This window comes from Scyliorhinus canicula, chromosome 12 (assembly GCF_902713615.1).
Source record: "Scyliorhinus canicula chromosome 12, sScyCan1.1, whole genome shotgun sequence".
In the NCBI taxonomy this organism is placed as follows: Eukaryota; Metazoa; Chordata; class Chondrichthyes; order Carcharhiniformes; family Scyliorhinidae; genus Scyliorhinus; species Scyliorhinus canicula.
The window spans coordinates 705,236-808,065 of NC_052157.1; the positions used below are offsets into that span (position 1 = coordinate 705,236).

The 102,830-nt window shown below is 49.8% G+C and overlaps 1 protein-coding gene across 3 annotated transcripts; it reads left to right on the top strand.

Moving 5' to 3' along the window:
* Positions 1-4,564: 4,564 nt before the first annotated feature.
* On the top strand, positions 4,565-55,921 carry LOC119974453 (signal peptide peptidase-like 2A). Of its 3 annotated transcripts, XM_038813358.1 has the most exons (13): positions 4,565-4,716; positions 9,094-9,248; positions 10,161-10,257; positions 11,260-11,361; positions 16,868-16,949; positions 18,010-18,084; positions 20,382-20,438; positions 20,540-20,596; positions 29,157-29,256; positions 30,170-30,247; positions 44,523-44,683; positions 46,863-46,896; positions 55,077-55,921. In XM_038813358.1, exons 1-13 carry the CDS (start codon positions 4,643-4,645, stop codon positions 55,115-55,117), a joined length of 1,113 nt encoding a protein of 370 aa, XP_038669286.1. In that variant the 5' UTR covers positions 4,565-4,642; the 3' UTR covers positions 55,118-55,921. The 3 variants fall into 3 exon arrangements, with proteins under 3 accessions (XP_038669286.1, XP_038669287.1, XP_038669288.1); XM_038813359.1 differs by lacking the exon at positions 46,863-46,896; XM_038813360.1 differs by lacking the exon at positions 20,540-20,596 and having other exon boundaries at positions 55,077-55,276.
* The last annotated feature ends 46,909 nt before the right edge of the window (positions 55,922-102,830 follow it).

Genomic DNA, 102,830 nt, shown 5'->3' on the forward strand with positions numbered 1-102,830 from the left:
ATAGCGAGGGGTAGGATGTCGGGAGGGGGATAGCGAGGGGTAGGATGTCAGGGGGTGGGAGGGGGATAGCAAGGGGTAGGATGTCGGGGGGGGAGGGGGATAGCGAGGGGTAGGATGTCGGGGGGGGGAGGGGGAATAGCGAGGGGCAGGATGTGGGGAGGGGGATAGCGAGGGGTAGGATGTCGGGGGGGGGGAGGGGGATAGCAAGGGGTAGGATGTCGGGGGGGGAGGGGGATAGCGAGGGGTAGGATGTCGAGGGGGGATAGCGAGGGGCAGGATGTGGGGAGGGGGATAGCGAGGGGTAGGATGTCGGAGGGGGGAGGGGGATAGCGAGGGGTAGGATGTCGGGGGGGAGAGATAGCGAGGGGTGGATGTGGGGAGGGGGATAGCGAGGGGTGGATGTCGGGGGGGAGGGGGATAGCGAGGGGTAGGATGTCGGGAGGGGGGATAGCGAGGGGTAGGATGTCGGGGGGGAGGGGGATAGCGAGGGGTAGGATGTGGGGAGGGGGATAGCGAGGGGTAGGATGTCGGGAGGGGGGAGGGGGATAGCGAGGGGTAGGATGTCGGGAGGGGAGGGGGATAGCGAGGGGTAGGATGTCGGGAGGGGGGAGGGGGATAGCGAGGGGTAGGATGTCGGAAGGGGGATAGCGAGGGGTAGGATGTCGGGAGGGGAGGGGGATAGCGAGGGGTAGGATGTCGGGAGGGGAGGGGGTTAGCGAGGGGTGGCTGTCGGGAGGGGAGGGGGGACAGTGGGACGTATTTTCTTCCCCCGTTCCATCTCATATTAAACATCAGATTTTCTGAAGACTGAGCAGTGGAAGATCTATGTCACAAATGGACTCTGATAATGTCAAAATATCTTGTTTAAATAACCCTAATTTGATTCAACGTTTAAAATTCAAGTGAATTAAATCTACGGTGAATGTCTACATCTCAGGAATGTATCTCATTGAGACTTATAAAATTCTAACAGGACTAGACAGGGTAGATGCAGGGAAGGTGTTCCCAATCATGGGTGTGTCCGGAACCAAGGATCACAGCCTGAGGATTCAGGGTAAACCATTTCAAAGAACAAACAAAAAAGTACAGCGCAAGAACAGGCCCTTCAGCCCTCCAAGCCTGTGCCGATCATGCTGCCCATCTAAACTAAAATCTTCTACACTTCCGGGGTCCGTATCCCTCTATTCCCATCCTATTCATGTATTTGTCAAGATCCCCCTTAAAAGTCACTATCGTCCCTGCTTCCACCACCACCTCCGGCAGCGAGTTCCAGGCACTCACTACCCTCTGTGTAAAAAAAAAACAAAAAAACTTGCCTCGTACATCTCCTCTAAACCTTGTCCCTCGCACCTTAAACCTATGCCGCCTAGTAATTGACCCCTCTACCCTGGGGAAAAAGCCTCTGACGATCCACTCTGTCTATGCCCCCATAATTTTGTAGACCTCTATCAGGTCGCCCTTCAACCTCCGTCGTTCCAGTGCGAACAAACCGAGTTTATTTAACCTCTCCTCATAGCTAATGCCCTCCATACCGGGCAACATCCTGGTAAATCTCTTCTGCACCCTCTCTGAAGCCTCCACATCCTTCTGGTAATGTGCCAACTAGAATTTAACACTATACTCGAAGTGTGGCCTAACTAAGGTTCTATACAGCTGCAACATGACTTGCCAATTCATATACTCAATGCCCCGGCCAATGAAGGCAAGCATGCCGTATGCCTTCTTGACTACCTTCTCCACCTGTGTTGCCCCTTTCAGTGACCCGTGGACCTGTACACCTAGATCTCTGTGACTTTCAATACTCTTGAAGGTTCTACCATTCACTGTATATTACCTACCTGCATTAGACCTTCCAAAATGCATTATGTTATGGGCCAGGGTTTAGAGAACCCCAAAGTGTATCATGGAGTTCACCTGACCCACAACTTTTAATAGATTGTGGTATGGGGAGCACACGGCTCACTCGGATCTCTCTGACTGTCAATACTCTTGAGGGTTCTACCATTCACTGTATATTCCCTACCTGTATTAGACCTTCCAAAATGCAATACCTCACATTTGTCCAGATTAAACTCCATCTGCCATCTCTTCGCCCAAGACTCCAAACGATCTAAATCCTGCTGTATCCTCTGACAGTCCTCATCGCTATCCGCAATTCCACCAACCTTTGTGTCTTCTGCAATCTTACTAATCAGACCAGTTACACTTTCCTCCAAATCATTCATGTATACTACGAACAGCAAAGGTCCCAACCTGCGGAACACCACTAGTCACAGCCCTCCAATCAGAAAAGAACCCTTCCATTGCTACTCTCTGCCTTCTATGACCTAGCCAGTTCTGTATCCATCTTACCAGCTCACCATTGATCCCGTGTGACTTAACCTTTTGTACCAGTCTGCCGTGAGGGACCTTGTCAAAGGCATTACTGAAGTCCATGTAGACAACACCCACTACCCTACCTGCATCAATCATCTTTGTGACCTCCTCGGAAAACTCTATCAAGTTAGAGACATGACCTTCCCTTCACAAAACTGTGCTGCTGTTTCGGACAGAGATAAAGAGACATTTCTTCACACAAAGAGTGGTGAGCCTGTGGAATTCATTACCACAGGAAGTTGTTGATGCTAAAACATTGAATATATTCAAGAGGCGGCTAGCTATAGCACTTGGGGAGAATGGGATCAAAGGCTACGGGGAGAAAGCAGGATTAGGCTATTGAGTTGGGTGATCAGCCATGATCGTGATGAATGGCGGACCAGGATGGAAGGGCCAAAAGGCCTCCTCCTGCTCCTATCTTCTATATATGTATGTATACAGGTTACAGGTGAGATCCCAGAGGACTGGAGAATAGCTAATGGAGAATATCGCTGTTTAAGAAAGATAGCAGGGGTAATCCAGGAAACGAAGGCCTGTGAGCCTCACATTGGTAGTAGGTAAATTATTGGAGAGAATTCTCAGGGACAGGATTTATACCCATTTGGAAACGAATGGAGTCATAAATGACAGCATGGTTTTGTGAAGGGGAAGTCATGCCTCACTAACTTGATCGCGTTTTTTTGAGGAATTGACAAAGATGATTGATGAGGGTAGGGCGGTGGATGTTATTTCCATGAACTTCAATAAAGCCTTTGACAAGGTGCCTCATGGCAGACTGGTACAAAAGGTGAAGTCACACGGGATCAGAGATGAGGTGGTAAGATGGATACAGAACTGGCTCGGTCACAGAAGGCAAAGGGTAGCAGTAGAAGGGTGTTTTTCTGAATGGAAGGTTGTGACTAGTGGTGTTCCACAGGGATCGGTGCTTGGGCCTCTGTTGTTTGTGGTGCACATAAACGATTTGGAGGAAAATGTAGCCGGTCTGATTAGTAAGTTCGCGGATGACACCAAGGTTGGTGGAGTGGCAGATAGTGTTGAGGATTGTCAGAGGATACAGCAGGACATAGACAGATTGGAGACTTGGGCAGAGAAATGGCAAATGGAGTTTAATCCGAACAAATGTGAGGTAATGCATTTTGGTAGGTCTAACATAGAGGGGGGAAAAACCATAAATGGTAAAACTCTTCAGAATATAGAAAGTTAGAGAGATCTGGGCGTGCATGTCCACAGATCTTTGAAAGTGGCAACACAAGTGGACAAGGCAGTCAAGAAAGCATACGGAGGGCAGCATGGTGGCACAGTGGTTAGCATTGCTGCCTACGGCGCTGAGGACCCGGGTTCGAATCCCGGCCCTGGGTCACTGTCTGTGAGAAGTTTGCACATTCTCCCCGTGTCTGCGTGGGTTTCACCCCCACAACCCAAAAGATGTGCAGGTTAGGTGGATTGGCTGCGCTAAATTGCCCCTTAATTGGAAAAAATAATTGGCTACTCTAAATTTAAAAAAAAAAATTTAAAAGAAAGCATACGGAATGCTTGCCTTCATTGGGCATCGAGTATAAAACTGGCAAGTCATGCTACAGCTGTGTAGAACCTTGGTACGGCCGCACTTGGAATATTGCGCACAATTCTGATCGCCACACTACCAAAGGATGTGGAGGCTTTGGAGAGGGTGCAGAGGAGGTTTACCAGGATGTTGCCTGGTCTGGAGGGTGTTAGCTATGTGGAGAGGCTGAATAGACTCGGGACTGTCTTCATTAGAAAGATGGAGGTTGAGGGGCGACCTGATAGAGGTCTACAAGATTGAGGTGCATGGATAGAGTGGATGGGCAGGCTCTCTTTCCCAGGGTGGAGGGGTCAGTCACCAGGGGGCATAGGTTTAAGGTCCGTGGGGCAAAGTTTAGAGGAGATGTGCGAGGCAGGATTTTTACACAGAGGGTGGTGAGTGCCTGGAACGCGTTGCCAGGGGAGGTTGTGGAAGCAGATACATTAACGGCGTTCAAAAAGCATCTTGACAAACACATGGATAGGATGGGTATAGAGGGATACGGAACAATGAAGTGCTGAGGGTTTTGGCAAAGTTGGTATAATGTCCGGTACAGGCTTGGAGGGCCGAAGGGCCTGTTCCTGTGCTGTATTGTTCTTTGTTCTATAGTGCAGGCAGTGTGTCTCTGGTTCATTTATTTGTGCTTTTTGTTTCTAGATTCTTGGGGCCCACATTTCCGCTGTACTGTATTCCCCTCCTATTCCCACCCTCGATTACAGCATCATGATCATCTTCATTCTTGCTGTTTTTACTGTTGCCCTCGGGAGTTACTGGAGTGGAATGGAAGACTATGGAAGGTACTGAAGCAGCAGCTGAAAATCAAATCATTTGAAGCTTAACACTTCCTTTGTCATGTACATTGGTTATACGTTCAGAGTTTTAATACTGATGGAGATTCATTACTTGGGAGCCTAAGACATGAACCACAATCGACTAAATGAAGCAGCACTGTCTTGGGACTGATTTTTATCGTTTTGGAGATTGAGCTCTGCACAGCTGTTCTGACTTTGCTACATTAAGTGACTTACTGAATCTGTGCCATTTGCCTTCCAAATTGCTTGCTGTAACTATGCTAGCTTTGAACAAAGACATTCAGATCCTACTGAACCTCAGTGCTTTGCAAGGTGACCATTGAAGAAATACTCCCTTCTTTGTTTTTTCTACCAAAGTGGATAACTTCACACTTTTCGCATGATATTCCATCTGCCATTTTCTTGCTCATTCACTGAGCCTGTCTAAATCCCCAGTAACCTTGTATCCTCCTCACAACTTACATTCCCACTTAGTTTGGTGTCATTGGCAAATTTGGAAATATTACACCTTGTCCCCACATCCAAATCATTATTATAGATTGAGTACCTGTGGGCCAAGCACTGATCCTTGCGGTACCCCACTAGGCACAGCCTGCCAACCTGACAAGAGCTCATTTATTCCTATTCTGTTTACTATCTATTAACAAAATTCTCAATCCTTACCAGTATGTTATCCCCAAATCCATGCACCCTAATTTTTTTTACTAAACTGTGTGGGGCTATATTGAAAACCTTCTGAAAATCCAGATGCCACCACGTCCACTGGGTCTCCTTTATCTACTGTACAAGTAATTCATAGGGTTTCATAGAATTTGCAGTGCAGAACATGTAGAACAGTACAGCACAGAACAGGCCCTTTGGACCTCGATGTTCTGCCGAGCTTTGTCTGAAAACAAGATCAAGCTATCCCACTCCCTGTCATTGTGGTGTGCTCCATGTGCCTATCCAATAATCACTTGAATCACAGCAGGCAGTCCATTCCACACCCTAACCACTCTGAGTAAAGAACCTACCTCGGATATCCCTCCTATATCTCCCACCCCGAACCTTATAGTTATGCCCCCTTGTAACAGCTACATCCACCCGAGGAAATAATCTCTGAACGTCCACTCTATCTATCCCCCTCATCATCATATAAACCTCTGTTAAGTCGCCACTCATCCTCCTCCGCTCCAAAGGGAAAAGCCCTAGCTCCCTCAACCTTTCCTCATAAGACCTACCCTCCAATCCAGGCAGCATTCTGGTAAATCTCCTTTGCCCTTTCCAATGCTTCCACATCCTTCCTATAGTGAGGTGACCAGAACTGCACACAATACTCCAAATGTGGTCTCACAAGGGTCTTGTACAGTTGCAGCATAACCCCGCAGCTCTTAAACTCAAGCCCCTGTTAATAAACGCTAACACACTATAGGCCTTCTTCACGGCTCTATCCACTTGAGTGGCAACCTTCAGAGATCTGTGGACATGAGCCCCAAGATCTTTCTGTTCTTCCACATTCCTCAGAACCCTGCCGTTGACCCTGTAAACATTTTTCCGACCAAAATGAATCATCTCGCACTTATCAGGGTTAAACTCCATCTGCCATTTTTCGGCCCAGCTCTGCATCCTATCAATGTCGCTTTGCAGCCTCCAACAGCCCTCCACCTCATCCACTACTCCACCAATCTTGGTGTCATCAGCAAATTTACTGACCCATCCTTCAGCCCCCTCCTCCATTCGGCACATCTCGTCTCCATGGCCCTTGGAAAGAGCACCCCACTTACGCCCACACTTTCAACCTAACCCAGTAACCCCACCTCACCTTTTTTGGACACTAAGGGCAATTTATCATGGCCAATCCATCTGACCTACACATCTTTGGACTGTGGGAGGAAACCGGAGCACCCGGAGGAAACCCACGCACACACGTGGAGAACATGCAGACTCCGCACAGTGACCCAAGCCGGAATCGAACCTGGGATCCTGGAGCTGTGAAACAACTGTGCTAACCACTGTGCTACCCTGCTGCCCCATGTCCTCAACAAACTCTCAAGTTTGTAGAACATAATTTCCCTTCCATAAATCCTTGTTGACTTGCCCAATCGTATCACTGTTTTCCAAATATCTAGTTGCCATATCCTTCATTAATAAAAGCAAATTACTGCAGATGCTGGAATCTGAAACCAAAGAGAAAATGCTGGAAAATCTCAGCAGGTCCAGCAGCATCTAACATTCATCTGGCAGCAGATTCTAACATTTTCTCTACTAATATCACACACATGGACGATAAGGGAATAGTGTAGAGGGACTTTAGAGGGGTTTCACAGGACGGCGCAACATCGTGGGCCGAAGGGCCTGTACTGCGCTGTAATGTTCTATGTTCTAACAGGTCTGTCGTTCTCCATTATTAACCTTTAATCCAATTAATTTTTCAAATACTATCTCTTTGTTAATACTAATTTGTTTTAGTTCCTTATCTTCATTAATCCTTGGTTCCCTAGTATTTCTGGGAGGTTTTCTTAATCTTCTTTCATAAAGGCTGGCATAAAGTAATTTTTCGGTTTCTCTGCCATTTAATAATAATCTTTATTGTCACAAGTAGGCTTACATTTACACTGCAATTAAGTTACTGTGAAAAATCCCTAGTTGCCACACTCCGGCGCCTATTCAGGTACACTGAGGAGAATTCAGAATGTCCAATTCACCTAACAGCACGTCTTTCGGGACTTGTGGGAGGAAACCGGAGGAAACCCACGCAGACATGGGGAGAACGTGCAGACTCCGCACAGACTGTGACCCAAGCCGGAAATCGAACCTGGGACCCTGGCGCTGTGAAGTAACTCTGCTGACCACTGTGCTGCCCTGCTGCCCTATTTCCCTATTCTCTATTATAAATTCTTCTTCTCTCCCACATTTGTCCTGGATTATCTTTTCCTTTTCACACACCTAACAAAGCTTTTATCGTGCACCGTTGTTACTTGCTAGTTTGCATTCACATTCTCTTTCCCCTTTATCAATTTCTCGGTCGTCCTTTGGATTCTAAATCACTCCCAATCCGTGGGTTTTAAGGCTTTTTCTGGTGCCTCACAAACTGCTTCATTTCACCTCCTGCAATCTTTACCGTTGTTTAACTATGGTTGATCCACCTTTCCTGTTGTTTTTTTGAGTCTTGGAGGAATGTATATTTGATGCACTTAAATACATTGCATGTCTATCATCAAATCATCTTAATGTATTTTCCCGATCCATTTACCCCTCATACTGTCATAATTTCCTTTGTTCAGAATTAGGATCCTACTTTCAGAATGAACTATATCACTTTGAAGCTTAATGTAAAACTTTAAAAAAAATAAATTTAAAGTTCCCAATTATTTTTTCCAATGAAGGGGCAATTTAACGTGGCTAATCCATGTACCCTGCACATCTTTGGGTTGTGGGGGTGAAACCCACGCAGACACTGGGAGAATGTGCAAACTCCACACGGACAGTGACCCAGAGCCGGGATTGGAACCCGGGATCTCGGCGCCGTGAGGCAGAAGTGCTTTTTTAAAAAATTACTTTATCAGAGTTCCAAAGCCAGAGCTCAGAGTTGGACAGGGGCAAATCCCTAATCCAGCTCCTTGCCTGCTCCAAAAACCAATTCACATTGAATCCAATTCATGGTCCCCCACACGAGAGACAGTCCAGATCCAGGCATTACATCTGACCTCACGCTCATCTTAGCCAAAAGGCCAAGAAGCGATGGCAGCAGTGCTAACCGCTGTGCCACCTTGTCACTCCAATATAAAACTTTATTATGTTATCATAGAATCCCTACAGTGCAGAAGAAGGCCATTCAGCCCATAGAATCTGCACCAATCCTTTGGATGAGCACCGTACCGATGTCCACTCCTCCGTCTACCCCTTCCTATCCTCATAACCGAACCTGCACATGTTTGGACTGTGGGAGGAAGCAGAGCACCCGGAGAAAACCCACGCAGACACGGGGAGAACGTGCTGACTCCATAGTCACCCAAGGCTGGAATTGAACCCGGGTCTCTGGCAGTGAGGTAGCAGCGCTAACCACTGTGCTGCCCTTATCATCATATATGATTATGATCACTATGGTTTATTTGCTTTCCAGCTACCTGATGTTAATGGATGAAAGATGAGCAGATGTTCTTGAATTTCCTCTACCCTCCAGAAGTAAACACACAACTGTTTTTATTTCTTTAGCATTTTTATCCCAGTGTTTCTTTACTAAGATTGGGTCAGACACGTCTGTTGGCTGTAGGAAATTAACAAATGTTCTTGCCATTGAGAGTATAGTGGAATGTTTGTTATATGACGAGTGCAGAATCTGATTTCAAAAAGTTTACAATCTTATTTCCTTTTGGGATGTAGTGAAAGTTCTTCACCATCTGACTCCAGGCCCCAGGTACATGAAGGGAACAAGACCAACGATTCTGGAAAGATACTCACTCCAGTTACGGTCGTCATCTTTGTTATCATCTGCTCCGTAATGATTGTTCTGTTGTATTTCTTCTACAAGTGGCTAGGTGAGAACATTGTGCATGGCAATTCACTTTTAAAATAAAACCCTGTGTAATTAATTTCCTTTTGATCTAAGCCATGTAGTTTACTGTTAAACATTCTTTTAACAGTGTTTAAGTTAGAGTATTGATGAATTACAGTGACAACTGAGTCCTTAGTTTGGGAATGGTTAGGATTACAGTGAGTCAGTGCACGTTCATTTCAGCCAATTCCAGAACGATGTGGTGGCTGCACTTAATCGAAACTCCCTGCGCAGGGGTTTACCTCGCACCCGCTGCGTGTTTTGCTGCGACGGGGTGCAGCCTGCCATTGGCTGGCAGTCGGATCATCTTGTCCCAATGTTGTCATAGAGTCATAGAATTTACAGTGCAGAAGGAGGCCATTGAGCCTATTGAGTCTGCACCGCCCCTTCGAAAGAGCACCCTACTTGAGCCCACACTTCCACCCTATCCCAGTAACCCCACCTAACCGTTTGGACGCTAAGGGGCAATTTATCATGGCCAATCTATCTAACCTGCACATCTTTCGTTCTTTGGGAAGAAACTGGAGCACCTGGAGGAAACCCATGCAGACACGGGAAGAACGTGCAGACTCCACACAGACAGTGACCCAAGCCGGGAATCGAACCTGGGACCCTGGAGCTGTGAAGCAGCAGTGCTAACCACTGTGCTGCCGTGCCCCCTCTCGGCGGGGTTTCCCGTTGAATGCTCCCTTCGCCGCCGGGAACCCACGGTGGGGGGTGCACTGCAGGAATGTACCAGCCTCTCTACCAACCTAATTAGTGGAAAGATGGACAAAGTCTTTATGAATTTGTCTTGAGCATAGAAGTAGTTCTAAAACTTCAAATAGAAAATCCAGGTTGGACCTGCCACATGTCTGTGCAAAGCTAACTCTAATCTGTTTCTTTCCTCCCTCAGTCTACTTGGTTATCAGCATCTTTGCTTTAGCAGCAGCTGTCAGTCTCTTTAACTGTTTGGCTGCTCTCGTGAAAAGAATCCCACACTGGAAGTACAAGTAAGCTATGATTTTTTCATTGTGCGATACCTCTGCTTGTGTTCTTCCGAGTATACTTTGTCAGAAGCATCACTTCCATCGCTGCAAATTGTGTTTTAATTACAACCATCAGGTTAGTATCTAAGGGCAGCACGGTGGCGCAGTGGGTTAGCACTGCAGCCTCATGGTGCCCAGGTCCCAGGTTCGATCCTGGCTCTAGGTCACTGTCCGTGTGGAGTTTGCACATTCTCCCCGTGTTTGCGTGGGTTTCGCCCCCACAACCCAAAAGATGTGCCGGGTAGGTGTATTGGCCACACTAAATTGCCCCTTAATTGGAAAAATGACTCTAAATTTATATAAAGAAAAGAAAAAAAAGGTTAGTATCTAAGTATGTTAGCAGACATTTGTTAAACTAAACTGGTGCATCAATCAAATATTGTCCCCGGGTGTGTTTATTGTGCTACTCAGTGGAAGGGGTTAACACTGACCATGTTCTGCTGAGCAGAGGAGCAATGGCTCACTGATAAATCTGGAGAGCATGTGCCCTAATTGTTGGCCGTGGATTCCAGTGCCTCTGGCATTGCTGCCTCACGGCACCGAGGTCCCAGGTTCAATCCCGGCCCCGGGTCACTGTCCGTGTGGAGTTTGCACATTCTCCCCGTGTCTGCGTGGGTTTCGCCCCCACAACCCAAAGATGTGCAGGGTAGGTGGATTGGCCGCGCTAAATTGTCCCTTCATCGGACAAAATGAATTGGGTACTGTAAATTTAATTTTTTTTAAATCAAGCTGGAAAGGAAAGATAAAGATTATTCCAGAACCAGGGACTCTTTATATATAAAACTGCAAGAAGATAGTTACAAAGAGGTAATGCCAACAGCAAAAACAGATGGGTTTGGCCCAGCGTTTGTGCTTTAAAGAAGTTCCCATGGTATTGAAAAGACCCAGAATAACATGAATAAAGTTTGTAAATGTCTTTATCCTGTACAAATATATCCAAAAATTATAACAGTTTTCACCTTTCAGGTTCACTTTTCATAGAAGAAGTTTTGAAGTTCGTTTGCTGATTCTTGCTGTGTTCTGCATAACAATGTCTATTATCTGGGTAGTCTTTCGGAATGATGACAGGTAGGTATGAAAACTCTGATCTTGCAAGCTGTGTCCAGCATACCCTCTAATTGTATCTTTTACTTCCCTATGTACGGTATGCATTGTCTGTACGACATGCAAGAAGCAATAATTTTCACTGTATACTAATACATGTGACAATAATAAATCAAATCAAGATCTGATATGAACTCTGCGTGCTCTATATTCAGCACCAATTGCCTGTGCCAAAGTACAGCACAGATGGGAAGTATTTGCTTTGTGGGAGGAGACAGTTATTCCCACCAGTTATTTAAGACGGATGGAAAAAAAACTTTGTTCTCCATTATCTAAAGCATGAACGTTTATTTCTGGAGAAAGAATTGAAAAGCAGAGAAGTTACAGTAAACTTGTCGGGGACCTTGGTTCGACCACACAACGACTATTGCAAACGCTTCTGGTCTCTTAATGGGATATAGAGACAGCCGCAAATCTGCAAGGCCGAAAGCTAGGATACTGACAGAACTGAGGGGTTATACTTATCAAAGATCAACCAGCTGAGGTTCTTTCTCTGAGAAAACGTCTAAGGAGTAACGTAAGAAATTTCTTTGAAATTATGAAAGGGTTTGTTAGGTTAGATGGAGAGATGTTTGGACTTGGCAAGAAATCATGCATATAAGATTGTCACTCATAAATCTGAGGGAATGATGACTTCCAGTGGCGTACATTCGATAGCTCCCGCCTGAGAAAGACTTTCGGACCTTTTTCCCGACTTTTCTCGGACTTTATGGGATAGATCGGTGAAGTGGACAATATTAAGAAGGATTCCCTCTCCGATATATGGCTAATTGGACAAGAAGTGGCCGTGTGTGAAAAGAATCAGCCCGGATAGAGTGAAGCAGTCGGAGCTGGTACCACGGCGCAGCATGGCGGAGGGTCAGGACCAGGGAGCAGTGGCTCAGTGGTCTAAGGAGCAGCAGATGAAGTTCTTTAAGGACTGTTTCGCTGAGCTGAAAAAGGAAACGCTGGACCCATCCATTAAGTGGTTTTGAACCAGACGGCCCAAGGGAAAGTGATACGAGAAATTGAGTTGAAGTTGTCCAGCCAGGAGGACTATCTAACCGTGCTGGAGCACAAGGTGGAGGTGTTGGATGAGCGACACAAGAGAATGCAGGAGAAGTTGGAGAACAGGTCCAGGAGGCAGAACTTGTGGATCGTTGGCCACCTCGAAGGAATTGAGGGGTCGAATGCGGGAGCATATGTGACGCGTATGCTGGAGACGCTGATGGGGCCCGGGGCGTTTCCTTGACTCCTGGAACTGGACGAAGCACATCGAGCCCTTGCAAGGAAGCCTCAGGCGAATGACCCGCCGAGTGCCATGGTGGTGCGTTTTTACCGTTTTTCAAACAAAGAACTTGTCTTGCGGTGGGCCAAGAAGGAGCGGAGCGGCAGATGGGAGAACAGTGAGGTGCGCATCTACCAGGACCTGGGAGTGGAGCTGGCCAAGAGATGTACTGAGTTTAACTGGGTGAAGGCGCTCCTCGGGGCTGGTTTAGCTCACTGGGCTAAATCGCTGGCTTTTAAAGCAGACCAAGCAGGCCAGCAGCACGGTTCGATTCCCGTACCAGCCTCCCCGGACAGGCGCCGGAATGATGGGGCTTTTCACAGTAACTTCATTGAAGCCTACTCGTGACAATAAGCGATTTTCATTTCATTTTTCATTTCTTCAAGAGCGGGTGTGAAATTTGGGATGCTCTATCCAGCCCGGTTGTGGGTTATGCACGAACACTGGCACTTGTACTTTGAGGTACCGGACGATGTATGGTCTTTTATCAAGGAAAAGAAGTTGGAAGAGTCTTAAAGGACAATTAAGTCTTGAAGGAGTTATGTGGCAGCGGTTTGTAATTTTTGTAATCCTTGTATAGGGAGAAATAAGACTGTATGGAGTTCTGGGTTAAGTATTGGGCTGGGGTGTGGTTTAAGGGTGCTTTGGATTTTGCAGAGGGGGGATGGGGCCCTCAGTTCTGTGGCAGGTTGTTTCTGCATTGGTTTATGTTCATTTAATTTACTTGAGGTTGTTTACTTACTGGGGACTGCAATGTTTTTAAATGGTTTATGCATGTCGGGAGAGGAGTTCGAACAATAGGGAGCCAGGCTGTTTGGCACCGAGGGCGGGGGCTGTCGGGGTCAGCTGACTCCCGGAAGCCTGGTGGGGCTGCACATGTGCTAAGATGGTGCTTGACCTGAGGGATTAGGTTTCCGGGGGGGGGGGGGGGGGAGGCTGCTTCGCTGACAGAGGAGGAACTATTATCGGGGAACACAAGGGAGGTCGGGGGTGGCTGCTGCTTGTGGGGAAGCTCGGGGAAGCAAGGGGGCGCGGGCTCTGGGCTGCCCAGAAAAAGGTGGGCCGGTCAAAAGGGCTCGTGTTTTTGCGCATTTAAAGGGGCTGAGGGCAGACGTAGCAATGCTTCAGGAGACACATCTAAAGGTTATTGATCTGCCGAGATTGAAAAAGTTGGTCAGGTGTTTCACTCTGGGCTGGACTCGAAGACCGGGGGGGGGGGGTAACAATATTGATCAGCAAGTGGGTGGCGTTTGAGGCTGGAAGAATTGTGGCAGATAGGGGGGAGATATATTATGGTGAGTGGGAAGCTGGAGGGTGTACGGGTGGTGCTTGTAAACGTATACGCCTCGAATTGGGATGATGTGGGATTTATGAGACGGTTGTTAGGCAAGATCCGGGAGGGGGGACACTTTAACACGGTCATTGATCCCGATCTGGACCAGTCAGAATCCAGGACTGGAAGGAGGCCTGCCCCAGCCAAGGGGTTGAGGGGTTTCATGGAGCAGATGTGGTTGGGGGGGGCTAATTCCCAAGGTGGTGGGGACGGAATATTAATCGATTGCAGTCTCCGTTAATGCCCCACATTGGGTGGATTTACAGTTGAGCGAGGAGAGAGGGCAGCACCTGCTGTGGAGACTGGATGTGGGGTTGCTCGCGGACGAAGCAGTCTGTGGGTGGGTGAATAAGTCCATTTAGAATGACCTGGATACAAACGATACGGGTGAGGTATCAGCAGCAGTGGTGTGGGAGGCTCTGAAAGCAGCTGTAAGAGGGAAACTAATTTCGATTTTGTCCCGCAGAGAAAAGGTGGAACGAGCAGAGGGGGAGAGATTAGTGGAGGAGATACTTCGAATGGATAGGAGATATGCAGATGCTCCGGACGCTGGGCGCCTGAGGGAGCGCTGGAAGCTACAGGCGGAGTTTAAGTTATTGACCACGGGGAGGGTGGTGGAGCAGTTGAGGAGGGCAAGGGGGCGGCATATGAACATGGAGAAAAGGCGAGCAGGATGCTGGCGCACCAGCTTAGGAAGAGAGAAGCGACAAGGGAGATTGGGGGAGTAAATAATAGGGGGGGTAACATGGTGAATTGAAAATCGCTTATTGTCACGAGTAGGCTTCAATGAAGTTACTGTGAAAAGCCCCTAGTCGCCACATTCCGGCGCCTGTCCCGGGATGCTGGTACGGGAATCGAACCGTGCTGCTTGGTCTGCTTTAAAAGCCAGCGATTTAGCCGAGGGAGCTAAACCAGCCCCTAGTGAGGGACAACTTTTTAAAAGAATTTTATTGCAAATTATATGAGTTGGAACCTGGTGTAGAAGGGATGAGGCAGTTCCTGGATCAGTTGAGGTTTCTGAGGATGGAGGAGGACCTGGTTGGGGGGCTGGGGGCCCTGATTGAAGCAGAGGAAATTGTTAAAGGACTGGGGGTCATGCAGTCGAGCAAGGCTCCGGGGCTGGACGGTTACCTGGTAGAATTCTATAAGATGTTCTGAGGTATAGTTCCCGCTGCTGATGAGGACCTTTAATGAGGCTAAAGAGAGGGGAATCCTCCCCCCAACGATGTCGCAGGCCTAGATTTCGCTTATTCTTAAACGAGAAAAAGACCCGGGGCAAAGTGGGTCATATAGGCCGATCTCGCTTTTGAATGTAGATGCCAAGCTGCTGGCTAAGATTTTGGCCACCAGGATAGAAGACTGTGTCCCGGGGGTGATAGGGGAGGACCAAACCGGATTTGTTACGGGTAGACAGCTCAGTGCTAACGTTCGGAGGCTTTTGAATGTAATTATGATGCCCTCAGAAGGAGAGGAGGCGGAGGTGGTGGTTGCGATGGACGCAGAGAAGGCTTTTGATCGGGTAGAGTGGGAGTATCTTTGGGAGACGTTGGGAAGGTTTGGGTTTGGTGAGGGCTCCATCGACTGGGTGTAACTACCAGGCACCGGTAGCAAATGTGTGCACGAACCGGCTGAGGTCGGGGTACTTTAAGCTACACCGAGGGACGAGGCAGGGGTGCCCCTCTCCCCGTTGCTGTTCCCCCTGGCTATAGAGCCGCTGGCCATGGCGCTCAGAGCATCCAGGCAGTGGCAGGGGCTGGGCTGGGCTGGGCTGGGCTGGGGTGGGGTGGGCTGGGCTGGGGTGGGGTGGGCTGGGGTGGGGTGGGCTGGGGTGGGGTGGGCTGGGCTGGGCTGGGCTGGGGTGGGGTGGGGTGGGCTGGGCTGGGCTGGGGTGGGCTGGTTCGGGGTGGGGTGGAGAACCGGGTTTTGCTGTACGCGGACGATCTGCTTTTGTACATCTCGGACCCAGTGGAGGCGATGGGGGAGGTTATGCAGATCTTGGGGGAATTTGGCAGGTTCTCGGGGTACAAATTGAACATGGGGGAAAAAGTGAATTGAAATGAAATGAAAATCGCTTATTGTCACAAGTAGGCTTCAATGAAGTTACTGTGAAAAGCCCCTAGTCGCCACATTCTGGCGCCTGTTCGGGAAGGCTGTTACAGGAATCGAACCGTGCTCCTGGCCTGCCTTGGTCTGCTTTCAAAGCCAGCGATTTAGCCCAGTGTGCTAAGCAGCCCCTTTTGTTTGTGATCCAGGCAAGGGGGTAGGAGAGGAGACTGAAAGAGCTGCCGCTCAGGATGGTAGAAAGGAACAACAGTATTGGCGATGCTGTTGTGTTCGAAACGAGCAACAAGGTGAACAGCATAGATGCATTTAGGGGAGGCTGGATAAACGCATGAAGAAAGGAACAGGATAAGTCAATGAGATGAGAAAGCTGGTTCTGTTTTCCATTCCTCTTTTAGCTGGTCCTCTGTTGCAGAATTCTAAAATGCTCCCATTCCTCGGGTTTACCGTTCTTTGGCCACTTTATACGCCACTGATCTGATACAATCCTTGATTTTTGTTAGTCACGGTTGTGACACTTTCCTGGCTGGGGTTTTATTAACTAGTTATTTCTCGTAACTTTCTATATCCAAAAAATTTAGATGAACTCCTCAACGTTTCTCTTTCCAGATTTGATACCCTCTGTTGTCTTTGTCTTTGGCTTCTTAGCGCCTTCTGGCAACTGCAGCAATCTGGCCTGCCTGGCAATCAGTGCCTTTTACCTTTGCCAAAGGTTATGGTGCCTGTTGAGCAATGGATTCAACTGTAGTGTTAATGTGCTCTTGGGTTAAATATGGAACCATTGCTAAGTTCACTGATTCTCATTGTAGATGGGTTTGGATCCTACATGACTGTCTTGGAGTTGCCTTTTGCCTTAACTTCATGAAGACCCTGAAAATGCCTCATTTTAAGGTACGCTATGTATTGTCATATGGTAATTAATATTGCATTTTTGCTGTACAATTGAAATTATTTTGAATTGATGTAAAATGTGTGCTCCAACCATTAAAATGTTCATTCGTGTAGGAAGCAAGAAGTGACTTAAATCTTCAGATCCCACAATTTCCACAACAATTAAGTGACCTGGGAAACCACCATGATGTTGCTTCAACAATGGATCATTAATTGGTTTCAAGAGGGAGATTTGATAGACGGTTGAAAGGGATTTGGGGAACAGGTGGGGAGGTGGATTTGAGACCAGGAGGAGATCAGCACGGTAGCACAAGTGGATAGCACTGTGTTTTCACAGCGCCAGGGTCCCAGGTTTGATTCCCCACTGGGTCACTGTGCGGCGTCTGCACATTCTTCCTATGTCTGCGTGGGTTTCCTCCCACAGTCCAAAGATGTGCAAGTTAGGTGGATTGACCATGATAAATTGCCCGGAGTGTCCAAAAAGGTTAGGATGGGTTATTGAGGTTACGGGGAAAGGTTGGAAGTGAGGGCTTAATGTGGGTCGGTGCAGACTCGATGGGCGGAATGGCCTCCTCCTGCACTGTATGATCTATGCTCTATGAATGTCGGAGCAGGCTCGAGGGGCTGAATGGCCGACTTCTAATTCTGACGTTCTCGGGGGAAGAAAATTAGAAGCAGCTTTATTTTGAAGCAGAATATTGTGCTCAAGAAAGCAAATAAAGGCCATGGAGGTGGTGACTGACGCAGTTAACTGACATTCAGAAAACCTTTAAGGTACAACCTTGGAGTCTCCTGGGTATGAGGAATGAAATTGGTGGGCAGGTGGCAAACAGCATTTAAAGCTGGTTCGTCAGACAGACAGAAATGGAGTTGGTAGTTTTACCAAACTAATTCAGTGAGGATGTATTTGCCAGCTGTAACAGCCCATGTGAACAATGATCAGAAGAGGCAATACTTTTTCAGCAGCATATTCAAACTTCAATCTGCCGTTATAATACTTGGCACAAAATGAAAGCTTTAAGTATTTACAAAATGTCAACTTTCTCCCCTTGTTTTACAGTCTTGTGTCATTTTGCTGGTTCTCCTGCTCATCTACGATGTTTTCTTTGTTTTCATAACTCCATTTATGACCAAGGTAAGTTCACTTCTGTAGATTTTGATGATGAAGGCCTACATATCTACTTGCCATTTTGTGCCTGAAGACTTAGCACTCATAGAATATTTGTTTGACTGACGTTAATATTTAATGTACATTTTTATTCTTTAGGGCCGAAGGGCCTGTTCCTGTGCTGTACTTTTCTTCTCTTGTCTGACTTTGATTTCTGATGCTTAGCACTTATTAAAGGGGCGAGTAGACAATATCAAGTCATAGAATGATACAGCACAGCGAGACCATCAGCCCAGGGTGTGACTCTGGTACAGATATACAATTAATTCCAGTCCCTGCTTTCTATCGCACATCGTTTTGCCCTTTTGTTTTCTCCAACTAGCTATCTGAATCCCTTTTCAAACTTGTTGCTAAATCTGCTTCCACCACCATTTCCGAGCACAGCAGCTTGTGTGGGGGGTGGGGGATTCTTTTATGATTTTAAACATCTCTGAATCTTCCTTTTAATTTTCTCTTCTGTGATGAGAGCAGCCCAGCTTTTCTCAACTGTCCACTGAACTGAAGTCATTCGTTTCTGGAACCATTCTCATTGGCTTGTCCTGTACCCTCTCCTTCATGACATCCTGCCTAAAGTGTGGTCCTGAGAAGTGAACACACTTCTCCAACTGGGGCATAACTAATGTTTTATAAAGGTTTAGCATAACTTGTTGCTTTTTTACTCTCCCTTTATGCTTTCTTTAAAGAGCCACCTTGATGTGTCCTTGAAAGACTTGACCTCTGTCACTAATAAACATCAAGGGAAACGGGAATAGTATAAGGAAATGGTGTTGAAATAGATCAACTATGAATTGCAGAGCAGATTCGGAAGGGCTGAATGACCCACTCCTTATGCTCTGTTCCTACGCCTTTTTAAAAATTGAAATGTCAGTTATACTGTTCCTCATTCCTTCTAACAAAGTGTATAAATTCACACTTGCAAATCGCAGTTCTCTACATTTGAATAGTTAACTTGTTTCTGTAGATTAATTACTTTGCTTTATTTGTTCACAAATTGAAATAACATAGAACAGTACAGCACAGAACAGGCCCTTCGGCCCTCGATGTTGTGCCGAGCAATGATCACCCTACTCAAACCCACGTATCCACCCTATACCCGTAACCCAACAACCCCCCCCTTAACCTTACTTTTTAGGACACTACGGGCAATTTAGCATGGCCAATCCACCTAACCCGCACATCTTTGGACTGTGGGAGGAAACCGGAGCACCCGGAGGAAACCCACGCACACACGGGGAGGACGTGCAGACTCCGCACAGACAGTGACCCAGCCGGGAATCGAACCTGGGACCCTGGAGCTGTGAAGCATTTATGCTTACCACCATGCTACCGTGCTGCCCCAACGATTAAGCTTGATTATTGCATTAAGAAGAATTGGAAGAAGAGGTGGCAGGATGGCGCAGTGGTTGGCATTTCTGCCTCTCGGCGCTGAGAACCCGGGTTCGATCCTGGCCCCAGGTCACTGTCCATGTGGAGTTTGCACATTTTCCCCATGTCTGTGGACCTCCCCCCCCCCCCCCCCCCCCCCCCCCCCCCCCCACCCACCCCACCCACAACCCACAGGCAGCACGGTAGCATTGTGGATAGCACAATCGCTTCACAGCTCCAGGGTCCCAGGTTCAATTCCGGCTTGGGTCACTGTCTGTGCGGAGTCTGCACATCCTCCCCATGTGTGTGTGGGTTTCCTGCGGGTGCTCCGGTTTCCTCCCACAGTCCAAAGATGTGCGGGTTAGGTGGATTGGCCGTGATAAATTGCCCTTAATGTCCAAAATTGCCCTTAGTGTTGGGTGGGGTTACTGGGTTATAGGGATAGGGTGGAGGTGTTAACCTTGGGTAGGGTGCTCTTTCCAGGAGCAGATGCAGACTCGATGGGCCGAATAGCCTCCTTCAGCACTGTAAATTCTATGTAAAAAAAGGTGCAGAGTAGGTGGATTGGACTCGCTGAAATTGCCCCTTTTAAAAAAAAAAAAAAAAAAAAAATTGGAGTAAATTATTCTGGGTTGTTTTCTATACATCTAATAACTAAACTTCAAGTGGGTTACTAAGGAAATTGCAATGTCTAGTCTGTTAAATTGAAAAGATTTGAACAAATGTATTGATCCAATTGTAACTTTAGCAAGACCATTTTATGATTATTCATACTTGTGTATAGATGTTTAGCTGCAAGGGCCGAGCGTGTGCTCTTGGGTAGGAATGATGATGGAGCTGATAGATAAATGTAAATTGTACTTGATACAGTTTAAATGAAATGATTTGTCTCCTTTCAGAACCACGAGAGCATTATGGTTGAAGTAGCTGCTGGATCTGGGTCTACTGGTGAAAAGGTGAAATAGAAACTAAACACTTAAGCCCTGGTTACTAACTACCTGCGGAAATGCTGGGTTTTCGTATTCCCTCGCGTACTAAATGTTGGGTTTGATTCTAGAATACTGGAAACTACCTAATGGGACTTGCAGTTGAACCAGTGGCTCACAATGAAAAAGTAAGAACTGTATTTGCAAAGTTAAATTATGTTGCGACTAATTAATTGTTTATATTTTAACTATCATGTAGCTTCACCGATTATACCTCCTCACTACAGGCTGTTGTAAACTATATCGTGTAACCACACAATGTTTGACTGTATACTGTCCTGAGTTTCTGTTTCACAGGACAGGGGAAAAGACAAATATGAATGCGGAATACAGGGTTAACGGTAGGGTTCTTGGCAATGTGGAGGAGCAGAGAGATCTTGGAGTCTATTTTCATAGATCTTTGAAAGTTGACACTCCAGTGGATAGAGCTGTGAAGAAGGCCTATGGTGTGCTAGCGTTCATTAGCAGAGGGATTGAATTTAAGAGCCGTGAGGTGATGATGCAGCTGTACAAAACCTTGGTCAGGCCACATTTGGAGTACTGTGTGCAGTTCTGGTCACCTCATTTTATGAAGGATGTGGAAGCTTTGGAAAATATGCAAAGGAGATTTACCAGGATGTTGCCTGGAATGGAGAGTAGGTCTTACGAGGAAAGGTTGAGGGTGCTAGGTCTTTTCTCATTAGAACGGAGACGGATGAGGGGCGACTTGATAGAGATTTATAAGATGATCAGGGGAATAGATAGAGTAGACAGTCAGAGACTTTTTTCCCCAGGTGGAACAAACCATCACAAGGGGAGATAAATTTAAGGTAAATGGTGGAAGATATAGGGGGGATGTCAGAGGTAGATTCTTTACCCAGAGAGTAGTGGGGGCATGGAATGCACTGCCTGTGGAAATAGTTGAGTCGGAAACGTTAGGGACCTTCAAGCGGCTATTGGATAGGTACTTGGATTAGGGTAGAATAATGAGTGTAGATTAATTTCTTAAGGGCAGCACGGTAGCATTGTGGATAGCACAATTGCTTCACAGCTCCAGGGTCCCAAGTTCGATTTCTACTTGGGTCACTGTCTGTGTGGAGTCTGCACATCCTCCCCGTGTGTGCGTGGGTTTCCTCCGGGTGCTCCGGTTTCCTCCCACAGTCCAAAGATGTGCAGGTTGGGTGTCCAAAATTCTATGATTAACCTCGGACAAAAGTTTGGCACAACATCATGGGCCGAAGGGCCTGTTCTGTGCTGTATTTCTCTATCTAAATGCTGTCAGTCCTGGATTCCTGTTCAGCAGCTAAACTGAGAGTGGCCGAGATTAGATGGTATCTTTTTGTTGCATTGAGAGAATCTTTTGGTCCCAGTTGATAAGGTACTTTAACGGTGAGTAGAGGAATGGATGGTGTGGAGTAGAGAGCCACTCACCTGCTGCAAAGAATGAGTGACAGGTAGCTGGGGAGGGGCTGTGAATTTGGTTATGAGATAGAGTCTGAGGTATTGGGTGCTGGAATTTCTTCACCTGTGCGTGGGAGCCTTTCCCCTTCAGTACTTGTGTTTCTTGAGTACTTTTGAGCTGTTGTCTGCTTTTTATTACTCTGTCCACTCCCATCCCCAGCAGATTGAATGCTAGGATTCTAGCTGATGGATAAGGTGAGCTGACACAGTAAGATGCAATTGGAGTAACCGGTACTAACAGCACATTATCCCAGTGACCCTGAGAAGGGGGGCAGTTCCTTTCACCTTTGGGTGCCCATTCCCACTCTGAAAGACAAGTATCGGGCACAGGATCGATTGCTTTTCTAAAATGTAGCTGATCTGAGATGTATCCTCTGGTTCACAGTGGCCGGTGTTGCCTTTTGTGATTGAAATGCTTGGGGAAGAGGGGAGACTCTGAAATGACACGGTTGAGAAGTCTTTGGAAATGGGGAATTTGGGGAAAGGGGGACAGACGGGTCAGAAAGGTAAAAATGGGCAGCAAGACAAGTATTTAAAAAGGACGAGAGTAAGTAAAGAGAGTGTTGATCCTCTAAAGAGTGAGAATGGGAGTTAATAGTGGATAATAAGGAAATGGCAGATGGAATGAACAAATATTTTCACAATAGACGATCCCAAAATGATTCCAGTAATGGGTGCAGATCGGGAGGTGGGAAGGGAAATGGGAACTTGGGGAAATTACAACAATCACTCGGGATGCCATATTGAGCAAACTGATGGAGCTGTCAGCTGACGAGTCATCAAGGGCGACACGGTGGCTCAGTGGTTAGCACTGCTGCCTCACGGCACCGAGGATCCAGGTTTCGATCCTGGCTCTGGGTCACTGTCCATTTGCACATTCTCCCCGTGTCTGCGTGGGCACGACCCCCACAACAGGCGAGGTGGATTGGCCACGCTAAATTGCCACTTACATCAGATACTCTGAATTTATATTTTAAAAAACCAAATGATCTCTGCAGGCTGCAAAACATATTAACGCAACAGGGATTTCCCAGTCAAACCACATTCCATTAGTCTAGATTCAAAAACACATTCCTTTCTCCTTTGTCAATTTCACCTTCCGACTGCTAAAAGCACCCAGACTCTGCAAAACAGAATTAATTTTAATAATGCATGACCCCTGCTGTCAAACACACTCTAACCCCAGACTTTTAACCCTCAAATTGCCCAATACTTACAATCCAATATTGCGAAAGCCTTCCAGTCGTCACATTACCAGGTTGTCCGGGGGCGGGGGGGCTCTGTACTGGGACCTCAATCAACTTTTACAATTTCTATCAATGAAACAGTGGACATATTTACAGACAACAAAGACAGGGTAGGAAAGTATGTTGTGCCGCAGCGGGTTAGCACTGCGACCTCATGGCACCGAGGACCCGGGTTCGATCCCGGCCCCAGGTCACTGTCTGTGTGGAGTTTGCACATTCTCCCCGTGTCTGTGTGAGTCTCGCCCCCACAACCCAAAGATGTTCCACTTTGGTGGCAAGGACAGGAAGGCAGAATATTATCTGAATGGTGGCAGTTTAGGAAAAGGGGAAGTGCAGCGAGACCTGGGTGTCACGGCCAGTTAGCCTGACTTAGGTCACTGGTGCTGGGATTGAGGGCCAGATGGGTTTTTGTGAAGGGTTGACAATTATTTGTGCCTGCCGAATGTCACCCCCCCCCCCACACAAAACAGTCTCGGAGCCTGAGGTTATAGTGTCTTTGGATGCAGAAAAAGCATTTGATAGGGTGGAATGGGACTATGAAATGAAAAATGAAAATGAAAATCGCTTATTGTCATGAGTAGGCTTCAAATGAAGTTACTGTGAAAAGCCCCTAGTCACCACATTCCGGCGCCTGTTCGGGGAGGCTGGTACGGGAATCGAACCGTGCTGCTGGCCTGCTTGGTCTGCTTTCAAAGCCAGCAATTTAGCCCTGTGCTAAACATCCCCAGATTATCTACTGGAGATTCTTTGGAGATTTGGATTCACTCCTAACCTTGCCTCCTGGATTTGTCTGTTGTATGCCCCTAAGGCCAGTATTCACACACAAACTCAGATTTTCTCAGATTACTTTTCCTTGGATAGGGACAGTAGACAGCACTGTCCTCTCTCTCCACTGCTCTTTGCATTGGCAATTGAACCCCTTTTGATCGCGTTGAGGGTCTCAATGATGAGGTATTTGTTGGAATGGAGTGGGACATCGGGTATAGCTTTATCTCGACTGCCTAATTCTGTATGTTACAAACTGGACTCCCTTCATAGATAACATAAAGAGGACGCGCTCTATGTTTGATACCTGTTCTGACTATAAACTAAACCTGGGTAAGAGCGAGTGTTTTCCAGTAGATCCACCTGCTAGAGGAACTCCACTTAGTGCATTGCCGTTTTGCCTCTCCGTTACTTCCGTGTAGCCCGTAATTGGGCCTGGCTTCACAAATTAAATTACACAAACCTCATCAAAAATGTCAGTGGATCTGCGGAGGTGTGGCAGCCTCCCTTTGTACCTGGCAGGTAGGATCCAAACAATCCAAATTAATTTTAATTGAAATGTATCCCTATTTTTATGCCTAAATCATGTTTTTATTAATTGATTTCTGCTTTTATTTGGGTTATTTCCCCAGAGTCCGCAGTGCGATGCTCCAGAGAGAGACTGCATCGGAGGCCCCCCCCCCCCCCCCCTCCCCCAGAGAGAGACTGCATCGGAGGCCCCCCCCCCCAGAGAAACTGCATCGGAGGGTCCACCCCCCCCCCCCCCCCCCCAGAGAGAGACTGCATCTGAGGGCCCCCACCCCCCCCACCCCCCCCCCCCCGCTCCAGAGAGAGCCCGCATCGGAGGGTCCACCCCCCCCCCCCCCCCCCCCCCACTCCAGAGAGAGCCCGCATCGGAGGGTCCACCCCTCCCCCCCCCCCAGAGAGAGACTGCATCGGAGGGTCCCCCCCCCCCCACACTCCAGAGAGAGACTGCATCGGAGGGCCCCCACCACCCCCACTCCAGAGAGAGCCCGCATCGGAGGGTCCACCCCTCCCCCCCCAGAGAGAGACTGCATCGGAGGGCCCCCCCCCACCTACCCACCCCCCCGCTGCTCCAGAGAGAGCCCGCATCGGAGGGCCCCCCCCACCCCCGCTGCTCCAGAGAGAGACTGCATCGGAGGGCCCCCCACCCCCCCCACCCCCCGCTCCAGAGAGAGCCCGCATCAGAGGGTCCCCCCCCCCCCCACTCCAGAGAGAGACTGCATCGGAGGGTCCACCCCTCCCCCCCAGAGAGAGACTGCATCGGAGGCCCCCCCCCCCAGAGAGACTGCATCGGAGGGTCCACCCCTCCCCCTCCAGAGAGAGCCCGCATCGGAGGGTCCACTCTTCTCCCCCCCCAGAGAGACTGCATCGGAGGGTCGTCCCCCCCCCCCCCCCCCCCCCCCCGCTGCTCCAGAGAGAGACTGCATCGGAGGGTCCACTCTTCCCCCCCCCCCCCCCCTCCAGAGAGACTGCATCGGAGGGTTCCCCCCCCCCCCCCCCCAAGAGACAGACTGCATTGGAGGGTCCACCCCCCCCCCCCCCCCAGAGAGAGCCCGCATCGGAGGGTCTCCCCCCCCCCCCCCCCCCCCCAGAGAGAGCCCGCATCGGAGGGTTCCCCCCCCCCCCTGCTCCAGAGAGAGACTGCATCGGAGGCCCCCCCCCCCCCCCGCTCCAGAGAGAGCCCGCATCGGAGGGTCCACCCCCCCCCCAGAGAGAGACTGCATCGGAGGGTTGTACTTTGTGGAGGACACTTAAACCATTCCTGTTTGTAATAATCATGTTCTTTTGCCTTCTGGCTTGGAAGGAAGGAAGGGACTTGTGCAGTTTGGCAATCCATTCGGAGAGGGGAGATTGGTCAGTTTTGATGAGCTGGCTGACAAATACCAGTTGCCCAGTTCTAACCTCTGTTATTTTCAAATCCGTGATTTTTCCTCCTTTTCCTTTAGCCTTGACCTGAGGAGGGTTTTGTCCTTGGTGCAGCCTGACAAGGGGTCTCTTTCAGATCTATGAGGCTTTATTGGTTTGTCAGATCCCACCCCTTTAGATGAGGTGAAGGAGAGTGGCTGAGTTAATAGTGGGGAACACAGAAATGGCAAAGATGCTAAATCAGTACTTTGTGGAGGACACGTAAACCATTCCTATAGGAACGGGCAATTCTGAGGTAATATAAAGGAAGAACCATCAATCAGCATCAATAGGGAAATGGTACTCCACAATTGGGATTGAGGACAGACAAGTCCCCAGGGCTGATAGCCTACGTCCTAGGGTGTTAGAGGAAGTGGCAGCAGTGAGAGTGGATCCATTGGTTATAATATTCCAAAATTCCCTCAACGTGGGAAAGGTTCAATGGGAAGGGAAAATGCTAAAAACGGAGGGAGGCAGAATGTGGGAAATTACAGACCAGTTAGTTTGACATTTGTTGTTGGAACGTTGTTACAATCAAATATCAGGACATTTGGAAAGCTATCCATCAGAGCCAGCATGGTTTATGAAGGGTCAATCATGTTTGATTAATTTGCTTGGGTTCTTTGAATATGTAACAAGCAAAGTGGATAATGGGGATCCTGTAGATGTAGTATATCTGGACTTCCGGAAGGCGCTTGATAAGGTGCCGCACAGAAGGTTAATTCACAAGATTACATCACATGGGATTAGGGGTAATTTATCAGCTTGGATAGAAGACTGGCTGATGGACAGGAGACAGAGAGTCAGGATAAATGGCTCTTCCTGGATGGCAAGATGTAACTATACTGGGGTGCCACGGGGTTCAGTCTTTGTGTTCCAACTATTTACAATTTATAATAACGACTTGGATACAGGGATACAAGGTTCTATAGTCAAATGTGCAGATGACACAACAATAGGTGGGACAGTAAGTTGCAATGAGGGAATAAGAACCTTACAAATGGATATAGATAGCTTAGGAGAACGTGGCAGATGGAGTTTAATGTGCATAAGTGTGAGGTCATCAATTTTGGTCAGAAAAAAGGGAAGGCAACTTACTATATAAATGGGGGAGACTTCTGGGAGCTCCGATGCAGAGGGATCTGGGTGTCCTCGTTCATGAGTCACAGAAAACGATCAGTGGAAGAAGTGTGATTGTTGCTGTGCCAGCGAACCACACTCGTGTTTTGGTCTTGTCCCAAGCTTGCTGGCTTTTGGGTTTCCGTTTTTAATATATCGGAGATTCTTCGGGAGGTTCTGGACCCACGTCCAGGGTAGCTACATCTGGGGTCTCAGACTCACCGACCTTTCACTCTGAGGTGGGGGCAGATGTTGTCGCCTTTGCCTCTTTAGTGGCCAGGAGACAAATATTGCTCAGCTGGAGGTCACCCACACCATGGTTGGATAATCAGATTCCACTTCTACACTTGGAGGAAGTTACGTATTCCATCAGGGGATCGGTGGAGAGATTCCACCTAAATTGGCAGCCATTTATCACCTTTTTGTAAAGATGTAGGCACTTCCAGCTCTTGGGGGGGGTTTAGTTTTAGCGTGGGGTTTTATGTTACGGCTTTGATGAAAAAAAATTGTATAATGTTTTGACTTTGTACTTTTATATCTGCTGGTTGAATGTTGATAATATGGTTCATCTTGGAGCAGCATGGCTCAGTGGTTAGCACTGCTACCTCAAGGTGCCGAGGACCCAAGTTCAATCCCAGCTCTGGGTCACTGTCCGTGTGCAGTTTGCATATTTTCCCTGTGTTTACGTGGGCTTTGCCCCCCCCATCCCCCACAACCCAAAGATGTGCAGGGTAGGTGGATTGGCCATGATAAATTGTCCCTTAATTGGAAAAAAAAGAATTTGGTACTTTAAATTTTAAAGTGTATGATTAACGTTTGTTTATAAAATCTCAATAAATATATTTATTTAACAAAAAGAATTGGGAAAATCTGCTGGATCCTTTGTGGATGATCTTTTCCGAGGTCAGCCATGAATAGCATCGCTCTGCAGCTGACTGTTACAAGTTGCTTGCTGCTGCCAACTTTCATTTCTGCAGCGTTTAAACAACTTGGAATTTTGGGGGAAGTTTTGCTGCCACCGTATCTTTGTGAACCGCTATAAACTTCCTTCTGACCTCACAATTTTGCTTTTCACAGCATTTAATGTATTGTCCCTTTCTCTAAAGGGGAGGGTTGATGTTTTCAAACCTGTTTATGATTACATGTGACTGTACCAGATTTACTGGACTCATTTAGTGCAACAGTGCCTTTTAATGGCGGCAATTGTGGTGGAGGAGGGGAGATCAGTCTCTGATCACGTTTTATGACTAAACTGGTGCTGCTATGAACTGAATGTTTGTATTAGTTATTTAAATTATTATTGGGACGTGGTTTCCAGCTTCCAAGCAGAGAATTCCATGTAGCTGTGGACACAGATTACACACACTCTGAGTATAATTAAGGGTGAGGTTTTTTTTAACTCTTTAAAATGTAGTTTAGTGAAAGCATGGGACTATTGAATTGAAATGAAAATCGCTTATTATCACAAGTAGGCTTCAAATGAAGTTACTGTGAAAAGCCCCTAGTCGCCACATTCCGGTGCCTGTTCGGGGAGGCTGGTACAGGAATTGAACCATGATACTGGCCTGCCTTGGTTTTCTTTCAAAGCCAGCGATTTAGCCCTATGCTAAACAGCCCCTGTGTTGTTAGTTAACAATCCAATCTCCTACTTGTGTTATGTACTCTGGGATAACACAGGCTGCAACTCGATGCAGCTTTGACCAAAAGATACTCCAGACTTTGAAGTAAGTTCAATGTGATTTATTGAACCATTAGTACAGTTCTCTGAGTTTGACTTTCCTGCTAATCTTGCTATAGTAACTCAGTCTAACTAACCAGTCTGCTCTAAGCCACGTGGTGGGTGTGATGCTTCTGATCTGCCCCGTCCTACTCTCTAAGTGTCACCTGTGGAAAGAGACAGCATGTGTGCCCTGTCCTTTTATATGGGTTGAGTAATGCCCCCTTGTGGTAGTGTAACCTCTGGGTGTGTCTTGACTGCCCATTGGTCGTGTCCTATTGTAAGTTTTCATTAGCTGTATGTCTGCATGTCATGATGTCTCTGGTGCTCCCTCTAGTGTTTACTTAGTCATAGTGTATTTACAGTAACCCCTTTTGTATTTACAGTGATGCATATCATCACACTACTCTTGTAAGCTGGAGCAGCAAATTAACCCCTGTACCCCACTGACCGCAGTTACGTTTCTTCTAGCTGCCTGTGGTTATCCGAGTGCCAAGATTGGTGACATCTGTCGCAACCATATGTAGAATGCCATTTTCATTGCTGGGATTTGGGGATATTATTGTGCCAGGTGAGTAAAACATTCCTGCATTCCTGGAATGACTTGGTCATAACTGGGGTTTTTACAAACCGGTCTTTGCCGTTTATCCCGCATTTGTTAAATCATCCGTGCAAAATGGAACTTCCAGGTACCAATATTTTAATTTTTAATTTCCTCTGTTGTGCAGGTCCATGGTGAATATTGCAAAGTTAATTATAAGTGACCATTGTTGTAAATTTAATTCCCAGTATACTATGAATTTAAGTATTTATTTTGGTGGTGATTAACTTTTATTACAAAATGACTAAGAAAGGAAAAAAATTCTTGGAATTCTTTGAGTGTGAGATATAGATATCCATCATGAGGAAGATCGAATGGGGCAATATCAACACACTGAATTTAGAATGTTTTTAAAGGCAGAGGGAGCACACTGTAAGGATTGGAGTGCTTTCAGATCAGGTGGCAGCTAATTGAAAGATTATCTGCCAAATGGGAAATAATCAAAGTTATAGGAAAGTGGAGGCCGTGCTGAAGGTTTGATTGTATATTGGGTAGATCCACACTGTGGAGCTGGGTTGTATAGGGGTTGTATAGGGGTTGGAGGCATGCTGTGAAATTCCGAACAAGTTAAAGGTTTGGGTTGTAGCATGGTGAATTGCTGGAACTTAAATTCCAAGTGATTGATATGTTAAAGGGTAAAGTAGAGATGACATTTCACAGGTCAGATATATCGACCTAGGTTAAATTGCAATGTTTAAGTCACAGATGCTGATGTTTGAGCTGCAGATTCAGCAATCTGCATGATGCTAACTTCATAGAACAGATTGGAAAAGAGGAAATGATGGGATTTTGACCTCAAAAGCGTGAGCTGTAAATATTTGTATAATCGACATGACAATTTAAATGTTTCCTCCAGTATTGATGGAGTTCTCTTCTCTTTCAGGATTATTGGTTGCTTATTGCCGAAGATTTGATTTGCAGACAAATACCTCCAACATCTATTTTATTTCGTGCACTCTAGGTAAAAATATTTGCAAAACAAATTAAGGATACTGAAGAAATAGTTTTGATTCAATCCATACTCATGAATAATAACTGGAGTTAGTAAATGACAGTTATTGATGCTCCAAAGTCTTGTCTGAAAGATATGGTGAGATGGCCGTCATTCATTCTTCTGAAGAGAATCTTTATTGTTGCCTAATCTAATCTGGGGTAGATGGAGAAGAGAGAAAAACATTTGCACTTTGATCGCTCAAATATCTTGGTTTCACATACAATTAAGTAATAATCACTAGATTACTCCTTGAGCGGCAAACATTGGCATTGGGCCATGATCTGATTGAATGGCGGAGCAGCCTCGAGGGGCTGAATTGCCGACCTGCTCCTAATTCCGATGTTCCTAAATATGATCAGAAAGTTTGTGCATTGTGGTAGGAGAAATAGGTTTGTATTCATCAGACTGTACTGGGGAAAAAGGGAGCTGAACTGTTAAAAGGAGGTGGCTGCAGAGACAGTAGATACCATCAGACATAGGAGCAGAATTAGGCCACTCGGCCCATCGAGTCTGCTCCGCCATTCAATCATGGCTGATATTTTCTCATCTCCATTCTCCTGCCTTCTCCCCATAACCCCTGATCCCCTTATTAATCAAGAACCTATCTAGCTCTGTCCTTTTTTTTTAAATTTAGAGTACCCAATTATTTTTTCCAATTAAGGGGCAATTTAGCGTGGCCAATCCACCTTCTCTGCACATTTTTGGGTTGTGGGGGCGAAACCCACGCAGACACGGGGAGAATCTATCTCTGTCTTAAAGACACTCAGTGATTTGGCCTCTACAGCCTTCTCCGGCAAAGAGTTCCACAGATTCACCAGCCTCTGGCTGAAGAAATTCCTCCTCTCTGTTTTGAAGGATCGCCCCTTCAGTCTGATACATTGGTTGTCATCTTCCAAAATTTCCTTCATTCTGGAAAATGGATTGGAACGGTGCATATGTAACGTCACTATACAGACTGAAATCAGGAACCTTCTGTAGGCCAGTTAGTTTTAACTGTCATTGGGGAAAATGCGAGAATCCATTATTTTATTTTATTTTTGGCACTTTATTGTGGCCAATCCACCGACCCTCCACATCTTTGGGTTGTGGGTGTGAGACCCACGCAGACATGGTGAGTCCTGGGGCTGGGATCGAACCCGGGTCCTCGGCGGCGTGAGGCAGCAGTGCTAACATAGAACATAGAACACTACAGCGCAGTACGGGCCCTTCGGCCCTCGATGTTGCGCCGACCTGTGAAACCATCTGAAGCCTATCTGACCTACACTATTCCATTTTCATCCATATGTCTATCCAGTGACCACTTAAATGCCCTTAAAGTTGGCGAGTCTACTACTGTTGCAGGCAGGGCGTTCCACACCCCTACTACTCTTTGAGTAAAGAAACTGCCTCTGACATCTGTCCTATATCTACCACCCCTCAATTTAAAGCTATGTGCCCTCATGTTGGTCATCACCATCCGAGGAAAAAGACTCTCACTGTCCACCCTATCTAACCCTCTGACTATCTTATATGTCTCTATTAAGTCACCTCTCAGCCTTCTCCTCTCTAATGAAAACCTCAAGTCCCTGAGCCTTTCCTCGTAAGACCTTCCCTCCATACCAGGCAACATCCTAGTAAATCTCTGAACCCTTTCCTAAGCTTCCACATCCTTCCTATAATGTAGTGACCAGAACTGCACGCAGTACTCCAGGAGCGGCCGCACCAGAGTTATGTACAGCTGCAGCATGACCTTGTGGCTCCGAAACTCAATCCCCCTACTGATAAAGGCTAGCACACCATGTGCCTTCTTAACAGCCCTATTAACCTGGGTGGCAACTTTCAGGGATTTATGTACCTGGATGCCGAGATCTCTCTGTTCATCTACACTACCAAGAATCTTGCCATTAGCCCAGTACTCTGCATTCCTGTTACTCCTTCCAAAGTGAACCACCTCACACTTTTCCGCATTAAACTCCATCTGCCACCTCTCAGCCCAGCTCTGCAGCTTATCTATGTCCCTCTGTATCCTATAACATCCTTCAGCACTATCCACAACTCCACCGACCTTCGTGTCATCTGCAAATTTACTAACCCATCCTTCTACACCCCCTTCCAGGTCATTTATAAAAATGACAAACAGCAGTGGCCCCAAAACAGATCCTTGCGGTACACCACTAGTAACTGAACTCCAGGATGAACATTTGCCATCAACCGCCACCCTCTGTCTTCTTTCAGCTAGCCAATTACTGATCCAAACCGCTAAATCACCTTCAATTCCATACTTCCTTATTTTCTGCATTATTTAACCACTGCATCACCGGGATTGAACCCGGGTCCTCGGCGCCGTGCGGCAGCAGTGCTAATCACCGGGATCGAACCCGGGTCCTCAGAGCCGTGAGACAGCAGTGCTAACCACTGCATCATCGGGATCGAACCTGGGTCCTCGGTGCAGTGAGGCAGCAGTGCTAACCACTGCATCATCGGGATCAAACCTGGGTCCTCATTACCGTGAGGCAGCAGTGCTAACCACCGGGATCGTACCCGGGTCCTCGGCGCCGTGCGGCAGCAGTGCTAATCACCGGGATCGAACCCGGGTCCTCAGAGCCGTGAGACAGCAGTGCTAACCACTGCATCATCGGGATCGAACCTGGGTCCTCGGCACCGTGAGGCAGCAGTGCCAACCACTGCATCGCTGGGATCGAACCCGGGTCCTCGGCACCGTGAGACAGCAGTGCTAACCACTGCATCATCGGGATCGAACCCGGGTCCTCGGAGCCGTGAGGCAGCAGTGCCAACCACTGCATCACCCGTATCGTACCCGGGTCCTCAGAGCCGTGAGGCAGCAGTGCCAACCACTGCATCACCGGGATCGAAGCCGGGTCCTCGGCACCGTGCGGCAGCAGTGCTAACCACTGCATCACCGGGATCGAAGCCGGGTCCTCGGCACCGTGAGGCAGCAGTGCTAACCACTGCATCACCGGGATCGAACCTGGGTCCTCGGTGCAGTGAGGCAGCAGTGCTAACCACTGCATCATCGGGATCAAACCTGGGTCCTCAGCACCGTGAGGCAGCAGTGCTAACCACCGGGATCGTACCCGGGTCCTCGGCACCGTGAGGCAGCAGTGCTAACCACTGCATCACCGGGATCGAACCTGGGTCCTCGGTGCAGTGAGGCAGCAGTGCTAACCACTGCATCATCGGGATCGAACCTGGGTCCTCGGCGCCGTGCGGCAGCAGTGCCAACCACTGCATCACCCGTATCGTACCCGGGTCCTCAGAGCCGTGAGACAGCAGTGCCAACCACTGCATTACCGGGATCGAAGCCGGGTCCTCGGCACCGTGAGGCAGCAGTGCCAACCACTGCATTACCGAGCCTCCCTAAGGATCCATTATTAAGGGAGTGGTATCAGGACAGTTAGAAAATCAGAATGCAATCCGGCAGAGTCACCATGGTTTTTTGAAAGGAAAATTGTGTTTATTAAAGCTCTGTGAGGGTGTAATACTCAGAATGGATAAAGGGGAACCAGTAGATGTACAGTGTTCGAATTTTCAAGAAGCATTTGTTACGGCACCACATAAAAGGTTATTGCACGGGTAAGAGCTGATGGTGTTCGGGGTGACATATTTATATAGATTGAGGATGGCTAACGCAGGAACAGAAGTTGGGATCATTTTCAGATTGTCAAACTGTCAGCAAGTTAGGTGCCGCAGGAATCAGTGCTGGGGCCTCAACTACTTACAAATTTGAGTGATGAATGATGTGTAAGAAGCACAATTTGGTAGCCAAATATTCTGACATTTCAGGAGGGGTTACTAGATTACAGGGATAGGTTGGAAGTGAGAGCTTAAGTGGGTCAGTGCAGACTCGATGGGCCGAATGGCCTCCTGCACTGTATTTTCTATGTAACCATCGGTCAGAAGATACGTTGGGAGGAGGATAGAATGAATCTGCAAGGCAATATTGAATTGGCAGGTGCACAATAATGTGGAAAAGTTGTCCACTTTGACAGGAAACAAATAACAGCAAAAGATTTAAATAGAGATTTTTACAGACAGGAGTGAGGCGAAAGTGAACTCCTTTATTTTTTAACTGTTTATCTGTGAGCAGAGGTATTATCATTTTTGAAATACGCTGTGACTGATTTCCCGCAAACCCTCTTGAGGGATCAATTTTTAAAGTGACTCACAGCAAACTCTCTTTGGACTTGAATCGAAGTATAATTTATTCACACATTCGAAGCCGAGGAATAGTTGTGACTCCATGTCACAGACGATTAGGTAGGAAAGAGCAGGTTTTACAGCTCCGACTGACTTGAAGTAAAAGCACCATAGATGTGGATGTCCATTCATGTGACTTCACGTCCAGTGAGAGTTCCTTCGCAGGAGCTGCAGTTCATTTAGCTGACATAGGATCTTGGAAATTCCTTTAAAGTTGAGGTGATGTACGGAGCAAGATGAGGTTGAGGTGATGGAGCGAGGTGAGGTTGGTATACTGAGACTTGGTCTGCTCGGTGGGCACTGGCAGGAATCTTGGGGTGTGAGGAGGATTGGGCTTGATGCAGTCAGTCTGTCTGGAGTGCTGCTTTGATGTTTGCAGGCTGGAGGTTAAACAGACTGAGTTGCAATTCTGGGAATGTAATTTCAAACTTGGGTCATGTGGCGGTGACCATTAATGAGTCCGTAGTAGGCTTGCAAGGGGTTACTATACCTCTATTCACCTTGGGAGATAAATGGTGGCTTTTAGTGTCTCTGTTGGTATAACAGGGTTTGATGGCTTCCCCTTGTTATAGAATCAGGCTTGTGACACATCATCTGCTGGTCCCTTGTTGATTTGTAACATGAACGCACAATGAGTGGTGTAAGATTCCACAAGGATGAAGGTTGAGGATTGATATAATGTAACCAAAATGTGACTTGTACAGCCAATTTTAGATCCAGCAAATTCCACCTTTTAAATAAGCGTAAAAGGGAAAGTTTGATTTAACAGTTGATCTCTTCAAGGTCTTTATGAAGAGAGATGGCAGAATGGTATCGGCCTTGACATGAATCACAAGTGGCATGTGGCACAAGTAATTAGTAAGGCGAGTGGAATTTTGACGTCATTGCGAGGGAGGTGGAGTGTAAACTTCGAGAAACCTTGCTGAAGCTGTGCGAGGTGTTGGTGGGACTACACTGGAGCACTGTGTACAGTTTAGATCACCTTGTTTAAGGAGGGATATACTTGTCATGGAAGAAATTCGGAGACGGTTCAGTCGGGTGATTCCTGGGGTGAAGGGTTGTCGTGTGAGGAGAAGTGGAGAAGGCTGGGCCCATTAGTCATTGTTTAGAGTTTAGGAGAATGAGGTGATCTGACTGAAACATTGAAGATTCTGAGGGGACTTGACGGGGTAGATTTGGAAGGAATGCTTCATTATAGAAGAATCCAGCTCTTCAGGCACAGTTTAAAAATTAGTCTGCAATTTAGGAAGAATTTCTTCTGAGGATCTTTCGGCTTTGGAATTCCCTTCCACAGGGAGCAATGGGTCACGGAATTCTCCACAGGGAGCAATGGGACTGGGTCACGGAATTCTCTACAGGGAGCAATGGGACTGGGTCACGGAATTCTCCACAGGGAGCAATGGGACTGGGTCACTGAATATATTCAAGGCTGAGTTAATCGACGAGGGTCTAGGGTTATGGGGAGAGACAGGGATGTGTGGAGTTGAGCCCAGGATCCAAACAACAAACGGTGATGTTTTGAATGGCAGAGCAGGTTCGATGGTCCAAATGGCCTATTGCTGCTCCGATTGTGATTTAATTACAGTGCAGAGGGAGGCCATTCAACCCATCGAGTCTGCACTGACCCATCTGTCTCCCAAACCCCCCCCCCCCCCCCCCCCCACCACCACCACCACCACCACATTCCTTTGGCCCATAAACCAACCTAACCTTTGGACACTAAGGCAATTTAGAACGCCCAATCCGCCTAATCTGTCTACCTTTGGACTGTGGGAGGAAACTCACACACATACGGGGAGAATGTGCAAAATCCTCACACTGATCTACAGTTGAAATTAATCCTGGGTCCCTGGCACTGAGGCAGCAGTGCTAATCACTTTGCCATTGTACCACCCGTGCTAACCACTGTACTGGTGGCATCTTGCTTCATATAAAATGCCTAATTTCAAGTGTATTTAAAATAATGAGATGAATGGCAAGCTGATCAGTCAGTGATTAGTGATGGCACAGTCCTTAGCACTGCTGCCTCAGTGTCAGGGCGGCACAGTGGTTAGCACTGCTGCCCCACAATGCCAGGGACCCCAGTTCAATTCTGACCTTGGGTGAATGTGGAGTTTGAACGTTCTCCCCGTATCTGCGTGGGTTCCACCCCACAGTATAAAGATGTGCAGGCTAGATGGATTGGCCACGCTAAATTGTCCCTTAATTGAAAAAAAAAATAGTTGGGTACTCTAAATTCATTAAAAAATTAAAATTTCCCTTCACTGTCCCGGGATGTGCAGGTATGGGGATATTTCCCTTCACTGTCCCTGTCCCGGGGTGTGTAGGTATGGGGATATTTCCCTTCACTGTCCCGGGGTGTGTAGGTATGGGGATATTTCCCTTCACTGTCCCTGTCCCGGGAAGTGTAGGTATGGGGATATTTCCCTTCACTGTCCCGGGGTGTGTAGGTATGGGGATATGTCCCTTCACTGTCCCTGTCCCGGGGTGTGTAGGTATGGGGATATTTCCCTTCACTGTCCCTGTCCCGGGGTGTGTAGGTATGGGGATATTCACTGTCCTGGGGTGTGTAGGTATGGGGATATGTCCCTTCCCTGTCCCGGGGTGTGTAGGTATGGGGATATGTCCCTTCACTGTCCCTGTCCCGGGGTGTGTAGGTATGGGGATATTTCCCTTCACTGTCCCTGTCCCGGGGCGTGTAGGTATGGGGATATTTCCCTTCACTGTCCCTGTCCCGGGGTGTGTAGGTATGGGGATATTTCCCTTCACTGTCCCTGTCCCGGGGTGTGTAGGTATGGGGATATGTCCCTTCACTGTCCCTGTCCCGGGGTGTGTAGGTATGGGGATATTCACTGTCCTGGGGTGTGTAGGTATGGGGATATGTCCCTTCCCTGTCCCGGGGTGTGTAGGTATGGGGATATTCACTGTCCCGGGGTGTGTAGGTATGGGGATATTTCCCTTCACTGTCCCGGGGTGTGTAGGTATGGGGATATTTCCCTTCCCTGTCCCGGGGTGTGTAGGTATGGGGATATTTCCCTTCACTGTCCCGGGGTGTGTAGGTATGGGGATATTTTCCTTCACTGTCCCGGGGTGTGTAGGTATGGGGATATTTCCCTTCACTGTCCCGGGGTGTGTAGGTATGGGGATATTTTCCTTCACTGTCCAGGGGTGTGTAGGTATGGGGATATTTCCCTTCACTGTCACTGTCCCGGGATGTGTAGGTATGGGGATATTTCCCTTCACTGTCCCGGGGTGTGTAGGTATGGGGATATTTCCCTTCACTGTCCCTGTCCCGGGGTGTGTAGGTATGGGGATATTTCCCTTCACTGTCCCTGTCCCGGGAAGTGTAGGTATGGGGATATTTTCCTTCACTGTCCAGGGGTGTGTAGGTATGGGGATATTTCCCTTCACTGTCACTGTCCCGGGATGTGTAGGTATGGGGATATTTCCCTTCACTGTCCCGGGGTGTGTAGGTATGGGGATATTTCCCTTCACTGTCCCTGTCCCGGGGTGTGCAGGTATGGGGATATTTCCCTTCACTGTCCCTGTCCCGGGGTGTGTAGGTATGGGGATATTTCCCTTCACTGTCCCGGGGTGTGTAGGTATGGGGATATGTCCCTTCACTGTCCCTGTCCCGGGGTGTGTAGGTATGGGGATATTTCCCTTCACTGTCCCTGTCCCGGGGCGTGTAGGTATGGGGATATTTCCCTTCACTGTCCCTGTCCCGGGGTGTGTAGGTATGGGGATATTTCCCTTCACTGTCCCGGGGTGTGTAGGTATGGGGATATTTCCCTTCACTGTCCCTGTCCCGGGGTGTGTAGGTATGGGGATATGTCCCTTCACTGTCCCTGTCCCGGGGTGTGTAGGTAAGGGGATATTTCCCTTCACTGTCCCTGTCCCGGGGTGTGTAGGTATGGGGATATTTCCCTTCACTGTCCCGGGGTGTGTAGGTATGGGGATATTTCCCTTCACTGTCCCTGTCCCGGGGTGTGTAGGTATGGGGATATGTCCCTTCACTGTCCCTGTCCCGGGGTGTGTAGGTATGGGGATATTCACTGTCCTGGGGTGTGTAGGTATGGGGATATGTCCCTTCCCTGTCCCGGGGTGTGTAGGTATGGGGATATTCACTGTCCCGGGGTGTGTAGGTATGGGGATATGTCCCTTCCCTGTCCCGGGGTGTGTAGGTATGGGGATATTCACTGTCCCGGGGTGTGTAGGTATGGGGATATTTCCCTTCACTGTCCCGGGGTGTGTAGGTATGGGGATATTTCCCTTCCCTGTCCCGGGGTGTGTAGGTATGGGGATATTTCCCTTCACTGTCCCGGGGTGTGTAGGTATGGGGATATTTTCCTTCACTGTCCAGGGGTGTGTAGGTATGGGGATATTTCCCTTCACTGTCACTGTCCCGGGATGTGTAGGTATGGGGATATTTCCCTTCACTGTCCCGGGGTGTGTAGGTATGGGGATATTTCCCTTCACTGTCCCTGTCCCGGGAAGTGTAGGTATGGGGAAATTTCCCTTCACTGTCCCGGGATGTGCAGGTATGGGGATATTTCCCTTCACTGTCCCTGTCCCGGGGTGTGTAGGTATGGGGATATTTCCCTTCACTGTCCCGGGGTGTGTAGGTATGGGGATATTTCCCTTCACTGTCCCTGTCCCGGGAAGTGTAGGTATGGGGATATTTCCCTTCACTGTCCCGGGGTGTGTAGGTATGGGGATATGTCCCTTCACTGTCCCTGTCCCGGGGTGTGTAGGTATGGGGATATTTCCCTTCACTGTCCCTGTCCCGGGGCGTGTAGGTATGGGGATATTTCCCTTCACTGTCCCTGTCCCGGGGTGTGTAGGTATGGGGATATTTCCCTTCACTGTCCCGGGGTGTGTAGGTATGGGGATATTTCCCTTCACTGTCCCTGTCCCGGGGTGTGTAGGTATGGGGATATGTCCCTTCACTGTCCCTGTCCCGGGGTGTGTAGGTAAGGGGATATTTCCCTTCACTGTCCCTGTCCCGGGGTGTGTAGGTATGGGGATATTTCCCTTCACTGTCCCGGGGTGTGTAGGTATGGGGATATTTCCCTTCACTGTCCCTGTCCCGGGGTGTGTAGGTATGGGGATATGTCCCTTCACTGTCCCTGTCCCGGGGTGTGTAGGTATGGGGATATTCACTGTCCTGGGGTGTGTAGGTATGGGGATATGTCCCTTCCCTGTCCCGGGGTGTGTAGGTATGGGGATATTCACTGTCCCGGGGTGTGTAGGTATGGGGATATGTCCCTTCCCTGTCCCGGGGTGTGTAGGTATGGGGATATTCACTGTCCCGGGGTGTGTAGGTATGGGGATATTTCCCTTCACTGTCCCGGGGTGTGTAGGTATGGGGATATTTCCCTTCCCTGTCCCGGGGTGTGTAGGTATGGGGATATTTCCCTTCACTGTCCCGGGGTGTGTAGGTATGGGGATATTTTCCTTCACTGTCCAGGGGTGTGTAGGTATGGGGATATTTCCCTTCACTGTCACTGTCCCGGGGTGTGTAGGTATGGGGATATTTCCCTTCCCTGTCCCGGGGTGTGTAGGTATGGGGATATTTCCCTTCACTGTCCCTGTCCCGGGGTGTGTAGGTATGGGGATATTTCCCTTCACTGTCCCTGTCCCGGGGTGTGTAGGTATGGGGATATGTCCCTTCACTGTCCCTGTCCCGGGGTGTGTAGGTATGGGGATATTTCCCTTCACTGTCCCGGGGTGTGTAAGTATGAGGATATTTCCCTTCACTGACCCGGGGTGTGTAGGTATGGGGATATTTCCCTTCACTGTCCCTGTCCCGGGGTGTGTAGGTATGGGGATATGTCCCTTCACTGTCCCTGTCCCGGGGTGTGTAGGTATGGGGATATTTCCCTTCACTGTCACTGTCCCGGGGTGTGTAGGTATGGGGATATTTCCCTTCACTGACCCGGGGTGTGTAGGTATGGGGATATGTCCCTTCACTGTCCCTGTCCCGGGGTGTGTAGGTATGGGGATATTTCCCTTCACTGACCCGGGGTGTGTAGGTATGGGGATATTTCCCTTCACTGTCCCTGTCCCGGGGTGTGTAGGTATGGGGATATTTCCCTTCACTGACCCAGGGTGTGTAGGTATGGGGATATGTCCCTTCACTGTCCCTGTCCCGGGGTGTGTAGGTATGGGGATATTTCCCTTCACTGTCCCTGTCCCGGGGTGTGTAGGTATGGGGATATTGCCCTTCACTGTCCCTGTCCCGGGGTGTGTAGGTATGGGGATATTTCCCTTCACTGTCCCTGTCCCGGGGTGTGTAGGTATGGGGATATGTCCCTTCACTGTCCCTGTCCCGGGGTGTGTAGGTATGGGGATATTGCCCTTCACTGTCCCTGTCCCGGGGTGTGTAGGTATGGGGATATGTCCCTTCACTGTCCCTGTCCTGGGGTGTGTAGGTATGGGGATATTGCCCTTCACTGTCCCTGTCCCGGGGTGTGTAGGTATGGGGATATTGCCCTTCACTGTCCCTGTCCCGGGGTGTGTAGGTATGGGGATATTGCCCTTCACTGTCCCGGGGTGTGTAGGTATGGGGATATTTCCCTTCACTGTCCTGGGGTGTGTAGGTATGGGGATATTTCCCTTCACTGTCCTGGGGTGTGTAGGTATGGGGATATGTCCCTTCACTGTCCCTGTCCCGGGGTGTGTAGGTATGGGGATATTGCCCTTCACCGTCCCGGGGTGTGTAGGTATGGGGATATTTCCCTTCACTGTCACTGTCCCGGGGTGTGTAGGTATGGGGATATGTCCCTTCACTGTCCCTGTCCCGGGGTGTGTAGGTATGGGGATATTGCCCTTCACCGTCCCGGGGTGTGTCGGTATGGGGATATTTCCCTTCACTGTCACTGTCCCGGGGTGTGTAGGTATGGGGATATGTCCCTTCACTGTCCCTGTCCTGGGGTGTGTAGGTATGGGGATATTTCCCTTCACTGTCCCGGGGTGTGTAGGTATGGGAATATTTCCCTTCACTGTCCCGGGGTGTGTAGGTATGGGGATATGTCCCTTCACTGTCCCTGTCCCGGGGTGTGTAGGTAAGGGGATATTTCCCTTCACTGTCCCGGGGTGTGTAAGTATGGGGATATGTCCCTTCACTGTCCCTGTCCCGGGGTGTGTAGGTAAGGGGATATTTCCCTTCACTGTCCCGGGGTGTGTAAGTATGGGGATATTTCCCTTCACTGTCCCGGGGTGTGTAGGTATGGGAATATTTCCCTTCACTGTCCCGGGGTGTGTAGGTATGGGGATATGTCCCTTCACTGTCCCTGTCCCGGGGTGTGTAGGTATGGGGATATGTCCCTTCACTGTCCCTGTCCCGGGGTGTGTAGGTATGGGGATATTCACTGTCCCGGTGTGTGTAGGTATGGGGATATTTCCCTTCATTGTCCTGGGGTGTGTAGGTATGGGGATATTTCCCTTCACTGTCCCGGGGTGTGTAGGTATGGGGATATTCACGGTCTCGGGGTGTGTAGGTATGGGGATATTTCCCTTCACTGTCCCGGTGTGTGTAGGTATGGGGATATTTCCCTTCACTGTCCCGGGGTGTGTAGGTATGGGGATATTTCCCTTCACTGTCCCTGTCCCGGTGTGTGTAGGTATGGGGATATTTCCCTTCACTGTCCTGGGGTGTGTAGGTATGGGGATATTTCCCTTCACTGTCCCTGTCCCGGGGTGTGTAGGTATGGGGATATTTCCCTTCACTGTCACTGTCCCGGGGTGTGTAGGTATGGGGATATGTCCCTTCACTGTCACTGTCCCGGGGTGTGTAGGTATGGGGATATTTCCCTTCACTGTCCCGGGGTGTGTAGGTATGGGGATATTTCCCTTCACTGTCCCGGGGTGTGTAGGTATGGGGATATGTCCCTTCACTGTCCCTGTCCCGGGGTGTGTAGGTATGGGGATATTTCCCTTCACTGTCCCGGGGTGTGTAGGTATGGGGATATTTCCCTTCACTGTCCCGGGGTGTGTAGGTATGGTGATATGTCCCTTCCCTGTCCCGGGGTGTGTAGGTATGGAGATATTTCCCTTCACTGTCCCGGGGTGTGTAGGTATGGGGATAGGGGTGGTGGGGACGGGGATGGGATGGGGGTGTGGGGATGGGGGCGGGGTGGACCCCTTGCGATCGAGTCCCCTATCACTATAGCCCTGCCATTTTTCTTCCTGCCCTGCTGTGCAGCAGAGCCAGCCACGGTGCCATGAACCTGGCTGCTGCTGCCTTCCCCTGGTGAGCCTTCTCCCTCAACAGTATCCAAAGCGGTATATCTGTTTTGCAGGGAGATGACCGCAGGGGACACCTGCACTGCCTTCCTACTCTTGCTGTTTCTTTTGGGCACCCATTTTCTATCTCCCTCATTAATTTTCACCTGCGGTGGGACCAACTCGCTAAACGTGCTATCCACGACCTCCTCAGCATCGCGGATGCTGCAAAGTGAGTCCATCCGCAGCTCCAGAGCCGTCAAGCGGTCTAACAGGAGCTGCAACTGAACACACTTCTTGCACGTGAAGGAACCAGGGACAGTGGACGTGTCCCTGAGCTCCCACATCGCACACGAGGAGCATGACACGGGTCTGGGATCTCCTGCCATGTCTTAAACCTTAGGTAAACTTATACAACAACAATTTCAAAATAAAAATAAATAAATTAGACAATGAAAAGAATGAAAAGAAAAACTACTTGCCAGTCACTTACCAGGGTTAAAAAGCACCTCTGAAAAAGCACCACCTCACACTCTGCACCGAATTACCTCACTGCACCAAATTACCAAGTTGCAATCCCCACTCTGGATGTGTCTCACTCCGGATGTGTCTCCTGGAAAAGCGCTAGCTATTCTTTACAATGTTGTGGTTACTTCCCCATTTGTGTCCATTGTCTCTGGAATCGTTCCATTGCTATGTTAACTATCCCGGAGATTGCCTCATTAGTATGCGGAATGTTCGTTTCGGTGCTGTCTGCTCTCTTAGCAGACAGAATACACATTGGCTTGGTGCAGCCTGTTGGGGCTGCAAACATTGTCCATTTTAACCTGTATGCTTTGCGTTCCTCCAGTTTGTATTTGGGGAATGGCCAACTTTGGTGGCTACAGTACCCTAACAGGCGCTAGAGTGTGGCAACTAGGGGCTTTTCACAGTAACTTCATTGCAGTGTTAGTGTAAGCCTACTTGTGACAATAAAGATTATTATTAGTAATCAGCAACCCTTGCACATGCTGACAATTAACTTGATTATATCCCTCAGACCTGTGGGAGTGGCCCAGGAGTTGGGGAGATCCCAATTGTGACATTTAAACAGCTATGTATATAAACCTGGAGTTCACTTAAAGATTGACAAATTCCAGGCAGCACAGTCACGCAGTGGTTAGCACTTCTGCCTCACGGTACCAAGGACCCGGGTTCGATACCGGCCCCAGGTCACTGTCCGTGTGGAGTTTTCACATTCTCCCCGTGTCTGCGTGGGTTTTCACCCCCACAACCCAAAGATGTGCAGCAGGGTAGCATGGTGGTTAGCATAAATGCTTCACAGCTACAGGGTCCCAGGTTCGATTCCCGGCTGGGCCACTGTCTGTGTGGAGTCTGCACGTCCTCCCCCTGTGTGCGTGGGTTTCCTCCGGGTGCTCCGGTTTCCTCCCATAGTCCAAAGATGTGCGGGTTAGGTGGATTGGCCATGCTAAATTGCCCGTAGTGTCCTAATAAAAAAGTAAGGTTAAGGGGGGGGTTGTTGGGTTACGGGTATAGGGTGGATACGTGGGTTTGAGTAGGGTGATCATGGCTCGGCACAACATTGAGGGCCAAAGGGCCTGTTCTGTGCTGTACTGTTCTATGTTCTATGTGCCGGGTAGGTGGATTGGCCGCGATAAATTGCCCCTTAATTGGAAAAAAATAATTGGGTACTCTGAATTTATTTTTTAAAAGATTGACAAATTCCTCTTTACTTTTGGATATATTATTGGTAGAATATGGCAGTAGAACTTTGAAGTGTAGAATATGAAATGTTTAACTTTGTTTTTTCATTTTCTAGCTTATGCAGGTGGCATGCTTCTGACATTTATTGCTCTGATCCTGTCGACAATGGCACAGCCGGCTTTGCTCTACTTGGTGCCCTGCACTCTCATCACATGTTCGGTGATTGCCTGGAGGCGAAAGGAAATGAAAATGTTTTGGGCAGGAAATGGTTATGAGGTTAGCAGAATTTCTTAACTCTTTCTATACATTTTTGTATAGAATATAATTAAACTTTTATTACAAAAACAACTGTCTGAGTGTATGTGCCAACTGCAGTCCTCCCTTTCCAAATTGTTCTCAACACAAATGACACTTGGGCCCTCTGAGTTTACTTTGCGCCACTAGCCCGCTGTCTTTGCATGAGGGAATTTGATCTTCGCAGACTTTGCATGTTTCTTCGATGGTGACCACTTCCAGTTAATGCAAGAGACGAGCGTATGGTCTTCTCGGGGTGATGATGGCAGAATGGTGAGGCTATTAGACTGGTATTCCAGAGGCCACTGATCCGGGTGCATGGGTTCAAATAGCTCATTCAGTGAATTTAAATTAAAAACCCACCTGGAACACTAACAAAGGAAATATGTCCTCACCTGGTCTGGCTTATATGTGAATCAAGATGTTAGTGACTCGTAACTGCCCTATGAAATGGCCGTGCAAACTGCTACAGAAAAGTCAAAAAGACATGCCAGCTAGTCTGCACTGGGGTCAAAAAGGTGCCACTCCCACCTCGGGTGCAATGCCAACAACCCATGAAAAACAATAACACCGCTTTGAATGCATTTCCGAGTCTGGGTGAAAAGTGTCTCCCAAATTCAAAGAATTTATCATAGAATTTACAGTACAGAAGGAGGCCATTAGGCCCATCGAGTCTGCACCGGCTCTTGGAAAGAGCACCCTACCCCAGGTCAACACCTCCACCCTATCCCCATAACCCAGTAACCCCACCCGACACTAAGGGCAATTTTGGACACTAAGGGCAATTTATCATGGCCAATCCACCTAATCTGCACATCTTTGGACTGTGGGAGGAAACCGAAGCACCCGGAGGAAACCCACGCACACACGGGGAGGATGTGCAGACTCCGCACAGACAGTGACCCAAGCCGGAATCGAACCCGGGACCCTGGAGCTGTGAAGCAATTGTGCTATCCACAATGCTACCGTGCTGCCCACAGAAAGAACAAAGAAAATTACAGCACAGGAACAGGCCCTTCGGCCCTCCCAGCCTGCGCTGATCCAGATCCTTTATCTAAACCTGTTGCCGATTTTCCAAGGTCTACTTCCCTCTGTTCCCCGCCCGTTCATATACCTGTCTGGATGCATCTTAAATGATGCTATCATGCCCGCCTCTACCACCTCCGCTGGTAAAGCGTTCCAGGCACCCACCACCCTCTGCGTAAAAAAACCTTCCACGCACATCTCCCTTAAACTTTCCCCCTCTCACCTTGAAATCGTGACCCCCTTGTAATTGGTACCCCTACTCTTGGAAAAAGCTTGTTGCTATCCACCCTGTCCATACCTCTCATAATTTTGTATAGCTCAATCAGGTCCCTCCTCAACCTCCGACTTTCCAACGAAAACAATCCTAATCTACTCAACCTTTCTTCATAGCTAGCACCCTCCATACCAGGCAACATCCTGGTGAACCTCCTCTGCACCCTCTCCAAAGCATCCACATCCTTCTGGTAATGTGGCGACCAGAACTGCACGCAGTATTCCAAATGTGGCCGAACCAAAGTCCTATACAACTGTAACATGACCTGCCGACTCTTGTACTCAATACCCCATCCGATGAAGGCAAGCATGCTGTATGCCTTCTTGACCACTCTATCAACCTGCGTTGTCACCTTCAGGGTACAATGGACCTGAAACCCCAGACATCAATTTTCCCCAAGACCCTTCCATTGACCATATAGTCCGCTCTTGAATTGGATCTTCCAAAATGCATCACCTCGCATTTGCCTGGATTGAACTCCATCTGCCATTTCTCTGCCCAACTCTCCAATCTATCTATAGAAGAGATTTATTTGTCAATCACTGGCTACTTCTGGGGTGGTATGAATATACAGTTTATTCAGCTGCAATCTTGTTACCCATTCAGGAAGGCTGTCGACTGTTTAAAAATGAAGTGTTACTCTTGTATATTGGTGCTATTCATATCAGCTATATATTTACTCAGCGTATTGTTCAGTACAAAGTCCTGTTTCCAACTGATGTGAAGTTAGGTGGATTCACTGCATCCAGAAATATATTTTTGTTGCTGTGACTTAGAGTTCAAGATTTGACCAGCATCATGGTCAGGAAATGTGGATATGTTGCTGTCTAGAATTAATTTAATGTAACTGATTCTCTCTAGGTTTTGGATGGCAGCAATGAACCTTTAACACAAGGTGTGGTATATAATGTTCATCATAATTACACTGTCAGCTTTAACAACGTGCAGGAGCTTATAACCTGACTCTCTAAGCTTTTTGCCAAATATCCTTCTGCTTTTTCCCCCTTATTGATGGTGCATTATAAGACCATAAGACATAGGAGCAGAATTAGGCCACTCGGCCCATCGAGTCTGCTCTGCCATTCAATCATGGCTGATATTTTTCTCATTCTCATTCTCCTGCCTTCTCCCCATAACCCCTGATCCCCTTATTAATACAGAACCTATCTATCTCTGTCTTAAAGACACTCAGTGATTTGGCCTCCACAGCCTTCTGCGGCAAAGAGTTCCACAGATTCACCAGCATCTGGCTGAAGAAATTCCTCCTCATCTCTGTTTTAAAGGATCGTCCCTTCAGTCTGAGATTGTGTCCTCGCGTTCTAGTTTTTCCTACAAGTGGAAACATCCTCTCCACGTCCACTCTATCCAGGTTTCGGAGTACCCTGTAAGTTTCAATAAGATCCCACCCCTCATCCTTCCAAACTCCAACGAGTACAGACCCAGAGTCCTCAACCGTTCCTCATACAACAAGTTCTTCACTCCAGGGATCATTTTTGTGAACCTCCTCTGGACCCTTTCCAAGGCCAGCGCATCCTTTCTTAGCTATGGGGCCCAAAACTGCTCACAATACTCCAAATGGGGTCTGACCAGAGCCTTATACAACCTAAGTACATCCCTGCTCTTGTATTCTAGCCCTCTTGACATGAATGCTAACATTGCATTTGCCTTCCTGACTGCTGACTGAACCTGCCCATTAACCTTAAGAGAATCATGAACAAGGACTCCCAAGTCCCTTTGTGCTTCTGATTTCCTAAGCATTTCCCCATTTAGAAAATAGTCTGTCTAAATTCCTCCTTCCAAAGTGCTTAACCTCACACTATTCCACATTGTATTCCATCTGCCACTTTGCCCACTCTCCTAGCCTGCCCAAGTCCCTCTGCAGCCCCCTTGCTTCCTCAATACTACCTGTCCCTCTGCAGATCTACATTATTCCAGCTTCCATCGGGACTAATAAATTGTGTTGTAATTTATACTTTGAGAAATTGGAACTAAAACCTCTTTGAAATTAATGCTTAAAATGTTTGCTTAGACTGTGGTGATGGATTCCATTTCTGATCTTGTGCTGTGTGTGTGTAAGAGTTAGGACTTGGTGGTGGAGGGAGCTGGAGGAATTGGTGCGATTGAATAAACAGGGTGGTGTTAATCATTCAATTCAACTACAAGAACTTACCAAATGAAAAGTTTGAGCATGTGGATCGTAGAATGAACCCAGTGAGGCAGGCCATGCTTACCTGAAGAAAATGATGTGGCAATGGACATGCATAAAAGCCAATGCTTCTGGGTGGCCTGATGATTGGAGGAGGATGAGTAATGACCATTGAGGGTGTCTTTATAGGAAAGCAGGTGGATAGTTGTGGATAAAACGTCAGTTTTGGAATCCCACATAATTGTGGCAGATCCGTGTCGATGATTCCAGCAGGTTTAGGACAATGGCAAAGGGGGCTTTATATATGCTGTCTGACCTGCTGAACTTTGCAGTTTTGCTCATCTACTGCAATCTAGTGATGTTTGAGACTGAGATAAGTGAATTCCAGTGGAAAAGTGTATTTTATACAACATACATCACTGCGTATTAGCTCTGTTTCTTTCTGGATTGGAACATTTTGTTCTTAAACTGAGAGTTTACCTCATCATCGGGGCAGTCACTTTATTGGGAGTTGTCTATAGACCCCCAATAGCAGCAGGGACATGGAGGAACAGATTGATGGCAGATCTTGGAACGGTGCTGAAATTGAATAAAGTACCCAATTTTTTTATTTCTAATTAAGGGGCAATTTAGCATGGCCAATCCACCTACTCTGCACATCTTTGGGTTGGGGGGCAAAACCCACGCAGACACGGGGAGAATGTGCAAACTCCACACAGACAGTGACCCAGGGCCGGGATTCAAACCCGGGTCCTCAGCGCCGAAGGCAGCAATGCTAACCACTGTGCCACCGTGCTGTCCTAGAAATTGAATAAAGTGTATTTACCGTTATGTACACAAAATAGAATACGTATATATATATATAGAAGAGAAGGGAACATGCACAAAAAACAAAACAAACAACAAAAATAAAAGTTAAAATAAAATAACTGGGGGTATTATGTGCCAGCTCAACAACAGCAGCTCTGTACAATTGGCAGTATTGTTTTTAGCACAAAAGTAGGCATCTGTTTGTGGGGGGGGGGAATTGGGGGGGTGCATATACATTTGGGTGCCGGGGAAACACATAACGGAACAATTACAGGGGGCAATACGCGAATGGATCTGCTGTTGGTGTTGTCACTTGAAAGATGCAGAAATAACAGAGTTGTTGTCATGGCTGACTTCAACTTCCCTAATATTGGCTGGAACCTCCATAGTGCAAATAGTTTGGATGGAGCAGATTTTGCCAGATGTGAACAGGAGGGATTCCTGACTCAATATGTAGATAGGCTGACTAGGGGGGGGGGAGGCCATATTGGACTTGGTGCTCGGCAACGCACCAGGCCAGGTGTCAGATGTCTCGGTGGGAGAGCATTTTGGGGACAGTGACCACAACTCCTTGACCTTTACCATAGTCATGGAGGTCTATGACTCGACCTCCATGGTCTAGACGGACAGACGGCATGGGATGGTATTTAATTGTGGGAGGGGAAATTATACTGCTATTAGACAGGAGCTGAAGAACATAAATTGGAACAGATGTTCTTGGGGAAATGCACAACAGTAATGTGGGGGTTGTTTAAGGAGCACTTGCTATGAGTGCTGAATTGTTTTGTCCCACTGAGACGAGGAAGGAATGGTGAGGTGAAGGAGCCTTGGCTGACAAGAGAAGTGGAGCTTCTAGTCAAGAGGAAGAAGGAAACTTACCTAAGGTTAAGGAAGCAAGGATCTGACTTGGCTCTAGAGAGTTACAAGGTAGCCAGGAAGGAACTCAAAATGGACTGAGGAGAGCTAGAAGGGGGCATGAAAAAGGCCTGGCAGGAAGGATGAGGGGAAACTCAAAGGTGTTCTACACTTATGTGAGAAATGAGGATGATCAGAGTGAGAATAGGGCCGATCAGGGATAGTGGAGGGAACTTGTGTCTAGAGTCTGAGGAGATGGGGGACTAAATGAATATTTTGCTTCAGTATTCACTGGAGAGAGGGACCTTGTTGCTCATGAGAACAGCGTGAACCAGGTTAATAGACTCGAACAGGTTGATATTAAGAAGGAGGATGTGCTGGAAATTTTGAAAAGCACAAGGATAGATAAGTCCCCTGGACCAGATGGGATACCTTCAAGGTTACTGTGGTGATTTTAGATCTGAGTAGATGCAATACAACTGAGCAAGCACTAGAGGGAGCACGGGAGAGCTATAAATACACAGGGACAGGAAGTGAGAACACACTTCACGGAAGGCAGAACTGGGAGCAGGACACAGACACACAGGCAGGCAGCATTTGAGGTAGCCGTAAGTTAAGCTCTGAAGAGAGAACAAATTCACAATAAAGCATCTTCTCCACCTTTTTGACTACGAGCTTTATTAAGACACGAGGAACAACACAGTTACTACGGGAAGTGAGGGAGGAGATTGCGAACTTTGTGTCCTCATTCACCACTGGAGAAGTACCGGATGATTGGAGGGAGGCGAATGTTGTTCCCCTGTTCAAGAAAGGGAATAGGGAAATCCCTGGGAATTACAGACCCATCAGTCTTATGTCTGTGGTGAGCAAAATATTGGACAGGATTCTGAGAGATAGGATTTATGGTTATTTAGAAAAACATAGTTTGATTAAAGATAGTCAGCTTGATTTTTTGAGGGGCAGGCCATGCCTCACAAGCCTCTTTGAGGATGTGATGAGACAGATTGATGAAGGTCGGGCAGTGGATGTGGTGTATATGGATTTCAGTAAGGCATGTGATAAGGTTCCCCATGGTAGGCGCATTCAGAAAGTTAGGGGGCATGGGATACAGGGAAATTTGTCTGCCTGGATACAGAATTAGCTGGCTGAAAGAAGACAGCGAGTGGTAGAAGATGGAAAGTATTCCGCCTGGAGGTCGGTGACCAGTGGTGTCCTACAAGGATCTGTTCTGGGACCTCTGCTCTTTGTGGTTTTTATAAATGACTTGGATGAGGAAGTGGAAGGGTGGGTTAGTAAGTTTGCCGATGACACGAAGGTTGGGGTAGTTGTAGATAGTGTTGAGGGCTGTTGCAGGTTACAACAGGACATTGGCAGGATTCAGAGCTGGGCTGAGAAGTAGCAGATGGAGTTCAACCTAGATAAACGTGAAGTGATTCATTTTGGAAGGTCAAATTTGAATGCTGAATACAGGGTTAAAAGCAGGATTCTTGGAAGTGTGGAGGAACAGAGGGATCTTGGGGTCCATGTACAAAGATTCCTCAAAGTTGCCACCCAGGTTGATAGGGTTGTTAAGGTGTATGGTGTGTTGGTTTTCATTAGCAGAGGGATTGAGTTTAAGAGCCGTGAGGTTTTGCTGCAGCTTTAAACTCTGGGTAGACCACAATTGGAATATTGTGTCCAGTTCTGGTCGCCTCATTATAGGAAGGATGTGGATGCTTTGGAGAGGGTGCAGAGGAGGTTTACCAGGATGCTGCCTGGACTGGAGGGCATGTCTTATGAGGAAAGGTTGAGGGAGCTGGGGCTTTTCTCACTGGAGCGAAGAAGGCAGAGAGGTGACTTGATAGAGGCGTACAAGGTGATGAGAGGCATGGACAGAGTGGATAGCCAGAGACTTTTCCCCGGGGTGGAAATGGCTGTCACGAGGGGACATAATTTTAAGGTGATTGGAGAAAGGTATAGGGGAGATGTCAGAGGTAGGTTCATTATGAAATGAAAATCGCTTATTGTCACAAGTAGGCTTCAATGAAGTTACTGTGAAAAGCCCCTAGTCGCCACATTCCGGCGCCTGTCCGGCACAGAGAGTGGTGGGTGTGTGGAATGCACTGCAGGGGTGGAGTCAGAGTGATTAGGGACATTTAATCGACTCTTGGACAGGCACATGGACAGCAGTAAATTGAAGGGGTGTAGTTTATAGAACATAGAACATTACAGCGCAGTACGGGCCCTTCGGCCCTCGATGTTGCGCCGACCTGTGAAACCATCTGAAGCCTATCTGACCTACACTATTCCATTTTCATCCATATGTCTATCCAGTGACCACTTAAATGCCCTTAAAGTTGGCGAGTCTACTACTGTTGCAGGCAGGGCGTTCCACACCCCTACTACTCTCTGAGTAAAGAAACTGCCTCTGACATCTGTCCTATATCTACCACCCCTCAATTTAAAGCTATGTCCCCTCATGTTGGTCATCACCATCCAAGGAAAGACTCTCACTGTCCACCCTATCTAACCCTCTGACTATCTTATATGTCTCTATTAAGTCACCTCTCAGCCTTCTCCTCTCTAATGAAAACAACCTCAAGTCCCTGAGCCTTTCCTCGTAAGACCTTCCCTCCATACCAGGCAACATCCTAGTAAATCTCCTCTGAACCCTTTCCAAAGCTTCCACATCCTTCCTATAATGTGGTGACCAGAACTGCACGCAGTACTCCAGGAGCGGCCGCACCAGAGTTATGTACAGCTGCAGCATGACCTTGTGGCTCCGAAACTCAATCCCCCTACTGATAAAGGCTAGCACACCATATGCCTTCTTAACAGCCCTATTAACCTGGGTGGCAACTTTCAGGGATTTATGTACCTGGATGCCGAGATCTCTGTTCATCTACACTACCAAGAATCTTGCCATTAGCCCAGTACTCTGCATTCCTGTTACTCCTTCCAAAGTGAACCACCTCACTTTTCCGCATTAAACTCCATCTGCCACCTCTCAGCCCAGCTCTGCAGCTTATCTATGTCCCTCTGTATTCTATAACATCCTTCAGCACTATCCACAACTCCACCGACCTTCGTGTCATCTGCAAATTTACTAACCCATCCTTCTACACCCTCTTCCAGGTCATTTATAAAAATGACAAACAGCAGTGGCCCCAAAACAGATCCTTGCGGTACACCACTGGTAACTGAACTCCAGGATGAACATTTTCCATCAACCACCACCCTCTGTCTTCTTTCAGCTAGCCAATTACTGATCCAAACCGCTAGATCACCTTCAATTCCATACTTCCTTATTTTCTGCAATAGCCTACCGTGGGGAACCTTATCAAACGCCTTACTGAAATCCATATACACCACATCAACCGCTTTACCCTTCATCCACCTGTTTGGTCACCTTCTCAAAAAACTCAAAGGTTTGTGAGGCATGACCTACCCTTCACAAAACCGTGTTGACTATCGCTAATCAACTTGTTCTTTTCAAGATGATTATAAACCCTATCTCTTGTAACCTTTTCCAACATTTTACCCACAACCGAAGTAAGGCTCACAGGTCTATAATTACCAGGGTTGTCTCTACTCCCCTTCTTGAACAAGGGGACAACATTTGCTATCCTCCAGTCTTCCGGCACTATTCCTGTCGACAAAGACGACTTAAAGATCAAGGACAAAGGCTCTGCAATCTCCTCCCTGGCTTCCCAGAGAATCCTAGGATAAATCCCATCTGGCCCAGGGGACTTATCTATTTTTATACTTTCCAAAATTGCTAACACCTCCTCCTTGTGAACCTCAATTCCATCTAGCCTGGTCGACTGAACCTGAGTATTCTCCTCGACAACATTGTCTTTCTCCAGTGTAAACACTGACGAAAAATATCCATTTAATGCTTCCCCTATCTCCTCTGATTCCACACACAACTTTCCACTACTATCCTTGATTGGCCCTAATCTTACTCTAGTCATTCTTTTGTTCCTGATATACCTATAGAAAGCCTTAGGGTTTTCCTTGATCCTATCCGCCAATGACTTTTCGTGTCCTCTCGCTCTTCTTAACTCTCCCTTTAGGTCCTTCCTGGCTAACTTGTAACTCTCAAGTGCCCTAACTGAGCCTTCATGTCTCATCCTAACATAAGCCGCCTTCTTCCTCTTGACAAGTGCTTCAACTTCCTTAGTAAACCACGGTTCCCTTGCTCGACAACTTCCTCCCTGCGTGACAGGTACATACTTATCAAGGACACGCAGTAGCTGTTCCTTGAAAAAGCTCCACATTTCGATTGTACCCATCCCCTGCAGTTTCCTTCCCCATCCTATACATCCTAAATCTTGCCGAATAGCATCATAATTGCCTTTCCCCCAGCTATAATTCTTGCCTTGCGGTATATACCTATCCCTGCCCATTGCTAAAGTAAACATAACCGAATTGTGATCACTATCGCCAAAGTGCTCACCTACATCTAAATCTAACACCTGGCCGGGTTCATTACCCAGTACCAAATCCAATGTGGCCTCGCCCCTTGTTGGCCTGTCTACATACTCTGTCAGAAAACCCTCCTGCACACACTGCACAAAAACTGACCCATCTATAGTACTCGAAGTATAGTATTTCCAGTCAATATTTGGAAAGTTAAAGTCTCCCATAACAACTACCCTGTTACTCTCGCTCCTGTCGAGAATCATCTTTGCAATCCTTTCCTCTACATCTCTGGAACTATTCGGAGGTCAATAGACAACTCCCAACAGGGTGACCTCTCCTCTCCTGTTCCTAACCTCGGCCCATACTACCTCAGTAGACGAGTCCTCAAACGTCCTTTCTACCGCCGTAATACTTTCCTTGATTAACAATGCCACACCCCCCCCCTCTTTTACCATCTTCTCTGTTCTTACATTAGGATAAGTGGTCGGCACAAGATCGTGGGCCGAAGGGCCTGTACTGTGCTGTACTGTTGTATGTTTTATAGTTGGACAAGCTGAGCAGGTTATTATGTGTTCTGCTTGCTGTACCCTTTCTCCAAACTAATCCGTGTCATCTCTGGAATCGGAAAGCAGCTTGGTTTGGAATACGCAGCCAGTGAGGAAGAGAATCTGACAAAATATTTCTATATCCAGATCAGAGAAGTAATCGTTCCATCATTCTGTTCCAAATTTCCCATCAACTGGGTTCTGTTCTGAGATTTGATTTGATTTTTGTGGGAAGATGTTTTGCAGAGTTGCTGAAACACATCGTAGTTTTACGTTGGAAGTTGATTCAATGGCTTTTTTTCTCCCCTTTCTCAGATGATGAATCCAGTTGGAACAACGAGCGAGGAGACGGTTGAGATTCACTGAGCCAGTGCCTGAATAGCCCCAAACATACCAGTTACTTTATTACTTTCTAGTTTTTTATAAATATTTTATTATCAAACAATTACACAAATATTCTAATACCAGTAGCTGATGGCATGCCCTGCCAATTCTTTGATAAGCACAAGAATTTATGCACTTGAACACTTTTGCAATAACTAAATGAATGACCAAAGATTTTCTGAATTGCAGAATTGATCATGAACTTTTACTGCTTCACTAACTTTACTAGATATACTTTATAATGCCCAAATTGTCATTGATGACTAAAATACCTGCACAAACCTTTCTGGGTGTTAATGGACTCCCAACTTCCTGAGTGGAATCAAGTGCCTTGCAAACCATCCTCTGATGTAAATCAGGAAATCATCAGACACTGAAAGATGGGTCGTTATTAAAACTCTAATCTCTGAAAAAGAACCACGGGTAAACAAAGTTTATTTTTTCCTTTAATTCACTGTTCCTGAAATTCTACAAGTTTGCAGTAGCAGAAAATGCTCATTTTTCACTGCAGCTTCATACCTGTCAAGCCAGGTTTGACCCATGGAAATCTTAAAAGCTCTTAGTTTGTAGTTTGTGTATATTGAAGGGTGAAGAATTTGATTCAATGCTTTGTAATGTGTGATTTGTAGCTCATTTTGATTATTGAAATACATTCTGTGGAACAGGATGTGCTGATGTTTATTTAACCCTCTGTGCACATTGCTGCACAAGATCTGAGTGAATAAATGTAACTTTGCAGAAAATGACTTTGTTTTATTAAAAACGTTTGGAAACAGTTCTGGTTTGATTAATTTGTCCTCGGTGAGAATCTGTCAGTAGTTAATTGATCCACGGTAGTACCTTGTGTTAATTGTGGTTCTTCCCAGTTCAACACGGGATTGTTGGGTGCCATAGTTTCCTTTTCTTGCAAACAAGTGGATGTGTTTTCTCAGTCACTTGCTGATTTGGGTGAAGATGGGAGAAATTGTTGTATTTTCTACTGGTTACCATATAACGAGGTCATTCACATTCACCAAGATAGCATCTCCTGCCAAGAAGAATTGGCAATAAACACTTAACAACTGAGGCTTGATTTGGATCATATTCTGAAACAAGTCAATATGTTCTGATCACAGTTATTTACATCATTACTCCATACATAGAAATTCTGCAAGTACCTCGAGAATTTCCTTCACTGAAAATTACTCAACTTAATAACTGCACAAATCGATCTTGCTGTCGTGGATTTCATCCTGAACACAAGGATACAATTGTGAGGGGAAACTGGGTCATTTGTCCTGAAATGAGATGATTTACATTGAACCAAATGACGATTACACAATATTAAATGTAATAAATTAATCTGGAACATTTAATAGGAGATGGGTTAAAACGAGTAAAAGGCCAATTTGGGGCGAGTATTAGGGAGAAGTTAACCAAAGAATGATGAACAGGGAAGAAAACCAGAAAATGCTGAATAAACTCAACAGGTCTGGCAGCATCTGTAGCGAGAGAAACAGTTAATGTTCTCAGTCCATCTGACCCATCTGCAGAACCCAGTGATAAACGTGGGCTGGCTTTATGAATAAGGTTTAGTAACTAAATCTTTTCACTTTTTTCTATTGGATGAATGAGCTAAAATGGGGTTAACGGCCTCCCAATGTGAGTGCTCGTCTCAGTATCAAGACACCTAGATAAACTTGCTTAGAAATCAAAGTAGAGAGGTCTGTGACTCTGGGACATTCCTTTTGAAGATAATTTGGGTGTTGCCACTCAAACCTCTGTTCACCAACTTTGGTGGGTTATGATTGAGACGAATAAAATTTTATCTAGTTAACTGGAAAAGGACCTAACGTTCTTGGTCTACATTAGTATGGAACATGCTGACATGCTTATGTACGGCCTCCTTCACCAAGGAACCGAGGATGGTGTATTTACAGCTTCTGTCCACCAGAGGCCCCTGGAATGTTAACATCCAAAAGCTGATCTGTATATCTAAAAAATTAAATTGGATTTGCAGTTACAACCTCGGAGTCACTACCAGGCAAGCAGGATTATCGGCTTGCTGACTGAATTATAAAATTTACAGTGCAGAAGGAGGCCATTCAGCCCATCGAGTCTGCACCGGCTCTCAGAAATAGCACCCCACTTAAGCCCACACCCCTAACCGAGTAACCCCACCTAACCTTTTTGGACACTTAAGGGCAATTTATCATGGCCAATCCACCTAACCGGCACATCTTTGGACTGTGGGTGGAAACCGGAGCACCCGGAGGAAACCCACGCACACACGGGGAGAACGTGCAGACTCCGCACAGATAGTGACCCAAGCCGGGAATCAAACCTGGGACCCTGGAGCTGTGAAGCAACAGTGCTGCCCTTGAAAGTTGCTGACAGAAGGTAAGAATTTTAGTGGATGAAGAGTTGCTGTGATGACTTGTCTTAAGAGGGTAATGATGATGGTGTATGCCAGAATGGAGTATATGGGTGGGTGGGGGTGGAGGGCACTAGAAAGCTCTGCTGTATGTGAGTCTCACGATCTTGCATTTCTGGCACATTCCCTATTCAGTCTACCGTGTCTCTGCCACTTGTGCAGGAGCTGTCCAATTCGAATCAAAGGTGAAGGTCCTCACAATTGACTCTGTTTCTCTCTCCATCGTTTTCTGCCGAGCTTGCTGACTGACTATCATTTACTGTTTGCATTTCAGGTTCAAGCATTCACAGTATTTTATTTTCTATCCAGTCTCTTACCACCTTTAAACTCTTTTTCCTTAGTGCTGCAAGTGACAACGCTTCCAAGTGCATTACAGGCAGTGAATTCCAGGTCTCCATAAGCCTGTCTGTGATAATCTACATAGAACAGTACAGAACAGGCCCTTCGGCCCTCGTTGTTGTGCCGAGCCTTGTCCAAAACCAAGATCAAGCTGTCCCACTCCCTGACATTCTGGTGTGCTCCATGTGCCTATCCAATAACCGCTTGAAAGTTCCTAAAGTGTCCGACTCCACTATCACAGCAGGCAGTCCATTCCACACCCTAACCACTCTCTGAGTAAAGAACCTACCTCGGACATCCCTCCTATATCTCCCACCCTGAATCTTGTAGTTATGCCCCCTTGTAACAGCTACATCCACCCGAGGAAATAGTCTCTGAACGTCCACTCTATCTATCCCCCTCATTATCTTATAAACCTCTATTAAGTCGCCTCTCATCCTCCTCTGCTCCAAAGAGAAAAGCCCTCGTTCCTTCAACCTTTCCTCAAGACCTATCCTGCAAACCAGGCAGCATCCTGGTAAATCTCCTTTGCACCTTTTCCAATGCTTCCACATCCTTCCTGTAATGAGGTGACCAGAACTGCACACAATACTCCAAATGTGGTCTCACCAGGGTCATGTATAGTTGCAGCATAACCCCGTGGCTCTTAAACTCAAGCCCCCTGTTTTTTTTTTTTTTATAAATTTAGATTACCCAATTATTTTTTCCAATTAAGGGGCAATTTAGCATGACCAATCCACCTAATGTGCACATTTTTGGGTTGTGGGGGCGAAACCCACGCAGACACGGGGAGAATGTGCAAACTCCACACGGACAGTGACCCAGAGCCGGGATCGAACCTGGGACCTCAGCGCCGTGAGGCGGATGTGCTAACCACTAGGCCACCGTGCTGCCCTCAAGCCCCCTGTTAATAAACGCTAACACACTATAGGCCTTCTTCACGGCTCTATCCACTTGAGTGGCAACCTTCAGAGATCTGTGGACATGAACCCCAAGATCTTTCTGTTCCTCCACATTCCTCAGAACCCTGCTGTTGACCCTGTAATCCGCATTCAAATTTTTTCTACCAAAATGAATCACCTCGCACTTATCAGGGTTAAACTCCAGCTCTACATCCTATCAATGTCTCTTTGCAGCCAACAATAGCCCTCCACCTCATCCACTACTCCACCAATCTTGGTGACATCAGCAAATTTACTGACCCACCCTTCAGCCCCCTCCTCCAAGTCATTGATAAAAATCACAAATAGCAAAGGACCCAGCACTGATCCCTGTGGCACACCGCTGGTAACTGGTCTCCAATCTGAAACTTTTCCATCCACCACCACCCTTTGTCTTCTATGTGATGGCCAGTTACTTATCCAATTGGCCAAATTTCCCTCTATCCCACACCTTACTTTCTTCATGAGCCAACCATGGGGAACCTTATCAAACGCCTTACTAAAATCCATGTATACGACATCAACTGCTCTACCTTCATCTACACACTTAGTTACCTCCTCAAAGAATTCATTCAAATTTCTGAGGCAAGACTTACCCTTCACGAATCCATGTTGACTATCCCATATAAAGCTGCATCTTTCCAAATGGTCATAAATCCTATCCTTCAGGACCTTTTCCATTAACTTACCGACCACCGAAGTAAGACTAACTGGCCTATAATTACCAGGGTCATTCCTATTCCCTTTCTTGAACAGAGGAACAACATTCAACACTCTCCAGTCCTCTGGCACTATCCCCGTGGACAGTGAGGACCCAAAGATCAAAGCCAAAGGCTCTGCAATCTCATCCATTGCCTCCCAAAGAATCCTTGGATATATCCCATCTGGCCCAGGGGACTTGTCGACCCTCAGGTTTTTCAAAATTGCTAATACATCCTTCCTCAGAAAATCTTCTACCTCCAGCCTACCCACCTGTATCACACTCATCCTCAAAAACATGCCCCCTCTCCTTGGTGAACACTGAAGAAAAGTATTCATTCAACGCCTCTCCTATTCTGACTCCATGCACAGGTTCCCACTACTGTCCTTGACTGGCCATAACCTCACCCTGGTCATTCTTTTATTTCTCACATAAGAGTAAAAAGCCTTGGGGTTTTCCTTGATCCGACCCGCCAAGGACTTCTCATGCCCCCTCCTAGCTCTCCTAAACCCTTTTTTTTTTTTAGCTCATTCCTTGCTACCTTGTAACCCTCAAGCGCCCCAACTGAACCTTGTTTTCTCAGCCTTACATACTCTTCCTTTTTCCTCTTGACAAGACATTCAACCTCTTTTGTGAACCATGGTTCCCTCACACGGCCATTTCCTCCCTGCCTGACAGGGACATACCTATCGAGGACACGCAGTATTTGTTCCTTGAACAAGCTCCACTTTTCATTTGTGCCTTTCCCTGACAGTTTCTGTTCCCATCTTATGCTCCCTAATTCTTGCCTAATCGCATCATAATTACCCCTCCCCCAATTATAATTCTTGCCCTGCCGTATGGCCCTATCCCTCTCCATTGTAATCGTGAAAGACATCGAATCGTGGTCACTATCTCCAAAGTGCTCTCCCACAAACCAATCTAACACTTGGCCCGGTTCATTACCCAGTACCAAATCCAATGTGCCCCCCCCCCCCCCCCCCCCACCCCCTCTTGTTGGCCTATCCACATATTGTGTCAGGAAACCCTCCTGCACACTGTACAAAAACTGCCCCATCCAAACTGTTCGACCTATAGAGGTTCCAATCAATATTTGGAAAGTTAAAGTCACCCATGACAACTACCCTAAGACCTCCACACCTATCCATAATCTGTTTTGCAATTTCTTCCTCCACATCTCTATTACTATTTGGGGGCCTATAGAAAACTCCTAACAACGTGACCGCTCCTTTCCTATTTCTAACTTCGGCCCATATTACCTCAGTAGGCAGATCCCCTTTGAACTGCCTTTCTGCAGCCGTTAAACTATCCTTGATTAACAATGCTACTCCTCCACCTCTTTTACCACCTTCCCTACTCTTACTGAAACATCTATACCCCGGAACTTCCAACAACCATTCCTGTCCCTGTTCTAACCATGTCTCCGTAATGGCCACAACATCGTAGTCCCAAGTACCAATCCACGCTCCAAGTTCACCTACCTTATTCCGGATGCTCCTTGCATTGAAGTAGACACACTTCAACCCACCTTTCTGTCTGCCGGTACACTCCTGCGACCTTGATACCCTCCTCAGTACCTCACTACTCTCAACACTGGCTTCTGGACTACAGCTCGTTTTCCCAGCCCCCTGACAAATTAGTTTAAACCCCCCCGAAGAGCCGTAGCAAATTTCCCTCCCAGGATATTGGTGCCCCTCTGGTTCAGGTGCAAACCGTCCTGTCTGTACAGGTCCCACCTTCCCCAGAATGTGCTCCAATTATCCACGTAACTGAAGCCCTCCTTCCTACACCATCCCTGCAGCCATGTGTTTATCTGCTCTCTCTCCCTGTTCCTCACCTCACTAGCACGTGGCACCGGCAACAAACCAGAGATGACAACATGGCTTGTCCTGGCTCTCAGCTTCCACCCTAGCTCCCTAAATTCCTGTTTTAAATCCCCGTCCCTTCTCTTACCTATGTCGTTGGTACCGATGTGAACCACGGCTTGTGACTGTTCCCCCTCCCCCTTAAGGATTCTGAAAACACGGTCCGAGACGTCACAGACCCTGGCACCCGGGAGGCAACATACCATCCGTGAGTCTCTTTCGCTGCCACAGAACTGTCTATCTGTCCCTCTAACTATCGAGTCCCCAACAACTATTGCTCTCTTGCTCTCCCTCCTTCCCTTCTGAGCCACAGGGACGGACTCAGTGCTGGAGATCCGTTCATCGTGGCTTACCCCTGGTAGGTCGTCCCCCTCAACCGTATCCAAAACAGTATACTTGTTACTGAGGGGGACGACCACAGAGGATCCCTGCACTGACTGCTTCCTCCCAGCCCCTCTCACTGTCACCCATCTATCTTGATTCTTCAGAGTAACTACATCCCTGAAGCTTCTACCTATGACCACCTCTGCCTCCTGAATGATCCGAAGTTGCTCCAGCTCCAGTTCCCTAACACGGTTTTTGAGGAGCTGGAGTTGGGTGCACTTCCCACAGGTGAAATCAGCAGACACTGACGGCGTCCCCACACCTCAAACATTCTGCAGGAGGAACATTGCACTACCTTCCCTGCCATCCCCTCTAGATAAAACAAGAAAAAGAAAGAAAGAGCTTACCTGTTATTCACTCTACCCCTTAGGTTAGAGGAGGTGGAAGGGTGGGGGACACTACAAGTGAAGTGTCTCGGGTTTAGCAACCGCCCAGCTTAAATACAGGTAAAAATAAAACACTTAACCAGCAACCACTGTGCCCCACACGAGAACAGCAATCAGCTGTTATGGGCCCCGCAAACAATTTAAATCTTTACTACTTACCCAGCAGTCACTCTGTCCTCACTCTGACCGGATTCAGCTGGAAACTCCCAACAGTATGTTTTTTAAAAATTTACTCCCCTTCTCAGCAAGCACTCACTCAGCAACCACTGCACCCCGCACGATAACACCCCAGGGAAAAGAAAAACTACTTAGCAGTCACCAGCCAATCACTTACCTGCTGGCTGTGATGTCACGGTTCAACTTCTTTCTACTTCTACCTGCCCTCGAGTCTCCCTCTTTATCTTTACTCGGCTGGGATCCTTACAGTGATTGTTTTTTTTTGGTTTGAGGAGGAGGTAGGGAGGGAAACAGTGGAGAAGTGTTTGCCGTTGAACTGTCACTTGACAACAGCTTCTCCAGAAGAGAAGCAAGGTGGGCAAGGAGCCATAAGACTGACTCCCTGGTCGAGAGGGTCCAGCTGCTGCACGCCAATCCTCAATACGCCTACGTCGTGCACCAAGGCAAGATACGGTCTCCCTCCGAGACCTGGTGCCTGTTGGTTCCCATGTCAACGCGCCCCCCTCCCCACTGCCACCCCCCCATGCCACCCCCCCAACCCCTTATGCCCCCCTCCCCGGGGCTCCTGTACTGTCCCGAGCCTACACTGCTGCCATCCACCACCCCCTGCCGCCATCCACCACCCCCCTGCCGCCATCCACCACCCCCCTGCCGCCATCCACCACCCCCCTGCCGCCATCCACCACCCCCTTGCCTACCCTCACTCCTCAACCATCGCCGACATGAAGTTCCAGACAACATGCTCTCGGAGTCAACAACTACAACGCCCATACCCGCTGCACCGCCAGAGCTGAGGAGGTCCAAGAGAACAATCCAGCCTCCAGACAGACTGAAAGTATGATGACCCCACTTCACCCCTGCTGGACTTAATCTTTAACAGGGGGTGAATGTGGTGAATGTATTACCGTCACTTGACAACAGCTCCTCCACAAACCACCTTCAAGATATGGTGACCGCAATGCACTGATGCAAATTTTCCCCGCAACAGCCAATCAGCAGCTCTGCTTTACTGCCCTCTTTATTCTCCGTTAAACCTGTCAATTACTTTAAATTTATACCCCTGTCTATTGACCTCTTAATGGTAAATATCGTATGCTCCCTATATTGGTTCCTCATAATTTTATACATAATTAAATCTCATCTATAATTGCCATGTTCCAAAGTAAGCAACCTCGACCTATCCAAACTTTCTTCACAGCTAAAATTCTCTATTCCTGACAATATCCAGATAAACTGCTGTAGTGCAATCACATCTTTCATGTCAAGTGATGACCAAAACTGTACATGATACTCTAGCTGTGGCCTCACGTGTTTAATACAGTTCCAGTGTAACTTCCTGCTGCTACAGTCTATACCTCGGCTAATAAAGGAAAATATTCTGGATGCTGCCTTGACCGACCTGATTTATCCTGTGACCTTCAGGAATCTGTTGTTGTGTACTCCAGGATTCCTCACCTCTACCATTTATTGTCTATTTCCTTACCTTGTTTGTCCACAGTCAGCAGCTTGCTTCAATTAGTGCTTCTTCTGAAAACTTCATCATAAGAACATAAGAACTAGGAGCAGGAGTAGGCCATCTGGCCCCTCGAGCCTGCTCCGCCATTCAATGAGATCATGGCTGATCTTTTGTGGACTCAGCTCCACTTTCCGGCCGGAACACCATAACCCTTAATCCCTTTATTCTTCAAAAAACTATCTATCTTTACCATGGAAAAAAACTAAAGGCCATCTAACCTACACTATGCCCTTATCATCCATATGCTTATCCAATAAACTTTTAAATGCCTTCAATGTTGGCGAGTTCACAACTGTTGCAGGTAGGGCATTCCACGGCCTCACCACACTTTGCGTAAAAAACCCACCTCTGACCTCTGTCCTATATCTATTACCCCTCAATTTAAGGCTATGTCCCCTCGTGCTAGCCACCTCCATCCGCGGGAGAAGGCTCTCGCTGTCCACCCTATCTAACCCTCTGATCATTTTGTATGCCTCTATTAAGTCACCTCTTAACCTTCTTCTCTCTAACAAAAACAACCTCAAGTCCATCAGCCTTTCCTCCATACCAGGCAACATCCTGGTAAATCTCCTCTGCACCCGTTCCAAAGCTTCCACGTCCTTCCTATAATGAGGCGACCAGAACTGTACGCAATACTCCAAATGCAGCCGTATCAGAGTTTTGTACAACTGCAACATGGCCTCATGGCTCCGGAACTCAATCCCTCTACCAATAAAGGCCAACACACCATAGGCCTTCTTCACAACCCTATCAACCTGGGTGGCAACTTTCAGGGATCTATGTACATGGACACCGAGATCCCTCTGCTCATCCACACTACCAAGAATTTTACCATTAGCCAAATATTCCGCATTCCTGTTATTCTTTCCAAAGTGAATCACCTCACACTTCTCCACATTAAACTCCATTTGCCACCTCTCAGCCCAGCTCTGCAGCTTATCTATGTCCCTCTGTAACCTGCAACATCCTTCCACACTGTCTACAACTCCACCGACTTTAGTGTCGTCTGCAAATTTACTCACCCATCCTTCTGCGCCCTCCTCTAGGTCATTTATGGTCATTTATAAAAATGACAAACAGCAACGGCCCCAGAACAGATCCTTGTGGTACGCCACTCGTAACTGAACTCCATTCTGAACATTTCCCATCAACTACCACTCTCTGTCTTCTTTCAACTAGCCAATTTCTGATCCACATCTCTAAATCACCCTCAATCCCCAGCCTCCGTATTTTCTGCAATAGCCGACTGTAGGGAACCTTATCAAACGCTTTACTGAAATCCATATACACCACATCAACTGCTCTACCCTCGTCTACCTGTTCAGTCACCTTCTCAAAGAACTCGATATGGTTTGTGAGGCATGGCCTACCCTTCACAAAACCATGCTGACTATCCCTAATCATATTATTCCTATCTGGATGATTATAAATCGTATCTTTTATAATCCTCTCCAAGACTTTACCCACCACAGACGTTAGGCTCACCGGCCTATAGTTACCGGGGTTATCTCTACTCCCCTTCTTGAACAAAGGGACCACATTTGCTATCCTCCAGTCCTCTGGCACTATTCCTGTAGCCAATGATGACATAAAAATCAAAGCCAAAGGCTCAGCAATCTCTTCCCTGGCTTCCCAGAGAATCCTAGGATAAATCCCATCAGGCCCCGGGGACTTATCTATTTTCACCTTGTCCAGAATTGCCAACACTTCTTCCCTACGCACCTCAATGCCATCTATTCTAATAGCCTGGGTCTCAGCATTTTCCTCCACAATATTATCTTTTTCCTGAGTGAATACTGACGAAAAGTATTCATTTAGTATCTCGCTTATCTCCTCAGCCTCCACACAAAACTTCCCACCACTGTCCTTGACTGGCCCTACTCTTACCCTAGTCATTCTTTTATTCCTGACATACCTATAGAAAGCTTTTGGGTTTTCCTTGATCCTACCTGCCAAAGACTTCTCATGTCCCCTCCTTGCTCGTCTTAGCTCTCTCTTTAGATCCTTCCTCGCTTCCTTGTAACTATCAAGCGCCCCAACTGAAACTTCACGCCTCATCTTCACATAGGCCTCCTTCTTCCTCTTAACAAGAGATTCCACTTCTTTGGTAAACCACGGTTCCCTCGCTCGACCCCTTCCTCCCTGCCTGACTGGTACGTACTTATCAAGAACATGCAATAGCTGTTCCTTGAACAAGCTCCACATATCCAGTGTGCCCAACCCTTGCAGCCTACTTCTCCAACCTACACATCCTAAGTCATGTCTAATGGCATCATAATTGCCCTTCCCCCCCAGCTATAACTCTTGCCCTGCGGGGTATACTTATCCCTTTCCATCACTAACGTAAAGGTCACCGAATTGTGGTCACTGTTTCCAAAGTGCTCATGTACCTCCAGATCTTACACCTGGCCTGGTTCATTACCCAAAACCAAATCCAATGTGGCCTCGCCTCTTGTTGGCCTGTCAACATATTGTGTCAGGAAACCCTCCTGCACACATTGTACAAAGAACGACCCATCTAATGTACTCGAACTATATCTTTTCCAGTCAATATTTGGAAAGTTAAAGTCTCCCATAACAACTACCCTGTTACTTTCGCTCTTTTCCAGAATCATCTTCGCCATCCTTTCCTCTACATCCCTAGAACTATTAGGTGGCCTATAGAAAACTCCCAACAGGGTGACCTCTCCTTTCCTGTTTCTAACCTCAGCCCATACTACCTCAGAAGAAGAGTCCCCATCTAGCTGATTAAAGCCTAACTTTTGTCCAGCAACTCATCTCGCGTTCGATTGATGGCTCATCAATTTAATAAGCTAGAAATTTGAAGATGGAGCTCCGGATCAAGCCCGAATGCCTCCGGATCAGCCGCAAACTCCGAACGCATCGGAAATCTTCAAACATTGGCTGGCGTGTTTCGATGGCTACCTGGCGTCCGCAAACAGCCCCCCCCACCATGGCACAGAAGCTTCATATCCTCCACTCCAGCGTGGGCATGGCGGCCTACGTGATGATAGGGGAGGAAAAAGATTACGATGCGGACATGGATAAGCTGAAAGGACAGGTTCTTAAGCCGGTAAACCGAGTGTTCGCCCGACATCTGCTGGCTACCAGACAACAGTTCCCCGGTGAGTCCTTAGACGATTTTTACCGGGCCCTCGCTGTCCTGGGGAGGAATTGCTCCTGCGTCGCAGTCTCAGCCACTGAGCACATGGAACTTCTGATCAGAGACGCTTCCGTGGCTGGGATGCCGTCCGCCGCTATCCGCCAGCGGCTGCTGGAGAAAGCCGACCTCAGCCTAACTGAGGCACGGACTCTCTCCACCTCCCTGGAGGTCACCGATTTAAACGCCCGCGCCTATGTCCCCAGCCGCACTGCAGCGCCCTGGGCCTCCTGGCACGCTTCCCCACCGCCATCCGCCGCTCCCGACCCACCTCAGGCCTGCACCGCGGGACGCCCCGACAAGTCCGCGGGGCCCCGCTGCTATTTCTGTGGGTTCGCCAAACACCCCCTCCCGCACTGCCCAGCCCGTTCCGCCCTCTGTAAGAGCTGCGGGAAGAAGGGCCACTTTTCGACGGTCTGCCAGACCAAATCAGTCGCTGCTGTGCCGCGCAGCGACCGGGGATCCCCCCTCCGGGCCCTTCCAGCACACCGCGCCAATCTCTCCCCCCGCCCCCGGGCCCCTGCGCCCGGCCTGCGCGCCTCTCTGCCCCCGCTCTCAGCCGCTCTGATCGGCCCGCCGGCACCGCTAACCCCGCCCCCAGCAACCACGGGGGTCCTGCGGGCGCCGCCATCTTGGGCCTCGGACGCCACGTGCGGGTCCTGGGCGCCGCCATCTTGGACTGGCACACAAGGTTCTGCCAGCTACTACTCGGCCGACGACGACGATGGATCTTGACGATGGATCTTCTCCACGGCTCGCGGCCATTCAGCTCGACCAGTCACGTCCACGCACGCTCGCCAAGACGACAACGCTGATCCACCTCAACGGGCACGAGACGGGCTGCCTGCTGGACTCCGGGAGCACGGAAAGCTTCGTACACCCTGACACGGTAAGACGCTGCGCGCTCCCTGTCCACCCTGTAAAACACAAAATCGGGTTAGCCTCAGGTTCGCACTCCGTCCGCATCACCGGGTGCTGCATCGCGGACCTTACGGTCCAAGGGAAGGTTTTTAAAAATTATAAATTCCTTGTCCTCTCTGACCTTTGCGCACCGGCACTCCTAGGACTGGACTTCCAGTGCAACCTGCAGAGCTTGACCTTCCAATTCGGCGGACCTATACCCCCCCCTCACTGTCTGCAGCCTCACATCCCTCAAAGTGGACCCCCCCTCCTTGTTTGCTAATCTCACCCCCGATTGCAAACCCGTCGCCACACGGAGCAGACAGTACAGCGCCCAGGACCGGACCTTCATCAGGTCCGAGGTCCAGAGGTTGCTGACGGAAGGGGTCATCGAGGCCAGCAACAGTCCCTGGCGAGCTCAAGTGCTGGTGGTCCGGACGGGGGAGAAAAACCGGATGGTCATCGATTATAGCCAAACCATCAATTGGTTTACGCAACTGGACGCGTATCCTCTCCCCCGTATTTCCGCCATGGTAAACGATATCGCAAAATACAAAGTCTTCTCCACGGTGGACCTCAAGTCCGCCTATCACCAGCTCCCCATCCGCGCGAGTGACCGACTGTACACCGCGTTCGAGGCTGATGGGCGCCTCTACCACTTCCTTAGGGTTCCATTCGGTGTCACAAATGGGGTCTCGGTCTTCCAACGGGAGATGGACCGAATGGTCGACAAGTACGGATTACGGGCTACCTTCCCGTATCTCGATAATGTCACCATCTGCGGCCACGACCAGCAGGACCATGACGCCAACCTCCAGCAATTCCTCCAAACCGCAAAACTCCTTAACCTCACGTACAATAAGGATAAATGCGTGTTTAGCACCGACCGTCTAGCCATCCTTGGCTACGTAGTGCGTAACGGAGTGATAGGCCCCGACCCCGAATGCATGCGCCCCCTGATGGAACTCCCTCTCCCCAATACCCTCAAATCCCTCAAACGCTGCCTGGGTTTCTTCGCTTACTACGCCCAATGGGTTCCCAATTACGCCGACAAGGCCCGTCCCCTCATTCAGTCCACGACCTTCCCGCCGTCGACAGAGGCCTGCCAGGCCTTTAGCCGCATCAAAGCGGACATCGCAAAGGCCACGATGCGCGCCATCGACGAGTCCCTCCCCTTCCAGGTCGAGAGCGACGCATCAGAAGTTGCTCTGGCGGCCACCCTGAACCAAGCGGGCAGACCCGTGGCCTTCTTCTCCAGAACTCTCCAGGCTTCCGAACTCCACCACCCCTCTGTGGAAAAGGAAGCCCAGGCCATAGTCGAAGCCGTGCGACATTGGAGGCACTATTTGGCCGGCAGGAGGTTTACCCTCCTCACAGACCAACGGTCAGTAGCCTTCATGTTCGATAATGCACAAAGGGGCAAGATTAAGAATGACAGGATCTTACGGTGGCGGATCGAGTTGTCCACGTACAACTATGATATCTTGTATCGTCCTGGGAAGCTCAATGAGCCTCCTGATGCCCTGTCCCGCGGTACCTGCGCCAGCGCGCAGATAGACCGCCTCCGCTCCATCCACGCAGACCTCTGCCATCCAGGGGTGACCTGTTTCTATCATTTCATAAAGGCCCGCAACCTGCCCTACTCCATCGAGGAAGTCAGGACAGTAACCCGTGACTGCCACATCTACGCAGAGTGCAAACCGCACTTCTACCGCCCCGAGCGCGCACATCTGATCAAAGCATCCCGCCCCTTCGAACGTCTTAGCATTGACTTCAAGGGGCCCCTTCCCTCTAACAACCCAAACATTTACTTCCTGGCGGTGATCGACGAATACTCCCGCTTCCCCTTCGCCATTCCCTGCCCCGACATGACCACATCGACCGTCATTAAGGCCCTCCTCTCCATCTTCTCCCTGTTCGGCTACCCCGCGTACATACACAGCGATCGGGGGTCCTCCTTTATTTATTTTTTTTAAATAATTTTTTTGAAAATTTTTGAATTTATACAACAACAACGAACCATAATAAAATACCAAAAATATCAATAATATTAGCAATCATAAACATTCGCCGCTCCTCCATGAACAACCCAGCATATTAACAACAACGCAAATTATCACAATATTAAGTTACATAATAGAAACTACAATAAGGAATACCCCCCCCCTCCCCCCCCCCCCCCCCCCCCGGGTTGCTGCTGCTATTGACCCAGTTACCTATCTCTGAGCCAGGAAGTCCAGAAAAGGCTGCCATCGTTTATAGAACCCTTGTATTGATCCTCTCAGGGCAAATTTGACCCTTTCCAATTTTATAAATCCCGCCATGTCACTGATCCAGGTTTCCACACTTGGGGGCCTCGCATCCTTCCACTGTAGCAGAATCCTTCGACGGGCTACTAGGGACGCAAAGGCCAGGACACCGGCCTCTTTCGCCTCCTGCACACCCGGCTCTACCGCAACTCCAAAAATCACGAGTCCCCACTCTGGTTTGACCCTGGATCCAACCACCCTCGACACCGTCCCCGCCACCCCCTTCCAGAATTCTTCCAGTGCCGGGCATGCCCAGAACATATGGGCGTGGTTCGCAGGACTCCCCGAACATCTGGTGCACCTGTCCTCACCCCCAAAGAACCTACTCATCCTAGTCCCGGACATGTGGGCCCGGTGCAGCACCTTAAATTGGATGAGACTAAGCCTTGCACATGAGGAGGAAGAGTTGACTCTCTCCAAGGTCTCCGCCCAAGTCCCATCCTCTATCTGCTCCCCTAGTTCCCCCTCCCATTTAGCCTTCAGCTCCTCCACTGACGACTCCTCCACCTCCTGCATTACCTTATAGATTTTTTTTAAAAAATAATTTTTATTGAAGAGATTTTTTTTTACATGAAAATATTTACCCCCCCTAACCATAGACTATTACAAGATATTCCCTCTTAACAAATATCCCCCCCCCCCGCCCGACCCCCCGCGCGCGCTGTCCCTCCCCCCTCCCCCCCCAAAAACAAACAAAGCAACAATTAACATCAACCATGAACTGCGAACAAATTTGCCCGCATTACAACCTTAAATAGCCCACCACACCCGTTGTTGCCACCCCCCCCCCTCCTCCCCCCCCCCCCCCGGGTTGCTGCTGCTGCGACCTCTGCACCCTATCTTTGATCCAAAAAGTCGAGGAAAGGCTGCCACCGCCTGAAGAATCCTTGTACCGACCCTCTCAGGGCGAATTTGACCCTTTCCAACTGGATAAAGCTTGCCATGTCATTAATCCAAGTTTCCACGCTTGGAGGCCTCGCGTCCTTCCACTGTATTAGTATCCTTCTTCGCGCAACTAGGGACGCAAAGGCCAGTACTCCGGCCTCTCTCGCCTCCTGTACCCCCGGCTCCACCCCAACCCCAAAAATCGCTAGTCCCCATCCTGGTTTGACCCTGGATCCCACCACCCTCGACACCGTCCTTGCCACCCCCTTCCAGAACTCCTCCAGTGCCGGACATGCCCAGAACATATGGGCATGGTTCGCTGGACTCCCCGAGCACCTGACACATCTGTCCTCACCCCCAAAGAACCGACTCATCCTTGTCCCCATCATATGGGCTCTATGTAGCACCTTAAATTGAATGAGGCTAAGCCTCGCACACGAGGAGGAAGAATTAACCCTCTCCAGGGCATCAGCCCATGTCCCATCCTCTATCTGCTCTCCCAGCTCCCCCTCCCACTTGGCTTTCAGCTCCTCTACTGATGCCTCCTCAGCCTCCTGCATTACTTTGTATATGTCCAATATCCTCCCCCCTCCGACCCAGACCCCCGAGAGCACCCTATCGCTCGCCCCCCTACTGGGGAGCAAGGGGAACCCTTCCACCTGGCGTCTAGCAAATGCCTTCACCTGCAGATGTCGAAACACGTTTCCCGGGGGGAGCCCGAATTTCTCCTCCAGCTCTCTCAGGCTCGCAAACCTCCCATCTACAAACAGATCCTTCAGCTGCCTGATGCCCACCCTGTACCAGCTCTGGAATCCCCCGTCCATATTCCCTGGGATGAATCTATGGTTCCCTCTTAACGGTGCCTCCATCAGACCTCCCACTTCCCCCCTGTGTCGCCTCCACTGCCCCCAGATCTTGAGGGTGGCCGCCACCACTGGGCTCGTGGTATACCTCGTGGGAGGGAGCGGCCATGGCGCCGTTACTAGGGCCCCCAGGTTTATGTTGCCACAGGACGCCCTCTCCATTCGTTTCCAAGCTGCCCCCTCCCCTTCCATCATCCACTTGCGCACCATCGATACATTAGCCGCCCAGTAATACCCCGAAAGGTTGGGTAATGCCAGCCCTCCACTGTCCCTACTCCGCTCCAAAAAGACCCTCCTCACCCTTGGGGTGCCGTGCGCCCACACGTAGCTCATGATGCTGCTCGTCACCTTTTTGAAGAAGGCCCTAGGGAGGAAGATGGGCAAGCACTGGAATAAGAACAGAAACCTCGGGAGGACCGTCATTTTAACGGACTGCACTCTGCCCGCCAGCGACAGCGGCACCATGTCCCACCTTTTAAATTCCTCCTCCATCTGTTCCACCCGCCTAGTGAAGTTCAACTTGTGGAGCGTCCCCCAGTTCCTTGCCACCTGCACCCCTAAATATCTAAAACTCTTTCCTGCTCTCTTCAACGGGAGTCTCCCGATTCCCTCTTCCTGGTCCCCTGGGTGTACATTACCTTATAGATGTCAGACACCTTCCCCTCTCCCACCCACACCCCCGAAAGCACTCTGTCCATCGTCCCCTGCGAGGGCAGCAAAGGGAATCCCTCTACCTGTCGCCTAGCAAACGCCTTTACCTGCAGGTATCTGAACATGTTCCCTTGGGGAAGGCCAAATTTATCTTCCAGTTCCCCCAGGCCCGCAAACCTCCCGCCAATAAACAGGTCCCTCAATTTACTGATGCCCACCCTTTGCCACCCCCTAAATCCCCCATCCCTGTTCCCTGGGATGAACTGATGGTTGCCACCCAGTGGAGCCTCCATCGAGCCCCCTGTTTCCCCCCCGACGCCGTCTCCACTGTCCCCAGATTCTTAGGGTCGTGGTAAACCTCTTAGGGGAGAGCGGCAACGGCGCCGTTACCATGGCACCCAGGCTTGTACCTCTACATGACGCCATCTCCATTCTTTTCCACGCCGCCCCTCCCCCCTCCATCACCCATTTACGCACCATTGACATATTGGCCGCCCAATAGTACCCCAGAAGGTTGGGCAGCGCCAGCCCGCCTCTATCCCTTCCTCGCTCCAGGAATACCCTCCTCACTCTCGGAGTCCCATGTGCCCACACAAAGCTCAAGATACTGCTAGTCACTCTCCTAAAGAAGGCCCTGGGGATAAAGATGGGCAGGCACTGAAAGAGGAACAAGAATCTCGGAAGCACCGTCATTTTGACGGACTGCACCCTCCCCGCCAACGACAATGGCAGCATGTCCCACCTCTTGAACTCCTCCTCCATCTGATCTACAAATCTGGTGAAATTATGTTTGTGAAGAGTCCCCCAGTCCCTGGCCACCTACACCCCCAGGTACCTAAAGCTCTCCCCTGCCCACCTAAGCGGGAGCCTACCAATTCCTTCCTCCTGGTCTCCAGGGTGCACCACAAACACCTCGCTCTTGCCTAAATTTAGTTTATAGCCTGAAAAGGTCCCAAACTCAGCTAGCAGCTCCATCACCCCCGGCATCCCTCCCACCAGGTCCGCCACATACAGTAACAGGTCATCGGCATACAACGACACCCTATGTTCCTCTCCACCTCGCACCAAGCCTCTCCACCTCTCTGAATCCCTCAACGCCATCGCCAGCGGCTCGATTGCCAGTGCAAACAACAAGGGGGACAGGGGGCAACCCTGCCTGGTCCCTCGGTAAAGCCGGAAGTACTCCGACCTCCTCCCATTCGTGGCCACGCCCGCCATCGGGGCCTCATATAGCAGCCTCGCCCATCTAATAAACCCTTCACCAAATCCAAACCTCCCCAACACCTCCCATAAGTACCCCCACTCCACTCTATCGAAGGCCTTCTCCGCATCCAGCGCCACCACTATCTCTGCCTCCCCCTCAATCGCCGGCATCATGATGACATTCAGCAATCTCCGCACATTCGTGTTCAGCTGCCTTCCCTTCACAAACCCTGTCTGGTCCTCGTGTACAACCCCTGGCACACAGTCCTCTATCCTGGTGGCCAGGATTTTTGCCAGCACCTTGGCATCTATGTTGAGGAGAGATATGGGCCTGTATGAACCACACTGCTGGGGGTCCTTGTCCTTCTTTAAAATTAACGAGATCAGCGCCCGCGACATCGTCGGGGGCAAAGTCCCCCCTTCCCACGCTTCATTAAGTGTCCGCACCAGCAAGGGGCCCACTAGGTCCACAAACTTTTTATAAAATTACACCGGGAACCCATCCGGCCCCGGTGCCTTCCCTGACTGCATCTGCCCGATCCCCTTAACCAGCTCCTCCAGCTCAATCGGCGCACCCAACCCCTCCACCTTCTCCTCCTGCACCTTCGGGAAAGAAAGCCCGTCAAGGAACCTCTCCATTCCCCTCCTCTCCCCCGTTGGCTCCGACCGATACAGTTCCCCGTAAAAGTCCTTGAAGACCTCATTCACCTCTACCCCCTTCCGCACCATATTCCCACTCTTGTCTCTCACTCCAGCAATTTCCCTAGCTGCATCCCGCTTGCGGAGCTGCTGAGCCAGCATCCTACTCGCCTTTTCACCATGTTCATACACTGCCCCTTGTGCCTTCCTCCACTGTACCTCCGCCTTTCTAGTGGTCAACAAATCAAATTTAGCCTGTAGGCTGCACCTCTCCCCCAACAATCCCTCCTCTGGTGCCTCCGCGTAACTCCTGTCCACCTCCAGCATCTTTCCCACCAGTCTATCCCTCTCACTCCTCTCGCTCCTCTCCCTGTGTGCCCAGATGGATATCAGCTCCCCACGAATCACTGCCTTCAGGGCTTCCCACACCATCCCCACCCGGACCTCCCCCGTATCATTCACCTCGAGGTACCCCTCAATACTTGCCCGGACCCTCCTACACACCTCCTCCTCCGCCAACAACCCCACATCCAACCGCTACAATGGACGTTGGTCTCGCACCTCCCCCATCTCCAACTCTATCCAATGCGGAGCGTGGTCGGAGATTGCAATGGCCGAATACTCGGCCTCCTCCACTCTCGGAATCAGTCCCCTACTCACCACGAAGAAGTCTATCCGAGAATAGACCCTATGTACATGGGAGAAGAAAGAGTACTCCCGTGCCCTCGGCCTCACAAACCTCCATGGATCCACTCCACCCATCTGGTCCATAAACCCTCTCAGTACCTTGGCCGCCGCCGGCCTCCTACCCGTCCTAGAGCTGGACCAATCCAGTGAAGGATCCAACACCGTATTGAAGTCCCCCCCCATGATCAGACCTCCCGCCTCTAGATCCGGGACCCGTCCCAGCATACGCCTCATAAAGCCCGCATCGTCCCAATTTGGGGCATACACACTAGCAAGTACCACCTTCTCTCCCTGTAGCCTGCCCCTAACCATAACATACCTACCCCCCTTATCCGCCACCACCTCAGATGCCTCAAACGCCACATTTTTCCCCACCAGAATCGCCACTCCCCGGTTCTTCACATCCAACCCCGAGTGGAAAACCTGCCCCACCCATCCCTTCCTCAGGCGGACCTGGTCCGGCACCCTCAGGTGGGTCTCCTGAAGCATCACCACATCCGCCTTTAGCCCCTTCAGGTGAGCCAGTACCCTCGACCGCTTCACCGGCCCATTCAATCCTCTCACATTCCAGGTGACCAACCGGATCAGAGGGCGTCCCGCCCCCCTCCCCCGTCGACTAGCCATTGCCCGTGGACTGCCCGCCCCAGGCCAGCACCCCCCGCCCGACCCAGTCCCCACGGCGACAACACCTCTCCTCTGTCCCCCCCAGCCCCCACCAGCTCCTTCCTGACCCTGCCAGCAGCAACCCGGTATTCCCCCCCCCCCCCCCCCCCCCCCCAGGCTAGGCACCTTCCTAGCCGCGAACCGTCCTCCATTGTACTTCCGTGGGTCAGCTAACTTCTGCTGACCCCGGAAACTCCCGCCAATAACCCGACCCCTCCCGAAGTGGGATCATCCCCCAATCTATCCCCCCTCCTGGCACAGCTCCAGCGCGGGGAAGAACCAGTTAAGGCCCCGCCTTCCCGTCACCGTCTCCACCCCCCAGCCCCGCAGCGCAGGAAACCAGAGGAAAGCCCGCGCATTCGCACTGCCCCACCACACCCTTCTGACGCAGCTCCCAAATACCAGCCCCACTCCATACCCCCAACCCGACATAGAAAACAACAAACCCCCCCAACCCTCCCCGCAAGATACAAAACTCAAACAATGCCCCACAGCAAAAAAAACATAACAGAACAACACCCCCATAAATAACCATATCAAAATTGCAAAAGTACAGAAAAAGAGAACACAGCAACAGCAGAAACCAGCAATAAAGTATTACAACCGACCCTGCAACCCCCAACCCCTAGTTCAAGTCCAGTTTCTCCGTCCGCACGAAGGCCCACGCCTCCTCCGGGGAATCAAAATAATAATGCTGGTCCAAATAAGTTACCCACAGGCGCGCGGGCTGCAACATTCCGAACTTTATCTTCTTGTGAAGCACCTCTTTTGTCCGATTAAACCCGGACCGCCGCTTAGCCACCTCCGCACTCCAATCCTGGTAGATCCGTACTACCCCATTCTCCCAATTGCTGCTCTTCACCTTCTTGGCCCAGCGCAGCACACACTACCAATCACTGAACTGGTGGAACCTCACCAGCACCGCACGCGGGGGTTCATTCTCCTTAGGCCTCCTGGCCAGTACTCTGTGGGCTCCCTCCAGCTCCAAGGGCAGATGGAAAGACCCAGCCCCCACTAGTGAGTTCAGTATCGTGGCCACGTAGGTTGTCAGGTCCGACCCCTCCAGCCCCTCCGCAAGGCCCAAGATCCACAGGTTTTTCCTCCTCATGCGGTGATCAAGCTCCTCGAAGCGTTCCTGCCACTTCTTGTGGAGCGCCTCGTGTCCCTCCACCTTACTCACGAGGACCCCGGCCTCCTCCTCTCGTTCAGTGGCCTGCGTCTGCAACGCCTGGATGGCAGCACCCTGGGTGGACTGAATCTCCGACAGCCTTCTGTTCGTTTCCTGCAGAGAGCTCAGCACCTCAGCCTTGAAGTCTGTAAAGCAGCGCAGGAGAGCAGCTTGTTGCTCCTGGGCCCACTGTTTCCACTCCTCTGGAGCTCCGCCGGCCGCCATCTTGGATTCCTTCCCCCGTTTTTTCTGGGGAGCTGCTGCCGTTTTTTTCCCCCTTTCCACTCCAAGTTCGAGTCATGGACTGCGGGGAAAGTCGTTCAGCACACCTTCCCCCACCGGGAGACGTCGAAAAATTTCCGTTTTGGGCTCTAAAAGGAGCCGAAAAGTCCGTTTAAAACGGGAGCTCCCAAATGTGCGGCTTCCTACATCGTCGCCGCCACCGGAAGTCGGGGTCCTCATTTATGAGCGACGAGCTACGTCAATTCCTGCTCAGCAGGGGCATTGCCTCGAGCAGGACGACCAGCTGTAACCCTCGGGGTAACGGGCAGGTCGAGCGGGAGAATGGTACCATCTGGAAGACCATCCTACTGGCCCTCCGGTCCAGAGATCTCCCTATTTCCCGATGGCAAGAGGTGATCCCCGATGCCCTACATTCTATCCGCTCACTCCTCTGTACGACAACTAATCAGACACCTCATGAATGTCTTCTTGTTTTCCCCAGGAAGTCGACCTCCGGATCCCCTCTCCCGACGTGGCTGGCCGCCCCCGGACCCATCTTGCTCCGGAAGCATGTGCGGGTGCACAAGTCCGAATGTGGTGGTGTGATTAGCATAGCTGCCTGCCATTGGTGCAGAACACCGGCTTACCATTGGCCCTGGTCGGTCATGTGCCTCTCGACCGATTGGTTGAGACCAGTCATGTGACAGCTCCCCGATTGGTCGAGAGGCTGAATTAACCCCGCCTCCAGGGCGGGGTATAAATACCCAGTACTCCCGGCGGTCATCCTTATACTGTAATCGACCACAGGGCTAACATCTAGCTGATTAAAGCCATACTTTTGTACAGCAACTCGTCTCGTGTTCAATTGATGGTACATCACCTACAATTACCCGCTTTCTGCCTACCTCCTTTTTTAAACAGTGGTGTCACGTTTGCTAATTTCCATTCCACCGGGACCACCCCAGAGTCTAGTGAATTTTGGTAAATTATCACTAGTGCATCTGCAATTTCCCTAGCCATCTCTTTTAGCACTCTGGGATGCATTCCATCAGGGCCAGGAGACTTGTCTACCTTTAGCCCCATTAGCTTGCCCATCACTACCTCCTTAGTGATAACAATCCTCTCAAGGTCATCACCTGTCATAACCTCATTTCTATCAGTCGCTGGCATGTTATTTGTGTCTTCCACTGTGAAGACCGACCCAAAAAACCTGTTCAGTTCCTCAGCCATTTCCTCATCTCCCATTATTAAAACTCCCTTCTTATCCTCTAAAGGACCAATATTTACCTTAGCCACTCTTTTTTGTTTTATATATTTGTAGAAACTTTTACTATCTGTTTTTATATTCTCAGCCAGTTTACTCTCATACTCTATTTTACTCTTCTTTATAGCTTTTTTAGTAGCTTTCTGTTGCCCCCTAAAGATTTCCCAGTCCTCTAGTCTCCCACTAATCTTTGCCACTTTGTATGCTTTTTCCTTCAATTTGATACCTTATTCCTTAGATATCCACGGTCGATTTTCCCTCTCTCTACCGTCCTTCCTTTTTGTTGGTATAAATCTTTGCTGAGCACTGAAAAATCGCTTGGAAGGTTCTCCACTGTTCCTCAACTGTTCCACCATAAAGTCTTTGCTCCCAGTCTACCTTAGCTAGCTCTTCTCTCATCCCATTGTAATCTCCTTTGTTTAAGCACAAAACACGAGTATTTGATTTTACCTTCTCACCCTCCATCTGTATTTTAAATTCCACCATATTGTGATCGCTCCTTCCGAGAGGACCCCTAACTATGAAATCATGAATCAACCCTGTCTCATTACACAGGACAAGATCCAGGTCCGCTTGTTCCCTCGTAGGTTCCATTACATACTGTTCTAGGAAACTATCGCGGATACATTCTATAAACTCCTCCTCAAGGCTGCCTTGACCGACCTGGTTAAACCAATCGACATGTAGATTAAAATCCCCCATGATAACTGCTGTACCATTTCTACATGCATCAGTTATTTCTTTGTTTATTGCCTGTCCCACCATAACGTTACTATTTGGTGGCCGATAGACTACTCCTACCAGTGACTTTTTCGCCTTACTATTCCTGATTTCCACCCAAATGGATTCAACCTTATCCTCCATAGCACCGATGTCATCCCTTACTATTGCCCGGATGTCATCCTTAAATAACAGAGCTACACCACCTCCCTTACCATCCACTCTGTCCTTCCGAATAGTTTGATACCCTCGGATATTTAACTCCCAGTCGTGACCATCCTTTAACCATGTTTCAGTAATGGCCACTAAATCATAGTCATTTACGATGATTTGTGCCATCAACTCATTTACTTTATTCCGAATACTACGAGCATTCAGGTAAAGTACACTTATGTTGGTTTTCATACCTCTGTTTTGAATCTTAACACCTCGATCAGTAACCTCTCCTAAGTTATATTTCCTCTTAACTTTTGTCCTAATTTTCCTTGTCGTTGAACCCATATCTTCATGTAACAACCTGCTGCGTCGCTAACCATTCATGTTTTTACTTCCAGTTTTATTCCTTGCCAAAAGCTTTGCGAAAACCAAAGTAGAATCCATCAAATGCTCTGCCTTCATCCTTGTTGCCACCTCAAAAAATGCGAATGATGTTTTGGGGGAAGGGGTCGTGAGTGGGGTAACACTGGGTTGCAATTGTTGGATAAAATTTCTATCTGAGCAACTGACTTTGGCAAACAGGTTTGGAGCAAATTTTTGATATGCAAACTGAGGCAATAACATTCTCTGCTCTTGCAGCCGGTAGGTGCCTGACTTCTGCAGAGTAAGCAGCTCCCTTCTGCCCAGCATGTAGTGAATTAATTGACTTGAGCCAGAGCAAGAATTGGGGACTAGATTATGATGTGTATCCTGCGTGTAAGATTCAGCAAAGTGTCTGATGCTCCTCTGAACTGCCTGTTTACTCAGAACCGTCAAGGTTGGGTTCAGAGTCTGATTGGATGTTCCCTTTCAGGCTGAGGTGCAAACAGTAACAAGGTGCCTGACCCCCAGAACAATTGGCAATTGTGGACCTGTACCCCACTGAGGGGGAAATGGGCAACTAGAAAATTTAAGTGATGCGCTTAGGAATTCTTTGAATATGGCCGACCTTCGGAATAACAGAGTGCTGTATACTTTGGGAGAGAGGAGCTGACTCCCCCACATGGTGTTGGTGACAGGCTCAGCTAAAGGCTCAGGAAGTACGGTATTGGAGTTGGCAGTAAGCCATGTTGTTTATACAAACAAACTGCAGAGAAATTTCCTGATTAAACCCAGAGAATACCACAAGTGTGTCCGCCCTCGCATCAAGGACATGAAGTGCCCTTGCTGTTAGACAGCCTCTGACAGCTGCCAAGAAATCATGCCCGATTTCCATGCGTCTCTTCTGCCACCTCCAGAGGGGATTAAAACTATGTATTATGTGGCTCCCCCAATGGTACACTTGGTAAGTGCAGGCTGAGACTATAACCTAATTCTGATTGTTTACATATAGTGAAACAACTGAGTAAATATGGTTGTTATCTAAGGAGTTCTGGGGTGTCGTACACAGCATAAGAACTTTTAGAAGTGTGTTTGGAGGGCTGTAATCTAATTAGGTGGTTATGAAGTGAACAAAGTACAAGATGTCAACAATTATTGCATACGCTCTTTTAATAAGTAAAACATCCCGGGGAGAGGTTCACGAGAGAGTATTGTGAAACAAATATTTTGGTACCGAGTCACATGACACTGGGACGGATGACCAAAGCTTGATCAGAAATTGTGGAGTGATTTTGAGGATGAGGTTGAGGTTGAGGGATTGAGAGAACTTGGGGTCCAGGTACCTGAACACACAGCCACTAATGATTGAACAACTCAAATCAAGGAAGCACGAGAAGCCAGTATTGGAATGCTGAGGTCCGAGGGTTGTGGGATTGGAGCAGCTTGCAGAGATTGGAAAAGGTAAGGCCATTGAAAACAGGGATGGGAATTTTTAAATGGAGGGATTGTTTAACCAGGAATTGGTACAGGTCCGTGAGCAGAGGGACATTCCATGTTCTGAATTGTAGCAGCTCAGTGGTTGATATCTCTTATCTCTGTCTTATTGAACCCAACCTTCGTGAGATTGCAACTTTGCAAATTTATTTTATATAAAATAATTCACTTTGCGATCATCAATTCCCTTTTGATTCATTTTTTTGGTGACAGATTATTTGCCGACTTGTTTGAGCTCGACAACAATTCATTCAAAACTCTCTGAGGAATATTTAGAGAATAATTGGGCATGGGTTAATGGTTTATTGGGGAGGGGTTAATGGTTCATTGGGGAGGGGTTAATGGTTCATTGGGGAGGGGTTAATGGTTCATTGGGGAGGGGTTAATGGTTCATTGGGGAGGGGTTAATGGTTCATTGGGGAGGGGTTAATGGTTCATTGGGGAAGGGTTAATGGTTCATTGAGGGGCGGGAGGGGTTAATGGTTCATTGAGGGACGGGAGGGGTTAATGGTTCATTGAGGCACAATAAGGCTCTGGTCAGACCCCATCTGGAGTATTGTGAGCAGTTTTGGTCTCTGTATCTAAGGGAGGATGTGCTGACCTCGGAGAGGGTTCAGAGGAGTTTCACAAGAATGATCCTTGGAATGAAGAACTTGCCCTTTGAGGAACGGTTGAGGACTCTGGGTCTGTACTCATTGGAGTTTGGAAGGATGAGGGGGGATCTTATTGAATCTTACAGAGTACTGCGAGGCCTGGATAGAGTGGACGTGGACGTGTTTCCACTTGTAGGAAAAACTAGAAGCAGAGGACACCATCTCAGACTAAAGGGACAATCCTTTAAAACAGAGATCCGGAGGAAATTCTTCAGCCAGAGGGTGGTGAATCTGAGCAACTCTTTGCCACAGATGGCTCTGGAGGCCAAATCACTGAGTGTCTTTAAGACAGAGATAGATAGGTTCTTGATTAATATGGGGATTGGGGTTATGGGGAGAAGGTAGGAGAATGGGGATGAGAAAATATCAGCCATGATTGAAAGGCGGAGCAGACTCGATGGGCTGAGTGGCCTAATCCTGCTCCTATATCTTATGGTCTTATGGGATGGATCAGTGATTCTTTGGGCGAGGTAGCACAGTGGTTAGCACTGTTATTTCACAGCGCCAGGGTCCCAGGTTCGATTCCCACCTTGGGTCACTGTACGGAGTCTGCACGTTCTCCCCGTGTCTGCGTGGGTTTCCTCCGGGTGCTCCGGTTTCCTCCCGCAAGTCCCGGAAGATGTGCTGTTAGGGGCTGGTTTAGCACAGTGAGCTAAACAGCTGGCTTGTAATGCAGAACAATGCCAGCAGCTCGGGTTCAATTCCCGTCCCAGCCTCCCCGAACAGGTGCCGGAATGTGGCGACTAGGGGCTTTTCACAGTAACTTCATTGATGCCTACTTGTGACAATAAGTGATTATTATTATTATTATTATTATTATTATTATTATTATTATTATTAATTGGACTTTCTGAATTCCCCCTCAGTGTACCTGAACAGGCGTCGGAAGGTGGCGACTAGGGGATTTTGTCAGTAGTTTCATTGCAGTGTTAATGTAAGCCTACTTGTGACAATAAAGATTATTATTATTAAATGGCAGAGAAACTGAAAAATTACTTTATGCCAGTCTTTATGAAAGAAGATTATTATTAGGTTGGAAATGTGAAGGAATTCTGTTGGAAAGGAGGGTAGATGTGTTTTTCTTCATTAACTCTCTGCCTAGAATCTACAGGCTTTTATATGGTGACCTGGATTCTGGATCTTGACCATACATCTACTTTTCAATATAAAAGGAAAGTGGATTACTGATTGAAAAATATATTGTCTTTACATTTGTTATGGGCCAGGGTTTAGAGAACCCCAAAGTATATCATGGAGTTCTCCTGACCCACACCTTTCACTAGATTGTGGTATGGGGAGCACACGGCCCACTCTACACGTGTGGCACAGCAGAAATGGAAAAGTATTTTTTAAAGCAAAACAATGTTTATTCTATGAACTCAAGTTAACCTTTTTAAAACATACGGTGAACATCTTAGCAACCATCAATTCAAATACAGCCCCAAAGAATACAACACTAAATAATGCTTACGCTGCCCTTTTAACATCCAGAAGATTTAAAAAAAACTTCCAGCAGAAGCACATCAGGTTAAAGTCGCTACTGAGAGCAGTTATTAGTTTTAAATCACCAAAGGATCGATTTACAGTCTTTAAATTAGAGAGAGAGACTCTAATACATCTTCTGGCTGTGACTGCAGCTATCCAGCTTTTCTCAAAGCAAAACTAGAAAGCAGAGCCAGAGCTCAGCCCCACCCACACTCTGACATCACTGCAGCCAGAGCTCAGCCCCACCCACACTCTGACATCACTGCAGCCAGAGCTCAGCCCCACCCACACTCTGACATCACTGCAGCCAGAGCTCAGCCCCACCCACACTCTGACATCACTGCAGCCAGAGCTCAGCTCCACCCACACTCTGACATCACTGCAGCCAGAGCTCAGCTCCACCCACACTCTGACATCACTGCAGCCAGAGCTCAGCTCCACCCACACTCTGACATCACTGCAGCCAGAGCTCAGCCCCACCCACACTCTGACATCACTGCAGCCAGAGCTCAGCCCCACCCACACGCTGACATCACTGCAGCCAGAGCTCAGCCCCACCCACACTCTGACATCACTGCAGCCAGAGCTCAGCCCCACCCACACTCTGACATCACTGCAGCCAGAGCTCAGCCCCACCCACACTCTGACATCACTGCAGCCAGAGCTCAGCCCCACCCACACTCTGACATCACTGCAGCCAGAGCTCAGCTCCACCCACACTCTGACATCACTGCAGCCAGAGCTCAGCCCCACCCACACTCTGACATCACTGCAGCCAGAGCTCAGCCCCACCCACACTCTGACATCACTGCGGCCAGAGCTCAGCCCCACCCACACTCTGACATCACTGCAGCCAGAGCTCAGCCCCACCCACACTCTGACATCACTGCAGCCAGAGCTCAGCCCCACCCACACTCTGACATCACTGCAGCCAGAGCTCAGCTCCACCCACACTCTGACATCACTGCAGCCAGAGCTCAGCCCCACCCACACTCTGACATCACTGCGGCCAGAGCTCAGCCCCACCCACACTCTGACATCACTGCAGCCAGAGCTCAGCCCCACCCACACTCTGGCATCACTGCAGCCAGAGCTCAGCCCCACCCACACTCTGACATCACTGCAGCCAGAGCTCAGCCCCACCCACACTCTGACATCACTGCAGCCAGAGCTCAGCCCCACCCACACTCTGACATCACTGCGGCCAGAGCTCAGCCCCACCCACACTCTGACATCACTGCGGCCAGAGCTCAGACCCACCCACACTCTGACATCACTGCAGCCGGAGCTCAGCCCCACCCACACTCTGACATCACTGCAGCCAGAGCTCAGCCCCACCCACACTCTGACATCACTGCAGCCAGAGCTCAGCTCCACCCACACTCTGACATCACTGCAGCCAGAGCTCAGCCCCACCCACACTCTGACATCACTGCGGCCAGAGCTCAGCTCCACCCACACTCTGACATCACTGCGGCCAGAGCTCAGCCCCACCCACACTCTGACATCACTGCGGCCAGAGCTCAGCCCCACCCACACTCTGACATCACTGCGGCCAGAGCTCAGCCCCACCCACACTCTGACATCACTGCAGCCAGAGCTCAGCCCCACCCACACTCTGACATCACTGCAGCCAGAGCTCAGCCCCACCCACACTCTGACATCACTGCAGCCAGAGCTCAGCTCCACCCACACTCTGACATCACTGCAGCCAGAGCTCAGCCCCACCCACACTCTGACATCACTGCAGCCAGAGCTCAGCCCCACCCACACTCTGACATCACTGCAGCCAGAGCTCAGCCCCACCCACACTCTGACATCACTGCAGCCAGAGCTCAGCCCCACCCACACTCTGACATCACTGCAGCCAGAGCTCAGCTCCACCCACACTCTGACATCACTGCAGCCAGAGCTCAGCCCCACCCACACTCTGACATCACTGCGGCCAGAGCTCAGCCCCACCCACACTCTGACATCACTGCAGCCAGAGCTCAGCCCCACCCACACTCTGACATCACTGCAGCCAGAGCTCAGCCCCACCCACACTCTGACATCACTGCAGCCAGAGCTCAGCTCCACCCACACTCTGACATCACTGCAGCCAGAGCTCAGCCCCACCCACACTCTGACATCACTGCAGCCAGAGTTCAACCCCACCCACACTCTGACATCACTGCAGCCAGAGCTCAGCTCCACCCACACTCTGACATCACTGCAGCCAGAGCTCAGCCCCACCCACACTCTGACATCACTGCAGCCAGAGCTCAGCCCCACCCACACTCTGACATCACTGCAGCCAGAGCTCAGCTCCACCCACACTCTGACATCACTGCAGCCAGAGCTCAGCCCCACCCACACTCTGACATCACTGCAGCGAGAGCCCAGCTCCACCCACACTCTGACATCACTGCAGCCAGAGCTCAGCCCCACCCACACTCTGACATCACTGCAGCCAGAGCTCAGCCCCACCCACACTCTGACATCACTGCAGCCAGAGCTCAGCCGCACCCACACTCTGACATCACTGCAGCCAGAGCTCAGCTCCACCCACACTCTGACATCACTGCAGCCAGAGCTCAGCCCCACCCACACTCTGACATCACTGCGGCCAGAGCTCAGCCCCACCCACACTCTGACATCACTGCGGCCAGAGCTCAGCCCCACCCACACTCTGACATCACTGCAGCCAGAACTCAGCCCCACCCACACTGTGACATCACTGCAGCCAGAGCTCAGCCCCACCCACACTCTGATATCACTGCAGCCAGAACTCAGCCCCACCCACACTGTGACATCACTGCAGCCAGAGCTCAGCCCCACCCACACTCTGATATCACTGCAGCCAGAACTCAGCCCCACCCACACTCTGACATCACTGCAGCCAGAGCTCAGCCCCACCCACACTCTGACATCACTGCGGCCAGAGCTCAGCTCCACCCACACTCTGACATCACTGCAGCCAGAGCTCAGCCCCACCCACACTCTGACATCACTGCAGCCAGAGCTCAGCCCCACCCACACTCTGACATCACTGCAGCCAGAGCTCAGCCCCACCCACACTCTGATATCACTGCAGCCAGAGCTCAGCTCCACCCACACTCTGACATCACTGCAGCCAGAGCTCAGCTCCACCCACACTGACATCACTGCAGCCAGAGCTCAGCTCCACCCACACTCTGACATCACTGCGGCCAGAGCTCAGCTCCACCCACACTCTGACATCACTGCAGCCAGAGCTCAGCTCCACCCACACTCTGACATCACTGCAGCCAGAGCTCAGCCCCACCCACACTCTGACATCACTGCGGCCAGAGCTCAGCCCCACCCACACTCTGACATCACTGCAGCCAGAGCTCAGCCCCACCCACACTCTGATATCACTGCAGCCAGAGCTCAGCCCCACCCACACTCTGACATCACTGCAGCCAGAGCTCAGCCCCACCCACACTCTGACGTCACTGCGGCCAGAGCTCAGCCCCACCCACACTCTGACATCACTGCAGCTAGAGCTCAGCCCCACCCACACTCTGACATCACTGCAGTAACATGAGCTGACATTTCTTAAAGTGACATTCTCATGACACATTAACAGTAATTAACTTGGAATAAGAATTGGAAATGCACAGGCATGTATCAAGTAAAATAAAAAAAACATTTTCCATAGGACCACTCTTCAAATTGCTGAACACAGGCTTCCACCTGTAATGGCCTTTCTCTTTCATTTGGTCCATGAACCCACTGTTCAGTATATCCACTTTTTAGCATTTGCTTTCTCTCTGTATTGTACAACATTCTCTCTGTGGTGAATGTGATTCACACTATATATAGTTGCCAATATAACTCCGTGTATATATGTTCACTATCCACCATTGTAAGTGCAGTTGCACTATCCGACCACCAGGGGGAGTCGCTCTGGGAGTACGCAAGAGTTTGTACTGGGCTCCTCCCTTGGCTCCGCCCAGGACTCCTCCCCCTGGGACCGATCAGTGCCTTAGAGCCAGCCTGCAGTCATCTGGAGTTCAACGACGAACAGGCTGGCTCTGTTGTAAGTGTATTAAAGCCTTTGTTCAGATCCAACTACACGTGTTCGCTGAATTGATGGTTCCATCACTCTCATTACACAGCAAAGCAGATAGCTGCCAAGAAAATACAGCCAGTTTCAACTGGACGTTGTGTGGAATCATAGAATTTACAATGCAGAAGGAGACCATTCAGCCCATCGAGTCTGCACTGGCCCTTGAAAGAGCAAGCTTTGCTTTTTTACAGCATTTATTTTCAGGGTTTTTGAACGGAGTGAGAATTTTTCATTTTTTTTTAAGCCCACGTCCCCACCCTATCCCCGTAACCCAGCAACCCCACCTAACCATTTGGACGTGAAGGGGCAATTTAGCATGGCTAATCCACCTAACCTGCACATCTTTGGACTTGTGGGAGGCAACTGGAGCACCCGGAGGAAACCCACGCAGACCGGGGAGAACGTGCAGACTCCGCACGATTACCTGAAGCCAGAATTGAACCCAGGTCCTTGGAGCTGCGAGGCAGCAGTGCTAACCAATGTGCCACCGCGCTGGCCCCATGTTGCAGAAGGAAAGTGAATTGTAGTTCCATGTGTTGAAGCACTAATCCATACAGAACAGAATGAGGGACAACTGAGCTCCGTTCCTTCACTGTTTGGTGTGGCTGAAACCAGCAATCATTGTTTGGCAAACCACTGTTGCACCTCTATTAGGCGATGTACGGTAGGACCTGTACTACAGGTACATTGGTAGTCCCTGAGTATAAATATGTGTGTCCCCCATGCTGCAGCCATTTCGCCAGCTGCTGTGGGAGGCCACACATCTCAGAGCAATAAAGCCTCAGTTGTATCCAACTCAAGTCTTTGTCCAATTGATCGTGCATCAATTTATTGCTCTAAGATTTTGAAAAGATGGACCTCCGTATCAAACCGGATCGCCTGCAGCTGGATCCACATTCAAGCGATGCCAAAAAGGACCTTCAGCACTGGCTAGCTTGTTTCGAGGCGGACATCAACTCGGCGCCAAACCCTGTTCCGGAGGCTCAGAAGATACAGATCCTGTAATCAAGGTTGAGCTCCAGCGTCTTTTCGCTGATCCAGGACGCGCCGAACTACGCCGAAGCCATGACGCTTCTCAAAGAGAATTACACTCAGAAGACGAACACGCTCTTCGCCAGGCACGTGCTCGCCACTCGCTCTCAACTCCCTGGTGAGTCCATAGAAGACTTCTGGCGGGCCCTAATCCCACTAGTCCTGGACTGTGACTGTCAGGCCATCACGGCCACGGAACATTCAAACCTCCTTCTGCGGGACGCGTTTGTTACGGGGATTGGGTCGGACCACATACGCCAGCGACTTTTAGAAGGGGCCACGCTCGATCTCGCAGAGACAGAGAAGCTAGCGCTCTCTATGATGGTCGCCTCGCGCAATATTCAGGCCGACACCCCCAGCCGCACGGCCCACCCCTCCTACACATCATGGACCCCACAGACGGCCGCCCCAGCGGGGGCCTTACCCAGCCAATACGCCTGCGCCACGCGCCAGCCAGCGGACCCCGGGGGTCCCCGATGTTACTTTTGCGGCCAACAGAAACACCCTCGCCAGCGCTGCCCTTTGTAAAGCTTGCGGTAAGAAGGGGCATTTCGCCGCGGTGTGTCAGGCCCGTGCAGTCGCCGCTATCGACCCCACCCCCCTTGTTTACAGACAATGGTGGGCGCCATCTTCATCTCCCTGTACCACGCGCTGCCAGTGGGCGCCACCATCTTCCCCTCCGCGCAACATGTGCAGCCCATGGGAGCCGCCATTTTGTCCTCAAGATCTTCAGGCGCCGCCATCTTGCCTCCCCCACGGCCCGTGGGCACCGCCAACGTTCCAGGACCTGTACCCCCCGGGCTCCCCATCATCCGACACCAGCGGCGACCGACCACGACTCGCCTCAGTGACCATCGACCAATCTCGTCCGCACAACTTGGCCACCGCATCGACCAGCGTTAAAATCAACGGACACGTGACCTCTTGCCTGCTGGACTCCGGAAGCACCGAAAGCTTCATCCACCCGGACACGGTAAGGCGCTGCTCCCTCGCGGTCCACCCCGCCAACCAAAGAATCTCCCTGGCCTTCGGATCCCATTCCGTGGCAATCCGGGAGTACTCTACGGTCACACTCACGGTCCAGGGCGTAGAATTCAGCGGCTTCCGCCTCTACGTCCTCCCTAATCTCTGCGCTGCCCTACTACTCGGCCTGGACTTCCAGTGCAACCTCCAGAGCCTAGCCCTGAAATTCGGCGGGCCCCTACCACCCCTCACTGTGCGTGGCCTCGCAACCCTAAAGGTCGATCCGCTTTCCTTCTTAGCAAATCTAACCCCGGATTACAAACCCGTCGCCACCAGGCAGACGGTACAGCGCCCAGGACAGGACCTTCATCAGGTCTGAGGTCCAGCGGCTGCTTCGGGAAGGCATCATCGAGGCCAGCAACAGCCCCTGGAGGGCCCAAGTGGTAGTCGTTAAGCCAGACCATCAATTGGTACACACAGCTCGATGTGTACCCCCCCCCCCCCCCCCCCCCCCACCCACGCATATCTGATATGATCAATCAGGTTGCACAGTACCGAGTCTTCTCAACGGTAAACCTCAAATCCGCCTACCACCAGCTCCCCATTCGTAAATCGGACCGTCCATACACGGCCTTCGAGGCGGACAGCCGCCTCTATCACTTCCTCAGGGTTCCCTTCGGCGTCACTAACGGGGCCTCGATCTTCCAAAGGGAGATGGACCGAATGGTCCGGTTTGCGGGCCACCTTCCCATACCTAGACGTCACCATCTGCGGCCATGATCTCCACACCGGGCCTAGTGGTTAGCACAACCGCCTCACGGCGCTGAGGTCCCAGGTTCGATCCCGGCTCTGGGTCACTGTCCGTGTGGAGTTTGCACATTCTCCCCGTGTCTGCGTGGGTTTCGCCCCCACAACCCAAAAATGTGCAGAGTAGGTGGATTGGCCACGCTAAATTGCCCCTTAATTGGAAAAAATAATTGGCTAACCTAAATTTATTAAAAAAAAGGAATAATAAAAAATGATCTCCACACCGCCACTCTCCTAAACCTCACCTACAGCAAGGAGAAGTGCGTGTTCAGCATGACACACTTAGCCATCCTCGGCTACGTGGTCCAGAACAGAGTTCTGGGGCCCGATCCCGACCACATGGAGCTCCCCCTCCCCCACTGCCCCAAGGCCCTCAAACGCCGCCTGGGGTTCTTTTCCTACTACGCTCAGTGGGTCCCAACCTATGCGGACAAGACCCGCCCACTCATACAGTCCACCCATTTTTCCCTGATGGCCGAGGCACAACAGGCCTTCGCCCGTATCAGAGCCAATATCGCCAAGGCCGGGATGCACGCAGTAGACGAGACATTGCCCTTTCAAGTAGAGAGTGACACATCAGACATCGCCCTAGCTGCCACCCTCAATCAGGCAGGCAGACCCGTGGCATTCTTTTCCCGCACCCTTCATGCCTCAGAAATTCGGCACTCTTCCGTCGAAAAAGAGGCCCAAGCCATCGTTGAAGCTGCGCGGCATTGGGGACATTACCTGGCCGACAGGAGATTCCCTCTCCTCACTGACCAACGGTCGGTCGTCATCATGTTGACCACACAGCGGGGTAAGATCAAAAATGATAAGATCTTGAGGTGGAGGATCGAGCTCTCCACCTACAATTACGATATTTAGTATCGCCCCGGCAAGCTCAACGAGCCCCCAGACGCCCTATCCCGAGGTATATGTGCCAACGCACAAGTAGACCGACTCCGGACCCTGCACGACGACCTTTGTCAACCGGGAGTCACATGGTTCTACCATTTCATAAAGGCCGACAATCTGCCCTACTCTGTCGAGGAAGTACGGACAATCACCAGAGACTGCCAGGTCTGTGCCGAGTGAAAGCCTCTTCTACCGGCCGGACCGTGCGCCTGGTGAAGGCCTCCTGCCCCTTTGAACGCCACAGCGTGGATTTCAAAGGGCCCCTCCCCTCCACCGACCGAAACACGTATTTTCTCAGAGTGGTCGATGAGTATTCCAGATTCCCCTTCGCCATCCCATGCCCCAATATGACATCTGCCACCCTCCCCTCCCCCGGCCCGGCGCCACCCTCCCCTCCCCCGGTCTGGCGCCACCCTCCCCTCCCCCGGCGCTCCCAGCAGCAAACCCCCCGGGACCATCTGCCCTCCCCCTGCCCGAGGATGAAGAGGATTTCGGCTCCCGGAGGCTCCGGACATCAGACCAGCATCAGCATCGCCGCCACAACTACGTCGCTCCCAGCGGCACATCAAGGCCCCGGACCGGTTAAACCTCTAACTGGTCCACTGGACTTCTAAAGACGTTTTTTTTTCTCTCTATCAAATATTGTAAATGTAAATGTAAAAAGAAAACCATTTGTTGTATATAGTTCTCCACAACCCTGCCGGACTCAATATTAACAGGGGGTGAATGTGGTAAACCACTGTTGCACCTCTATTAGAGGATGTATGGTAGGACCTGTACTACAGGTACGTCGGTCGTCCCTGAGTATAAATATGTGTGTCCTCCATGTTGCAGCCATTTCACCAGCTGCTGTGGGAGGCCACACATCTTACAGCAATAAAGCCTCAGTTGTACCCAACTCAAGTCTTTGTGCAATTGATCGCGTATCACATTGTTCACTTGTCCCAGACAGACTACACTTGCTCCCTCGCCTCCCCAAAGCTGATGTCATTGGCTGAGCTAACTTTTAAGTGCAAACAGATCATGGGGTGAAAAATGGAGGATTCATACTTTCAAAACAAACACAATAAAGGTGTACGCTGTAGTGAAAAAGGATTTGTGGTAAACACAGACAGTAAATGATGGTGTCTATTGAAATACATGGGAATCTGCTGCTAAGTACAATTTCAATGGCGCCTGCAGGAATTGTATTTCCATTTGGGTGACTTTAGTGATTTTTCACTTTTCTATCTGTAGAAAATCAGACTTGTGGCTTTGAAAACACATACAAAACTTTGAAAATAGTGTAGGGTAAATGGGCCGCAGATTCCAGGTTACTATGAAATCAGCCATTATCTTATCAAATGGCAGAACAGGCTCGAAGGGCTGAATGGCCTCTTCCTTCTGCACATTTGTATGATGACTGGCCAGGAACAGGATTGAGTGGGGAAGTACTAATCTCAAAATATGTACATTTGTGAGTTTCTCTTCCAGTAAAAACAGAAAATGTTGAAAAATGCTCAGCAGGTATAGCTGTGCATGTGTGTGGGAGGGGGAGTTGTTGGAGTTTGCAGCTGGGGCTGTGTGTGTGTGGGGAGGGGGCTGGTGTCTATGTGTGGGAGGGGGAGTGCGTGGAGTTTGCAGCAGGATTTGTGTGTGTGTGTCTGCGTGTGTGTGTGTGTAGCTGTGTGTGTGTGTCTGCGTGTGTGTGTGTGTAGCTGTGTGTGTGTATGTAGCTGTGTGTGTCTGTGTGTGTGTGTATGTAGCTGTGTGTGTGGGTGTGCATGTGTGGGAGGGGTGTGTGTGTGTGTGGGAGGGGTGTGTGTATGTAGCTGTGTGTGTGTCTGCGTGTGTGTGGGTGTGCGTGTGTGGGAGGGGTGTGTGTGTGTGTGTGGGAGGGGTGTGTGTGTGTGTGGGAGGGGTGTGTGTGTGTGTGGGAGGGGTGTGTGGGTGTGTGGGAGGGGTGTGTGTGTGTGTGGGAGGGGTGTGTGTGTGTGTGGGAGGGGTGTGTGTGTGTGTGGGAGGGGTGTGTGTGTGTGTGGGAGGGGTGTGTGGGTGTGTGGGAGGGGGGGGGTGTGTAGCTGTGTGTGTGTGTGGGAGGGGGGGGTGTGTAGCTGTGTGTGTGTGTGGGAGGGGGGGGGGGGTGTGTAGCTGTGTGTGTGTGTGTGGGAGGGGGGGGGGTGTGTAGCTGTGTGTGTGTGGGAGGGGTGTGTGTGTGTAGCTGTGTGTGTGTGTGGGAGGGGTGTGTGTGTGTAGGTGTGTGTGTCTGTCTGTGTGTGTGGGAGGGGTGTGTGTGTGTAGGTGTGTGTGTCTGTCTGTGTGTGTGGGAGGTGTGTGTGTGTGTGTGTGTGTGTGTGTGTAGGTGTGTGTGTGTCTGGCAGGTTGATGGCAAAAGTGAAGTCGTATGATGTTCAGGGTGTACTAGCTAGATGGATAAAGAACTGGCTGGGCAACAGGAGACAGAGAGTAGTGGTGGAAGGGAGTGTCTCAAAATGGAGAAGGGTGACTAATGGTGTTCCACAGGGATCCGTGCTCGGACCACTGCTGTTTGTGATCTACATAAATGACCTTGGGGAAGGTATAGATGGTCTGATTAGCAAGTTTGCAGATGATACTAAGATTGGTGGAGTTGCAGATAGCGAGGAGGACTGTCAGAGAATACAACAAAATATAGATAGATTGGAGAGTTGGGCAGAGAAATGGCAGATGGAGTTCAATCCAGGCAAATGCAAGGTGATGCATTTTGGAAGGTCAAATTCAAGACCTTCCCTCCCACACACACAGACAGACACACACCCCTCCCACACACACACACCCCTCCCACACACACACACACACACAGCTACACACACAGTTACATAGTCTGTGGTTGCTCAGAGACGGTGGGTTGACGTTCATGGTCTTGGTTTAGCTCACTCGGCTAAATCGCTGGCTTGTAAAGCAGACCAAGCAGGCCAGTAGCACGTTTCGATTCCCGTACCAGCCTCCCCGGACAGGCGCCGGAATGTGGTGACTAGGGGCTTTTCACAGTAACTTCATTGAAGCCTACTCGTGACAATAAGCGATTTTCATTTCATTTGTTCATGCATGGTGTTCGCCAGGGAGTGTTTGCTTGCTTCCATTTTGGAGTCTTTCAACGAGCTGTCTGTGGAGGCTCACGTCACTCTCTTTGTGGAGTCTTATCACTCGCACTGTGGAGCCTGTCATCGCTCTCTCTGTGGAGTCTTTCTGTGCTCTCTGTGTGGCGTCGTTTTGGGTATAGCTGTCATCCAATGTATCGACGATCTGCCATGGCACCATGGTGTTGGATTCATCTACTGCGAGTAGCGTCGTGTTGAGCTTTGCGACCGTGTTGCTGATGCTGTGATCAGTATATCCGAATAACTCAGCCATGTCTGAGTAGTATTCTTCGAAAAACAAATCATCTTTTTTTGTTTCGGATTTGGTATTGTTTTCTTCATCTTTTTTTGTTTTGGAATTGTTTTTATTCTCTTCACTTTGGGTGATGCAGACTGCTTGTCCCAGGGTGTTGTGAGAGTTATTTTCAACTGCTGGTGTAAGTTCGGGCGTTTTTTTGTCTTTTGAGGTAAGAAAATTGGGTTTTACAGCTTTAAGTATCTTGTTTTAAATTTTCGGGCATGGTCCGGATCCTCAGACGTAATGACGCTCGTGATGTCATGAGTAGGAATCAATTGCGCATGCGCAAATCGGCCTTCCTTTACTGTGCGGTTTTGTGTCCACTGCACATGCTCGGCTTGCGCATGCGCATAACGATCTGCGACCAATACTTTTTGAGACTGCGCATGCGCGGCTTGCGCATCACATGGGATTAGGGGTAATTAATTAGCTTGAATAGAAGACTGGCTGACGGACAGGAGACAGAGTCGGGATAAATGGCTCTTTTCCTGGAAGATAAGATGTAACTATACTGGGGTGCCACAGGGTTCAGTCTTTGTGTTCCAACTATTTACAATCTATAATAACGACTTGGATACAGGGATACAAGGTTCTATAGTCAAATGTGCAGATGACACAAAACTAGGTGGGACAGTAAGTTGCAATGAGGGAATAAGAACCTTACAAATGGACATAGATAGGTTAAGAGAGTGGGCCAAAATGTGGCAAATGGAATTTAACGTGGATAAGTGTGAGGTCATCTATTTTGGTCGGAAAAATGAGAAGGCAACTTATTACCTAAATGGGGGAGACTTCAGGGAGCTCCAATGCAGAGGGATCTGGGAGCTCCGTTACAGAGGGATCGGGGAGCTCCGATGCAGAGGGATCGGGGAGCTCCGATGCAGAGGGATCTGGGAGCTCCGATGCAGAGGGATCTGGGAGCTCCGATGCAGAGGGATCTGGGAGCTCCGTGCAGAGGGATCTGGGAGCTCCGATACAGAGGGATCTGGGAGCTCCGATGCAGAGGATCTGGGAGCTCCGATGCAGAGGGATCTGGGAGCTCCGATGCAGAGGGATCGGGGAGCTCCGATGCAGAGGGATCTGGGAGCTCCGATGCAGAGGGATCTGGGAGCTCCGATGCAGAGGGATCTGGGAGCTCCGTTACAGAGGGATCTGGGAGCTCCGTTACAGAGGGATCTGGGAGCTCCGATGCAGAGGGATCGGGGAGCTCCGATGCAGAGGGATCGGGGGGCTCCGATGCAGAGGGATCTGGGGGCTCCGTGCAGAGGGATCTGGGAGCTCCGATGCAGAGGGATCGGGGAGCTCCGATGCAGAGGGATCTGGGAGCTCCGATGCAGAGGGATCTGGGAGCTCCGTGCAGAGGGATCGGGGAGCTCCGATGCAGAGGGATCTGGGAGCTCCGATGCAGAGGGATCTGGGAGCTCCGATGCAGAGGGATCTGGGAGCTCCGATGCAGAGGGATCTGGGAGCTCCGATGCAGAGGGATCTGGGAGCTCCGATGCAGAGGGATCGGGGAGCTCCGTGCAGAGGGATCGGGGAGCTCCGATGCAGAGGGATCTGGGAGCTCCGATGCAGAGGGATCTGGGAGCTCCGTGCAGAGGGATCGGGGAGCTCCGATGCAGAGGGATCTGGGAGCTCCGATGCAGAGGGATCTGGGAGCTCCGATGCAGAGGGATCTGGGAGCTCCGATGCAGAGGGATCTGGGAGCTCCGATGCAGAGGGATCTGGGAGCTCCGATGCAGAGGGATCGGGGAGCTCCATTACAGAGGGATCGGGGAGCTCCGTGCAGAGGGATCAGGGAGCTCCGTTACAGAGGGATCAGGGAGCTCCGTTACAGAGGGATCTGGGAGCTCCGATGCAGAGGGATCTGGGAGCTCCGATGCAGAGGGATCTGGGAGTTCCGATGCAGAGGGATCGGGGAGCTCCGATGCAGAGGGATCGGGGAGCTCCGATGCAGAGGGATCTGGGAGCTCCGATGCAGAGGGATCTGGGAACTCCGATGCAGAGGGATCTGGGAGCTCAGTGCAGAGGGATCAGGGAGCTCCGTTACAGAGGGATCTGGGAGCTCCATTACAGAGGGATCGGGGAGCTCCGTGCAGAGGGATCAGGGAGCTCCGTTACAGAGGGATCAGGGAGCTCCGTTACAGAGGGATCTGGGAGCTCCGATGCAGAGGGATCTGGGAGCTCCGATGCAGAGGGATCTGGGAGTTCCGATGCAGAGGGATCGGGGAGCTCCGATGCAGAGGGAACGGGGAGCTCCGATGCAGAGGGATCTGGGAGCTCCGATGCAGAGGGATCTGGGAACTCCGATGCAGAGGGATCTGGGAGCTCAGTGCAGAGGGATCTGGGAGCTCCGATGCAGAGGGATCTGGGAGCTCCGATGCAGAGGGATCTGGGAGCTCTGTGCAGAGGGATCTGGGAGCTCCGATGCAGAGGGATCGGGGAGCTCCGATGCAGAGGGATCTGGGATCTCCGATGCAGAGGGATCTGGGAGCTCCGATGCAGAGGGATCTGGGAGCTCTGATGCAGAGGGATCTGGGAGCTCCGATGCAGAGGGATCTGGGAGCTCCGATGCAGGGGGAGCGGGGAGCTCCGTTACAGAGGGATCTGGGAGCTCCGAAGCAGAGGGATCGGGGAGCTCCGATGCAGAGGGATCGGGGAGCTCCGTGCAGAGGGATCTGGGAGCTCCGTGCAGAGGGATCTGGGAGCTCCGATGCAGAGGGATCTGGGAGCTCCGATGCAGAGGGATCTGGGAGCTCCGATGCAGAGGGATCGGGGAGCTCCGATACAGAGGGATCTGGGAGCTCCGATGCAGAGGGATCTGGGAGCTCCGTGCAGAGGGATCGGGGAGCTCCGATGCTGAGGGATCTGGGAGCTCCGATGCAGAGGGATCTGGGAGCTCCGATGCAGAGGGATCTGGGAGCTCCGATGCAGAGGGATCTGGGAGCTCCGATGCAGAGGGATCTGGGAGCTCCGATGCAGAGGGATCGGGGAGCTCCATTACAGAGGGATCGGGGAGCTCCGTGCAGAGGGATCAGGGAGCTCCGTTACAGAGGGATCAGGGAGCTCCGTTACAGAGGGATCTGGGAGCTCCGATGCAGAGGGATCTGGGAGCTCCGATGCAGAGGGATCTGGGAGTTCCGATGCAGAGGGATCGGGGAGCTCCGATGCAGAGGGATCGGGGAGCTCCGATGCAGAGGGATCTGGGAGCTCCGATGCAGAGGGATCTGGGAACTCCGATGCAGAGGGATCTGGGAGCTCAGTGCAGAGGGATCTGGGAGCTCCGATGCAGAGGGATCTGGGAGCTCCGATGCAGAGGGATCTGGGAGCTCTGTGCAGAGGGATCTGGGAGCTCCGATGCAGAGGGATCGGGGAGCTCCGATGCAGGGGGATCTGGGATCTCCGATGCAGAGGGATCTGGGAGCTCCGATGCAGAGGGATCTGGGAGCTCCGATGCAGAGGGATCTGGGAGCTCCGATGCAGAGGGATCTGGGAGCTCCGATGCAGAGGGATCTGGGTGCCTTTGTGCATGAGTCACAGAAAATGAACGCGCAGGTGCAGCAGATAATAAAGAAAGCGAATGGAATGTTGGCAACATTTATAGCAAAAGGAATTGAGTATAAAGGTAAGGAAGTGTTGTTGTTACTGTACAAGGTATTGCTGAGACCGCACGTGGAGTATTGGGCACAGTTTGGGTCCCCTTGTTTGAGGAAGGATGTAGTGGCATTGGAGGCAGTTCAGAGGAGAGTCACTAGATTGATTCCAGAGATGAGGGGTTGTTGGATGAGGAGAGATTGAAACATTTAGGCCTATACTGTGTAGGGTTTAGAAGAATGAGGGGAGGTATACAAGATGTTAAAAGTTATGGATCAAGTAGATGTGGAGCGGATGCTTCCTCTTGTGGACAATCTTGAACGAGAGGTCATAATCTTAGAATAAGATGTAACACATTTAAAACAGATTTGAGGAGAAACTACCTCTCCCAAATAGTTGAGAATCTGTGGAATTCACTACCCCAGAGTACGATGGATACTGGGCCAGTGAGTAAAGTTAAGGAGGCGTCAGACATATTTTTAATTGGTAATGGGTTGAAGGGTTATGGAGAATGGGCAGGAGGGCGGAGTTGAGGCCAGGATGGGATCAGCCATGATCACATTGAGGGTGTTAGGCTCAGGAGGCTAAATTGCCGACTCCTGCTCCTCGGTCATGTGTTCTAGGAAGGAGCTGCTCTGGCTGATTTCACAATCCAGCTCTTGGTCTGTAACATTGTAGGTAAAAGAAGAGGAACATAATGATGAACCATCAATTGAACGCGAGACGAGTTGCTGTACAAACATATGGCTTTAATCAGCTAGATGTTAGCCCTGTGGTCGATTACAGTAGAAGGACGACAGGCAGGTCAAATCGGTCGCTGCTGTGCCGCGCAGCGACCGGGGATCCCCCCCTCCGGGCCTTTCTGGGCCCTTCCAGCGCACCACGTCAATCTCCCCCCCCCCCCCCCCCCGCCCCCCGTCTCCGGGCCCCTGCGCCTGGCCTGCGCGCCTCTCTGCCCCCGCTCTCAGCCGCTCCGATCGGCCCGCCGGCACCGCTAACCCCGCCCCCAGCAACCACGAGTGTCCCCAAACACTCTCCAAATACCCCCCTACACCCCCCAAACATATAATGGTCGCCTCATTATAGGAAGGACGTGGAAGCCTTGGAACGGGTGCAGAGGAGATTTACCAGGATGTTGCCTGGTATGGAGGGAAAATCTTATGAGGAAAGGCTGATGGACTTGAGGTTGTTTTCGTTAGAGAGAAGAAGGTTAAGAGGTGACTTAATAGAGGCATACAAAATGATCAGAGGGTTAGATAGGGTGGACAGCGAGAGCCTTCTCCCGCGGATGGAGGTGGCTAGCACGAGGGGACATAGCCTTAAATTGAGGGGTAATAGATATAGGACAGAGGTCAGAGGTGGGTTTTTTTACGCAAAGAGTGGTGAGGCCGTGGAATGCCCTACCTGCAACAGTAGTGAACTCGCCAACATTGAGGGCATTTAAAAGTTTATTGGATAAGCATATGGATGATAAGGGCATAGTGTAGGTTAGATGGCCTTTAGTTTTTGACTTCCCATGTCGGTGCAACATCGTGGGCCGAAGGGCCTGTACTGCGCTGTATCGTTCTATGTTCTCTGTTCTATCCCCAAACCCACCCCCAACCCACCCAAACACCCCCATCCCACCCAAACACCCCCAACCCACCCAAACACCCCCATCCCACCCAAACACCCCCATCCCACCCAAACACCCCCAACCCACCCAAACACCCCCATCCCACCCAAACACCCCCATCCCACCCAAACACCCCCAACCCACCCAAACACCCCCATCCCACCCAAACACCCCCAACCCACCCAAACACCCCCATCCCACCCAAACACCCCCATCCCACCCAAACACCCCCATCCCACCCAAACACCCCCATCCCACCCAACACCCCCATCCCACCCAAACACCCCCATCCCACCCAAACACCCCCATCCCATCCAAACAACCCCCACACCCCCATCCACTAAACCCACCCACCACCCCAAAACACCCCATCCCCCCTAAACCCCCAAACATCCCCAAACCCACCCCCCCAAACACCCCCATCACGCCTAAACCCCCCAAACCCACCCCCATCCTGCCTAAACTCCCCAAACACCCCCATCCTATCCCCCAGAAAAACAAAACTCCCCCCCCCCCCCTCCCGTTTCCCCAACGCGCGATGTCTGTGTCTATGTATTTATATTATATATTTATGTATTATCTAAGTTATTTCATGTATGGTATGATCTGTCTGGACTGCAGAACGTCGAAAAATGGCCCTTCTTCCCGCAGCTCTTACAGAGGGCGGAGTGGGCCGGGCAGCGGACTTGTCAGGGTATCCCGCGGCGCAGGCCTGAGGGGGGTCGGGAGCGGCGGATGGCGGTGGGGTAGCGTGCCAGGAGGCCCAGGGCGCTGCAGTGCGGCTGGGGACATAGGCGCGGGCGTTTAAGTCGGCGACCTCCAGGGAGGTGGAGAGAGTCCGTGCCTCAGTTAGGCTGAGGTCGGCTTTCTCCAGCATCCGCTGGCGGATAGCGGGGGGCTGCATCCCAGCCACGTAAGCATCTCTGATTAAACGTTCCATGTGCTCAGTGGCTGAAAATTGGAGGCAGGAGCAATTCCTCCCCAGGATAGCGAGAGCCTGGTAAAAATCATCTAAGGACTCGGGGAACTGTTGTCTGGTAGCCAGCAGATGTCGGGCGTACACTCGGTTTACCGGCTTAAGAAAGCGTATCCATAGTGACGTCATATTCCTTTTCTTCCTCTATCATCGCGTAGGCCGCCATGCCCACGCTGGAATGGAGAATATGAAGTTTCTGTGCCATGGTGGGGGGGCTGCTTGCGGTCGCCAGGTAACCATCGAAACACGCCAGCCAACGCTTGAAGATTGCCGATGCTTTCGGAGTTTGCGGCTGATGCGGAGGCATTCGGGCTTGATCCGGAGCTCCATCTTCAAATTTCTAGTATATTAAATTGATGAACCATCAATTGAACGCGAGACGAGTTGAAAAAAAGTATGGCTTTAATATACTAGATGTTAAGCCCTGCGGTCGATTCCAGTACAAGGACGACCGCCGGGAGTACTGGGTATTTATACCCCGCCCTGGAGGTGGGGTTAACTCAGCCTCTCGACCAATCGGGGAGCCGTCACATGACCGGTCTCAACCAACCGGTCGAGAGGCACATGACCGACCAGGGCCAATGGTAAGCCGGTGTTCTGCACCAATGGCAGGCAGCTATGCTAATCATACCACCACATTCACCCCTTGCAGAGAAAGAAACCGAGGGGGGGGGGGTGTCAATGAGAGCTGGGGGGGGGGGGGGGAGAACTGGTGGTATGAGTAGTAAGGAGAGAAAAAAATGTATCCTTGGCTTCCCACTGGCCCAGACATTTAACAACAGTACATACTGTCCATACAAGGTCCATGGTGGTGTTGAAGTTAAATGGACTCGATCAGCCTTTTTGTTGCCCGTGACGTCCTGGCAGACCGCCGCAGGGGAGTTGGTGACGCTGGTTCAGCCGATGGTGGTGGTTCAGCTGATGTCCTGGAGTCCGGGAGCGATGGTCCTTGAACTGTCTCCGTACCCCGGGCTGGTGGTGGAGACGCCATGGATGGGGAAGGGGTGGTCTGGGTGGGGCGCTGAGGGAAAAGGGGCAGAGGGAGGGTCTGTGGTGAAGGGGGGGAGGGCCGCACGCCGGCGGGTGCCAGGTCCCGGAGGGAGACCGTGTCCTACCGACCGTCGGGGTACTCCACGTACGCATACTGCGGGTTAGCGTGGAGTAACTGGACTTGTTCCACCAACGGGTCGGACTTGTGCACCCGCACATGCTTCCGGAGCAAGATGGGTCCGGGGGTGACCAGCCACGTCGGGAGAGGGGATCCGGAGGACGACTTCCTGGGGAAAACAAGAAGACGTTCACGAGGTGTCTGATTTGTTGCGGTACAGAGGAGGGAGCGGATAGAATGTAGGGCATCGGGGATCACCTCTTGCCATCGGGAAATAGGGAGATCTCTGGACCGGAGGGCCAGTAGGATGTCTTCCAGATGGTACCATTCTCCCGCTCGACCTGTCCGTTACCCCGAGGGTTATAGCTGGTCGTCCTGCTAGAGGCAATGCCCCTGCTGAGCAGGAATTGACGCAGCTCGTCGCTCATAAAGGAGGACCCCCGATCGCTGTGTATGTACGCGGGGTAGCCGAACAGGGAGAAGATGGAGAGGAGGGCCTTAATGACGGTCGATGTGGTCATGTCGGGGCAGGGAATGGCGAAGGGGAAGCGGGAGTGTTCGTCGATCACCGCCAGGAAGTAAATGTTTGGATTGTTAGAGGGAAGGGGCCCCTTGAAGTCTGTGCTGAGACGTTCGAAGGGGCGAGATGCTTTGATCAGATGTGCGCGCTCGGGGCGGTAGAAGTGCGGTTTACACTCTGCGCAGATGTGGCAGTCACGGGTTACTGTCCTGACTTCCTCGATGGAGTAGGGCAGGTTGCGGGTCTTTATGAAATGGTAGAAACGGGTCACCCCTGGATGGCAGAGGTCCGCGTGGAGGGAGCGGAGGCGGTCTATCTGCGCGCTGGCGCAGGTACCGCGGGACAGGGCATCAGGAGGCACATTGAGCTTCCCAGGATGATTCAAGATATCATAGTTGTACGTGGACAACTCAATCAGCCACCGCAAGATCTTGTCATTCTTAATCTTGGCCCCTCTGTGCATTATCGAACATGAAGGCTACTGACTGTTGGTCTGTGAGGA

What these genes read in the sequence shown, in the direction of transcription:
- LOC119974453 (XM_038813358.1), top strand. Translation starts at nt 4,643, where the DNA reads ATGATCATCTTCATTCTTGCTGTTTTTACTGTTGCCCTCGGGAGTTAC. An exon ending in TGAAAATGCCTCATTTTAAG is followed by an intron (nt 16,950 to 18,009) that starts GTACGCTATGTA and finishes CTTGTTTTACAG; the next exon opens with TCTTGTGTCATTTTGCTGGT. An exon ending in CTGGGTCTACTGGTGAAAAG is followed by an intron (nt 20,439 to 20,539) that starts GTGAAATAGAAA and finishes GTTTGATTCTAG; the next exon opens with AATACTGGAAACTACCTAAT.